General features: G+C 36.1%; 4 protein-coding genes and 2 long non-coding RNA genes across 17 annotated transcripts; 4 read left to right on the forward strand and 2 right to left on the reverse strand.

Annotated features, from left to right (window-relative positions):
• Window positions 1-29,741: 29,741 nt before the first annotated feature.
• On the reverse strand, window positions 29,742-36,631 carry LOC101255042 (large ribosomal RNA subunit accumulation protein YCED homolog 1, chloroplastic). The gene is made up of 2 exons (XM_004231479.5): window positions 35,947-36,631; window positions 29,742-30,430 (listed from the first exon to the last, which is right to left on the reverse strand). The coding sequence occupies exons 1-2, from the start codon at window positions 36,429-36,431 to the stop codon at window positions 30,019-30,021; spliced, it is 897 nt and encodes a 298-aa protein (XP_004231527.1). The 5' UTR covers window positions 36,432-36,631; the 3' UTR covers window positions 29,742-30,018.
• A 5,855-nt stretch (window positions 36,632-42,486) lies between these two features.
• LOC138341683 (uncharacterized) lies at window positions 42,487-43,684 on the forward strand. The gene has a single exon (XM_069293265.1). The coding sequence runs from the start codon at window positions 42,500-42,502 to the stop codon at window positions 43,676-43,678; it is 1,179 nt and encodes a 392-aa protein (XP_069149366.1). The 5' UTR covers window positions 42,487-42,499; the 3' UTR covers window positions 43,679-43,684.
• Window positions 43,685-43,771: 87 nt separating this feature from the next.
• Window positions 43,772-56,723, forward strand: LOC104645521 (uncharacterized). The gene is made up of 5 exons (XR_002026783.3): window positions 43,772-44,712; window positions 45,284-45,802; window positions 54,157-54,223; window positions 54,696-54,756; window positions 56,505-56,723. It is a non-coding gene; the product is annotated as an uncharacterized lncRNA (long non-coding RNA).
• Window positions 56,724-63,788: 7,065 nt separating this feature from the next.
• LOC101255344 (uracil-DNA glycosylase, mitochondrial) lies at window positions 63,789-76,441 on the reverse strand. Of its 12 annotated transcripts, XM_069293267.1 has the most exons (10): window positions 76,021-76,406; window positions 74,964-75,184; window positions 73,966-74,124; window positions 72,591-72,621; window positions 72,134-72,269; window positions 70,919-71,002; window positions 70,355-70,446; window positions 64,722-64,856; window positions 64,157-64,198; window positions 63,789-64,071 (listed from the first exon to the last, which is right to left on the reverse strand). In XM_069293267.1, the coding sequence occupies exons 1-7, from the start codon at window positions 76,283-76,285 to the stop codon at window positions 70,374-70,376; spliced, it is 969 nt and encodes a 322-aa protein (XP_069149368.1). In that variant the 5' UTR covers window positions 76,286-76,406; the 3' UTR covers window positions 63,789-64,071; window positions 64,157-64,198; window positions 64,722-64,856; window positions 70,355-70,373. The 12 variants fall into 12 exon arrangements, with proteins under 12 accessions (XP_069149368.1, XP_069149373.1, XP_019067680.1 ...); XM_069293272.1 differs by lacking the exon at window positions 70,355-70,446 and having other exon boundaries at window positions 63,789-64,007; window positions 64,157-64,379; window positions 72,134-72,265; window positions 76,021-76,407; XM_019212135.3 differs by lacking the exon at window positions 64,157-64,198 and having other exon boundaries at window positions 63,789-64,007; window positions 72,134-72,265; window positions 76,021-76,407.
• Window positions 76,442-126,987: 50,546 nt separating this feature from the next.
• On the forward strand, window positions 126,988-129,975 carry LOC138342284 (uncharacterized). The gene is made up of 2 exons (XR_011215137.1): window positions 126,988-127,174; window positions 129,727-129,975. It is a non-coding gene; the product is annotated as an uncharacterized lncRNA (long non-coding RNA).
• A 3,935-nt stretch (window positions 129,976-133,910) lies between these two features.
• Window positions 133,911-136,425, forward strand: LOC138342010 (uncharacterized). Its single transcript, XM_069294191.1, has 5 exons — window positions 133,911-134,076; window positions 134,386-134,655; window positions 135,302-135,642; window positions 135,896-135,904; window positions 136,030-136,425. Exons 1-5 carry the CDS (start codon window positions 133,911-133,913, stop codon window positions 136,423-136,425), a joined length of 1,182 nt encoding a protein of 393 aa, XP_069150292.1.
• Window positions 136,426-144,179: the final 7,754 nt, after the last annotated feature.

The raw sequence follows: 144,179 nt of genomic DNA on the forward strand, positions 1-144,179 counted from the left end.
AAAAGACCGGTAACATGTTTGGGTATCCATAGGCTTTCATGGTAAAACTGAATGTTCTTAATATTTTGATATTATATTAAGTAATAATTAATAATTCAACATTTGATTATTGACATGTTTTCCTTTTATACAGGCCTGGTCATTTGAAGTCATTCCTTATTTGACCCATCAAGTAATTGTACAAGAACAAAGATAATCTCCAAGGATGTTGAGATGATTGATAGCAAGAACAAAAATTACAAAAGATGGGCATATTCCAGATCTCTTTAACCCTCCTGTTGATGCAGTAAGTTATTATTAGTATATTACAAGAATATGTTGATATAAATTAATCTTATGTTGCTACATATTATTCATTAATCGCAACATCTGACACAAATATTGCTACAGATGATTCATCTGTTGCTACATGTGGCACAAATGTTGCTACATATGATTTTTCTATTGCAACATGTATCACAAATGTCGCTACAGGTGATTCGTCTGATGCAACATGTTGATGCGCTCAAACTTACTTCTCAAATAAGAAGTAAAACGGTCATATCAAGTAAACAACCCAACTAATGAGGGGGAGGGGTTTATTTCTAAATGAATGAAAATAACTAACTTAGTTAAAGTAAACAACTAACAGATTCAAATATTGGAGTTTATCAATTAATAAGAATAACTAGGATTTAAGTGTTCCCCACAGGTTTCTAACTTGATAATTCTAACTATAACAATTCTTTCCTAGTATCTTGCATGCAAAGTGATAAGTTATGTATTTCTAAATCCTTGGTCCATGATCTAGAAAATTTCACTCTGCACCTTGGTCAGCTACATGTGTTGCTGTACTAATGCTTACCTTTACCTCATATTAAGCATTGTGTTCGATATTTGACTAAGTTATTACATCATACCAATCAACACTAGCTTATTAGATAGTATACACTAAATCTATGTTGATAATTCTTTTCCTGTTATCTACCTCTTTGGTCCGGCAAGTAGCATTAAGGCGAGTTCTAACGTTGGTCATCCATTAAAAATATTTCTAAACGAAAGAATTATCAATACATGCAAGACACTATTCTAGAATTGTTATTTTAGTTAGGTTTTACCTCATTATTCACTCATGGTTCCCACAACCCTAGTTATGGAGTTTAGTTACCCATAGTCATAATCACAATATTCATATATGTAACAGTGAAACACGACAGATTAGGTGACGACTCGTCGTGAGTACGATAGACCGTCATGGGGTCCGTCATGTCTTACTTCAACTATGTTTATGTGGAGACCCCTGAAGAAAAGTCTCTGATAGTTATGACGGCTAAGCAGGACAGACCATCGTGACAATGACAGTCCGTCGTCGATGTCCATTGTGGGGTACTTAGAAAAAAGTATGGAGACCCTTACGAGAGGGGTTTCTAACCGTCACGATGGTTGTGCAGGATGGACCGTCGTGGGTATGACGGTCTATAGTAGATGTTCGTCAGAGGACATTAGTAAAAGTAGGAGACCCTTAGGACAAGGATCTCTGACAACCATGACGGTTGTGCAGGATGGACCGTCATGGAAACGACGGTCCGTCGTAGATGTCTGTCAGATGTCACTTAGAAAAAGTATGGAGACCCTCAGGAGATGGGTCTCTGACTGTCATGACGGTTGTGCAGGACAGACCGTCGAGGGTATGACGGTCCGTTGTAGATGTCCGTGAGAGGACACTTAGAAAAAGTTGGAAACCCTGAGGAGTAGGGTCTCTGACGACCAAAACGGTTGTCCAGGACGGACCGTCATGAGAATGATGGTCTGTCGCATGTGTCCGTTGGTGAACACTTTAGAAAAAATGAACAGTGGGGTGTTGGAGCAGACCCTATGACGGTCCATTGTGGGTGCGACGATCCATCATCGGGGTCTCGTTCTATCATTCAGTGACAGAACTGAGGATGCCATATTCATCCTCTATGACTCAAATGGAATACTTAAGTGTTAACCTACATCTTTCTAACCCAAATACCTAGAAAACTAGCAATGCTAAAACACCTATTTCTAGAGTTTTAAAAAGGCAATTTGAGGATTCTCAACGTAGGTAAGACAAAATTGGATCAACGAATGAAGACCCATCAATAAAAAATAGGATAATACTAATTGAAAAACAAAAATGCAATGCAAATGGGTAGAAATTAGAGACACATACCTGATAAGAGGAGAAAGACAAGCAAGTGAGGAACTTGGTTAGCAAGAACAAAACCATAACAGCAGACTACGACCATTAGAGAGTAGATTTTAGGAATTTGGGGATTTGGGGAAGTGATCAGTTGATAAAGAAGAGAGGTAGGAAGTTGGAAGTTTAAAAGGGAGGGAAATGGGAGAAAGAGGGAAGGAAATGGGTAAAATGAAGGGATGGGTTTTTTAAATGTTAACAATTTTCAAAATACTCCCAACTGGGTCGGTTAGGTACGCTCATTAATGATGCAACGAGTCCCCCACGATGGTCCGTCGCAGATGCAATGGTCCGTCATTGGTTCCGTCGAGTGTGTCCTAGTTTTGAAAATAAATGAAAGACGTACCTGGCATGATGGATTCATCCGACGTTCTGTCGATGTATCCGTCAGTGACTGTTGCAGAGTGATTTTCTACAGAATTTCCTGGTGATGTGGTACCTGCAAATTTATAAGCCATTAGTAGAAAATGCTACCATTACTAGAAAGAAAACTATAGGTATTGGGTTGCCTCCCAACAAGCGCCTGATTTAACGTCGCGGTACGATTGAAGACACTTGATTACTCAGACTTCATCAAGATGGTATGCCTCGATCACTTCATTCGCCGATTTAGCATGCTCAAAATAGATTTTTATGCATTGTCGATTCACCTTGAACCGCACACCCTCCTTGGTTTCCAACTCAACTGCTCCATGAGGGAATAGTTGGGTAACCAAGTAAGGGCTAGTCCATTTGGACTTGAGCTTGCCCGGAAACAAGCGCAACCTAGAATAGGTAACACCACCAAATCCCTAACCATAAAATCTCGTTTTTCAATTTTTAGGTCATGGTACTTCTTCATCTTTTCTTTGTAGAGGGATGAGCTTTCATAAGCTTTCAGGCGAAATTCATCGAGTTCATTCAACCCAGTTAACCGTTGTTCTGCAGCTTCGTTCCAATCCCCTTTCAACTTCTTCATAACCCACATGGATTTATGCTCTAATTCAACTGGAAGATGACAAGCTTTACCATATACAAGTTGGTACGGGGACATACCTATGGGAGTCTTATACGTTGTCCGATAGGCCCAAAGAGCATCATCAAGCCTCCTTGACCAATCCATTCTACTAGCGTTAACTGTTTTTGACAATATCTGTTTGATCTCCCTATTTCACACTTCAACTTACCCACTAGTTTGAGGATGGTAAAAAGTGTCCACATTATGGCGAACCCCATATTTCTCTAATAATCCCTTGAACAATCTATTGCAAAAGTGGGAGCCCCCATCACTAATAATTGCACTTGGTGTGCCAAAACGAGAGCATATATTCTTTTTTAAGAACACAGTGACACTCTTCCCTTCATTGTTTGTGAGGGCAATAGCTTCCACCCATTTAGATACATAATCAACCGCTACTAAAATATACTTTATTCCATGAGAACTCACAAAATGACCCAAAAAGTCAATACCTCAAACATCAAATAACTCAATCACAAGAATGGGGTTTAGAGGGAGCTCTTGCTTTCTTGAAATGCCGACATCTCTTTGGCAGCTATCACATGCTTTAGAAAACTCATGAGCATCTAGATGAAGAGTTGGCCAATAGTAACGACATTGTAATATCTTATGAGCGGTTCGGATACCACTATGATGTCCACCAACGGGTGAGGAATGGAATGCCTCTGAAACACTCAACATCTCACATTCTTGCACACAACGCCGAATAAGCCAGTTGGAACAACTCCTATATAATTATGGTTCATCCCAAAAGAACTTTGTGACATCGTACATGAACTTTTTTCTTTGATGAAAGGACAAGTCTGATGGAATAATATCACTAGCCAGATAGTTTGCAAAATCTGCGAACCATGGAATCAAGTCTTGTAAGGCAGCCAATACATGCTCATTGGGGAAAGTATCATCTATATCAGTCTTATCCCCTAAATCTCTCATAGCTTCATCTTCTAGACGGGACAAGTGATCGGCAACTTGATTTTCGGTCACTTTTCTATCCCTCACGTCAAAGTCGAATTCTTGTAGCAGTAATACCCAACGAATCAACCTCAGTTTCACATCCTTCTTTGCCATCAAATATCTCAATGTTGAATGGTTCGTATGCATTATAACTCTAGTACCTAGCAAATAGGAGCGAAATTTTTCAAAAGCAAAGACTACTGCAAGGAGTTCTTGCTCAGTCACTGACTAGTTCTTCTGAGCTTCATTTAGGGCTTTACTAGCATAGTAAATGGGGTGAATGATTTTGTTCTTTCTTTGTCCCATTACTACACCAAGAGTAACCCCACTAGCATCGCACATCACCTCAAATGGACTGTTCCAATCCAGAGAAATAGTCATAGGTGCAGACACCAATTTTTCTTTTAGCTTGCCAAATGCTTTAAGACAGGATTCATCAAAATAAAATTTACAACTTTTTTTCCAGAAGTTTGCATAACGGATGTGCAATTTTTGAAAAATCTTTGATGAATATGCGGTAAAAACCTGCATGCCCAAGAAAGCTTCTCACACCTTTTACAGAGAAAGGTGGGGGAAGTCTCTTTATTACCTCGACTTTAGCTCGATCAACCTTTATTCCCTTTTCTAAAATGCGATGACCCAAAATAATACCTTCTTTCACCATGAAGTGGCATTTTTCCCAATTTAGTACTAAATTGCAGTTTTCATATCTCTTAAGGACCTCAGATAAATATTTCAAACACTGCTCGAATGATTCACCAACCACAGAAAAACATCCATAAAAACTTCTATAGTATCCTCCACCATGTCGGAGAATATCGACATCATACATCTTTGAAATGTGGCGGGTGCATTGCACAAACCAAACGACATTCTCTTGAACGCAAAGGTACCATATGGACGAGTAAAGGTGGTTTTCTCTTAATCTTTTGGTGCAATAAAAATCTGATTATACCCTGAATATCCATCAAGAAAACATTAGTACCCTTTTCCGGCAAGTCTATCCAACATCTGATCCATGAAGGGCATACGAAAATGGTCTTTTTCAGTCCATGCATTTAATTTACGATAATTCATACACACCCTCCATCCAGTAACCGGTCTCATTGGAACAAGTTCATTTTTCTCATTGGGGGACCACAGTTATTCCCCCTTTATTAGGTACACACTGAACAGGGCATACCCAAGTACTATCGATGATCGGATATACTCCGGCATCCAACCACTTAATGATTTCCTTCTTCAGGTTCTATTGCATAGGTGGATTTAAGCGTCTCTGGTGCTCAATACTTGGCTTATGATCGGGCATGAGTTGGATATTATGAGAAGAAATACTAGGAGGGATCCCAATAATGTCCGCAATAGTCCACCCAATAGCTCTTTTGAACCTTTTTAGAACTTGTACCAAACTCTCAACTTGTTGTTCATTCAGGTCTAATGCAATGATTACCGGCAAAGTGTCACCAAACTCTCAACTTGTTGTTCATTCAGGTCTAACTTTGAAGCCTCCTCTATAGATGGTTTCGTGGGTGGAGACTCGCGATTATTCATGTCTAACTCATATTTCCTCGATTTAAACAAAACATCACCTCGATCAAGAGCCGCGACTAATGACTCATACTCTTCAATGCAATCATTATAAAAATTCATTATCACTACCTCTAATGCTTCTACACCTAGACGTTCTTTTATTTGTGTCTCAGATGACTCACCAACTTTGTAGGATATAGAAGATACCGATTGGAGCTGACCACTCTGCCTCATGGACTTACAAATGTTGAAGGTTACTTCATTGTTCAATCGAAATTTCATATGCCCCTTTTCCATATCAACTAAGGCTCTAACTGTAGCAAGGAATGGCCTCCCAAGAATAGTAGGCACTTCAAAATCGACTTCACAATCAAGAATTACAAAATCTGCCGAAAATATGAACGACTCCACTTTGACTGGCACATAATGGAGTATCTGTATAGGCCTTTTTACTGTTCGATCGGCCATCAGTAGCCTCATCGCAGTGGGCTTTGGATCACCCAAACCCAACTTCGTGTAAATCAAGAGGGGCATGAGATTTATGCTTGCCCCCAGATCACATATTGCTTTCGCAAAATGTAATAACCCGATTGTACAAGGAATAGTGAACTCACCCGAATCTTTTTTATTTTGTACCAGAGATCTTGTAGCAATAGCAGAGATCTTGTAGCAATAGCACTACAATGCTGCATTCTATCATAATCCTCAAAAGTGACCGATCTTTTTTTTGCAACCAGATCTTTCATAAATTTGACATAACCGGGCATTTGTTCTAAAGCTTCGACCAAAGGGACATTGATAAAAATCTATTTCAACATTGTTATAAAACAATGATATTTACCATCCTTGGTCTTTTTCAATAATCTTTGAGGAAATGGGGCCTCTACCACTTTATCATTATCTTTTGTCACCTTTTTCTCATTAGAGGGCATAGGTGGGTTAACGGTTTGCTTACCACCGTGAGTAGTGATTGCCATACAGTGTCCATCATTTTTCAGATTTTGGACAGTGTTGCTAGGAAAAGTGCCCGGTTGCCGTATGTTCACAGTTGTAGATAATTGGGCCAATTGTAACTCAAACTGCTTAATCGATATTGCATGTGTATAAACTTTCTGCCCAATACCCGCTAAATCACTCCTCAACTCTTTAGTGTGCTCATCACTAGCATCGAACCTCCTCATCATTTTGTGAAACATATCCTCAACTCGCGTCAGACTACCTCCACCATACCTAGGAGTAACTTCACGATTTTGAGGAGGAACATAGGGCCCATTCCTATGATTTCTATTATCATAGTTACCCTTGTTGAAGTTGTTGTCGCGGTTGTAATTTCCATCTCGAACATAATGACCCTCACGGTTATAGTTACCATAGATCCGACATTGGTTCCCTTGACCTTGGCGCCAATTCTCTTGATTAGAGCCTTGGGCACTTGGTCGAAAACCCCCCGTCTGCTCATTTACCGCATAGGAATCGTCCTCACAATAGCACTCATCATTTTGTGGCGGTGGTTTTGACATGTAGTTGACTGCATTTTTCTTTTCTGCACGCCAGTGACATGTTTTAATACCAACCCAAGCTCAGTTCTCATCTGAGCCATCTCTTCACGAATCTCATATGTGGCTGGATTGTGTGTGGATTGCACTGCGAAGGTATTTCTCCCAGTATCTGACTTCTTAGTACTCCAAGATTTATTATTCCTTGAAACTTTCTCTAACTCTTCGGCAATCTCGGCATGAGGACACTCCCCATAAGAACCACCCTTTATAGTATCCAATACCGCTTTATTATTATCATCCTGTCCCCGATAGAAGTATTCCTTCAGTGACTCATCATCTATGCGGTGATTGGGGGCGCTTCTCTATAATGAGGTGAATTTATATCAAGAACTACTAACTGACTCTCCTGGTAGTGCCAGAAAGTTGTTCACTCAATCTTTGTGGTTTAGTTTCTTGGAGATCGGGTAGTAATTGATACGCTCAAACTTACTTAATAAATAAGAAGTAAAGCGGTCGTGTCAAGTAAATAACCCAACTAGTGAGGTTGGGATCGTTCCCACGAGGAAAATAGTCTAGACTTAACTTCAACCTGTTATTACTATTGTTTGGTCAATGACTTCCTTGGAAAGTAAAAACAATAAAAGGGGGGTTTCTATTTCTAAATGAGTGAAAATAACTAACGAAATATAAAGAGACACTTAACAGCTTTGAATGTTGGAGTTTAATCAATTAATCAAAGTAACTAGGGTTTACGTGTTCCCCACAGGTTCATAACTTGATAATTCTAACTATAACAATTCTTTCCTAGTATCTTGCATGCAAAGTGATAAGTTATGTATTTCTAAATCCTTGGTCCGGCATATAGAAAATCTCACTCCGCACCTTGGTCCGGCTACCTGTGTTGCTATCCTAACCCTTATCTTTACCTCATATTAAGCATAGTATTCGATATTTGACTAAGTTATTACCTCGTACCAATCAATACTAGCCTATTAGATAGTATACACTAAATCTATGTTAATAATTCTTTTCCTATTATCTACCTCCTTGGTCCGACAAGTAGCATTAAGGCGAGTTCTAACGTTGGCCATCCGTTAAAAAGACTTCTAAGCGAAAGAATTATTAATACATGCAAGACACTATTCTAGAATTGTTATTTTAGTTAGGTTTTATCTGATTATTTGCCTATGGTTCCCACAACCCTAGTTATGGAGTTTAGTTACTCATAATCATAATCACAATATTCAAATATATTATATAAGAATTCATGTACTTACTTCAATGAGAAAGAGTAAAATACGAAAGTTTGTTTGATTAATCACCAAAAATCACTTGCATGAATCTCAAAGTAATCAATAATCTCACAAAATCAAAGTAATCAATGATCAATAATCCAGAGTTTAATAATCTAACTAATAATACTGAGTCTAACCTCACAGAGTCTAACAATCCAGAGTCTAACCTCAAAAACGAGGTTTTTTGAACTATTTATAAAAAATAAAAACCTAATTAAATAAGGACTCTATTTGCTGGAAATCTGCCAAATTACGGCTGGGTCGAGTGACCTTGCGATGGATCGTCATGGTCACGACGGACCGTCATGGACTCCGTCGTCCCATACTTATGCAATTTCTTCTGCTGCTCTTCTTCATTACCCTTGACGGCAAGTATGACGGACCGTCATAGACACAACGGTCCATCGAGGGTCTTCGTTCCAAAACACTTCAACTCTTAGAATATGGGTACTGGGATTACTTCTCTGAACTTCATGACGAACCTGCGGGACGAACCATCATAGACACGACGGACCATCACAAGCTTCGTAACCCCACACTTGGTCAGACTTCCCTATCTTCCTTCAGCAGCTGCACTAGGCTGCCACCTACGGACCGTCATATGCTCCGTAGGTGGTCTCTTCTGCATTTCTTCGCTCAAATCTCCGTATTCAGCTTTGGACAGATTTCCTGCAAAATAAAAAGAAACTTATATAAAAATTTGCACAAAAAGGCTTTTGGACACACTAAACATAAGGAAAAAGTATTAATAATACCGTGAAACCAGGGTATATCAACACCCTCAACTTAAATTCGTTGTTTGTCCTCAAGCGACGCACTATGACTCCATACAACATCTTTGTACAATAGTATCCATGTTTCATCCTTTGCAATCATTTAGCCATCAATCCCGATTAATCTCATCAAATCTATGCATGCTATCACTATTAGGCTTGAACTATGTGGGATCAGAACATGACACAGACTCACCATGCACTAACACCTATCCTCTTCAATTTCTCACTGAGGTGCTAACAATTTCGGTATTGCAACTAGTGTCCTCACTTCAAAACAAAATCCTCATTTTTCACACAATGATTTCATTTGAATATAAGGATTACTTTTAAACACTCACTCTTAGAAAAAAGTCACACTCATTCATACCTATTTCCAAAAGCTTGCCTTTATTTTCACTACCTTAAGTTCGCTATACAACCCTTTGGATCACGATAGGACTTTCTTGGCTTGTAACATAGGCTCAGGGTCAGGTAGGGTATATTTAGATATACTTTAGTGACTTTTTGCCCTCCTTGACATATCGTCTAAACTTGAAGCTTTTTATTCAATGTACACCTAAACTTTATTTTGTTTTAATTACCCTCCTGAACCTTCTTATTCATCCTACACGTACACCTTTTCCGTCCACTCAATATGATCGTGTCTACATGCGCATGACACGTAGATAAATATTTTACCATCTAGATAAATAATTTACCACCTAGATAAATAATTTGCCACCTAGATAAATATTATGTTACCTAGATAATACCGGCCTTCAAATGCAAACTTCTGAAAGAAGCTTCTCGATTTTCTCTGAACCTCTCTTTGATCTTCCCTAAACCTATCTTTGATCTTCCCTAAACCTCTCTTTGATCTTCCCTAAACCTCTGACGAAAGTGTAATCGACAAAGTAACGAGTAGATTTGTGCCATTAGAGAGTTCGTGAAGTGTTTGGTCGATTTTCTCTAAACCTCTCTTTGATTTTCCCTAAACCTCTCTTTGATTTTCTCTAAACCTCTCACAAAAGTGTAATCGACAAAGTAACGAGTAGATTTGGCAAGTGTAATCGACAAAGTAACAGTAGATTTGTGCCAGTTGCAGTTCGTGAAGTGTTTGCTCGATTTTCTTTGGATCTTGTCTGAAATTGTGTCTACAAGTAAGTGATTATCCACTCGATTTCGTGTAGTCTTGATGTATTGTTGTCTATTTTCTTTACTTTTTCATACATATTTTGCCTATTTTTCCTATTTCATTTAACGTTTCGCCATAGTTTCCTATTGAGTTTCATTAGGGGTCTAATACTTTTCAACTAGAATTTTCACTTAATGAATGTATTATTATGAAGCTTTTTACCTTATTCATGCATGAAATTTAGGCTTTTTGGTAAAATTAAGGTTCTAAGTATTAGGGTTTCTGGTATTGTTAAATGGTGGGGTATTTTATAATTGGCAGCCTTTATAATTTGTTTAAGTATATTGTGTGGGATGCCTATTGTATGTTGTTGAGTAATACATCTACTATCCTAAGTACCAATTGTTGCATATGTTTTGGTGTTATTATATGTGTTTCAATTTTATTGCTTGCATTGTACAATATACTGATTATTATTGTGGTTATAGGTTGACACTAAGACTAATAAGTACCTCAATTTAAGGTTCAAATTTGGGGGTATGCTGGTGAGTGAGGTAGGTCCAGTATATGTTGGGGGTAGAACTGAATATGTAGACAATGTGGATGAAGATCATTTATCAATTCATGAACTTGCAGATTATGCTAAGTCTTTTGGGATTAGTAAGTTAGGAAAAACATATGCAGCTCCATATCTAGGGGGTGATTTGGTGGAATTGAAAAATGACATGGACATTTGTAGCATGGCATTTTTTATGCATGATGGGGACACAATAGATATTTATGTGTGTGATAACACTATTCTGGATGATGTGGGTCCCAATGAAGGTCAAATTAGTCAATATTTAAGTCAAGTGGTTGAGTCTTTTAATTCACCTGGGGAATCTCTAACTGCACAACAAAAAAAATCAGATCTAGGTTTAGGTTCCTCTTCTTCCTTTCCAGCTACTGAAAGACTTGAAAATGATGGGATTGCAAGGGTCGAACAAGAATGCCAACAAGAAAGTGATGATGATTATTCTTCAATAGATTGGACTGATACTGAAGAAGAAGTTGAACCAACTATCCAACAAGGAACTGAACCTTCTATTCAACAAGAAGTTGAGCCAATTACCCAAGAAAATGCAGAGGAAGACATAGACAGTGATTCTGTCTGTTCTGACCAGTCTATTGAATATGGTAGTGATGTGCATGAGGAGTTGAGAATTGTTAAGGAAGATGTGATAAAACTTAGAGAAAGTAGGAGGAGAAAGAAGAAGGAAAAACCAAAAGGTTTTTTAGGTGAAGTTGGATTTGATGAAGGGTATGAGGATATTGAAAAAGGGAAAAAATTTCAAGGGTAAGCTAACAGAGGATGAGCCATACTATGACAGTTCTGACTGTAATAGTTTTCAAAGTGATGAAGAAGAACCTGTTTCTGATGATGAACTTGAAGGAGGGAGTTTAAGGGGGAGAAAGAAGAGTAATAAGGTGGTATATGATTCTTCTTCTGATATTGTAATATGGCAGTGTGGTTTGATATTTGAAAGTGTAAAGCAATTTAGAGAGGCAGTTACAAAATATGCCATAAAAAAGGAGTTGAGTTAGATAAGTATGTGAATGAGAGTACTAGAGTGAGAGTGAAGTGTAAAAGTGGTTGTCCATGGCTGTTGTATGCAAGCAAGGAAGGAAGGAGTGAGAACTTTACTATCAAGACATACAATCTAAGGCACAAATGTACCAGGACCACCAATAATATTTTGTGTAATTCAAAGTTCTTATGCAAGTATCTGAAAGATAGGATTATTTCTCAACCTAGTATAAAAGGGTGGGAGATACAAGAATTGGTGAGGAAAGAGTTGAATGTTCATGTAGGCAAGGCAGTTTGGTTAAAAACAAGAAAATATATTTTAAAGGAAATTATGGGAGATCATGTGGCAGAATTTTACAGAATCCTAGACTACAAGGATATGTTACTCCAAACAAATCGTGGTAGCACTTGTGTTGTGAAGCTTAAAGATTCAGAATCAGGAAATGGGATGAAACAATTTCACTCTTTTTATATTTGTTTTGATGCTATGAAAAAGGGTTTTCAACAAGGATGCAGAAGATGTATAGGGCTAGATGGGTGTTTTCTAAAGGGAATTTGCAGGGGTTAACTTTTGGTAGCTGTTGCTAAAGATGCAAACAACCAAATGTATCCAATAGCATGGGCAGTAATTGATACTGAAAGCAAGTTGACATGTAAAAGGTTCATGACCATTCTTAAAGATGATCTTAGACTACTAGTTACCACAAATGTATGGCCTTGTGGTAGAGGGGGCAACACAAGTGGCCCATCATAGTCTGTTGTATTATCATAGCCTCTATAGTATTCTTGAGGACGTGAAGCGGGATTTTGTCCCCTTTGTTGATTTTAACCCGGATCATCGGGTAATAACTGACCATGAACATCAACTGGAGCTGGGATGTTCTAATTTGTATCATAATCATTAATACCCAAGTTTAGATTCATATTGCATAGTGTACACTCTAATTTGTGATCGTAGGGAAACAATGGTTCTCTTCCACTCCATGTATTTGGCATACAATGAAAATAGTTCTACAAGAATCAAAAACAATAAAAAAAGTAAAATTACAAAAATATTGACTAAACTTTAGTAATAAGTTTAAGTCAATCTAAAAGCTACTTTCCCCGGCAGCGGCGCCAAAATTGGATACGCTCAAACTTACTTCTCAAATAAGAAGTAAAGTGGTCATATCAAGTAAAGAACCCAACTAATGAGGTTGGGATCGGTCCCACGAGGAAAATAGTTCATACTTAACTTTAATCTATTATTACTATTATTTAGTCAATTATTTCCTTAGAAAACAAAAGGCAATAAAAGGGGGGGGGGGGGGGGTTTATTTCTAAATGAATTAAAATAACTAACTAAAGTAAAGTAAACAACTAACAGATTCAAATATTGGAGTTTAATCAATTAATAAAAATAACTAGGGTTTAAGTGTTTCCCACAGGTTCGTAACTTGATAATTCTAACTATAACGATTCTTTCATAGTATCTTGCATGCAAAGTAATAAGTTATGTATTTCTAAATCCTTGGTCTGGCATCTAGAAAATTTCACTCCGCACCTTGGTCCAGCTATGTGTGTTGCTATACTAACCCTTACCTTTACCTCATATAAAGCATTGTATTCGATATATGACTAAGTTATTACTTCATACCAATGAACACTAGCTTATTAGATAGTATACATTAAATCTATGTTGATAATTCTTTTCCTATTATCTACCTCTTTGGTCCGGCAAGTAGCATTAAGGCGAGTTCTAACGTTGGTCATCCGTTAAAAAGACTTCTAAACGAAAGAATTATCAATACATGCAAGACACAATTCTAGAATTGTTATTTTAGTTAGGTTTTACCTCATTATTCACTCATAGTTCCCACAACCCTAGTTATGGAGTTTAGTTACCCATAGTCATAATCACAATATTCATATATATAATATAATAATTCATGCGCTTACTTCAATGAGAAATAATAAAATTCAGAAGTTCACTTGATTAATAAACAAATGCACCAACAATAAATTCTCAAAAAAGTGTCTCAATTACTGAAATTAATCGAGGATTAAAGATTCTCCAAAAGTCTAACAATCAAAAAGTCTAATAACAAAGAGTCTACTAAAAAAGAGTCCAACACTAAAAATTCTAACCTCAGAGAATCTAACCCCAAAAACGAGGTTTTTCAAACTATTTATAAAAAACAAAAACCTAATAAAAGAAGGACTCTAATTGCTGAAAATCTGTCAAAACGCGTCCGAGTTCACGGACCTCGTGACGGGCCATCGTGGCCACGACGGGCCGTCATGGCCTCCGTCATCTTATACTTTACAAATCCTTCTGCTACTTTTTTCATTACCCTCTACGAACAGGTATGACGGACCGTTCCTATCACAATGGTCCGTCGAGGGTCTCCGTTCTATAACACTTAAACTTCTTAGAATTTGGGTAGTGGGACTACTCGCTGATCATCACGACAAACCAGCAGGACGGACCATCGTGGCTATGATGGTCCATCATGAACTTTGTAATACGACACTTAGGTCAGACTTCCCCATCTTCTTTCAGCAGCTTCACTATGATGCCACCTACCGACCGTCACGAGCTCGATGGACCATCACAAGCCCCGTAGGTAATAACTTTTCTGCATTTCATGCTCAAAAACTTTCGCATTCATCTTTAGACAGATTTCCTGCAAATAAAGAGAAAGTTACATAAAAATCAATACAAAAAGGCTTTTGGACACACACTAAACTTAAGGAAAAAGCGTTAAAAAAAACTGTGAAACCACGGTATATCACATGTGACACAAATGTTGCTACAGATGCCCATATTTATCGACCTATTACACACGTGTAGCAACATATGACACATATGTGGCAACATATCACCCCATCTGTATCAACAAATGACATTCTATGGAACCATATGACCCAAATATTCTTACTGCTGACTTATTTTTATAGTTTTAGGTTGTGCATCCATGGATTACCCCAACAGAAGAGGAATTGCAAATGTCATATCTAATTACTCTAGGGTTGGTTGAAACCATTTATGATCCTATTGTGGATAGAATTAAAATGGTGTTGGCTGGAGCAACAACCATCAAAAGAGACAGAGTTGTTAATGAAGTCGTTAATGAATTAGTTGTTTATGATAGTGTTGGTGCTGGAAATGGTGTTGTTGTTGCTGCTGCTGGTGCAGGATAACACGAAGGGGCTACCTCTTATAGACGATATTGTGGCTTTCTATGTGAGAAGTGCAAGAAACATGATGAAGATTCTATCGTATATCTTCAAAAATTGAGTGAAGCCGTCAATGAATTCAAAAACAAGAGGGGTATAAAGGGCATTCTATCAAAGAATGTGCGACATGCATATATTCCACAGGCCAAGAGGAGAAAAGAATCATTTGCCAAGGCAATGCAAAATTTGAAGAAGAAGATGTTTGGAGAAATTCCGAGGGCCGTAATGGAAGAAGTGAAGGAGTATAAAAATTTGAACATTTACAAAAGTGTCACTGTAGCTGAAAAAACCAAAGTGTTGAGTGTGACGACTGCAAAGGATATTCGAATAGAATACGACATGCATATTTTTATTGGACTAGATTTTAGGAACATGACAAGCATAAAAGTTTTGTGAGAAGATTGGGTAATCATACTTTTTATATTATTAACTATTTCTTTTATCTTTTCAATTGACTACTCTTCTTTACAATTTAATATTATTTTTAATTTTAGTATATTGACGAAATCCTTAACCTCATGCGTCATAGGCATGTGACAAACCCGGGATACTATGATCCCAGAGATAGAACCCTGGATCTCAATTTCTATACTGAATTCCAAAAAATATATAAAGAAATGAGCGATGAGGCAACAACGGTTGTTAGTAGAAGCATTAAACAGATAGTAGATGAATTCGCATGGGATGAAGATATGATTGACTATGTCAGGGGTATTAGGTCATATCCTGGAGGCATGGATTGGATTGATGCAAAAAGGATTTTGACAGTCATGAACACGGATAATATGCATTTTGTGACTCTCGAGATTCTATTACACGAGGATCGCATGAATGTTTGTGACTGCAACCTGAAGGTTACGAAACATGCCAAGTCTTTGACACACATATGATATACCGTGGTTCAAAAAAACCTCATTTTTGAGGTTAGACTCCGTATTGTTATACTCTGTGAGATTAGACATCAGATTTTTAGACTTTGTGTAGTAGTGTTGGATTTTGAGATTCTTGCAAGTGATTTTTGGATATTAATCAAGCAAACTTTGGATTTTATTCTTTCTCATTGAAGTAAGTACATGAATTCGTATTTAATATATTTGAATATTGTGTTTATGGCTATGAGTAACTAAACTCCATAACTAGGGTTGTGGGAACCATAGGCAAATAATGAGATAAACCCTAACTAAAATAACAATTCTAGATTAGTGTCTTGCATGTATTAATAATTCTTTCGCTTAAAAGTCTTTTTAACGGATGGCCAACGTTAGAACTCGCCTTAATGCTACTTGCCGGACCAAGGAGGTACATAATAGGAAAAGAATTATTAACATAGATTTAGTGTATACTATCTAATAGGCTAGTATTGATTGGTACGAGGTAATAACTTAGTCAAATATCTAATATGATGCTTAATATGAGGTAAGGATAAGGGTTAGGATAGCAACACACGTAGCCAGACCAAGGTGCGGAGTGAGATTTTCTAGATGCCGGACCAAGGATTTAGAAATACATAACTTATCACTTTGCATGCAAGATACTAGAAAAGAATTGTTATAGTTGGAATTATCAAGTTATGAACCTGTGGGGAACACGTAAACCCTAGTTACTTTGATTAATTGATTAAAACCCAACATTCAAAAGCTGTTAAGTGTCTCTTTCAAGTTCGTTATTTATTTTCACTCATTTAGAAATAAAAAAACCCCTCTTTATTGTTTTTACTTTCCAAGGAAGTCATTGACCAAACAATAGTAATAACAAGTTGAAGTTAAGTCTAGACTATTTTCCTCGAGGGAACGATCCCAACCTCACTAGTTGGGTTATTTACTTGACATGACCGCTTTACTTCTTATTTGAGAAGTAAGTTTGAGCGTATCAAATTTTGGCGCCGCTGCCGGGGAATTATAGCTTTTAGATTAACTTGAACCTATTACTATAGTGTAGTTGATATTTTCTTGATTTTACTTTGTTTTATTGTTTTTGATTTCTTTTCAGAACTATCCTCCTTGTATGCCAAATACATAGAGAGGAAGAGATCCCTTGTTTCCCTACGATCACGAGCTAGAGCGTACACTACGAAATATGAATCAAAGCTTGGAAATAAATGATGAGAATCCGAACCAGAACATCCCAGCTCCGGTTGATGTTCATGGTCAGATGTTACCCGATGCTCCGGGTGAACATCTACAGAGGGTACAAAATCCCATTCCACGGCCCCAAGCATACTACAGAGGGTATGATAACATAGCACACTCAGATGGGCCACCTGTCTTGCCCCCTCTACCCACAGGCCACACTTTTGTGGTAACTAGTAGCCTGATGCAAATGCTCACTGCCAGAGGTTTGTTTTCAGGGCTACTTTCTGAGGATCCATATGCCCATATAGCTAAGATAAGGGCAGTGTGTAAAAGTTGTGTGGGGAGGCCTGATTTGGATCTAGATGTAATAGGTCTCAGAGTGTTTCCTCTCTCACTGACGGGGGAGGCTGCTATATGGTTCACTGAGTTTCCACACAACTCAATCTTCACTTGGAACCAATTAAGAGATGTCTTCTTAGCACGCTACTATCCGGTCTCCAAGAAACTAAACCACAAAGACAAAGTGAACAACTTTGTGGCACTACCAGGAGAGTCAATTAGTAGTTCTTGGGATAGATTCACCTCATTCTTGAGAAGTGTTCCAAATCACCGTATAGATGATGAATCACTGAAGGAATACTTCTATCGGGGACAGGATGATAACAACAAAGTGATGTTGGACACTATAGCAGGTGGATCTTATGGAGAATGCCCTTATGTTGAGATTGCTGAAAAATTAGAGAAAATCTCCCGAAATAACAAAGATTGGAGTACTAGGAAGTCTGATACAGGAAGAAACACCTTCGCAGTGCAGTCCACTCACAACCCAACCACAGATGAGATTCGTGAAGAAATGGCTTAGATAAGAACTGAGCTTGGGTTGGTACTAAAACATGTCACTGGCGGTGCAGAAAAAATAAATGCAGTCAACTACTTGGCTAAGCCACCACCTCCTAATGATGAGTGTTATTAAGCGGAGGACACTTATGCAGTAAATGAGCAGACTGGGGGTTTCCGACCAAGCGCCCAAGGCTCAAATTAGGATAATTGGCGCCAAGGTCAAGGGAACCAAGGTCGGAACTATGGTAACTACAACTGTGAGTGTCATTATGTCCGAGATGGAAACTACAACCGCGACAACAACTTTAACAGGGGTAACTATGCCAATCGAAACGACAGGAATGGGCCCTATGTCCCTCCTCAAAATCATGAAGTTACTCCTAGGGATGGTGGAGATAGTATGGCGCGAGTTGAGGATATGTTGCACAAAATGATGAGGAGGTTCGACACTAGTGATGAACACATTAAAGAGTTGAGGTGTGATTTAGCTAGTATTGGGAAAAAAGTTCATACACATGCAATTTTGATCAAACAGATCGAATTGCAAGTGGCCCAATTATCTGCGACAGTGAACACACGGCAACCAGGCACTCTTCCTAGCAACACTGTCCAAAATCCAAAGAATGATACGCAGTGTATGGAAATCACTTCTCGGGGAGGTAGGCAAACCATTGACGCACCTATGCCATCTCCTGAGGAAAATGTGAGAAAGGATAATGATAATGTGGTAAAGGGTAATGGTGAAGCAGAGGAAAGTAATGGAAAAGATGCAGAAGTACCTATCAAGGTAATTCCCATTCCTAGGCCACCACCACCCTTCCCTCAGAGATTAGTGAAAAAGACCGAGGATGGTAAATACCGGCGTTTCATAACAATGTTGAAGCAGCTTTCTATCAATGTCCCTTTGGTAGAAGCTCTAGAACAAATGCCCGGTTATGCCAAATTTATTAAAGATCTGGTCACCAAGAAAAGATCAGTCACTTTTGAGGATGATGATAGACTGCAGCATTGTAGTGCTATTGCTACAAGATCCCTTGTACAAAAGAAAGAAGATCCCGGTGCATTCACTATTCCTTGTACAGTTGGGTCATTACATTTTGCGAAAGCATTATGTGATATGGGGGCAAGCATAAATCTCATGCCCCTCTCAATCAACAAGAACTTGGGTTTGGGGGATCCAAAACCCACTGCGATGCGGCTACTGATGGCTGATCGGACAGTGAAACGGCCTATAGGGATACTCCATGATGTGCTAGTAAAAGTGGAATCATTCATCTTCCTGGCTGATTTTGTTATTCTTGATTGTGAGGTCGATTTTGACGTGCCTATTATTCTTGGGAGGCCATTCCTTGCTACAGGTAGAGCATTAGTTGATATGGAGAAGGGACAGATGACATTTCGGTTAAATAATGAAGAAGCGACCTTCAACATTTGTAGGACCATGCGGCAGAGTGATGAGCTCCAATCGGTATTTGTCGTTTCCCACAAAGAAAAGATGAAGAAGGAGACTGAACAGAAAAATGCAAAACAAGAGTTTATGGTTGGGGATTTGGTGCTTGTAGACAGTTTTGGGGTGCCTTGTCTTCCGGGAAAGCTCAAGTCTAAATGGACTGGCCCCTACTTGATTACCCAAGTATTTCCTCGTGGAGCATTTGAGTTAAAAGCCAAGGAGGGAGTGTGGTTTAAGAGGAATACAGATAGAATAAAACTCTATTTTGGGCATAAAGCATCGGGGAATAAAGTGATAGAGGCATACCATCTTGATGAAGTCTGACTAATCAAGGGTCCTCAGTCGTGCCGCGACATTAAATCAGGCGCTTGTTGGGAGGCAACCCAATACTTATAGTCTTTTTAGTAATGGTAGAATTTTTCTACTAATGGGTTTCAAATTTGCAGGCAAATCACCAGGAAATTCTGCAGAAAAGTACTCTGCAGTAGTCACTGACAGACACATCGACGGACCGTTGCGCCTGCGACGGACCGTCGTATACATCCGTCGTACTAGGTATATTTTTCTGTTATTTTGAAACTAGGGCACACGCGACGGAACAAACGACGGGTCATCACAACTGCGACGGACCGTCGTCGGGGAATCGTCGCGTGATTAATAAGGTATACTCAACCCGACCCGGCGGAACCCTTTTTCAAAATCAGAACGTTTAAACCCCCCAACCCCTCATTTCACCCCCATTACTTCATTATTCCTCTCATCTACCCTCTCTTTTAAACTTCCACACTCTCTCAACCATCGATCATTTCCCTCTCCCAATTCTCCATAGCTCTAAAGTGTTATCTACTAGTGGAAACTGCTGCTGTGAGTGTCTACCTTGCCACCGAGTACGTGTGCATTTGTTTTTTTCCATTTTTAAGGTATGTGTCTCTGAATTTATACTCATTCATATTGCCTTGTTGTTTACTAGTTAGTATTATGCTTAGTTCCTCATCATATGCTGTTTACTTTAGACTATTCTCTCTAACCTAGGTCACAAATGTTCGAAATTGCCATGTTTACCACCCTAGACATAGGTGCTTTTGCTTTGCTAGTTTCCTAGGTAGTTGGGTTAGTCACATGTAAGTCCAAACACTACAAGGTTGATGTGGGTTCATCGGGGATGCTTAGGGTACCCTTAGTTCTGTCACTGTTATTCAGAACGAGACCCCGATAATGGACCACCGTACCTACGACGGACCGTCATAGGGTTCGTTGCAAAATCCCTAGCACCCCTGTCCCAACGGACACATGTGACGAATCGTCGTACTCGCGACGATCCGTCCTGCATAACCGTCATGCTAGACAGAGACCCTGTTTCTAAGGGTCTCTCATTTTTACCCCAAGTGTTCCCCAACGGACACATGTGATGGACCGTCGTCTTCATAACGGTCCGTCCTGCACAATCGTTCTGGTTGTCAGAGACCCTGTTTCTAAGGGTCTCTCATTTTTTTTCCAAGTGTCCTTCAACGGACACATGTGACGGACCGTCATACCCACGACGGTCCGTCCTGCATGACCGTCATAACGGTCAGAGATCCCTCTCCTAAGGGTCTCCATTTTTTTCTCAAGTGTCCTACGACGGACATATACGACGGACCGTCGTACCTGTGACGGTCCGTCCTGCACATACCGTCATGCTAGTCAGAGACTCTCCTTTAGGGTTCTCTATATATACATAGTCTAAGTAAAACACGACGGACCTCACGACGGTCCGTCATAGTCACGACGAGCCGTCACCTGGCCCCTCGTGTGTCACTGCTTCTACAGCAATGACATACTATTTTTAATGTTTTATTTCGTATGGTTTCGCTTGTCTTGTTTGCCACTACTCGTACTAATATTGATCCTTTGCAGGTACTATCTACTATGGCACCCAAGCAAGACCGAAGCTACGCACGCGGGCGATCAAAGTTTGTCGCCCCGTCTGCACGCATGATCATCGCTCTGATGATGAGCGGGACCCTGAGTATGTGCCCCCAGGCACTTCCACACCTTCCCGTGCTGCACGTGCTCCCAGAGCCACACCCAAAAAGGTGGCGTCCGGCATAGTCACTGCCTCCCAGTATGATGAGGAGCGCACACTGACCGACACACCCTCTGGGTCAGCCACAAATGAGAAAGGAGCGTCTGGCTCCTTGGGAGTATCCTGATCCGAGGAAGCCTCTGACTCTGCTGAGGTTCCTGCCCCCGCCACTGCTGCAGTGTCGGCCTCGTCTGATGAGGCTGACAGTTCAGTCTCTACATCCGGCTCACCAGCTCAGGTCCCCACTCCAGCCACTGACCAGCCCAACCGGTGGTGTGTCGACAGGCAGTTTCAAGTCTACTCCAACGCCAAGTTCCTGACTGATAAAGGATTGATGACTCGAACACTCACCTTGGAGCGGCGGGTACTTACAAAGAGTCTCCCAACGATTCCAGAGATCCACAACCTTTCACCAGGCATCTCTTAGAGTGGACAGCACGTCCGTTGGGACGATACAGCGAGGAAATGGTCCGAGAGTTCTATGCATCCTACGTAGCGACTCTCTGATCACAGATCGATAGGCGGGCTGCCCCTGCTAAACAGGCCCCACTGGAGAAGGTTTGAGTCCGGGGTATGCAGGTTGACATTTCCCTGCCAGCCATCCGCCGGTTTCTATACGGCGAGAGTGCAGATGATACTCGTACCCCCATCACTGCCGAGTTTGACTACCGCTGGCAGATAGTAAAGGATGGACAGTTCTTGCGGGAGCCAGCACTGAAAGAGACCACCAAGAGGTGGATGGCCCTGCACCTGTCAGTAGATGGAGAGGGTGCCGATTGGGTGATTAAGCCGAAGGGGTCCATCAAGAAGGCCAACCTCACATTCACAGCAAAGTTCCTGTGGGTGCTTGTCCGTCACTGCCTTTCCCCCACAGCTGCTGATAACATAGTTACATGGGATCGAGCAGTGTTGATGGCGGTGATGATAGCCGGATTCGAGGTGGACTTCGCATGGCTTCTCCAAGCAGTCATGCACGAGAGGGCATTAAAGGTCACTACTACCTACCCTTTCTCGTGCATGATCTTTGCCCTTTGCAGGTCCGCAGGTGTGCCCATATGGCACGTAGATCAGCTTAATACCCCGCAGGGCACTGTAGACGTCTGCCTCATTAGAGACGAGGCCAATGAGTTGGCTCCACGCAGAGGGCCCCGTCCAGAGCTGCCCCCACTTGCAGATGATCTTGCTGATACGGTAGCCCAGGCCCGCACAGCTACACAGGCGTCCACTGACACTACCCCGGTCGAGTCTATCCTGGGTAGTCGCACAGCCCCGAGCTCCTCTCACACAGCCCCTCTACCGACACTGGTCCCGCTTGCAAGGGTCCAACACTAGAGGCACAAATGGATACTCTTCTGCATCATATCCAGCCGTGGATGCAGAGGTCGATTACTGAGTACGAAGAGCGTCTAGAGAGGAAGATGATGCAGTTTACAAAGCGGAAGATCGCTGAGGTTAACCAGCGTCTGGACGCCTTTGAGTTGAGAGTGCTAGCCCGACCAGCCCCTCCGGTGGATGTGTCGACTCTTCAGGCTGCAGTCGACAGTCTTCGTGCAGACATCGACACGATCTTAGAGGCTAGGGTGCCGGAGCCTGAGGCCCCTTCTGTCGAGCCTGTTGAGGACACCGTGTTGGCAGCCCTTTTTGCTACTTCAGAATTTCCACCACCTCCCCCTCGAGAGAGTGCCAAGAGGTGCGAGCTAGGAAGAAGGAGCGCCGAGAAATGGAGGCTGCGGAGAGCCTCCCTTGCTGAGGAGGAGGCGAACCGAATGAGAGCATCTGAGTTAGCGACTGGGGCATCTAGCTCCCGCACTGTGGAGATAGCAGGAGGCACTACTGATGGTGCGGTTGTTGCTGAAGACACCATTGAGGGTGTCCAGATTGCAGAGGACGTGGGTTCCGGGGAACCAGACCCACTATCTAGCCTAAAGAAAAGAAACCAAATGAAATTTATCCTTCTTTGATCTAAATAATCTGATCTTAAAATTTGACCTTTCTTTTTCACCCCAACTGATCTGTTCTGGGAACAATGTGTTGGCCCTGGTCCCTCCTTGGACATGTGCACCTCAGCTTATGCCAAAAGCATAAGTTGAGGGTGGCTAATGCATAAACAACCTTCGTTATGGCCCTGACCCGGCTTTGGTTATTGTGTACCTTGACTCATGTCAAAGCCATGAGTTGAGGGTGGCTACTATGAGGAATGCTCAGGAAAGTGGGGTTGAAAGAACAAAGAGAGAGAAAGAACAAAAGTAAAGTGACTCAAGAATTAGATGAAAAGAAAAGTAAAGAAAAAGAAAAATACACAAGAAATACAAGCAAGAAAAGAAGAGAGTCACTTACACAAATGAAGAAAGAAGAGAAAATAGCAAGGTGAAAGAATATGAGAAACTGGGCAAGATGAAACGAGAGATAGTGGAAGGTTTAGCCGATATGTCAAGGAGGGCAAAAAGTCACTAAAGTATACTAAAATATATCTTACCTTACCCCGAGCCTATCTTACTAGCTAAAAAAGTCCTATAGTGATCCTAAGGGTTGTATAGCGAACTTAAGGCAGTGAAAATAAGGGCAAGCTTATGGCAAAAGGTATGAATGAGTGTGACTTTGTTCTGAGAGTGAGTGTTGAAAAGTAATCCTTATACTCAAACTGAAATCATTGTGTAAAAAAGGAGGATTTTGTTTTAAAGTGAGGACACTAGTTACAATACCGGAATTGTTAGCACCTTGGTGAGAAATTAAAGAGGATAGGTGTTAGTGCGTGGTGAGTCTGTGTCATGTTCTGATCCCACAAAATTCAAGCCTAACAGTGATAGAATGCATAGATGTGATGAGATTAATCGGAATTGATAGCCAAATGATTGCAAAGGATAAAACATGGATACTATTGTACAAAGATTGTGTAGTGAGTCATAGTGCGTCGCTTGAGGACAAAGAACGAATTTAAGTTGAGGGTGTTGATATACCGTGGTTTCACGGTATTATTAATACTTTTTCCTTAAGTTTAGTGTGTCCAAAAGCCTTTTAGTGCTAATTTTTATATAAGTTTCTCTTTGTTTTGCAGGAAATCTGTCCAAAGCTGAATGCGGAGATTTTGAGCGAAGAATTGCAGAAGAGACCACCTACGGAGCTTACGACGGTCCGTCGTGCTTGTGACAGTCCGTGGGTGGCATCGTAGTGCAGCTACTGAAGGAAGATGGGGAAGACTGACCAAGTGTGGGATTACGAAGCTTGTGACGGTCCGTCGTGGCTATGACGGTCTGTCCTGCAGGTTCGTCGTGAAGTTCAGAGAAGTGATCCCAGTACCCAGATTCCAAGAGTTGAAGTGTTTTGGAATGAGACCCTCGACGGACCGTTATTCCTATGACGGTCCGTCATACTTGCCGTCGAGGGAAATGAAGATAGCACCAGAAGAAATTGCACAAGTATGGGATGACGGAGTCCATGACGGTCCGTCGTGACCACGACGGTCCGTCGCGTGGTCCGTCGACCCAACCGCGTTTTGGCAGATTTTCAGCAATTATAATCCTTGTTTAATTAGGTTTTTGTTTTTTTAATAAATAGTTCTAAAAAACCTCATTTTTGAGGTTAGACTCCGTATTGTTAGGCTCCGTATTGTTAGACTCTGTGAGATTAGACATAAGATTTTTAGACTTTGTGTATTAGTGTTGGATTTTGAGATTCTTGCAAGTGATTTTTGGATATTAATCAAGCAAACTTTGGATTTTATTCTTTCTCATTGAAGTAAGTACATGAATTCGTATTTAATATATTTAAATATTGTGTTTATGGCTATGAGTAACTAAACTCCATAACTAGGGTTGTGGGAACCATAGGCAAATAATGATATAAACCCTAACTAAAATAAAAATTCTAGATTAGTGTCTTTCATGTATTAATAATTCTTTCGCTTAAAAGTCTTTTTAACGGATGGCCAACGTTAGAATTCGCCTTAATGCTACTTGCCGGACCAAGGAGGTAGATAATAGGAAAAGAATTATTAACACAGATTTAGTGTATACTGTCTAATAGGCTAGTATTGATTGGTACAAGGTAATAACTTAGTCAAATATCGAATACGATGCTTAATATGAGGTAAGGATAAGGGTTAGGATAGCAACACAGTAGCCGGACCAAGGTGCGGAGTGAGATTTTCTAGATGCCGGACCAAGGATTTAGAAATACATAACTTATCACTTTGCATGCAAGATACTAGGAAAGAATTGTTATAGTTGGAATTATCAAGTTATGAACCTGTGGGGAACACGTAAACCCTAGTTACTTTGATTAATTGATTAAAACTCAATATTCAAAAGCTGTTAAGTGTCTCTTTCAACTTCGTTATTTATTTTCACTCATTTAGAAATAGAAAATCCCCCTTTATTGTTTTTACTTTCCAAGGAAGTCATTGACCAAACAATAGTAATAACAAGTTGAAGTTAAGTCTAGACTATTTTCCTCGAGGGAACGATCCCAACCTCACTAGTTGGGTTATTTACTTGACACGACCGCTTTACTTCTTATTTGAGAAGTAAGTTTGAGTGTATCAACATACAACCTGTCTTCAAGTTGCTGCCTAAATTGTTAAAACAGAGTGGAATAATGAAATGTTTTCCAGAAAAGTTGCTCACTGAACCATGGGAAGTTCAAGGTCGAATGGAACACATGGTAAAAAAATGCAACTCGATCAATGTGCGGGTTATATTCCCTTGCATTTCATTGAACATTTGGGTAGCGGGACAGAAATTCTACCTCGCAAAACCCTGCTATGTAACAATCTAATTGAACGGATGCAATATGTTTGGGCTAATGGGATAATATCTCGGATCTTAAAGCCTTGAGAATGTGTTTGTAATTAAAGACAATGTTTTATTTTATCAATTATGTTGTTTTATTTTATCTTATATAGTAGATGTTGAACTATTTCGGTCATCTGTAGCAATATTTGTGGCATATGTTGCTACAGATTATTCGTCTATCGCAACATGTGACACAAATGTTAAGACATATTTGTCAACCCATTACACATCTGCAGCAACATATGACCCATATGTGGAAACATTGAGGCATATGTAGCAAGATACGCCTCAATTGTTTATTTTTTTGGCCTCATATGGTTATCTGTAGCAACATTTGTGGCATATGTTGGTACAGATAATTTGTGTATTGCAACATGTGACACAATTGTTGATACAAATTTGTCGTGTTGATACAAATTTGTCAACCCATCACACATCTGCAGCAACATATGACCCATATCCCACCCTTAATCAATTTGTTAATGCTCTCATTCTTTGATATAAGGGAAGATGAAGAAATAATGTCATAACAAAATCATAACATGGTATTATCTGCCCAAAAAGGTAGGGAAAGAGGAAACAACAACATCAACATACCGAAGCATTGAAAAAACAAGTGTTTGATGGGTATTCAAAGTTTTTTTTGTTGTTGGATATTCGCAGAAAAAAAAACACAACATCAATATACCGAAGAATTGACAAAATAAGTTTTTTGTTGGTATTCAAAGTATTTTTGCTAGATATTCAAAGCAAGCTAGGAGTAATCGTTCATCTACTCACTAGCTTGAGGGGAAGTGTTGATGAAGAAGGAGACTGGTGATTGGTACATGTTGACTGACTTGTCTACAATTGATGAAGAAGGAAGCTGAGGATTGGAACATGTCGAAGGAACAGGTCCAACAAAATTGACTGGCGAGTTACAACACTGCTGAGAATTAGAGTCACACTAGCATTAGACTACCTATATTAATTATGATTATATTTCGTCTAGAATTATTTTTATGATTAGGATTATAATACAATTAGGATTAAATTATTTATAGTTGCATTATTATTATTATAGTAGTAGTAGGTATTGTAGTAGGACTCTAAGTATAGCTAACTTAGGACTCTACAATTCTCTCCTATATAAGAAGAATGTTATTAACATTATTATTCATCAATAACATCATTACTGATCAACATATCAATACTACAAATATTGATCAACATATCATTTTATCAATATTGATCAATATATCAATACTAGAAATATATTCCTTGATTTCTCTATGTGAGATTTCTACATGAATTTCTACATAAATAAATGTAAAACTAAAGAAAATATATTCAACATTATTACTTTTATTATTAGTGTTCAATTGAATTTTTATAGCATTAGTATTAATTTAATTTTGATTTGAGCTTTATTAGAGTTACTAATATTCTATGAGTTATAACATTTATTGGACTACTTGAAATTTTAAGTCAAACTTGAAAAGTTGAAATAATATGTTAAGATAAAAACTATGAAAAGTATAAGAAATATTTATAATTATTTCAAAGTAAAGAATTTTATATATAAAATAAGTTTTAAAAATTATATATAATGTTGAGTTAGATTGATCTTAAGTTGACATTTCTTTAACTTAAAACCAAATCAATCCAAGTATAGACCGATTCTTTTTCCGATACCAAAAATCAAGTCAAACCAATTATTAATAGAAATTTTTTTTTCTCGATAATTTGTAGTTTGATGCAATTTTTTATTTGAATTTGTTCACCCCTATTTTTTTGGTCTAATATTATTGGATGATTCTATTTGGTCAAACACCTAACGACAAACTCTTATGTTCATTTCATTATGATATTTCTGGACAAGTTCCTAGATAACAAGTCTAAATGTTTTTTTCTTTATGAGATCGATATTGATGATAATGATGATATATATGATAGCGACAATCTTGATGCTAGTGACAATATCGATTATGACCTTGTACGGAGCTGAAATTGCTACTAGGATGAAATTTAAGGGCAAATTCATTTCCTAGTTACCGTGTTGAGCACACCTTTGGTACTTTAATAGGGCGAGCAGTTTGATAGCAATTTTTTCGTTTGCTAGGCGACGAAAGGCTCATCCTCTTCATCATAAATGATCCTCTTGCCTCGAAATGACTTAGACTAATAGAGAAATCCCAACTCATTGACTCGCACTTATACAATTAGATCCTTCTTCATAGACAAACTTGGAATTTAATTGGTTCAGGATCATGGGATCCTTTTCTATCAGATAGAAAGGGTTTTAGCGACCTATCCAATTTATTGTAGAAATTTTCGCGATCATTGCTTGGACCACTAAAAATATATTTTCTTGGCTAAAGAAACAGATTACTCGATCTATTTTCATATCGCTCATGATATATATCTTAACTCGGACGTCCATTTCAAGTGCATATCCCATTTTTGCATAGCAAAGTTATGAAAAGCCACGACAAGTGCCAGCTGGCTCACCATAATAATCATGACTCATACCCTTAGCCAATTAAGCTCGTAATACATGATCGTTCAAGTCAGATTTTTTTGCTAGTAAATACCACTGTTTTTTTATTTTGAATCTTTCAAATCATTTCCCGCAGAAGATCCTAACCCATTTTTTCTGACTTTTCGAGAAAACTATTCATTCTCTTCATAAATAAGAGGTGGAACCAATAAAGATTTCTTTTTCCTTGGGGAAATGTTGACTCCTAGCTATAAAATAATAGGCTAATGTCTACGAATTGATCAAAAGAGCAATGATAGCGGTATTTTGAATAGTGTATGGATAACAAACAATTGTACTCCAAACAATTGTACTCCATCTCTATCTTGAAAAAGACCCATCTGAGGAAATGACAACCCTCCCTAATCAAACGAATTCTCAGTCATTATATAACTACGATCACACACCAATACCTCAAAAACAAATTAATGTAGCTTTGGAAACCTATTGAGACCCTTACTCTAATTGACTCAGGTTGGGGATTCTACAAAGCCAAATTAACGCTAGAGGAAAACATGCAAAAAAAAAAATAAAAATAAAAGCCTCTACATGAAGGATCTTAGTTCATCCTAGTCAGTTAAAAACTAAGATGGATCAGATTTTCACAGCTACTCACCAAATTCTATGATAGATCCATTCCATAGAAAGTGGGTAGGAAACCAGGTGCCCTCTTAAAAATAAACATCATTGAGAAGGTGGTATGGTTGCATACTTGCATTAATATGCAGTCTAGCTATGAGAGGATGAAACATATCTATAGATAAGAAAGTTTTACATGTCTATTTTTCTCATATCTATAGATAAGAAAATTTTACATGTCTATTTTTCTTTGCTCAATACCGAACAAAATATTAGAACCCTTTCAATATATTGGAACTTCAAATTCATACATATCTCTCTCTTTCACTTTATTTAGGTGGAGATCAAACAATATCCACTACGTACAATGGCATGTGACAGGAAATGGGAGAGAAGTAGAACAAACATTTCAACATCCACACGCTTTTTTCTCAACTCTCTCAAAAGTTGCGTAGTAATTTTGTTCGCATATAAAAAAAAAATAAGTAAAAGGGAAAGACCTTTCAATTCAACTTATAAAAAAATAAGTATTACACACCAAAAAATGTCATGTTTGCTGCATTTGCTTCTTCAGACCTCCAAGAGGACCATAACCTTTCTCCTCTATCTTTTCCATATGACAACTACACCTATTGACATTAAGATTAGCACCACATTTCAGACACAAACCTTTGCACTTGGGATCACACACAGCATTAATGGTGATTTCTATGTGCACCAGATCTCTAATATGTTTTGAAATGTCAATCATTTTTTCATCACCAGGAAAATACAGCTGGTCTTCTAAAGGTATCCAACCATCATTCTCCTCCATTTCCTCTTCCACATTTACAAAACTTTTGAATTTGTCATCTCCAAACATTATGCCCATATCCAGGGTCTCTGCTTCCTTTAAAGGTTCTTCACTCAATAGGAGGGAAAAGTTTGAAAAGATACTTTCTGCAGCTGGTTCACCGCACCTTCACAAGTACAATATTCACCATTAGACAAACACCAATATTTTTGCTTTGAAGTGAAATGAAAATGGAATTTGACAACAAACAAATAATGAACATTAGAATTACAAGGAAGAGTTTTCAGGTTATGTATACATGTAAAATAAGAGTATTTTTACTTTCTGAACCATTTGTAAGGCAAAAAGATTATCTAAACAATACAAGGAAGACATATTTTAAGGTGTGTTGAAGTGTGTGATCATATCATATAAAGGCTTAAGTGGTTAGAGATAGCATACATTTATTACTTAATTATGGCTTAAACAGATCCTTCATGTGTGGGTGTTGAAGTGTGTGATCATCATCTAAAAGCTTAAGGGGTCGTTTGGTAGTGTATGAGGAAAAATAATGCATGCATCAGACTTATGTATTATTAGTACCTTGTTTGGTACTCTTTCTAATATATGCATAACTAAAGTTTGTATTAGTTACAAACTCTATTGTGTATTAAGGTGTGCATTACTAATACCATTGATTTCTATATATTAGCAGTGCAATGATTTTAATGCATGCATTAACTCAATTAAAGACTCAATTACCCCTCACAACTTCTTTTACATCTCTTCCACCAGAATAGTGGAGTGTATCTTTGTAAATATTTTTTTTATGCAATACATAATATATTTAATGCATCATACCAAACAATGCATAAACATAATTTATGTATAATACACAAGCATAACCAATACATGCATTACTAATACACTCTATCTTACATTATGTATAATTAACGCAAGTGTGACCAATACATGAATTACTAATGCAAACATTACTAATACACTCTATTTTGCATTACTTTTATACACTCTACGAAATGACCCCCAAGAAATTAGAGATAGCATACATTCATTACTTAATTATGTCTTAAACAGGCCCTTCACGTGCGGGCTTGATTCATTTTCTAATGAGTCATGAACATGAAAATTCTTTTGAATAATAGCTGGGGGGGGGGGGGGGGGGGGGGGGGGGGGGGGGGGGACTCGAACCTCCACTATAATACCATGTTGAAGTATGACTGTGTGAGACCATCTCACCTAAAAGCTTAAGCTTTTACAAAGATCACACTTTTATTTACTTAATCATGTCTTCAACAAGGAAAAGTAAATGACATGTCAAAAAAATCTTACGCGTTTTGGTCCCCTCTGGAGGCATTGTAAGTTTTTGGAGAAATGGGGGATAGTTCAGGATTATTTCAATCTTTTAGTTTAAGGTTAAATGAGACTGTTTCGTCCATTTCAGTCAGTAGCCACCAGTTGACCACCTTACACAGATGTAAAACTAGGTACTAACTTTTTTGACATTCTCTAGGTAACATAAATTATACAACTTCAACGCTAGTCATAATGAGAGACTCTCTTCTCTTCTTCTTTTTTTGTGGATGACCAAGAAATTCCCAAGTGTCAGCCCCTCTACCCTTCTCCACTTAAATACCAGCATGTCTATGGCACGGTTCGAAGCTATGACATGCACCTGACTCACACATCACACGGATGTGCTGGCTCTTACCACAAACCATAGCCATTGGGGCTTTGAGTTTGGTCATCATCAAAGACTCATGCGGCATTTCTTCCAATTTGATGTAGATCAAACCTTTTTGGCTTCCACCATGGCAGTGTTGTCAAAGGTGCCCTTTAAGCACGCTTAAGCCCTGAAGCGAGGTTCAAAATGTGTTGAGCACTTGACTAGCTCAATGTGTGCATCAGTGCCATCATCAAGATTTAAAGACATACTTATCCTTGCCAAGAAAACAATTGATATTATGCTTTATCGTAATTTTCTTCCCTTTTTTTGTTCAAGTATTTGTGTTCACGCTTATAATTACTAAAATCATGGAATAAACATGTATACATTTGTATTTGTACTCCCTTTACGGCTTTTTTCATTAAAGTCCACGCTTTATGTGCGAGTTGTGCTTATATTCCTAACATGCCTTAGACCTTTTTGTGTTTTTTGCTTTTGATAACACTGCACCATGGCCAGTATTATCAGAGGTCATATACTTGGAAAGTCATTCATTCAAATCATTCATGAGTCCTAATGTATTGGCAGAAGAAGTTTTATATGAACTTAGGAAGGAGGAATCAATTAGCAGGATCATATATTGATTTCCTGGCGTTCACTTTAACTCAATAAACACTAGGAACTCAACAGAACGAAGTAAATTCCACGCAGGTCATCAGAACTACGAAAGTTGCAGAACTCACTTTTTTGCTTTTTTATGACAATTGTGTCGAAGAAAATCATATAAATTACCAAAATGAATGGATCAGGGCAGGTTATAAGAAATGAATGTGAAGGATTGACAGTTCAGAGGTTTAAGGAAGAAATATAACTTCTCATGAAGAAATTTAGGTAGAAGAAAGAAGTATCTCGCCCCCAACCACCACCATCTCACATACAGAAACCCCCTTCTCCTTCTTCTGATGGCTGCAAATTCCTGCCTGAATCAGCTTTGCCCTTGGAGTTCAGGGAAGAAGCTTGGATACTACTAAAATACAGTGGATCCAGGTGAATATGGGGCTAACCTGAGAGCCAAATGAGCGAAACGAAGAAGAAACAAGTTGAAAGACAAAAGGAAGGCAGTGTGTGATCATGCAGCCAACCTCACAAGTGAGGCAGTGAGCGAGAAATGGCTGCTACTGCTGCGTGGTCAGCCGTGCCTTTGGAGTTCCAGCTGAGCGAGCATACAACGTCAAGGCGTGCAGTTTTAAATCGAGGGGCAATTCTGGAAGTTTGTTCGACACATCCCCTAAACTACAAACTCATCCCAATTTAAAGCATCTGGGTTTGGAGTGGAAAAGATGGAGAATGCAAGGAAGATGAGGTTATAACATTTTCTCCAATCCAAAACGGAAGTTTGGGGTTGAGAGATCGGTTGTAATGTCTTCTTGTTTTTTCTATCATTTTGTGAACTCTTCCTTGTCTATGGAGTACACTTTTGTTTGGGAGTTTGGCGGAAACTATATGTAATCATTAACTAGATTTTATATTCTTGATCGGTAGCTGAGATTTTGCTATTGATAAATTCTATTGTGGATTTGTTCAGCGTAACTTTCTATTCGAAGGAAGGATAATTAGATAAATTAATTCATATTCTTGGTTGACTCTTCTTACCCATTTCTATAAAGTAATTGAAAGAGCTTAATGATTTAGACGTAAATATTTATTGATAGAAAACAATTGGAAAGCGTTTTCTTGAGTTAAGACATGTGACATTATAGAGGCAACATATACAGTTCTAGTACTATTGTATTCATGAAGAGCAGATTATTTTAAAGAAGATCTGGATTCATTAAGGTATGACAAGTAATGATTGAATTCGCAAGAATCAATCATAACTTAGAGTGAGTGTTGATCTAGAGATACTTTTCTTGTTAATGAGAACATATACGTTGATTGTCAGTCTCCTTCACTTCTCATATTGATCAGAAAGTCCAGGAAATCTACCTAAATAATACTGAGCAAGTTTTGTTGATGTTACTTCAATCCCTGAGGAAACGGTAATCTATCTATATTATGTTTGACTAGTGAAGTAAGGTATTGTGTAATTTGCGCTACTCATATTTTGGTGTCAGTTTGAAAAAGAATCTTGTGTATTAGTTCAGACTTTTATTTGTTACTATTTTTGTTTAACATTTCAAGTTTATCTCTGATCGCTAAGGCAACCAGTATTAGTTTCTAATTTTGGTGTATGACACAATTGTCATTAAAAGAAATCATTCAGTACAAGCCCCATAGTTGGAAGTCTTTATGCCTGCTTAAGAAGGAACTTGCAGAGAGTCTCAGGGCAGTCCAATAGTCAGAGCATCATGGCCGAGGATGGTTGACATACTGCACTTGATGATCCACTCAACCCCAATCATCACAATTCACAACCTCCTGGCATGGAGGATGATGTTGAAAATCAGGGGGTTGTTAACCGTAGAAACACTCACCCTCCTGCAGAAGTGGAGGACCAAGTGGATTAAAACAATGGCAGGGCAGGGAGATTGTTGGGAGATTATGCCAGGCCAAGCTGCAATGGGATACAGTTTAGTGTAAGATGACCTCCTATCTCGGACAATAATTTCGAGATGAAGCACAGTGTTCTCCAATCAATTCTAAATAGGTGTGCGTTCAGAGGGAAGCAAAATGAAGATTCAAACAGTCACTTGATGGATTTTGATGAAATCGTGAATACTTTACATTACAAAGGGGCATCCGATAATGCCATCTATTTGAGGGGCATCCTCTTCTCTCCAAAAGATGAGGCAAAGATCCCGGTTAAGGAGCCTACCAACAGGATCAATCCACACCTGGGATGAAATGACCACAAAGTTTCTGGATAATATTTCCCACCAACAAAAACGACAAGAATGAGAAAGAAATCAGAAATTTCGGACAGCTTGAATTAGAAACTCTGCTTGAAGCATGCGAGAAGTTCAAAGACTGTTGAGAAAATGGCCCCACAATGGGATAGAACCAAGGATGTAGTTGACCAATATCTAGGAAGGGTTGTCACTGGTCTCACGGAGGATAATGATGCAGAGGGACGGTCGTATCATTAAAACATACAGTCGAGGAAGCAATTGGTACTCTGAATGAACTTGCAGAGATTGAGTGGGTACACCCAGTGGATGCATACACTACATTACAGACTCAAATCGCTTCAATTGCGAATGATGTTAAACATCTCAATATAGCTCAAGTACAGGCAGCACCAACATCGAGGTATGAATTTTGTGGACAGGGAAACCCTACTTGTGTCAACAGGGACCCATGTCAAAAGAAGAGAGAGGTAACTGAGGCGGGCAATTTCAACAGAGACGAGGGAACAACTTTGATTCTATGGGATAAAGGCATCCTCGATTTTCTTGGAGCTCTTTAAAGGGATGTGCAAATCCGTGACAACAACAGCAAGCATTCTCAGGGTTCCAGAATCAGCAGAGGCAGCAATATCAGCCTCCACAACATAATCAATCAGGTCTTGAGCAACTGATGAAAGCTTTCATCAGCAGAGTAGACGGGAAATTTGCTAAAACTCTATCTGAGAGGGCTCAGGGAACTCCTAGAGGTGACTCTGACAAGACCTCTAAGAAATGGGAAGTTGTTGCCTACATGTAGAATGAGGCTTTTCTTCTCCAATAAATCATCAAAAGAACGTGTCATTTACAAGTACTACTTGCGCCCTCTGTCAAATGTGGCATACATCTATAGTTGTTTATATCGGTGGTATTTAAACTAATTTGTTCACACCTTGACTAATCAACGGGCAACTAGTGCGAATAAATAAATATAGGTGTTGGATAAGTCCTGTGACCAAGGGTAGGATCTCAGATTATTCCTAAGCCTCAACCAATCGGCCATCTCCTTAGGGACAGCTTGTCCAGTTGTGTATGCTTTAACTGACTATAAAATACAATGTTTGTTGTGAAGATAAGAGTAGAATTTAGCAATAAAAGGAGTAGTGGATTGATAAATAAAGTAAGGGAAAAAGAGACCTGTTGCAAGGGAGTGCGATGACAGTCCTTATAATTCCGTCAAGCCTCAACTTGTGCTTCATCCTTGTGACATCAAAGGAAATTAAAACTGGAGTTCCATCAGGATAATCTTTGACTTGTCTTGTGACCCTCAGTCCCATTACAGAAGCTCGACACTTTGAAACCTTTGTGGAGAGCTTGCCCAACCCCAGCCTTTCTAATGTGGTATAATAGTCCAAATGTGTAACAGAAGAATTTCTTTTATACACAACTGCGCCTTCCCACGGCGAATCTTCGTCTTCATACTCATCTTCATATTCATCCTCCCAATCAAAATCAACAAAATTACTTTTCTGCTCTCTCACTACAAACTTTAACCCCTTCTTCCTAAAATTAAGATTACAGATTTTCCAAGGGTTCAAACGTACCTTGGTTATGTGCTGAACATTCTCTGGGTTAAGGCTACCACACAAGGGCAAAACTGATGTTGACAATACAACACTCATTTCCAACAACTACTAGGCAAAACCATCAGCTATAATCTATCTTATTATTACAATAAGAAGAAAAAATATCACATGTCACCACGGGAAGGTCTATCTATTGAAAGAGACTTTTTGTTAATTAGAGACTAGTTTGTCAATCAATTGTGCAGAAGCCTTTTAAGTCTTAATAATACTGACCAATAATATAATATTAGATTGAAAGATAGTTTTCCTAATAGGTTTAAATTTTTACACTTTAATTCAATACCTATTATAGTTATTGGCACTATTTCTTTAATCATTCAATAAATGTTGCAGTTGTCTGAACAACTTCTTTAGTCATTTGATAACTTCAATATTTGTCCAAACAACTATAGAAGTTGTCCATACCACTATGAAAGATGCTATTAATTGAATCCTTTTATTAATGTTAAAAATAAAAAAGTAAAAAAATGAAAGAGGTTCACTTGTCCTATTTTTTCAATTGGAAACTTCTAAGGTCATAAAATTGCAAGAATTTATAAATTATTAAAATTGATTTAAAATATGAAAATAAAAATAAATTTGCTAATGCTACAAAAAAAACTAGTATTCATAAAGATAAATGTAATTGTAAATATTAATTTATTGAAAAATTTAAAAAAATTAACTTATTATAAGATAATATTAAAATTTATACGAGAGAATGTTAAAATTTAACACCTTAATTAATATGTTATGATATAATATTTATATAACAACATATAAGCTTTGTTCACTGTCTGAATTTGTCAATAATAATTCTTTTAGATTTATTTTATTTATTTATTTATTAAATTATTAAATCTATCCATATTATCCTCTTGAAACTACATGCTTCATCTACTCTATTTCACCATGTAAAAGAATTTCCAGAGAAAGAAACATAGTTAAGACATAAGGCAAAATCCTCAAATTCATTTGGATAAACTAGAAATCCTTCAATTTTTCTTTATTCCCTAGAATTACATTAAAATCACCACCCATTATCCAAGACATTGTAAGATACTGACTTATTGGGTAAAGATCTTTTCAGAGATTTAATCTCTCAATACTAGAGCAATTAGCATAGACCACAATAACTAAGATATGATTACCATCTTCTAATGTGTGATGTAGTGTCAAACGTTGTTCAGAATATGCTACAACCCCCCACTTGAATATTGCACCCAAATCTTTTCGTTTGTATTATAATTAATATATTGTATCCCCTAGCCTTCTTTTGTACCTCCGAATTTGCCTATTACTTTAAAATGGTTCCATCAATGCAATTATCAAAAACATGTGTCAATGTAGAACCCCATGAAAGGATGTGTTTTAACAGACCTAATATTCAAAACAATGTTTTATGAATAATTCAGAAATTGATTTTATCTTCCTTATGATTTGAAATCTTGTAGTAATTGTTGTACTCGTCTCTCCTTTACCCTTGCCTTTTCTTATTTTGCAGTACATCTTTGGTGATAATCGTTACTTCTGTATATCTATGTCATTTTCTTCTTCTTTTTTCCTTTACTTCAATGTTCTTTACTGTGATTCTTTGCCATGATTGCAGGGCCTTTGTTCAAAAATTTGTGTGAAATCAATTCATGAGTGAAACATATACAGAAATTCTAGAACAAATAAATAAATCGAAAAAATTAGAGATAAACACAGGAGATATGAATAGACCTAGTACGTCAAGAGTTAAAACCCCAGATAATAGTCCCAAAAATAGTCCTAGAGTTAGTCCTAGGAGAACACCACCAACTTATTATACAGAGAGCTATCAACAATCAGATAGAAATAATGCAATATGGAACAGTAGATTAAATAAAAATTGGACACCTAAACCAGCAAATGAACAATACAATTTTTTAGATTTAGATTGTGTCGCAGATATAAATAAAGCAATATTAATATGGATAGGAAATATGTCTAAACAGTTAATAGACAATAAAATAGAAACAGCAAAAACACCAAGATACATAGAAAGAACATTTGTAGGAACAACAAAATTATGGATAGAAAATCTACCCTCGGAAAGTTTAGAAGTACTTAGGAATGATAAGAAAATGGATGGATCTGCATGAGCAACAAATATAGATATACTAGATAAATATGAATCAGCAATAAGAAATGAATTTGGAGGCATGACTACAGATATAAGAGAACAAAATAGAGAAAAAATAATAAATAGACAACTTATGACAAAATTAGCTATATGTAAAATGTGTTACTTAGAAGAATATACTTGCGCATTTAAAGAATATTATTACAAAGCTAAATACAATTTAGACGAAGCAAAAGAAATAAGAAAACAATATTATACAAAATTACCAGAACCATTTAGTACAAACGTAATAAAGGATTGGAATAATGAAGGAATGATAGATACTTTAGGATCTAGAATAAAATTTTTAAATCAATGGTTCATACAACTATGTGAAAACCAAAAAGAAAAATTAAAAATGGAAAAAGTACTAAATAAAAATTTATCATGTTGCAAAAATAAAATAGCACCACAATTTGGATGCACAACTAAAAAACAAAAATCTAAAAGATATAAAAATTATAGAAAAAAGAAATCTATATATAAATATAAACAACCAAGACGAAGGTATTATGTAAAAAACTATAAAATAAAAAGACCATACAGACCGAAAAGAAAGATATCCCAATGTACTTGTTATAGTTGTGGAAAGATAGGACACATAGCTAAAGATTGTAAATTACCCAAAAATCCAAAAAGAAAACAGATAGCAGAATTAATTATAGATAATGAAAAATATATGCAAATAGAGTACATAGATTATGAATTAAGTGAAAATGATAGTATATATGAAGTATCAGATATAGAAACTGAGAATGAAGAAGAAAATATTAACATAGATAATAATGAAACAGATGAAGAAATATAATGTCTGAAAATGAAATAAAAATAATATCTAAGGAAGAATATCAAAATGAAGAATCATCAGAACAGAAAATTATATTTGATAATACGATATTTGAACAAATAAAAGGAAAAGAATTAGATTTAAGTGTTGAAAAAGTATTAGAAATACCTATTTTAAGAAATTTGTTTAAAAGACAAAAAGAAGAATACTATGTAGTTAGCCAAAAAGAACATATCATAGATTGCAAATACACAAGAGGAAAAGCATATATACCTATAATAAATAAAAGAATGATAAACAAAGAAATACAAGATATAAAAGCTAAATCACCAATAAAATATGTACATTTAGGAGGAACAGAAATATTAATAAAAGTCTGCTTTAGAGAAGGAATAGATACACCTATAGAAATATATTTAGCAGATGATAGAATTGTACACCCTATAGAAAAAAGCGTAATAAGTGCAGTAAAAGGAAACTTGATATATCAAAAATTTAAATTTACAATAAGTGCTAATTATACAGTATCATTAACAGATAAAAACATAGATAGATCATTAGTTCTATATTGGAAAATGTCTGGAATAGAACTAGCACCAGGAAGCAAATTATTTACAGCAAGATGTAAAAATTTATATATACTAACAACAAAACATAAAATAACAGCAAAAAATAAAATTAACAAAATAAAAATAGAAAATCCTTTTGAAAAAATAATTACTGTAATAGACAATAATGACTATAGCTATAAAGAAATTGATATAGAAGAAGATTTAGAGATAGTAAAAGAAAGATTAAGCACTTCAAGCGTACCAAATACATTGACAAGAGCTACCTCATCAAGGATGAGTACATCTAAAAGAAAATATGAAATTCCACAAAGCCTATTAGATAAAGAAGAAATAACACCATATCATTATTTCATAACAGGAATAATAGACCAAAGAAAATATAAAATATTAATAAATACAGGACAAGAAGAAAATTATATAACAAGAGAGTTAGTATTAGAAGAAGAAATTATAAGAACAGGACATACATGCCCTGGACTACCTAGTGAGATAGTAAACATGAATGAAGAAACAACAGAAAAAGAAATAATTATAGGAGGAATACTCTTAATAATACAATTCAAAATATACCAAGGAGATCATAATATTACATTAGGAATAAAATGGTTAGAAAAAGTTAAACCATACAACATAGAAAATGAACAATTAACAATAACTTGTCAAAATAAGAAAATAATTATAAAAAGGACAAAATGATTAATGAAAATATTTATACTTGCAAAAATTATAGTAGAAGGATATTACAACAGATATTATACACCTATGATAGATACAGGAGCAGAAGCGAATATATGTAAATATAATTGCCTACCAGAAGATAAATGGGAAAAATTAAAAACACCTATGGTAGTAACGGGATTTAACAATGAAGGAAGTATGATTAAATACAAAGCAAAAAATATAAAAATACAAATATGGGATAAAATACTAACAATAGAAGAAATGTATAATTTTGAATTTACTACAAAAGATATGTTATTAGGAATGCCATTTTTAGATAAATATTATCCACACATAATAACAAAAACACATTGGTGGCTTACTACACCATGCGGAAATAAGATAGGAGCAAAAAGAGTAAATAATAAACAACGAAAAACTATGGAATGGATAAAAGGAAGTGAAAAGATAAACCAAGAAATGGAAAATATAAATAATAAACAAATAACGCAATTAGAAATTATTATATTTGTTATAGACAAAGTCAAATTAATTAATGAACAAATAGAACAATTATATAGTGAAGATCCATTACAAGGATAGGAAAAACATAAGACAAAAGTAAAAATTGAATTAATAGATGAAAATAGTATAATAACACAAAAACCATTAAAATATAACTTTGATGATCTAGAAGAATTTAAAATACATATAAATGAATTGTTAGAAAATAATTACATACAAAAAAGCAATAGTAAACATACAAGTCCAGCATTTATAGTAATAAAACATAGTGAACAAAAAAGAGGTAAAAGTAGAATGGTCATAGATTATCGTAATCTAAATGCTAAAACCAAAACATACAATTATCCAATACCAAACAAAATACTAAAAATAAGACAAATACAAGGATATAATTATTTCAGTAAATTTGACTGCAAATCAGGATTTTACCACCTAAAACTAGAAGAAGAATCTAAACAATTAACAGCATTCACAGTACCGCAAGGTTTCTATGAATGGAATGTTTTACCTTTTGGATATAAAAATGCACCAGGTAGATTCCAACATTTTATGGATAACTGTTTTAACCAGCTAGAAAACTGTATTGTATATATAGATGACATATTATTATATTCTAGAACACAAGATGAACATATAAGATTATTGGAAAAATTTATACATATAGTAAAAAATGCAGGTATAAGTTTGAGTAAAAGAAAAGCAGAAATTATGAAATCACAAATAGAATTTCTAGGAATACAAATAGATAAAAATGGAATAAAAATGCAAACACATATAGTACAAAAAATAATTACTATTGATGAAAATATAGATACAAAAAAGAAATTACAATCCTTTCTAGGATTAGTAAATCAGGTAAGAGAATATATACCAAAATTAGCAGAACATCTAAAACCATTACATAAAAAACTTAAAAAAGATGTAGAATATCATTTTGATGATAAAGATAAAAAACATATAAGAAATATTAAGAATTTATGTAAAAAACTACCAAAACTATATTTTCCTGATGAAAATAAAACATTTACTTATATTGTCGAAACAGATTCAAGTGATCATAGTTATGGAGGAGTTTTAAAATACAAATATGAAAAAGAAAAAATAGAACACCATTGTAGATATTATTCAGGATCTTATACAGAAGCACAAATAAAATGGGAAATAAATAGAAAAGAATTATTCGCATTATATAAATATTTATTAGCATTTGAACCATATATTGTTTACAATAAATTTATTGTAAGAACAGATAACACACAAGTAAAATGGTGGATAACGAAAAAATTAGATGATTCAGTTACAACAAAAGAAATAAGGAGACTAGTATTAAACATACTAAATTTTACATTTACAATTGAGGTAATAAAAACTGACAAAAATATGATTGCAGACTATTTATCAAGACAGAGTTACACAGCCGGGACAAGATAATGTTATGGAAAACATACTCAAAACCCTAACTACACTTTGTACAAAAGTGGACAGTATGGGATTGAGAATTCAAAAGCTAGAAGAAAAGGAAGAATCTACAAGTCAGCAGCATGACTCTAAAAATGCGGAGCTACGTCGTTCGGCAGACGGTAAAAAGCCAGAACTAGAAGGAGACGTTGGGAAACTCCATAAAACCCATGACAATGTTTGTTTAAATGCAGCTACAGCAAGCACATCTACAACAAAAGGAGCTAGTGGAATAAGATATACAAATTTAAATATGAACAAAATCTTCGATAAACCATTTATTCCAAAGAACCAAAAAGACTCATTATTTATACCACCGCAAATACATACTTACTCAGAAAGTTTAAACCAAGATAAAAAAGCCTACAACCACATAACCCGCTCATATATTGAAAACCTTTATAAAATCCAAAATTATTTAAACTCAACACCTAGATCTCCAACTACCAAAAACCCTAACACTGATTTTATAACCCAAAAGCTACAAGGATATAATAAGTTAATAGCACAACCGGGCACCAATGCAAATCTAGTAAAAACATGTTATAGTTATGGATTACTTAATACAGTTTATACCCAAACAGGAGATGAAATATCTACCATACCAGAGCTATACAAAGCCTTTATGAACTATAAAAGAATTACTAAAGGAACATTGTTTTATATAAAGTTTTATTCAGCACCAGCAGAGATATTATTTGATGAGATAAAACCAATTATACAAGTTATAAAAATTGGTTTGACCAGAGATATGATAATTCCAGAAGATATCGAAATACAACAAGAAATACAAAAGATTGAGATACCAGAATTCTACGCCAACAAAAGAGTTATAGGAATAGCAACTATCCTAAATGAACTAACTAACAATTATTTAAACGGAAACTCAGTATGGAGCTATTATGTACGAGAGCAAGTTATGATATATTCAAATTCTAAAGAAACCAGAGAACAAGATATGGAAGAGATACGCCAATGGATACTTAGTCTACTCAAGCCAGAGCAAAAACCAACAACAAGAGCATTAAGGAAAGGGTTTATTTCGGAAGAATTATTGACCAGATATTGCAAAATTATTGGACAAAAATACCCCGACCATATATGTTCAAAATGTCAAGGAGAAGATAATGTCATACCAGACGTACAAATCGAATAAGTAAAAAAAAAAAAAAGAGTATTTGTATTTTGTATTTTGTTAAAATTTTGTGTCGGCTGAATATCAGCCATATGTAGAAAGAAATAATTTTTGTCGTGTTGCGTCGGCTATAAAAAGCCAAATTGTATAAAAGTCGTAAAGTAAATAGTTTGTCGGCCAATCATGTAAAAAGTTTGTCGGCCAATTATATAAAGTAGTAATAGTAAGTATTTTGTTTTCTTGTGTCGGCCGAATAAAGAGAGGCCATGTGTAAAGTATGTGTCGGCCACTTTTGGCCAAAAGTTTGTAAATTTTGTGTATAAATAGAGGAGCTTTCCTCATAAATAAAACACACCTTCATCCTTACATCTCTCATCTTTCTGAATACTCTCTTTACGCTTCCATCCCCTCCATTAAAAAAAAAAAGTATTTGTATTTTGTATTTTGTTAAAATTTTGTGTCGGCTGAATATCAGCCATATGTAGAAAGAAATAATTTTTGTCGTGTTGCGTCGGCTATAAAAAGCCAAATTGTATAAAAGTCGTAAAGTAAATAGTTTGTCGGCCAATCATGTAAAAAGTTTGTCGGCCAATTATATAAAGTAGTAATAGTAAGTATTTTGTTTTCTTGTGTCGGCCGAATAAAGAGAGGCCATGTGTAAAGTATGTGTCGGCCACTTTTGGCCAAAAGTTTGTAAATTTTGTGTATAAATAGAGGAGCTTTCCTCATAAATAAAACACACCTTCATCCTTACATCTCTCATCTTTCTGAATACTCTCTTTACGCTTCCATCCCCTCCACACCTTTTCCAGCAAGAAAAGGTGTATTAATTCTTCATCATCACCTTGTTGTGGCTTTTTATATCCATGTATGTTAAATTTAACCCTGCTCATGTGACCATGTTGAGGCTCAACCATATCTCCTAGGATCTCTTCTTCATCAACATTATTCTCTCTGCTGCTACTACAAGTGTGGGCATTGGAACCTTCCTATTGTTACTATCACCGATCTTTTGATCTCCATCCCTATCGTACTACATTCCTAAGCACATTGAGGTATCTGAATAATTTTTTTCTGAATTTGCAGGAATACTAATCTCTCCAATCTTTGGCATCGTTATTATTTTCCCCATCATGTCCACCCTGTTTATCTTATCTGTTTTATGTATGATTTGCTACTTGTTCTTTTTGTACAAAATCTCTTCTATCAATTCATTTGTGGAACCGACGTGCTACTTATTGCCTATCATCTGGTTTGCATTGATTGACATATTTGTACCTATCTCTTCATCTTGATGTTTATCCTTTAAAGATGCAAAAGAGTTGTCATACATACACCCTCTTCCCTATCTGTTACGACCCTCTAAATGAACTAGGATAAAGTATATTTTCACATGAGTTTATTGAGTTAATAACTTGTTAAAATAATGAAATTTAGCCTGTGAAGTCAATTGTAAAGAGTTTCCAAGTCAAACGTTAAAGGACGACCAAAACGTTCGTAAACTAGTCTTTTGTGTGCTAGTGTGTTCTAGTATGTTTTCCTTGTTTTTATGTGTCGTTTAGAGTAAAAAATCAGTGGAGGTGGCCTTAGTGTCTTAATAAACGATTTTAGGGTCAAATTTTTCAGGTATGACTCCCCAAGGACAAACCAAAAGGTCCTCGAGGAGGACAAACTTTTACTAAGAGGCTACCAAGGCAGCGTGCAGGCAACACCCATTTTTGGAGGTGATGGCGCGTCGCACGCCCAACACTTAGAAGCAAAAAGATGACTTTGCATCGCAGGCTTGTCACGAACCTTTCTGCCTCAAATTAAATTGCATAAACAAGACTGGAAAGTGCCACCGCGACGCGCAACCATATCCTAGATTTGGTTGTGTCGTTTCAAAGTCAAGTTAGACTTAATTAGAAGGTCTAACTAGTGTAGGGGTGTTTTGGGTACTTTGGGATTTCTTATAAATGGTTTTTGAGTCACTTTTACCCCACTTCACCAATCAAATACAAAAACCCTCAATTCAAAATCAAAAGCTCTCCGTTCCCTCTAAATTCTCTCTCTCGAAAACCTCCAGTGAAGAACTTTCAAGCTCCAAGGAAGAAGGTCCATTCTCAAAGGTTTCAACCCAAATTTCGGGGATATGACTTCAATAAGGTATGGTGATTTCATACTTGATTCTTCTATCATTCAAGGAGCTGATTCAAATGATTTTCAAAAGATCTCAAAAATCCTAAAAACTCTATTTTGAATTCTAAAGCATGTAATCTTGCATTATAAGGTTTGAATGGATGAGTTATGATGTTTTCAATGTTAATTGATGGTTTTATGATAAAAAAAACTCCATGAATCCATGATTTTCCTAATTCTCTAATTTTGGCTTGTAAAGTGGGTTTGGTAATTGTGATTGATTATGGAGGGGATTGTATTAAGATTGATTAATATTATTGATTCTTATTGTTTTCTATCTCTATATGTATGATGAATGTGGATATAAGGATGAGTTGGAGGTCTAGACTTATGGGTATGATAATGGGTAAGCTCTATTGTTGTGTGGAAATTGTTAGAGATGTTGACGAATGGTGATTGTGGCTATAGGAAGGTGGTAAGTTGACCTAATTCCCTTATTTAATGTAGAATTGATATCGAATTTCTATTGATTAGTATGGTCCACTTACGGTGGAAGTGCTTAATTGTTTTAATTATTAGGAACATGAACTTGTCGGCATTATTATGTGATTGTAGTATCATGATGTTATGGTTTTATGGGTGTACAATGTGAAAGATAATATTGTATATTTGATTGTGTAATGTGAAGGTGTTCATGTGATCTTGAGGAGATCTTGTATAAAGCTATGTGATATTGTGAATGAAAACATGTTCCTCTAAATGTTGGTATGTGATTATGATTCCTACTTCATACATGAATGATAAATGAGGTGTTCTAAAGTGTGTCTTAAACTTGTAAACCTAAGAATGGTGCCCCTTCTTGATGAGTCTAGAACCCTAAGTGAATGTGATAACTTTAATATGAAAAGAAGGTTAATAATGAAGTGAATCGAATAGACCTAGCATGGTACCCGTTTCATGAATGAGCTATCCTAATGAACCTTGATCGACAACCCTTGTGGACCCCTTCTTGGTAGGGGTATTATGAGTTGGTAGGACTTAGAGATGGTACCTTCTCAAATACTATTATGTAAATGAACTTACTCTATTAGAACCAAGGAAAAGCACCGAGTAGATATACTTATGGTAGTAACTCTACTTGAGGATGAGACTAGAGTACAAAAAAACCTTGATATAACCTAAGCCATGTGCCTACATGAGAAGTGTCCTTAATTCTACTTTTGGCAAGTTAAACACATCTCACTGTGTGGGGTCTTATGAAACTGGATTATGTACCTAGCTAGTGTGGTTTATGTCGGTTAATACCTATTCTCATTATGTGGTATATGCACTCTAGTTATTGGATAGGTTCTACAACGTGTGGGTAGTGGAGTGAGACGGTATATACACATAGTACGCGTAGGCTTTGAAGATGCTAAAGTGAGTTCCCTAGGTCTTCCAAGACCATTATGTGAAGTCCCTTGAATGCATGAATGTTTCTTTTAGGATCTTAGTAATGAATGTTGACTTTTTGTGGTTGTGTTGGAAAGGATATAGCCTTGCTTAGGGTAGTCTTGAGAATCATCTAGGTGTGTATGAAGAGGTTGTATGGGCGGTCTCTTCATATCTTACCTAGATGGGCCTCAGGATAACCTTAGTTTGAGGATCTAAATGGCTAAATGGATTACTTATTGATTATGGTCGTATCTTGAAGATTATGTGAGTATTATCTTATGTAGTTAATGATGGACTTGGATGATGACTTTTATACCTTGTTTATGAGATTTTTATCTAAAATATCATGAAATACATATTTCAACTAAAATGTCCCATTTTTTATGATTTCTTGCATTTTCATCTTACTTTATGCTTAATTTTACTAACTCCTATTCTTCTCTATGTCTACAAGTATAGGTGGTTGCAAGTAATGATTTCTTGAATTGAAGAATTCTCTCAAGACTTTTGGTATGTCCTCGTATGGTCGAGGACATGGACTATGTTTCTAGTTTTCTTTCATTAAAGACTTTGTATTAGACATAAGTTTATTTTCAATCTAAAGGGTCGTGACCATATGATAATGAGATGTGTCTAAGGTGGCTTTGTGATGAGACTTAGTTCTTCTTTTGTTTTATAAAAGGGTTTTCTAATTGACTTTATTGTGAAAAGTTTTAAGTTCCTCACTACTTTTCATATTTATGTGATGCTAAGGGCTTGTATAAGACCTTTGAGAGGTCCAGTATGTTGTGTTACTTCTAGAGGGTACTTTTTGGTTGTAAAAAACTTGGTATATAACATGAGTTTATGAAGTAGTTTTTAGGGTTCAAAGTCTCATGAGGACACGTCTAGTAGATTCTTGCTCATCGGTGTGAGTCACGACACATCTATGAGCGAGAGGTTGTAGGACGATAAAAGTTTCACTTTCTTCATTACTCTTGTGTCATGCCATAGATTTGAGTTCTATAGGTGTCTTTTCCTAATCTCTTCTTTTGTTTTTATAGGATATGAATACAAGAAGTACATCCACAAGAAGAGTGGAAGAAGGAGTAGTGAATGAGGCTGTTCCTCCCCTAGATGAGCTAGTACCTCAAGGTGAAAATCCCTATAGCTAATCAAGGGAATGAGGTTCTGGTGGTTTCCCAAACATAACTAATGAGGAGTTTAGAGAAACTCTTCTTACCCTAGCCCGATCCATGACGGGTCAAGCAAATAGAGATGTAGGGCCTAGGGTGAATGCTCTTGAGAGTACCATGACCACTATGTTGAGGGACTTTGTGAGGATGCATCCTCCTACCTTTCTTGTCTCTAAGGTGGGGGATTCTTTGATGACGTTTATAAGATAGTCCATGCTATAGGGGCATCTTTTAGGGAGAAGGAAAAGTTGGCTTCAAATCAATTGAAAGAGATTGCTCAAGTGTGGGACACACAATAGAAGGATAATAGGCTGGTTGAATCGGGTCCTATACAGTGAAAGGATTTTAAGGAAGCATTCTTAGGGAAGCACTTTCCCTGTGAATACAAAGTGGTTAAGATTAATAAGTTTATAAATCTTAGGCAAGGTAACATGAGTCTGGAAGAGCATTCTTTGAAGTTTACATTATCATCTAAATATGCTCCATCTTTGGTGTCTAACCCTAGATATGATATGAGTAGGTTCTTGACCGGTGTTTCCAATCTTGTGAAGGAAGAGTGTTGTACGACAATGCTCTATGATAACACAACTCTATCTAGGATTATTGTGTATGCTCAATCCATTGAGGAGTCGAAGCTTGAAATGAGGGGTAGAGATGTGAAGAGCCGATGAGCAAGGTCAACCTAGGTTTAATAAGAGGTCTCCAAATCAAGATGTTCCTAGTTCTCCTAAAGCTATCTATGAGAGGGGTGGTGGTTCATAACTTGATAAACCTATTTGCTCAAATTGTTGAAAGAAGCACTTTTGGAAGTGTCTAGGCGGTACTAGTGGATGCTATGGATGTGGGAAGAATGATCACAAGGTGAGAGTTTATCCTACTATTGATACTAGAGGAAGCGATGTCAAGCAAGCTCCCTATAATGACCCGATTGTTGGTGTACAAAAGAAGAATTACTTCTACGCTCTTCAAGCCAATAAGGAAGAAAATTCGGATAAGGGCTTCGATAAGTTGTAGTTTTCTTTTTATTGTGATGGGTTCCTTATAAGTGTGGGAGCATGGTAATGTTGTAGGGATGATGGTATATTGTCTTTTTTCTCCTTACTATTCAAACTTGAGAGTTAGGGTTTCCTAGTTGTAACACCTCTGAGACGAACTAGGTGAATCTAGATCCTAATATGTGTTTCATGAGATTATAAGGTCTTAAAATGTTTAGTTATAGTGTTTAGAGGCAGTGTGTTAAGTTTGGAAGAGTTTGTAGGTCGAACGTCCAAGAACATCCAAGACGTTCAGAAGCTAACCTTGAGACGTGCGTGTGTGTTTTAGTATGCCTTTGCATGTTTTACGTGTTCGTTTTGGTTCAAATTGATTTGAGAGGTTCCTAAAACATAGAAGTATTTATTTAGGTTGAAAAAATATGGACAAGGCTCCCCAAGGACCACCCTAGGGGTCCTTGAGGAGGACCCAACTTGTGGGTCAAGACTGCCAAAACAGTCCTAACCAACGAAGCCAATCGACGGACACTAAGTCCATCGATGCCCCGTCGATTGGGACGTATTTCCATACTTGGTGGTGGGAGATTAATCCCCATTTCCTAATACTCTGAATCAAATGAAGGAGTGCCAACACGGCCAGTCATTTGATCAAAGGGCTATCGTTTGTTCCATCGATTGACACCTACAGATTTTTTGCAGGGCCTCGGCCAAGCCAAGGGCTTTTTGGGTAATCACCTAGTCTAAAAATAGTTTGGGCGGTTACTTAAGGGATTTTTGGGTATTTTAAGTGGTTTTATATGTCTATAACCTCATGTTAAGTTCATTATTCAAAAATCAAAATCCAAACCCCAAAGAAGAATCCTCTAGAAATCTATTGGAGCTTGAAGCAAGGTGGGAGCTTGGAGCTTGATTTCTCCATAAATTTTGTGGCTAATCATAAATCAAGGTATGATGTCCATTTCTGAATATTCTTTCTTCAAGTAGCCAAACTTCAAAAGACTTTTCTAAGACTTCTCAAAAGATGAAATCTCCTATTTTGATATCTAGCCATAGGTTCTTGCATAAAATGATTTGAATCAATGATTTACGATATAATTGATATTAATTGAATTAATTTTGATCAAAATTCCTACGAACCCACCTAAATAACGAAATCCTAATTTTGGCTATATTATGGGTGATTTGACCATTGTCCCTATTGTATTGAATCCTTATATAGATCGTATTGAGCTATTGATATGTAATACCTCTAAAATGACTTAGGTGAAACTAGATCATAAATTTTTTTCATGATTTTATATGGTCCTAAAATTGTTTATAATGTGGTAATGAGGTTGTGTCTAAAGTATTAGGTGAATTGGAAGTCAAACGTCAAGGGACGACCAAGACGTTTGACGACTAGTCACCTATAGGACTTATGTGTCTTTATATGCTTATATGTGTGAGTCATGATCTTATGGTGTCCTTATATGATTTTTAATAGTGTGTATAGGTACTGTGTTAAGTTTCATGAAGTTTGGAGGTCAAACGTTCAAGAACGTCCATGACGTTCGAAAGGTTTACCTTGAAATGACCTTGTGTGTCTTAGTATGTTTTGTCTAGTTTTATGTGTTCATTTTGGATGAAATTGATGTGGTTACAATTACATTTGGGTTGTAAACGTCCAAGAAAACATCCTCAAGGACCAACCAAGGGTCCTTGAGGAAGGACTCATCTTGGTAGCCAAAACTGCCAAAAGCAGTCCCACCTACAGATGGCAATCGACGGCCAGTAGCCTGGTCAAAGCCCTATAAGTGGAGGGAGTCGGTCAAGACTTAGGCGTGGGATACTAAGCTTCCAAGGACCATCCTAATGACTCAAACCACGGACCAGCAGGACGGTCCGTTGGTCGCGGGAGACGGTCCGTCGAAGGCCACGCGTAGGTGAAGTCTGCAACTTCGCAACTTCACTGTTAAATGCTAGGGTGAATTGGTAAATTCACCCTACATCCAAATAAGAGTTTGGGAAGTTTCCTAAGCGTATTCTAGGTACTTTAAGAGGGTTTGTAAGTCCTAATTACCTAGATGAATTCATTATTCTAAAATCAAAACCCAAATTCTCTAAGAAACTCTCTAGAACTCCACTGAAGCCAAAACTCAAGGAAAAGCTTGGATTGAAGATTTTATTGGTGATTCTTCATCAATTTAGTGGTTTAGATTCATTGAGGTATGTTTCTTCATCCTTGAAACTCTTTTCATCAAGGAGCCAAATTTCAAAGTGATTTCTAAAGTCTTCTGAAGATGAACTTGTCCAATTTTGATATCTATCAATATGTTCTTGCATAAAACTTCTTGAATCATTATATATTTATTAAATTGATGTTAATTATATATATTTAACCGAATTAATCTATGAACCCGCGTAATTCATGAACCCTAGTTTTTGAGTAATTTGTGGGTGACTTGATTATGTCCTAATGCTTATGAATTCAAGTGTAATTTTTATTGGGCTATTGAATGATGTAAGAATTGTATGGAATGAATTATTGTCTATATTAGATTGATAAATCTATGTTGAATTTAGTTATATCATTGAGTATTATGATTTTTGTATCGAATTGATGATCATGGACATGGGTAAGGGCCTTTTTAAGTATTGTATTGGATGATTTAGCTATGGATTGAAGTGGTGAGAATGGATTGGTGGTACGCTGCCCTAATTATCTTTATTTTATTTAATGTAGGTCTTGAATTATGATGTTATTGGTATGGTCCACTTATGGTGGCAATGCTATGTGTTTTACTCGTGAATGATGTGGCCTCGTCATCGTTACTTTATATGTTATGATGATCATGACCTTGTCGGAACTAATTGATATATTATGATGATTTGTGTAGTTGATTTATGTGAAGTATGATCATATCTATCTACATGTGATTAAGGTGGAAATATGTGTTCTTCTATTGACATTAGGTGATCATGTTAGACTATGACTATGTCATTATGTGTGTAGTCTTAGAGTTGATGCATGATTCTTCCTAATTGGCTATATGAGTCTTGTTTTGTTGATAATCCTATAGTATTGTATATAGTGACCTAAAATTGACTTGGTTGTTCTTATGTGCTAGTTGAAAGGTATAAAATATTTATGTGTCTTGTTTAGGTAGACCTAAGTCCCTTACTTTTACATGTATAATGAGAATATGACTTCTTGACTTAGGATGCTAAATCCTCTTAGTCTTGCATGGATGAATGATATGTGACCTTTAACATTGCTAAGAAGGTCCTTTATGTGAACCTTCAACCTAGTTGTAAGGTTATGATATCCTTGAAGTCGAAAGTCGTAATGGTATCCTTCTTATGTGAATGGTGGACTTAAGGTTGGTAAGCTCAAACGACATGAAATCATCCTTAGGAAAATCATTGAGCCATCCTTTTAACCATTGAAAGGCAACCCTAGGGGACCTCTTTGGTAAGGTGAATGTGATTGGGTTATCAACAAGATATGGAACCTCTTCATGTACTCCTTTATTGAAATACTCTATGAGAACAAAGGCTAGCACCGAGTGAGTATCGTAAGGGGAATAGTTCTAATTAAGGATGAGATTAGGGTACATATAAACCCTTCATATTCCTTAACCATGTGCCTGCATGGGATGTGTCCAAGCTCTACCATTGTCAAGTAGAACACCCTTCATCGGAGTAGGTTACAAGTCCTGATTCCATGCCTTGCTACCATAGTATATGTCGGTTATTGCCTATTCTCATTATATGGGATACCTACTAGTATTGGAGAAGTTCTATCAAGTTTAGGTGCTGGTATGAGATGCTATCTAGAAATTGCACAAAAGGCTTTGAAGATGTTAGTGAGTGAGTCCTTAGATCTTCTTCAATACCATGTGATGAAGTTCTCTTAAATGAACTAAAGAAGATGATGACTTAAGTTAGAAAGCATTTTATATGAATGGTACTTACTTAAAGTAGTTAATGGTTGTCTAATTAAGGTGTGAAGGGGGCATAGGAATGGTCACTTTATTTCTTACCTAGTAAGTCTTAAGAACGACTCTAGATAGGAAAGTAGGTTATTTAAGTAGACATAATCTAAACTTAGGAAGTCTTAAGGATTATTTAGGTAAATCTTGGAGCGATTAAGTATGGGCATTCTCTTCTTGAATTACTTGAGTAAGTCTTTAGATAACCTTTGGAAAGGAGAATGTCATATTATATGTATGTTATTCTATTAAATGAGAATGATTTTATCCTAGGTACTCTTAATGATCTCTTAAGTGTGTGTGAAGGGATTCTATGGGTGGTCGCTTCACAACTCACTGAAGTGAACCTTAGAATCACCTTTGGTAGGAGGATCTCATGTTATGTGTTTAGTGTATTGTAAGTGTATTTATCTCATTATAGGTAGTCTTAAGGATCACTTAGGTGTGATTAGAGAAGATCAATGGACGGTCTCTCTTTGTCTCACTTAAGTGAGTCTTAGGATAACTTTTAGTGAGAAGGTCGCATGTTTAAAAGGGTTCACTATGAAGTTGAACAACTTCACTGTTACAGTGAATTATCTCACTATAATAGTGACATAGTTCACTATAATGTCCTTAAATTGTGATTAAATGCTTAAGTGTTATCTAATGTGTTTCTAAGGTGGTAAATATTCTTATTATGCTTATACTATGATGTTTTAATAAAAAAGAGCATATTTCCATTAAATGCCTATTATCATGATTTTTATACATTATGTCATACTTAGTACAAGTTTGTACTAATTCCGTACTTTTATCTATCTCTAAAGTTATTCATAGGTGAAGGGCATTTCAGGAGCGAAGCTTGGATTATAGGATCTTTCAAGCAAGTTTGAAGTATGTCCTCATTTGACTCGAGGGCATAGATGTCTTTTGATTTCTTACTTCCAAATATTGTAACATACTTAGTAGTACTATATGTTGATGCATGTGTGTGTCCAAAGTACTCTTGTGTAAGGACTTGATGATATGAGACTTAGTATTTCCTACGGTTTTTATATGAAAGATATTTTGAAAGACTATTCGAATGTTGTGAAAAGTTTTGATTTTGCACTACTTTTTATATGTGTATATGCGATGAGTGATTCGAAAGGCTTGTACAAGACCTATGAGAGGTCAAGTACACCGCGTTGCGATTCAGAGTCCCCTAGCTCCTAGGGTGTGATCTTGGGTCGTGACATGATATATGAATGAATTATGGTAGAATTGTATATAGGTTGTCTTAATTTGATAAATTTCATATCGTATTGTGTTGGATCATTCTTTGGTCTGATTATTGGTTTGAATTGGTGATTATGACTATTGGTAGGAGCCTTTATGTATTGAATTGGTTGGATTGGCTAAGGATTGGAGATGTTGATGGTATTGTGGTAAGATGACCTAACCTCTTCTATATTGTGTGGTATAGTTATTGGATTATGTTGATTGGTATGGTCTACTTATGGTGGCAGTGCTTCTGTGCTATAATTGTGAAGAATGTGGCCTTGTCGGCGTTACTTTATAAATTGTGAAGTTATCTAGTTATATAGCTTGTATATGTGGTCATTGTGAAGGCTTATGTGATATCTGAGTATGAATGAAGTGAAAGCATGTTGTCACCTAATTGGCATTAGGTGATCATATTATACTATGATGATGTTCTTATGTGTGTACATTTGATGTTGAAGTATGATTCTTCCTACTAGGCAATATGAGTCTTATGGTGGATTACGTTTATGTTTCAATAGGAATGAGTAGTAGTGGACTTAAATGTCCCTATGTGCTACTTAAATGTGATTGTGCATGTAATAAAATGACGATGAAGTGTGTCTTGTTTGGTAGACCTATGTCTCTCTACTTGATACATGAAGAATGTGAATATGACTCTTAACTAAGTAGGCTAAAACACCTTTGTTATTTAAGTGTATCTGTGATTGAAATATGACATTGAACATGGTTAAGAGGGTCATTAACTTGGAACCTTCAAACTAGAAAGAAGGTTATGATAGCCTTGAAGTTGAAAGTTGTAATGATATCCTTCTTGTGCGAATAATGGACTTAGGGGTTGGTTGACTGGAATGTCACAAAACCATCCTTAAGGAAGTCATTAGTTATCCTATTAACAATTTTTTGGCAGCCCTAGTGGACCCATATTTGGTAAGGTTTATTATGATTTTGTTATGAACATCTTCATATGCCTTTGTGATTGAATTACTCTATGAGAACAAAGGCTAGCACCTAGTGGATATGCTTGGGGAGTTACTCTACTTAAGTTGAGAATAAAGTACAAAGAAACCCTTGATACTCCTTAACCATGTACCTACATGGTATGTGTCCTAGTTCTACCCTTGGCAAGTAAAACACCCTCCATTGGAGTAGGGTAGACTCCAGGATTCCATGACTAGCCATTATAGTCTATGTCGGTTATTGCTTATTCTCATCATGTGGTATACATTCTAGTATTGGATAAGTTCTACAACATTTAGGTAGTGGAATGAGACCCTATAGACATGACACAAGTAGGCTTTAAAGGTACAAGGGTATAGGTTCCCTAGGTTTTCTCCAAGACCATTATGTAAAGTCCTTAATTGGTGAATGTATCCTAAATGGCTTAATGAACATAGTTGACTTAAGTTAATGCATGTAAATGAAAAGATACTTATCTAGAGTAACTTTGAGGATTGCTTAGGTAGGCTTGAAGAGGGTGTATGAGCGGTCTCTTCATGTCTTACTTAGGTGAGTCTTAGAGTAACTTTAGGTAGGGAAATAATTGATGAAATAGGAATAATCTTGTTTTAGGCAGTCTTAAGGATCACTTAGGTGTGTGTGAAGAGGTTGTATGGGGGTCACTTCATAACTCACTCAAGTTAGTCTTAGGATAACCTTTGGTAGGAGGTTTTATGCTTATATGTTTTGAAGTAATGTTAATCCTATAATATGGATTACTTGGAATGTGACTTATATGTGGATATGTTTACTTGAGGTTGAATCTTATACTTATGTTATGAATATTTTCTTCAAAACGAGCAGGAAAGCATACTTAAAAGTAAAATGTCCTTTTAACATGATTTTATTGCATTACACCATACTTAGTGAATTCTAATGTACTAATTCCATATACTTTGTCTTATCTCTAAAGGTGTAGGTGACGATTGAGAGGAGTCATTGAAGTGAAGCTTTGGCATTAGTATTCATTGAAGCAAGTTGGGGTAGGTCTTCAATTAATTCGAGGACATAGTCATGTTTAGATTTTCTTGTTAAAGACATTATATTAGACTTTGTTATTTCTATTATGTTGATACATGGGCCGTGACCCAAGATATTTGTGTGTCTAAGATGGCGAAAACGATACTTAATATTTCCTATGTTTTCTATAAAGATAATTTTGGAACTATGGTTCTATGTTGTGAAAAGTTTTAATTTCGCACTACTTTTCATATATACATATGTGATGAATGATATCAAAGGGATCGTATAAGGCCTCCGAAAGGTCGAATACGCCGTGTGGCGACTTGAAGGATGCCCTATCGTCTAGGGTGTACGATGGGTGCATGTTGCATGTGTTTGGGAGTCTTTGTGAAAATGAGTTTCCTTGAATCCATATAATATTGCATTTTTTTCATGAGTTTATGTTTATATGTAAAATGAGCATTATTGACCATGTCCCTGATGTTCTGATGCCTCTACAATAAATTGCCTAAATGTTGCATGAGTAGACTTATGAACATGTTTTTAAGTGAATTCTTGAAAATGATGCATAAACGTGTTTTTAAAGAAATTGGCATGATATTTTTAAAAATGTTGTAGTGGCATATGATATAATGTGGAGAAGGAAGTTCTTCCAATGTGAAATGAGAAATGTGAAGCCTCATTGCATGAAGAGTTTGTAGATATTGTTCCTTCCTTCTTGTTGTGTTTGAGGTTATATGTGTGAAGTTGATGTTTCTTCTAGCATGATATATTGAATATATTGTTGAATGTATGATGGTGAGCTGGTAGTCTTTAGTCTTCACCTCTTGGAAGTGTTTAAAGTGTTGCAAATGTCATTCGAGGACGAATGTTCCAAGTGGGGGAGACTGTTACACCATCAAATTGAATTAGGATAAATTAGAGCTTCACATGAGTTTCTTGAGTTAATAACTTATTAAATTAATGAAATTCATCCTTTGAAGTCAGTTGTAAAGAGTTTCAAAGTCAAACGTAAAAGGACGACCAAGACGTTTGAAAATTAGTCTTTTGTGTGCTAGTGTGTTCTAGTAAGTTTTCCTTGTTTCGATGTATCGTTTAGATTAACGAATTAGTGAAGGTGACCCTAGTTTCTTAATAAATAATATTAGGGTCGAAACATCTGGGTACGACTCCGTTAAGACCAAACAAAGGTTCCTTGAGGAGGACCCTAGCTTTGGCCAAAAGGCTGCTAAAACAACGTGCAAGAAACACCCTTTTTAGGAGGTGCTAGCGCGTCACGCGCCCAACACTTAGAGGCAAAAAGATTCCTTTGTGTCACGGGCTTCTCAAGAACCTTTCTACCTCAAAGTAAATTCCAGAAACAAGATTAAGAAGTGTCTCTGCGACACGCAGCCATGTCCAAAATTTGGTGTTGTCGTTTAAAACTCAAGTTAAACTTAATTAAAAGGTCCAACTAGTGTGGGGGTGTTTTGGGTACTTTGAGAATTTATTACAAAACAATTTTGAGTCACTTTTACCCCAGCACTTCACCAATCAAAAAGGAAACCCTCAAGTTAAAAACCAAAATCTCTTCATTCTCTCTCTCCAAAACCTCCATTGAAGAACTTTCAAGCTTTAGGGAAGATTACAAATTCTGAAAGGTTTCAACCCAAATTTCGTGGATAGAACTTCAATAAAGTATGGTTATTTCATCCTTGATTCTTCTATCATTCAAGGAGCCGATTCAAAGGCTTTTCAAAATATCTCAAAAATTCTAAAAACCCTAATTCGAACTCTAAATCATGGGTTCTTGCATTAAAAGGTTTAAATGGATGAGTTATGATGTTTTCAATAATAATTGATGTCTTGTAAAGTGGGTTTTGCAATTGTGATTGATTATGAGTGGAATTGTATTTAGATTGCTTTATATTATTGATTTGTATTGTTATCTATATCTATATATGATGAATTATGGATAAAAGGATGAGTTGGTGGTCTAGCCTTATGGGCATGCTAATGGGTAAGTTCTATTGTAGTGTGGAAATTGTTGGAGACGTTAAGGAATAGTGATTGTGGCTATTGGAGGGTGGTAAGTTGACCTGATTCCCTTATGTAATGTAGAATTGATATCTTATGTCTATTGATTCGTATGGTCCATTTATGGTGGCGGTACTTAATTGTTATAATTGTTAGGAACATGGCCTCGTTGGCATTATTATGTGAATTGTAGTATCATCATGTTATGGATTATATGGGTGTACAATGTGAAAAATGATATTGTATACATGAATGTGTAATGTGAAGGTGTTCTTGTTGTGATCTTGAGGAGATCTTGTATAAGGTTATGTGATATTGTGAATGAAAGAATGTTCCTCTAAATGTAGGTATGTTACATGTTGATATGGTGTCTTGTTTAGGTAGACCTAGTTGTCCCTACTTGATCCATGAATGATAAATGAGGTGTTTTAAAGTATGTCTTGTAGTGGTAGACCTAAGAATGGTTCCCTTTCTTGATGAGTCTAGAACCCTAAGCGGACGTGAAACCTTGATTATAACGAAGTGAATCGAAGATACATAGCATGTTACCTATTTTATAAATGAGCTATCCGAATGAACCTCGATCGGCAGCCCTGTGGACCTTTCTTGGTAGCCGTATTATGAGTTGATAGGACTTAGAGATGGTACCTTCTCAAATACTATTATGTGAATGAACTTACATAATGAGAACCAAGAAAAATCACCAACTGGATATGTTTGTGGTGGTAGCTCTACTTGAGGATGAGACTAGAGTACAAAGAAGCCCTTGATATCCCCTAAACCATGTGCCTACATGGGATGTGTTCTTAGTTCAAACTTTGTCAAGTAGAACACCTTTCACGGTGTGGGGTCTTATGACATTGAATTCCATACCTAGCTAGTGTGGTCTGTGTCAGTTAATGCCTATTCTCACCATCTGGGATGTGCAATATAGTTATTGAATAGGTTCTACAATGTGTAGGTAGTGGAATGAGACGTTTTCTACACATGTCACAGGTAGGCCTTGAAGATGCTAAAGTGAGTTCCCTAGGTCTTCCAAGACCATTATGTGAAGTCCCTTGAATGCATGATTTTTTCTTTTAGGATCTTTAGTAATGAATATTGACTTGTTGTGGTTATGTTGGAAAGGAAATATCCTTGCCTAGGGTAGTCTTGAGGATCATCTAGGTGTGTATGAAGGGGTTGTATGGGAGGTCTCTTCACATCTTACCGAGGTGGGTCTTAGGATAAACTTAGGTAGAGGGCCTAAATGGCTAAATGGGTTACTTATTGGTTACGGTCTTATCTTGAATATTATGTGAGTATCATCTTATGTGGTTGATTATGTACTTGCATGATGACTTTTGTACCCTGTTTATGAGATTTTTTTCAAAAATAGCATGAAAAACATACTTTAACTAAAATGTCTCTTTTTCATGATTTCTTGCATGATCATCATACTTAATGCTTAATTGTACTAACTCTATATCCTTCTCTATGTCTACAAGTATTGGTGGTTGCAAGGATTTCTTGAGTTGAATCTTGGGAAGTAGAATTCTCTCAAGACTTCGTATATCCTCATATGTTCGAGGACATGTACTATATTTCTAGTTTTCTTTCATTAAAGACTTTGTATTAGACATAAGTTCGTTTCAATGTAAAGGGTCACAATCCTACGATAATGAGAAGTGTCTAATGTGGCTTAAAGATGAGACTTAGTTCTTCTTATGTTTTATAAAAGGGTTTTCTTATTGACTTTATGTGAAAAGTTATAAATTCTGCACTACTTTTCATAATGAATGTTAAGGGTTTGTATAAGATCTCCGAGAGGTCGAGTACACCGTGTTACTTTGGGGGTACTTTCCGATCGTAACAGTATCCTTTTGATATGTTTTTTATGGGGGGGGGGGGGGGTGACATTTTATTAGCACACTCTAACTTAAGCCACTTCTAGTGGTGCATTTTCATTATTCTTCTTGAACCTCTTCTTGTACTATCTTCTTGAGTTTTGGATGAAACACACTACATTCTCTTTCTGCATGCCCTTGTGATCTACAATGTTTACAATATTTTTGTACTATGACATATAGAATACGTATTTTCTCCACCCCAAAAGCCTTAGTCTCTTCATTCACAACTTCTACTTTTATGAATTTGAGAAAATCTACCAACAAATTAAATTACACCTTGACCCTCGCAGTCGAGTCTTATTTATTGTTGTCATATCTAATTGTAGCGATTTTCCAACAACTGATGCTAAAGATAATATAATATGGATTCCTTAACAAAGAAAGTTGGTTTTAAATTCAAAATGAAAATCCATGTCATTACCTGTGTTGTTTCCTGATGTATGTTAATATAACATTATAAATCAGAGGCCTCATCAAATAAGAATAACCATCCTTGGATTGTATGTAATGGTTAGGTTTGAACATCATATTGCCTAGTGAATCGAATTAAAATGTGTTTATATTCCACAAGAAATCAATTTTACATTCCCTTTTTACGTTACATTGTTTGGTATTTGAATGTGAAACTCTTCAATTTCTGGCCAACCATACGAAAACTCTCCAATTACAACATATTGAAGGTTCTCAATAATATTCATTCTATCCACTTCTTTTTTTGTCCAGATCACTCAAGGATTCCTTCACTATAACTAAGACTTTTAATCAGGATTAGCTCTGTCGTTGAATTATTGGAAATTCCTTTTTGTGGTTTAAACATATCAACAAAAAATGGTAAAATATCCTTACCATTATTAACGTTAGCACACCTATAGGATTGTTAGGCAAAAAAAAACTATTAGGTTAACTCAAATTTACATCCATGAGAGCTTTGGGATGCTGAAGCAAAGGAAAATAAATATCCGAATAGAGAAAGCATGTCAGAAGCACTGGAAGACGATTGACCGGCGACCGTGTTGGCCATTTCGATGGGAAATAGTCAAGAAAATTTAGGTTTCTGTTGTAACTTATATATACATACATTTTTCAAAACTTTACTTCATCCTTTAATTTTTTTCTTACCCTAACCATAATTGTGTCCGAGCATACCCCCCCCCCCCCCCCTCACCAACAAAAAAAAGAAAAATGTTTCAAATGTGAAGACTTTTTTACCTCACAACCCCTACTCTCTACCCCCTCCCCCTCCCTCCCCCCCCCCCCCCCCCCCAAAAAAAAATTAATAAATTTGTAGAAAATTTCAAATTTATTTTTAAAAAAATTTTCATGTCATCCCTCCCCTCCACCCCATCGATTTCTTTTTTAAAAAAAATTGGGAATATTTCAATTTTTTTCAAAAAAAAATTATCTTTTACATCTCCCCTTCCCCCTCCCCTCCACCCACGGCTATCCCCGTCATTTTTTTTAAAAAAAAAAAACAAAAGAGTCTGGTGGACCCTTATACTTGTATGAGTTTGTATTCTAAGACCTTTGGCTTATTTATTTGTCAACTCATCTCTTAAACTCCTCGAAACACTACATTTTAAACACGTTTTTTTGAATTGACATCCTATATGACCGACACAATCAAGGGGCTTATGATACACACACCTGAGGAGCGTGACATCCGATTAAAAGGGTCTAATAGCCACATAGGATTTTATAGTCATCTTCGTCCCCATTTGTATTTAACATCATTATTAGACAAATATGAGTTTTTCCTCGCCTCTTTTTCAATCTTCTTTCTCCAAATTTCTTCTCCATTTTTTTCATTGTTATACTCATTTGAATTTATGCATTTTCAGTTAATTTTTTGTTTCATTTTTGTGGTTGATCCTATTGTAGTTTTCTAGATCGCCATGAATGTTGCTTTTGTTATAATCCTATAATCTAATAGAAATCATGAAACATGTAATTGAAAGCACAACAAATAAAATCCCCAAAAATTTGAACAAAATAAGTGTAAATCGACTAAAAACCTAAAAATTAAACAAAGACATAAATAGAAGATGAAATCTAGACTAAACAACATACAAATACAAAAATAAGTTACAAAATTTACATAGATAGATTGAAAATCGAACAAAAATCGACAAAAATACCCAAACAATTTTTATGGAAATGAAGAAAAAATGAGAAAGAAAAAACATGGGTATATATACCCACACAGTAATACTAGCTTAGGCCGACATTGACAGACTATCCACTCAAGCGGTGAACCGCTCTTTTCGACTTGGATGAAAATAGAGACAAATTGCGTTAATTGAGTCATGATTTCTGCTGGTGGTGTTTTTATCTTCATTGAAAGGAGTAGAAGAGGTTAAAAAAAGTGTAAAGAATATACGAGAGAAATGACATGAGATTTGGGGGGGGGGGGGGGGGGGGGCAAAAGGCAAATAAAATATATATATATATATATATATTAGGAGTCCAGATGACAAATAAGGTAAGTAGAATGGTTGACAATACAAACTCATACAAGTACCATGATCGACCAAACCTTTTTACCTAAAAAAACTATTTGAAAACTATTTCAAATTTAAAGAAAATTATTTTATATGCCACACTCTACCCTTACCCCTACCCCTCCCCCACGATATGAACAAGAATCAGCTTTTTTAACACAACACAACAAACAATTATAGGTAATAATACGAACTACAAACACAAAAATAAGATGAGCAGTAAAGATTACCTGCATACTCGATCATCAGTAGTTCTTTTCAAATATTAGTGACTTGCTTTTAACCTTTCACAACTTGATTTTTAACAAAAACAAAACGAGGCATGTTCCAGTACACCTCTAAAGCAGAAAATTAAACGAAACGTGAAAACATTCATGCTTTACGTTTTGGATTACTATAAACTACTATTGTTTTTAAGTATAAGAAATAACTAATTAACTTGTATACCATTTATAATTATTTAGTCATAAAAAAGGTTATTTGAAGCTTTAACAAATTTAAGGATCTTTTTGTTCTTAAGTCTAATTGACCATAACACATAACACAGTCAAATAAAGCTCCTTGGAGCAGATGTTAAAAGGAAAATTCAAAATGCTTACTAAAAAGAGCAAAAAATAAGTAAATTCATGCAATTTGGTGTAAACATTGCATGCGCATAAATTTATACTTTATTGAAGTGAACAACAAATTACAGACCCAAAAGTAAGAAGTACAAGGTACTTATTTGGTTGCTCAAGCATGTCGTAGTAGATGTCATTTTTAGGGCCGCATTTGCTCTATTTGATTGTTAATTCAGATACATATATATAAAAGTACACAAGGATCAAGGTGTTGAAAAAGAGTACGAGTGGATCCATTTTACAATAGAATGAGAAATCACGATTTAGTTTAAGTTTCCAATAGCTAAAGATAGATGTTCCAATAACTAGAAATCAGTAGACTAACAAAATACCAGGAAGCCAAGTAAAACCCTTCACAAGAGAATGAATGGACAAATGATCAAGCAGCAAAACCTTATCCAAAATTCAATTTGCCACAAGACGCCCCTCCCTGAAATGAAGGATGCAGCAATGAATTAAGCTTCTTTGTTCAGTAGTCAGCAAGTTTTAGTAACCTAATAAGGCAGCAGATGCAAAAGAATGAATTCTACAATATAAGAAAACACATGAGTCCTTGAAAAATAAACAAGATTTGTTTACCTTAATATGATTGTTTTGATAACTTTCATCAATTTATATGTCCTGAAACCCAAAATGATTTTCACTAATCCAAAATAAACATTCTGGACATCCACACTATTCTCCTTGGTCTTAGTGCTGAACATGTATGCAGTGTGACTCGTGCAGATCACTAAAATAGTCACTACTAACACCACACCGAACTTAAAAAATAAAGCTTTTCTTGTTCAACTTATGGATAAACCTTCACAAAAATAGAAGCATTGCCAACTTGTTATTCCACTTCACAGGATCATTATTTTTTAGGTAAAGGCATAAGATCATTTGATAGAATGCTAAACGGATGCCAACCAAAAACATGCACTAAATCAGAGATGATTATGAAAGAAATTAGTTACTTAATCCCAAAGAGAAAAACGAAAGTTATGAGCTACAAAGCTGCAATTCTCAGGCAATTATCCACTGCCAAGAAGGTGGATTGTGAATAAGCAGTTGCCAGCCATAGCTACTAGCCTACTATGTATGTGATGATATCAGATGATAATTATTTTCAAGTGAACCTGGCAAAGCAATGAAATCTACATACCTAGAAGAATCACTTAATGGCAAATCCCTGTGGCACTAGCATTCCGAAAGTGATGGTTGAGAAGCAGCTTATAGTTGCCATTCAATGGGAGGCATTCCCATCTTTTCCAAAAGTTGGTTTGTCTGTGAAAAATGCCTGCACAAGTAATCACCAGTTGAAGGCAAGAAAAACATTTGATACTAACTTCCTTGTCAACTCAAGCATGAATCGTGATAATGTAAGCATAAAACACTGTAATTTTTTGAAAAATTGCAGAAATCTCATGTTAGAAGGTGGCATCTACTCAAGCAAGAGTAAATGGCTGGATGTTGGCCACTGTGACACCATATCGCACGAGTAAATGGCTGGATGTTGGCCACTGCGACACCATATCGCACGAGTAAATGGCTGGATGTTAGTGTTAGACAATTGGCATTTTTTCAGCTTATTATTATTTTTACTGTTTTTTACTTATTTCAATTTAGTGCTTCCTATTTTCTAGCTAGACTTAGTCAACTTAATTGCTGAACTTTCTGAAGTTAGTGGCCACATTATGGCTGTTAGTGACCCCTTTTATGGTAGTTAGTGGCACATGTTCTTATTTTAGTTTTAATGTTTATGTTTTTTTTTTTGTATAAATTCAGTCTTCTGCAGATTAATATACACAACGAATTTCATAAGTTCACTCTATTATATTTTTTCAAATCAGTTTCTTGAGTATTTTTGTTCTAACAGTGACATCAGAGCCTCTAGTTGATCTTACAGGACAAAAAAAAAAGTTTTGACCTACAACACAAATGACATCCAACAACCTACCTTCAAATCCACCATTCACTTTCACTGGTGAAAATTACCAAATCTGGTCTGTGAAAATGCAAGCTTTTTTGGAAGCTTATGAACTTTGGAAAACTATGACGGAAGATAAACCACTTGCTGCTCTACCGGCAAATCCTACCTTGGCTCAGATCAAATCCAACAACAAAGAGAAGGCAAAGAAATCTAAAGCCAAGTCGCTTATGCAGAATGTTGTGGTAGATACTGTGTTTTACAGAATCATGGCTTGCAAAACTGCAAAAGAGGCTTGTGATAGGTTGAAAGAAGAATATCAAGGCAGTGACAGAACACATCAAATGCAAGTGTTGAACCTGAAAAGAGAGTTTGAGTCCTTGAATATGCAGGAGGATGAAACTATCAGTAAGTATGTTGATCGAATCTCCTCAATTGTTAATAACATTTAGACTTCTTGGTGAAGAATTTACAGATAAACGAATTGTGGAGAAAGTTCTTGTGACTCTTCCTGAGAGATTTGAATCTAAGATTTTCTCTCTTGAAGAATCAAAAGACCTGAGCAAACTTTCATTAGGTGAACTAATGAGTGCTCTTCAAGCACAAGAGCAAAGGAGGACTATGAGACGTGAAAAGTTCATTGAAGGAGCTTTCTCTGTACAAAAGCAAAAAGGAAAGCAACAATTCCAGCAAAAGAATAAGGGCAAGCATGATGGAGGAAACAATAGTGGAGATGTGAAGCAGAAGTTCCCTCCTTGCAAACATTGTAAAAGAAATACACATCTGGAGAAGTATTGTTGGTGGAGAGTCGATGCTATATGCGGCAACTGTAAGCAGACGGGACACGTATCCAAGGTCTGCAAATCAAGAGCAAAGGCCTCTGGTGCTTTGCAAGCACAAGTAGCAGAAGCTACCGATGCACATGAAGAGCAACTATTTGCAGTTTCATACTTTTCAATCAGTGAATCCTCTGATTCATGGCTTCTTGACAGTTGTTGCACACATCACTTGTGCAATAATGTTGAACTGTTCAAATTCCTAGATGATACTTACAAATCTAAAGTAAAAGTGAGAAACGGTAAGGCAGTAGAAGTCAAAGGCAGAGGTACAGTGTCTATCTCAACAATATCAGGTATCAAAACTATTTCTGATGTTTTGTACACACCTGATATGAGTCAAAATTTGTTGAGTGTTGGACAAATGCTTGAAAATAATTATTCTCCGCATTTTAAGAATCGTGAATGTGTTGTTTCTGACCCTTCTGGACTAGAGTTATTTTATGTTAAGATGAGCAACAGAATGTTTTCAATTGATTGGGAGAAAATAAATGAGCAGGCTTACACTATTACTTCACAAACATGTACAAACCTATGGCACAAAAGGTTTGGTCACTTCAATCTGAAAAGCATCGCCGAGATGAAAAAAAAGGAGCTAGTGGAAAATATGCCTGAATTTCTTTCTAATGCTCAAGTTTGTGAAACTTGCCAACAGGGAAAGCAAACAAAACTGCCATTTCAAGCAAATCAAGTACGAAGAGCTAACCAGAAACTTCAGCTCATTCATACGGATGTTTGCAGCCCAATGAAAACAGATTCGCTGAGTGGTAACACATACTTTCTCCTCTTTATTGATGACTACACCAGAATGTGTTGGGTTTATTTCATAAGACTGAAGAGTGAAGTCTTTGATGTTTTTACACAATTTAAAGCTTTAGTAGAAAATCAATGCAATCTTAGTATTAAGGCTTTAAGGTCTGACAATGGAGGAGAATACACTTCTTCTCAATTTGTGGAGTTTTGTAATAGCACAGGTATTGCACGCCAATTACATTACCATACACTCCACAACAAAATGGTGTGTCTGAAAGGAAGAACAGGGCAGTAATGGAGATGGCCAGATGTCTTTTGCTCGAAAGAAAGATCCCAAATCAGTTTTGGGCTGAGGCAGTCAATACCTCTGTATAGTTGCTGAACAGATTGCCTACTAAGGCCTTGCAGGACATGACTCCATATGAAGCTTGGTGTGGGAACAAACCATCAATACACCATCTCAGAATCTTTGGGTGTATATGTTATTATCGAGTTCCAGAAACAGAAAGGAGTAAGCTGGATAACAAGGCTAATAAAGGCATATTTATGGGTTATAGATCATCCAAAGGTTACAGGATTTTCTGTTTGAAATCAGACAAACTAATTCTCAGCTGAAAAGTGAAGTTTGATGAAGCAGCTGCTTGGGATTGGAAAAATCAAAAGACCTCTTATTCAGATTCATTTTCAATAGAGCAGCCTCAACTTTCAGAAGATGAACTAGTGGATGATGTACCAGTGAGGGGAACTCGATCCTTAAAAGATGTCTATCAGCGGTATAACTTGGTTAGCTCTGAACCAACAAGTTATGCTGAAGCACAAGACTTTCAGGCATGGAGGAGAGCTATGCAATAAGAACTAGACATGATCGAGAAGAATGGAACTTGGCAGCTTGTTGACAGACCTACAAATCGCAAGGTAATTGGTGTAAAATGGATTTTCAAGACAAAACTCAATCCTGATGGAACAATTTGCAAACATAAGGCTAGATTGGTGGTGAAGGGATACGCACAACAATATGGTGTGGATTACCAGGAAACATTTGCTCTTGTAGCAAGGTATGACACAATCAAGCTTATTCTTGCGTTTGCATCTCATAGTTCCTGGCGGATTCATCAACTTGATGTCAAATCGGCTTTCTTGAATGGTTTGCTTGCTGAAGAGATCTATGTAGAGCAACCTGATGGTTTCTCAACTCCTGAAAAAGTGGATCAAGTTTATCTCTTAACAAAGGTCTTGTATGGCCTAAAACAAGCCCCAAGGGCATGGTATGAGAGGATGGACAATCATCTCATCCAACTTGGCTTTAGTAGAAGTCAAAGTGAAGCTACTTTGTATGTGAAAGTCAATGCTGCAGGTGAGTCCTTAATTGTCTTAATTTATGTGGATGACATGCTTGTGACAGGAAGCAAAATTGAACTAATCCAAATGTTCAAGGATGAAATGGAGAAAATCTTTAAATGACTGATCTTGGAGTTATGAAGTACTTTCTCGGCATGGAAGTGTTGCAGTCCAGTGATGGAATTTTCATATGCCAGCAGAAATACATTTCGGATATTCTAAACAGGTTAAAATGCAAGACTGCAAACCTGTGAGTACTCAATATCTACTGGTGTGAAGCTTGGCAAGGATGAGGATTCCGAAAAAGTGGATGATAGTATGTATAGAAGCTTAATTGGCAGTCTTCTATATCTAACCGCAAGCAGGCCTGACATTCTATTTGTTGTTAGTTTGCTCTCTAGGTTCATGCATTCGCTTAGAGACACACACCTCACAACTACTAAAAGAGTGTTAAGGTATATTAAAGAAACTAGCAAGTTTGGAATTTTTTTCCCAACATCTGCCGAAGTAACTATGAACCTGATTGGGTACTCTGATAGTGATTGGGGTGGTGGAGGTGATGATTCCAGAAGCACATCTGGATATCTTTTCTGTTTGGGGACAAGTTGTTTTAGTTAGAGCTCTAGAAAACAAGAAACTACAGCTCAATCAACAACAGAAGCTGAGTACATAGTTGTTGCATCTGCTGTGAATCAAGTTATCTGGCTAAGGAAGATGATGAAGGACTTAGGCCATGAACAAACAGAAGCTACCAAGATCATGTGTGACAACATTTCAGCAGTTTCAATCTCAAAAAATCCAGTGTTCTATGGTCGAACTAAACATATCAAGATCAAGTTTCATTTTATCAGGGAAGTCCAACAATCTAATGAAGTGTTGCTTGTTCATTGTTCATCTGAGAACCAGCTAGCTGACATTTTCAATAAGTCATTGCCAAAGGAAAGGTTTGAAGATCTGAGACAAAGAAATTGGTGTTTGCCACAAAAATGCCAAGGCGGAGTGTTAGACAATTGACATTTTTTCAGCTTATTATTATTTTTACTGTTTTTTACTTATTTCAATTTAGTGCTTCCTATTTTCTAGCTAGACTTAGTCAACTTTAGTTGCTCAACTTTCTAATGTTAGTGCCCCATTATGGCTGTTAGTGGCCTCCTTTATGGTAGTTAGTGGCACATGTTCTTATTTTAGTTTTAATGTTTATGTTTTTTTCTTTGTATAAATTCAGACTTTCTGCAGATTAATATACACAAGGAATTTCATAAGTTCACTCTATTTTGATTTTTTCAAATAAGTTTCTTGAGTATTTTTGTTCTAACAGTTGGCCACTGTGACACCATCTCCCACTGCATTCTAGCAAAAGAAATTTCATCCAATCACACTACTATTTCTGGGCATCATGTGAGCCGCCTGCTCCATGCAAACAAGATAAAAGGTGTCAAATGGGTGGATTGGGCTGAATTTGTTCGGGTCAAAATGGATTGAGTCAATAAATGGCTGGTTTACTAACCTACCCTAAAGTTGTTTGGGCTGAAATGGGCTAAAAAGGTCATAACCCTTCCCGTCAAATTCTTACTACGTTATAATTTTTTTATTTGTTGTATTTCAAATAAAAAATGTCATTTTGAAAATATGTGACAAGATTTTCATGTGTCAATTTGGGCTACGTATCAACCCATTTTTTTTGATGATTTGAACTAATATATGGGCAGGTCAATGACCAACCCAGATTTGGGTGGGTCATGTTTACATGGGATAACTTTGACACCCCCGAACTAAACCAAGAAAAAGATAAATCATTTTACACAGGAAGTGTTATGATCATAAGCTGATCCAGAAATTTTTTATTTTTTCTTGCTCAACACAGAAAACAAATCCAAAAGAGAGGGAACGGGAGAAGGCAGTCATGATGCAGACACATCCATGGTTCAAACTGGAAACAACCTAGTTTTCGAATTCATTGTTATAGCTGCTTCCATTTGTTCCTTTGGCAGGTGGGAGAGCAGAGAACTTGTGACGTCAGAGGAAACCAGGCCCTTGAAACAAATAAAAAAGGTTAATTGGTTGCTCGTATGCATCAGCCATGTTGTGCATGTCTCCCCTTCCATGAGCATATTTATTACTCCCTCCGTCCCATTTTATGTGGCACCATGTGTTTAAGAAAAAAAAGGAAGACTTTTGAAACTTGTAGTCTAAAACAATCCTTAGATATTTGAGTGACTATAAATCACTTCATTAAGCGTAAAAGGGAAATTTGAAAGTTAAATTGTTTCTCATTATAGTAAGGTGACTTTCTTTTTGGACTAGTTAATAAGGGAAATGTGCCACTTAAAATGAGACGGAGGGAGTATTATATAACACAATCCATAAAAGTAAATAGGGAAAAGAATATATTTAATGCAATATAACAACTAAACTTGAATACTATAACTACAGCACTATATTATAACGCACGAAATGGTTAAGAGAAATTTCAGTTGAAATAAGTCTGTTGTCAAGGGAACACACCGGCATCCAAAGAAACCTCTGTTTGCAGACAATCCAGAAGGGTGTGCTGATTTGAGAATATGGTGCTTTGTTTCATCAACTAACCTGTAAAACAAAAAGGTTAATTGGGAGGTAAAAGGAATAGTTCCTGTTTGAACCTTGTCTGCACAATATTGAATCAAGTTCAAGAAAGTAGAGATGAATTACGCAATCTCATTTACGGTTAAACTTGATCTTTCCATAGGAATAAAACATCATTTACGGAATCTTTCATTAGACATTCAAAGAAACTACCTACATCGTAAACTTTAACCTCTACAGAATATTGGAGAATCAATATCTAGCATCTAAAGTTGTACCAAGGATAACTCACTGGGATGTCGCCATAACTAGCTGCAGGTATTGCTATTTATTTCTAAGAGAAGGAAACGAAAAATCAGAAAGTACTGTAGGGAGCGAAATAGGTCTGACAATCCTGTGTTGATGGTGTAATTGTTGCTCTCACAAAAGATTAAACAGAATTACTACAACTCAAGTAGAATAAGGATGACCAACTATTTTTCCAAAATTACGAGCATGTAAGAAGAAAAATATAGTAGTTTACTTTACAAATAAAATATGTTTCTTTATCTTCAAAAAGTAATGACTTGAAAAAAGAACAACAGTTCAAATGATATTCTGGTGGACCTTGTCTGTAGGGTGTCTTATGCAGCTTTCACTAGAGATGGCATACGATTTTTAATATAAAAAACTCAAACTTGGGAAAATACTGGTGAGAAAAAAAAAATCAGTGAAATGTTTGAGATGCCATCACTTTAAGTACTCATAACAAGTTCGATGCAAAAAGTGCAAACTTATAGAAGAAATCCTTGAACAGAGTCTTGAGAACAAATCTCAAGTGAAGAAGTCATAAAAACTTCTATAGTCAAATGGAATGGCTCTCCTAAAGTATCAGCAAGAAGCTGAAGATGGAAGCAAAGCAGAGAATTTCATTCATAGGGAATTTAACAAGAAATCTACTACTGGACATTTAAAAAATGTTACAGAGCATCCTCCTATCCTTGTACTTTCACTCATTGAACACTTAAACTTGCAGGTATAATTCCAACAAGGGCAAAGGTGACAAGTGATGCCCATAATAACTAAGTCGTCTTCAGACTAACTATTATAAGGCCGGGATTCCCAATCAGATATTAACAAACTAAATAGAGTATTTGCAGCCCTGTAATGAATCACCTGGCTTTTGCTTGGGCATAGTTTCCCCATAGAATGAAAACAACTCCTTCTTTCTTCTTAGAAATTGTTTTGATGATAGCATCTGTAAATTGCTCCCAGCCTTTATTTGCATGTGAATTTGCCTGATGATGCCTGACTGAGAGTGTATCAGGGAAAACAGCAGGCTCAAAATGCTATTAAATTGTAGAAGATAAGAAGAAGTGTCATTGCATCTCTTCAATGGAAAAGAAAATTAAATAATACCATAAAGTATTCGAGAACAAATGAGAAGGACCGTCTTCTTCAAAACAGGGGGGAAAGGGGGGGGGGGGGGGGGGGGGTAATATTCCACCATACATCCTCAGAAGTTCAAAAAGGACAGACACAATATCCGAACAGCAGATCTTAATTTTTCAAAAGATCAACACTAGTGAATTAAGATAGAGAGAGAGAGAGAGATAGAAGAGACAAATATTACCTGTTAGAACAGCATTGAGAAGCAGAACGCCCTGTAAAGCAATGTGGTGTATGTCAGACAATTACTTAAAGGAAGAAAAAATGAAGTCTATATAAGTGTTGTCAACACTGATAAAAAAAACAGACTTTGGGATAACTCAACCCAAAAGCTAGCTCATGAGGTGAGGATCGCCCTAGACCATATAAGAGACCTTCCCATCCCCAAATGACCGATGCGGTCACTTAACACCCCCTCACACACCCAGGCCTGGCAACGGAGTGCGGAAAATATATTATGGGGGCCAACATAAAGTAAAAGAAGAATTGGGACGGGACTAGCTCCGATACCATGATAAGAAAATGAGTTTGGGCCTAACCCAACCCAAAAGCTAGCTCATTAGGTGAGGATTGCCCAAGACCATGTAAAGAGATCTTTCCATCCCTAAATGACCTATGTTGGAACTCAACAAACACAACTTATAAAAATGAGTACCTCAAGGTTTACAAAGTTATTTTTTGCTGATGTGAAAGCATCGTTTCCTTTAACAGAAATCCCATATTGAACCAGGAACTACTCAAATTTCCTGCTCAAACTAAGTATAAATTTAGGCTAGATATGCTCTAAAACCTTCTTACATTAACAAGAAACAAGCATGCTTTCAAGTATGCAAGTGAGCTAGTGCTACAGGGGAGTGGTGTAAGTTGAGAACTTCTATGATATACATCTTTGTCCCACAGTTTAGTTCTAAATGTTCCACCAGTAGTGTACAAAGAGTGACAGGTTTCAGATTTCAAACTACCAATAAAATAATAAACTGTTAGTTTACAGATTGTTATGTATTCCTATCAAATAAGATTGCGTAAATATCAACTTGGCTTAAGTGGATCCACCACTTTTACATTAGAAACCACCGGATAACCATGTACTCAATAGTTCGCCCCAACTTAAAGAAATGATGGGCAGTTGATAAAGAAGAGAACTTGATCTTTGATTAATTGACATTGGAATTTAAAGTTGCAATCATTGCAGCTTGTTATACAGTCCGCAATTAGGAAATATAAAGATCTGACTTATAAGTAGCCATATAGGTTCAGTGAACAAACCCGGCATAAACATTATGCAGCCACATCCTGTTTAAATATCAAATACAGATTTCCATGAATTAAAGCGAAAGAGATCAGAAATGGATAGTAGTTTAAATGATGGTTCATGCTTCAATAGCACTTCATGTGTGTCAAATATGTCACGAAAGACTGCAAAAGTGAAAATTGTAAGGGTAACAAGTCATTGATTTTGACTAAACAAACTGATTTACGTAAAGCATAGTAGAATTTTTTTTAAAACATGAAACCCATATAAAGTAGATGACAAGTTCCACCAAGAAGTTCAAAAGCACCTGCACAGCCCATTGTTCCAGATTTCCATGAAGTGGTATTGAACAGCCCAAATCTTGCTTAAGTTCTTTATATATATTCAACAGACTAGAAGGGACTTTCACACCCTTAGGCACCGAGAAAGACAGGCCCATTGCCTGACCTGGTCCATGATATGGATCCTGAAATCACATAGAAAAGGATGATGCTTCTGTAAGTTAGAAAAATGCTTCCAGCAAAGGCTAAAATATTTCCAAAAAGTGTAGCTTCATTACCAAATTCCTAAAAGGTCGTTGGCAGATTGTATAAGAATAATATTAAATTGAGTGTATTAGTAATGCTTGTATTAATTATACATAAATTATTTCTTATGCATTGTTTGGTTTGGTGTATTAAGATAGCATGCATTCCATAAAAATATTTATTTACAAATATATCCTTCACAATTATGGCGGAAAAGATGTAAAAAAGAATATGAGGGGCAATGGGCTCTTTAACCATGCTAATGCATACATTAAGACCCATTACATTTACTAATACCTAAAAATCCATGGTATTAGTAATACACACGTTAATACACAATAGAGTGTTGAAAAAATGTACTCAACAAGGTATTACTAATACATAGAATTAATGCATGCATTATTTTTGCTAACCACTATACCAAACGACCCCTAGTGGTGATATCTGAGATGAATAAATACCAGATTGCTCCAGTAAGGAAGATGTCAAAAGAGAAGCAAAGCAACTTCTGTATTTTATTTTAAAAGAGAAATTTGGTTTTTATATTTCAGATGGGTGCATTTCAAAAGCTAACTAATTAACACAGGTGCACATACTGCATAGTATTTTTTAAAAACTAATTATCACAGGTGCACATACTGCGTAATATTTTACTGTCTCCTTCTTGGGTAAGGTTGTAAAGGTTTCAATACAAAAACCACTTTTATATAGGTTGTGATTCTTTGAGAACACACACTTAGTTACATGTGAATGCTACCATAAAAACTAGAAACACTACCTGTCCAATAATGACAGCCTTTATCCTGTCAAATGCAGTAGTGTTAAGAGCATTAAAAATCAGATGTAGTGGAGGATAAATTGGGACACCACCACTAATTTCCTTTTCCACAAATTTGCACAAGTTCCCTGCATAGGTCTTCTCAAATTCCCCTGGCAATGCTTCCAACCATGTCTCCTCAATCAACAGTTCCTGTAACTTCACGTATCCACCCCCTTCACCTAACAATTGGTACACAAGAGATGTTTTTTCAGTGCCTTGCAAGGAATAAGTAGTTTAACCAAATGCTCTGTAAGTAGCAATCTTACTTTGAGTTTTGAAACTGAGGATCTACATTGCTCTTTGGCATGAAAAAATAAATATTATAAGTAGAAAACATTCCGTTTTTATACTTGAGTGTGTCCGCAGGAAAAGATATCAGTGTGTCCTATAAGAGTTCTTTTAACACCAAAAAGATGAAATAGACAAAAAGTACATTTCAACTTTCTGCCCATTACTATACTTGTCGAAAAATCATCTTAAATTTTTTTCCATTCAAATAGTCCAAAACATCTGACATAATTTTTAAAATTAATCCAATTCAATAACTTCTGCTATTTCTTTTAACAACATCTAAACATTAAAGAACAACAAAAGAGATACACGTAGCACAATCAATTTGCTTGTCCACTATTGATTTGGAACGATTATAACCAGAATATGTGAAAAAAAATTGCACAAGTCCAAAGTGGGCAAAGTAACCCAATACATGTGCTAGTGTGTGATGGCATGAAAATGGTGGAATAGTCTAGGTGAGTGCAAGTTGTACCCAACAATACCATCATCAAAAAACTATGTTGAAATATAAGTTGGTCAGTTTCTTAATTAAAATTTGTTTTACTTTATACATTTTTTTTAAAAAACTACTAGACGAAGCTAAAATATGGTCCTCGAAACCTTTTGTGGTATTGAAAATGCATGGTGATCTTTTTGAATTAAAAAAACTCAGTAGTAACACAAAGTTAAGGAACAAAAAATAATTTTGCCATAAACGTAAAAGGAGCATTGTTTAACAGACCGTTTGCGTTTAATTTGGAGATTTTATCAGAACATAGTTTGAGGTTCCGTTTGGACTTTGCGAGTGATCGGTTGAACTCCATTCTCGAATTTTGCTCCGGCGTTGAGGACACTACGTCTTTGGGGTCTTCGTCACAGTCTTTACGCGAAGATGAAGATGCCAAGGCGCTAGAAATGAAGTTTTCGGTAGAAGACACCTGTTTTAGACGCTTTGCTGCTGGTTGCTTCCATAGGTCCTTTAGGGTTTTGGATGAAGAAGACGCCATTTTAGTCAAAGTACTGGTAACGAAACGAGCAGAGAGGAAATGGAACCCCAAATCACCCAACTCACTCTATTCTCTGGCGGGAACACAACCACGGCGTTTTTAGTCTCCCTATTATTGTCTAATTTCACTTTTAGTCTCCGTAATATTTGATTGTGCACATTTAATATCGAATTGATCTAATTATTAAGAAACGTTAATTTTGTTAACATATCATTTTATTGACGGAAAAGGCAATTATGGTACAACTAGCTAAAATATTTGAAAAAACTTAATTATACAATTTTGAAATATTTATATCGTATCCTTACCTCATAACCATATATTGCCTTCCTTCTCATCTTCCATTTTAATGCGAATTAATGGTTTTATCCATGAATAATTGAGGGACTTTGTATGTGTTGGTTGATCATAATTTTTCTTTAGTTATTTTCTTGAGCGTGTACAATTTTAAGACATTTAAAGTTTGCTCACTATATCTGTTGAAAAAGAAAAAGGATGACGATAAAATTGCATTATAAGAATGGGAGAAAATGGTCTAAAACCTTTCGATCTATACTCGAAATCTTAACTACACACTCCAACTTCACGAACGTCCTATCACCACGAAACATTTCATTTCTCTACTTACTACACGATTGAGTGTTGCCCTGTGCACATAAACCAAATAAATTGACTCACGTGATTGCACGGGTTGGATGCCCCACCAACCTCAATCCCTAATTCTTATTTTTTCTCCATTTCCCTCCTAAAAATGTAAAAACCCTAAAATCATCCTTTCTCCTTTTCATATCCTTATCCATTTGCATATACATTTCTAGTGATAATCGAAGGATTTTTTTGTGTATTTTCAACTTGATATCGTAGTTTATCAACTGCTTTAGTAAAATAATTGTTTTTTATCCCTTATATCGAGTTTGTGCTTTATCTCTTAGGGTTTTCGTTGATTCGTGAAATTAAGAACAACATTGTGTGAAATATTATGTGTGCCTTACGATTATAGTGCTAGGTGTTCTTTTACACCATATTATCCCACAATTTTCATGAAATTAGTTTTTTTCCTTTCTCGTCTAAGTCGCGTAATTTTGTATTTTATATTCGTCTTAATATTATGTTCAGGGAGCATTGTATTTATGTTGGTCTTAGTATTATGTTTGTAGAGAAGCTAATGCTACTATGTTGTATTTATATTCGTCTTAGTATTATGTTCATAATACAATAATGATACTATGTTTGTAAGTATTATTCTTTTTTTTTTTGTTAGGTAAGAGTAAGTGTGTAATTACTATTTTTATATTGCCTTCAGGTAAGACATGTATGGTTTTACTTGATTACGCTAAGGTGGTACCATGATGGGGTGTTATATTTAAGTAATGGGAAATCAATATGTATTGGAGGAAATATTAATGAAATTTTGGATGTTTATGTAGATAAAATGTCATATTTTGAGTGAAGAGACTATATTAGAGAATTGGGCTAAAGTACAACCCACACCTTTAGTATCAAACAACAACTGTGACAATTTGATATATGTTAATAATGATAACGATATTTTAAACATGATATGTTTCTTGGAAGATGAGGATAGCATCCCTTTTGCTACTTTTTCGACCTCACATCTTTTCACTACCACATCTCCATTCAATATTGTAGATAGTGCTTCTGCAGATGTTATAAGAGATGATATTATGGATGCTGATCCCACTGGACCTTATTTCTTAGAAGAAGTAGAGGGTTCTGATTATCCAACTGAGGATAGTGTTAAGTATGAAGCTGAATTAATTGGAAAATATTAATCTAGATAATAATGAAACAGATGAAGAAATATAATGCTGAGGATGAGATAAAAATAATATCTAAAGAAGATTATCAAAATGAAAAATTATCAGACCAAAAAATTATATTTGATAATACAATTTTTGAACAAATAAAAGGAAAAGAATTAGACTTAAGTGTTGAAAAAGTACTTGAAATACCTACTTTGAGAAATTGGTTTAAAAGACAAAAGGAAAAATATTGTGTAGTTAGTCAAAAAGAACATATTATAGATTGTAAATATACAAGAGGAAAAGCATATATACCTATACTAAGTAAACGAATAATAAATAAAGAAATACAAGATATAAAAGCTAAAACACCTATAAAATATGTACATTTAGGAGGAATAAAAATATTAATAAAAGCTTATTTTAGAGAAGGAATAGATACACCTATTGAAATATACTTAGCAGATGATAGAATTATACACCCCATAGAAAAAAGTGTAATTAGTGCAGTAAAAGGAAACTTAATATACCAAAAATTTAAATTTATAATAAGTGCCAATTATACAGTAGCATTAACAGATAGAAATATAGATAAATCATTAGCTCTATATTGGAAAATGTCAGGAATAGAACTAGCACCAGGCAACAAAATATTTACAGCAAGATGTAAAAACTTATATATATTAACAGCAAAACATAAAATAACAGCAAAAAATAAAATTGATAAAATAAAGATAGAAAATTCTTTCGAAAAAATAATTACTGTAATAGACAATAATGACTATAGCTATAAAGAAATTGACATAGAAGAAGACTTAGAAATTGTAAAAGAAAGATTAAGTACTTCAAGTGTACCAAATACGTTAACAAGAGCTACCTCATCAAGAATGAGTACATCTGAAAGAAACTATGAAATCCCACAAAACTTATTAGATAAGGAAGAAATAACACCATATCATTATTTCATAACAGGAATAATGGACCAAAGAAAATATAAAATTTTGATAAATACAGGACAAGAAGAAAATTACATAACAAGAGAGTTAGTATTAGAAGAAGAAATTATAAAAAAAATAGGACACATATGCCTACACGACAAATTACTTTAATAAAGACATAAAATTACAAAATACATACAAAATACTAAAATTACAAAATACATACAAAATATTTTTTTTATCTCATCTTTCTACTATCTTTTCTTGCAAGCTGTCTGGTTTTCTTTACTCGAATAGGACTTCGGGGATAGTATCATCTCCTTCGTTACATTTTGAGCATATGTGTTCCGGATATTTGTGTCCAATTAACTTGCAGTATTTTGTTAATAATTCTTCAGAAATAAATCCTTTCTTTAGTGCTCTAGTTGTTGGTGTAGATTCTGGCTTTAGTAGAGATAAAATCCATTTCTGGACTTCTTCCATATATGCTTTTCTTACTTCTCGTGAATTGACATAGATAATTAAATGGTCTCTGGAATAATAACTCCATATAGCATTTCCTTGTGAATAATTATTGGCTAATTCTTGTATTATAGTTGATAACCCTGTTATTCTTTTATTTGCATAAAAATTTGGTATCTCAACTTTTGGTATCTCCTGTTGTTGTCCTATCTCCTCCGGTATTATCATTTCCTGAGTTAATCCAATTTTTACTACCTGGATCATCGGTTTTATCTCACTGTAGAGTATCTCAGCTGGTGCTGTATAGAATTTAATAAAAAATAAATTCCCTTTTGTTATCCTTTTGTATATTAAAAATGATTTGTGGATCTCTGGAATTCCACTTATCTCTTCTCCTGTATATGTATAAACTGTACTCAATAATCCATAATTATAACAAGTTTTGACTAGGTTGGGGTTTGTGTTTGGTTGTGCAATTAGTTTGTTGTAACCTTGTAGTTTTTGGGTTAGATAGTCTTGGGTTTTTTCGGTAGTTGTGGTAGACCTAGGTTTAAGGTTTAAAAAGGTTTGTATTTTGTGTATATTTTCAATGTAAGTTCGGGAAATATGGTTATATATTTTCTTTTCTTTATGTAGGCTGGCTGCATATGTGGATGTTTGTGGTGTTAGAGTATCTATTATTTGGGTTATTGGGATAAATGGTTTTGCAAATAGACTATTTAGATTTGTATTTCTTGGAGTAGTTTTTTCCATAGCTCCTGTGCTTGTACCTGCAATAAAACCAACATTGTGGGTTTTAAGGAGTTACCCAACGTCTCCTTCTAGCTCTGGCTGTTTACCGTTTGCCGAATGACATAGCTCCGCATGTTTATAGTCATGCTGCTGACTTATATTTTTCACCTTTTGTAACTCTTTATCTATACTGTCCACTTTCGTAGAAAGTGTAGTAATGGCTTTGAGTATTTCTTCCATTGTATCTTTTTCTGGTTCAGTTTGGGTTCCTTTTTCTTGATAGGTAGTCTGCAACAAGATTCTTGTCAGTCTTAATTACTTCAATTGTAAATGTAAAATTTAATATATTTAATACTAATCTCCTTATTTCTTTTGTTGTAACTGAATCTTCTACCTTTTTTGTTATCCACCATTTTACCTGTGTATTATCTGTTCTTACAATAAATTTATTGTAACAATATATGGTTCAAATGCTAATAAACATCTATATAATGCAAATAATTCTTTTCTATTTATTTCCCATTTTATTTGTGCTTCTGTATAAGATCCTGAATAATATCTACAATGGTGTTCTATTTTTTCCTTTTTATATTTGTATTTTAAAACTCCTCCATAACTATGATCACTTGAATCTGTTTCAACAATATAAGTAAATGTTTTATTTTCATCAGGAAAGTAAAGTTTTGGTAATTTCTTACATAAATTCTTAATAATTTTTACATGTAAATTTATCTTTATTGTCGAAATAGTATTCTACATCTTTTTTATGTTTTTTTGTGTAATGGTTTTAAATGTTCTGCTAATTTTGGTATATATTCTCTTACTTGATTTACTAATCCTAGAAAGGATTGTAATTTGTTTTTTGTATCTATATTTTCATCAAGGGTGATTATTTTTTGTACTATATGGTTTTGCATTTTTATTCCATTCCTATCTATTTGTATTCCTACAAATTCTATCTGTGGTTTCATAATTTCTGCTTTCTTTTTACTTAAGCTTATACCTGAATGTTTAATTATATGTATAAATTTTTCTAACAATCTTATATGTTCATCTTGTGTTTTAGAATATAATAATATATCATTTATATATACAATACAATTTTCTAACTGGTTAAAATAGTTATCCATAAAATGTTGATATCTACCTAGTGCATTCTTATATCCAAAAGGTAATACATTCCATTCATAGAAACCTTGCGGTACTGTGAATGTTGTTAGCTATTTAGATTCTTCTTCTAGTTTTAGATGATAAAATCCTGATTTACAGTCAAATTTACTAAAATAGTTGTATCCTTGTATTTGTCTTATTTTTAGTATTTTATTTGGTATTGCATAATTATATGTTTTAGTTTTGGCATTTAAGTTACGACTATAACCATTCTACTTTTACCTCTTTTTTGTTCACTATGTTTTATAACTTTAAATGCTGGGTTTGTATGTTTACAAGTTACTTTCTTGTATGTAATTATTTTCTAATAGTTCATCTATATGTATTTTGAATTCTTTTAAATCATCAAAGTTATATTTTAATGGTTTCTGTGTTATTATACTATTTTCATCTATTAGTTCAATCTTTACTTTTGTCTTAAGTTTTTCCCATCCTTGTAATGGGTCTTCGTTATATAGTTGTTCTAGTTGTTCATTTATTATTTTAACTTTATCTATTGTAAATATGATAATTTCTAATTGTTATTTGTTTCTTATTTATATTTTCCATTTCTTGATTTATTTTTTCACTTCCTTTCATCCATTCTATAGGTTTTCGTTGTTTATTATTTACTCTTTTTGCTCCTATTTTGTTTCCGCATGGTGTAGTAAACCACCAATGTGTTTTTGTTATTACATGTGGGTAAAATCTATCTAAAAATGGCATTCCTAATAACATGTCTTTTGTCGTAAATTCAAAATTGTACATTTCTTCTATTGTTAATATTTTATCCCATATTTGTATTTTTATATTTTTTGCTTTGTATTTAATCATGCTTCCTTCATTTAACATGTATAGGCATTGTTTAAAGTTTCATGAAGTTTGGAGGTCAAACGACCAAGAACGTCCATGAAGTTCGAAAGATATGCTTTGAGTCGACCTTGTACATCTAGGCAAGTTTCGTCGAGTTATACCATTCGTTTTGAATTAAATTCATGTGAGAGGTGTTAAAATTATAGACGATCGTTTTTGGGTTGGATACGTCTAGGAAATTATCCCTAAGGACCATCTAAGGGCCCTTGATGAAGGACCCGAAATTAGTGTGCAGGCTATCCGAGGCAAACCTTGGAGACGGAGTAGTCAACGGCCAGTCGTGGCTGTGCTGCCCCGTCAAACAAAAACATTGTGAGGGACTTATCCAAGGGTGAAGAGAGGAATCTTGGACAGGTACTGTTGCCACCGACGGAGGCATGGGATGGCCCGTTGAGGTAGTGACGCCCTGTCAAGGGCAGGCGTCGCACGACCTGCCTTTTTGCAAAGGTGTTGCTGCCCACGTAGGGGTGAATTGGTAAATTTATCCCACTTCTAAATTAAGTCATGGACCGTTTATTAAGGGTCTTTTGGGTATTTTAATTTAATATATAAAGGGTAATCACATGAAAGTCTCATTCTTCAAAATCCTAAACCCAAAACACTTAGAAAAAATTCCAAAACCTCCATTGAAGTCCAACTTGAAGAGGCATCTTGGTGAGGGTTTTTTTGTGTCGAAATTCTTCATCAAAGTGAAGAATTATCATCCTTGAGTTATGAATTTTGATCCATGAAACTCGTTTCATCAAGGAGACCAATCCTCAACATGTTTTTCAAAGTTTTGTAAAGTGAATTGTCCAATTTCATGATTCTACAATGGGTTCTTGCATAAATGATTTCTAAATATTTAATTATGATATAATTGATATTGTATTGATGATTTCAATCTAAATTACCTATGAACCCATGTAAATTGATGAACCCTAGTTTTTGACTATAATGTGGGTTACTTGATATTAAGTTAATATTGTTGAATTGTTATGTAGTTTGTTATGAGCTTTGTAATGATATAAGAATCGTATTCAATTGTTATCTAATTGATCGTAGATTGTCAAACCTAGATTGAATTGATAGAGATTTCATTGCATTTTCATGATTATTGCTTAATTGTTGGTTATGGACATGGGTAAGGGCCTTGTGATGTTGAATTGGACGATTTAGCATTAAATTGAAGTGTGAATAAGGGAATGAAGGTATGCTGCCCGGATTTCTTTAATTTGATATTAATTATACTTCGACTCTGTGATTGGTATGGTCCACTTATGGTGGCGGTCTTATGTGTTTTACTTGTAGTTGACGTGGCCTTGTCACCGTTACTTTATGCAATATGATGAGCATGACCTTATTGGCAACTACTTGAAGTTATGTGGCTACTTGTGTAGTTTGATTATGTAAAGCATGACGTTATCTATCTACATGTGAAGTTATATAGTCATATATGTATTCTTCTGTTATGTTGTCTTAAGTGATCATGTTAGACTTTGACTTGACATTATGAGTATAGTATTAGGTTAGTCTTGGTTATTTCTATTTGACTTTATGAGTCTATGTGGAGTGTATGAATAGTGTTAAGATGATATATAGGATGACTTAAAGATGTTAGGTTGTTTTAGAGGTGTTTATAGAATGACTTGTATTATGTGTTAAAAGTGAAGTATGTGATGTCTTGTCTTGATTGACTTGTATATCTTGCTTGATGTATATACGATTATGAATATGCGATGTATTGATTTAGAGTGTTAAAGCTCTTAGTCTTGAATGTATGAATGACATGTGAATTTGAAAAAATGTTATGAGAGTCTCTTATATGCAAACCTTGATTTAAGGGTAAAGTAAAGAATGATTGAAGTGTAAGCCGTAATGGTATCCTTCAAAGTAAAGGAATGATGGACTTAAGGTTAGTTGGCTGGAACGACATCATATTAATCCTTAGGAAAGTCATCATGAACTTCTTGTCGCCATTGTAAGGTAGCCCTAGTGGACCTTCCTTGGTAGGGTAAATGTGATTGGGTTATGAACTAGTTATGGGACCCTTTTATGTGAACTTAATGTATGAATTACTCTATAAGAACGAAGGCTAGCACCAAGTGAGTATGGTAAGGGAAAGTAGTTCTAGTTAAGTATGAGACTAGAATACAAAGAAGCCCTTCATATTCCTTAACCATATGCCTACATGGGATGTGTCCAAGTTCTACCATTGGCAAGTAGAACAACCTCATCGCAGTAGGATAGAACTCCGGATTCCATGTCTTGCTGTCATGGTCTACGTCATTTATTGCCTATTCTCGTTATATGGAATACCTATTAACATTTGAGGAGTTTATGAAGTTTAGGTGGTGACACTATCTAGACATTGCACAATAGACTTTGAAGGTGTTATGTGGAGTTCCTAGGTCTTGTTCAAGACCATTATTTGAATGTCCTTTATGTGATGTATGAGTCTTAATGAACTAAGGAACTAATGACTTATGTTAAGGAGTATGTAAATAAATGAGTACCTAATCTAAAGTGACTTAAGGATTTCTTAGCTTAAGTGTGAAGATGGCATAAGGGATGATCTCTTCATGTCTTATCTTTGGAAGTCTTGAGTATGACTCTATTTAGGGAAGTTTGTTGATTTTGTGTACATGATCTAAGCCTTAGGTAGTTTTAAGGACTATTTAGGTAATCTTGAAGAGGTCACTATCGATGTTATCTTCTTGATTTACTTTAAGTAGGTCTTTTGATAGCCTTTGGGAAGAGAATGTCATATGATCTATGTGTTGGCGGTTTATGTGAGCATGATTCTATCTTAGGGAGTCTATTGGATCTCTTAAGTGTGTGTGTAAGGGATTGTATAGGCGGTCGCTTCACAACTCAATCAAGTGAGACTTAGAGTTCACCTTTGGTAGAAGAATCTTACCTTAATGTTTATGATTGCTTTGTAAGTATGCATTTGAATCATTAAAGGTAATCTTAAGGGTCGTTTAGGCACATATAGAGAGAGTGTATGGGCGTTCTCTCTTTGTGTGACTTAAGTAAATCTTAGGAAGACTTTAAGTGAGGAAATTACATTCTAGAAGAATCTTTGTGTGACTTAAGTAAATCTTAGGAAGACTTTAAGTGAGGAAATTACATTCTAGAAGAATCTTATGTGTTTCTAAATTGATTTATGATGTTATTATGATTATAATATGTTTTCAAATGAAAAGATGCATATTTCCAACAAAGTCCGTTTTCATGATTTTTATGCATAAGCCATACTTAGTGCATGTGGTTGTACTGATTCCATGCTTTCATCTATATAGTTCTTGGTAGGTGAGGAGCTTTGAGAAGTGAAGACTTGGACTTAAAAGATCGTTCAAGAGAAGTTGAAGTATGTCCTCACCTGACTCGAGGGCATATATGTGTCTTTTATGTTTTCATTCAAAGTACTATAACAGACTAAGTATTTCTGTATTCATATTTTGATGTATGGGTCATGTCCCAAGTATTCTTGTGTCTTAAGATGATGAGATTGTGACTTAGTATTTCCTATTACTTTCATATGAAAGAGATTTTGAAGACTATATTATGTTTAGTGAAAAGTTTTAATTCCGCACTACTTTTCACTATGTATATGCAATGAATGATATGAAAGAGGCTTGTTTAAGAACTCTGAGAGTTCGACGACGCCGTACCATAATATGAGATTGTGCCCTAACTTCTAAGGTGTGGTTTAGGGTTGTGACCGAAAGTTAGAGTTAGATGTAAAACTAGTTTTCCATATCTTTTATACAAATAACTTGTTAAGACAACAAATAATTCCATGAAAAGAACTTACAATCCATAGCATACTTGCAGCAAGACAACTAGAAATTACTTGTGCAATGCAAAGTTTTTATTTTGAAGGAACAACAACTGAGCAACCAAACATAAGAGTCTTCAAGTTGCAGGAGATGATTAGGAAAAACTTTAAACATTATACTGTCAAGACTACTGTGAAAAGAGAAAGATCTAAAGTGTTGGAAGATATAATGGGTGATCATGTTATGAAATTTGAAAGAATACTTGACTAGGATGAAGTGTTGAGGACCAATCGAGGGACCAGTTGTGTTGTAAAAGTTGATGAACTTGATGCAATAGGAAAATCAATATTTCAGAGTTTTTACATTTGTTTTGATATTTTATTGAAGGCATGTATACATTTTAGGAAGTGCATATGCTAGATGGTTGTTTTCTCAAAAGTGTTTGTAAAGGTCAACTATAAGTTGTTGTGGCAAATGATGGTAACATCTGACTTGCTTGGCAATAGTTGAAAAGGAGAACAAAAACTCATGGACCACGTTTGTCAAGTGCATAAGGGATGATCTAGGACTTGGAGATGGTGAAGGCCTCACCCTGATTATAGATAAGTAGAAGATATGTGAACTTATTTTGTAATTTTCAATGTATATATGTAATTGTGACCTAATTATCATCTATTGCGGGGAATATTTGCAGCAATTACTGATGTATTATCTAAGTGCGAACATAAAATATGTGCTAGACACATATCTAACTGAGCTAAGGATTTGAGGGGTCTTCAAAGAAGACAACAATTATGGAAGGTAGTTAAGAGTCCATTTGAGTCTCAATTTAGGAAAAATATTGAGAAGATGAAGTTTTAAGGTCTAGTAAAAATGATGGATAACTTAATGTACTACAACATTATTAGTGGGACAAAGTTTACTTCAATATTGAAGTGAAGTATGACTCTGTAGGCAACAACACATCTGAGTGTTAATGCATGCATCTTGGCTGGTAGACACAAGACCATCATTACTATGTTTGAACTAATTATAGTGAAGATGATGACAATAAAAGCAAATTTAAGGAGTTCCCAAGTAATTGGAAGTGTAATTTCTCTCCAATGACTCTGAAGGTTTTAAAGGAGAATATTAGTAGGTATATGGACTGTACCATTGAGTTTAATGGAGTTGCTGGATTTGAAGTGAAAGAAGGCATTTTCAACACAAAGTGGATATTACTAGGAGAACTTGTAGTTGTAGGTTATGACAGTTAAGGGGCATACCATGTCCGCATGTTGTGGCTGCATTATATTTTAAGAAGTTTTCTCTTTATGGCTATATAGACAACTGCATGACACTTACTTGAGGACTTATGCCAATGTTATTGAACCATTCACAAACATAGATATGTGGCCAGTTTCTACAAACTCCACTATTGAGCCACCAGAAATCACAAACATGCATGGTAGAGCACCTCACGCTATAAGGAAAGAAGCCAAAGAAACTAAGAAATCTGGGAAGCTTGTGTCCTCAAACAGAAGGTGTTGAGTCATCAACAAGACATAGTGCACCATCACATACTGCATCAATAAGGGCAGAACCTATTTATGCACGGGAAGAGGCAAACCAAAGGTAATTGAGCCTCCACTAAAAATAATGTGGGTCTTGTATTTTTTGTTAGGTGTTAATTGAATTATGATTAGATTATGATGTATTGTCCAATGCTATTGCTAGGTCTATAAATTGATTATGAATTTTTGAGAATTGGTTTATCAAGATCATAGCTTTGAGAATTGGTAAGTTGACCTAAATTCCTAATTATAGTATTGGAATTGATGTTGTATGGTATGGTCAACTTACTATGGCGGTGTTTACATTTTTTTCTATCAATATATGTTGTGATCATGACCTTGAAGAAAATATATGTAAAGTGGATTGATATTATGATTATCATGACTATGAAATTCATGTGCAGTCTTCAATTCTAGTATCATGATCTAGGTGTATTAGTAATGTTATGTATATGTAAATGATGTTCTTAGAGTTAGGTATGGTCTACATGCTTGGTTGTGAATAAAGTACTATTGTAGAATGACCCCTTCCTATGTAACCCTATATGAATGTGTGATCTTATGCATGTTAAGAGTCTCTATTCAATTGTTGAATATGTTCTTGTCCCCTATGTTATAATGTGGGTGTGTTGTCTATAGTCCTTAATACTCTATATATGAGTTGTTCATGGCTTGATGGATATGGTATAAGTGTTGTGATCCTTGAATTGTGGTTTACTCAAGATTAATGTTGTTACTCTTAGGTGATCATGATGACCAATATGTGTACACACACGTCATGCATACCTATGAGTAGGATAGATTCACGGTGTCAATTGAAAGACTAGTTTTCATATCCACCATTATATATTACTATTTATGATGTAAAGTATATGACTAAGGAAGTATGAACATGTGAGGTCAAAATGTATTTGTGTGAAAGTATTTCTCATATATGTACACTTACATACACATGAAATCATGAATAAAACACGTTAATGATGATCTAGTGATTAAGAGTCTTTTGGATGGGTTTCCTTAATTGTAATCTAAACTAGACTATGTTATGAATATGTGAAAGGACATTCTCACATGATGTTGGTTTTCGAGGAAAGAATATTCTCATCATATAGCCTATGAGCTATGTACATGTATACGAGGAGTTAATCTCCTAAAGCCTATCTTACTAGAAAATGTTTAATAAAGACTTTAAGGTTTTCCAAAAAGGGGAAGTTATCTTAGCACCAAATGAACTTAACAATGAGAGGTGTCCCTTCCCAAAATGAATGTAGGATCACCAAATATGGTGTCCCTTCCTAAAAGGAAGGTAGGTTCACGAAATGTTCTCACGAGGTGGAATCTACAATGCTAGTTAGCATAAAGATGGTTTTTAGAAACAACCTTCTAGTTCCTTAACTACGTGCCTGCGTAGGTTCTAGCTAGTGGATCCACATAGATAGCTATTATGTATGGTTATACCTTGGAAAGTAGAGCACCTTCTTTTGGTATGGGGTTTTATGACACCGGATTCCATATTTAGCTCAAATGGTCTAATGTCGGTTAAGGCAAAGTTTCTCGAAAGTAAAATGAACAATGGATGTAAGAAGATGAACACTAACTAGGACTACCTAAGGTATGTTACCTAGTGTAAGTGAAGGAATGAGACTTTACCTATACATTGCACAAGTAGATCTTGAAGGGAATTCTAGGAAGGAGTTCTATATGTATATGTATATGTAGATATATATGTATCTCATGCATGATATGATGGTGTCAACATACTTCTTGTAATGATATGCATAGTGTTGGTCTTATTGTCTACATGATTAATGTCTCACTTAATATGCAATGTGGACTATAACTTCATTATGATGATATTCATAGTATGTACTATTGAAATATGCAGAAAGACTAAATGAGTTATGACTATGATGTGATAATCGGATGAATGAGCATTATATGAGGTCTATCAAGTATGTTGGTCTTATGTCTAAGGTTAAACGTATGTATTGTACTTTGTTGAATGTGATGTACCTAAGTCTGGGGTGAGTTCATAGGAACACTTGGTGGAGGTATTATTGTGGAATACTACTTGCACTTTGCACTAGTCTGACTTGGGGTTGTGGTGGTTTTTATGTGAAGTATGCATTTCATGATATGTTATGTCTTTATGAATGTGTATGCTTAAAATGATAAAGGATGTACGAATGTTCACCTTGGTGACCTTAAGTTGATACTTTGGTGTGAATGGTGGAATAGAACATTATTCATGCATTGCACTAAGTGTTACTTAAGGGTTGCTTAGGGGTGGATGAGTTAAGGTAAAAAGAAAGGTTATTCTATGAAGATGTTGAATGTGCCTTAAATGTGATGAATGTATTTATGTGTTTTTATGAAAAGTATCCATGTCTATGTGATGTATGTGAACTATATTGTGCTTATTGTATCAAATGTTCATGAAGTTTTACGAAAGGCACACTGCATGATTTCTAACAAAATGTCCTCTCTAAAGCATGTTTTTGCATGGTTATCAAACTTAGTTCATTCTTGTACTAATATCATTCTTCTTCATCTTTTTACATAAAGTGTAGGTGTTGATGGCTAGAGGATCTCTCATAGAATGAAGAGCTTGGATAGCTACACCCAAGTTCAAATGTGTCCTTAATGATTCAAGGACCTTCAAGTCAATAGTTTAAAATAAGTTCATGTAATAGTATAAATTATTCTTTTATGTTGTTAAGGGTTGTGTCTCTATCCTTTTATATTCTATTGATGTTGAGTCTAACATGACAAAATGAGACTTAATGTCTTAACTATGTATAGATGATTTTTAAATGAATTGATGTTCTATCATTATGTTATGCTATGAAAAGTTTTAAGTTTTCTGCTAAATTTCTATGCCAATGCAATAAATGAATGCTAAGAGGCTTGTCCAAGACCTCCAAGAGGTCGATAACGCCGGTTACTTCTAGGAGGGCACCTCGGTCGTGACAAACTTGGTATCAGAGCATACGGTTTTGGGAATGGTCTTTAGGTTTCAAAGTCTCATAATGTCTAGTAGAGTATTGTTCATCAGTGTAAGTCGCGACACTTCTATGAGAGAGAGAGAGGCTATAGGACGATAGAAGTTTGACTTTCTTCACTACTCTTGTGTCCTACCATAGAGCTTAACTTTATATGATCCTTCTCTTATGTTTCCTTGTTCGGTAGTCTTTTAGATGTGATTGCTTGAAGGGAGGATATCTCAAGGCTTGAAGAGAAAATGTGAGTTTTGATGCTTATTATGGTTTTATGACTAGATGAGTATATGTGAAGGTGAATTTGGAATATTTTGATGTGATGCTGCTTATGGCCATACGTGACCTATGAGGTTTGAGATGTTATGTTGAGAAATTATGTTGTGATGTAGTTCTAAGTATATTAAAAGTTGTTATGTTTTAAATGGAGTCCTTTTGGAATTATAGGTTGTTTTATGGTTATGTGCAATGATAGTATAATGTTATGGTATAGGCTTGAAATGTTTTGGAGAAATGTGGTAAATAGTGAAAGATGAATGTTGATCTTTTTGTAAGAGTAATGCTTTATAGTTGTCCTTGTGCGGATTGGAGTCTTTTGTATAGGTTTGCTCCTAAGAAGGGAAGGTAGTGCATTTAACTTGTAAGAATATTGTGAAGTATGCTAGTTAACGGAAGAACCCATATAACTAGTTGATTAGTTCCCTTATGAACCTATCCTAAGAGTGGGAAGAAAAGGAAAGAAGGGGTTTTGTTCCATAAGTTGGAATTGTTTCTTACTCTAAGGTTGACTTAGAGGGTAGTATGTTCCCCTTAGCTCATAGGGAGAGGAAAATAATTGATGTTCACCTACTTTAAAGTGGTAAGTTGTCTTTGAAGATTGATCTTATGTATGGTCATTTGAGGAAAATGATTAGGCTGTACCTAGGCATGGTTGGTTGGAAGGTTCCAACTAAGGTGATGATATGGGTTGAAATGGCCTAGAAGTTACCTTGCCCCAGTGTTGGAAGAAAAGAAAGAGGCTTCTGTGGCCAAATCTCTTCTAGTTCCCCTAAGATTTTACCTAGAGAGAATGGCTACCCTAAATCTCTAGAAATGTGGTAGTGGATCTTAAGAGTTCTAACATGAATGACATAAATCCGGGATTTCTATAGTCCTAAGTTAGAGGGAGATTCCCTAAAGGCTATAGATGAACTACCTAAGTTGATTACCCTTGTAGGCTAAAAATCTGGAACTACTAACCTTGTCATGACTTGGTGGTAGAATGTGATGAAATATGGAATTACCCTAGGTATTTAAGGGCATGCTATGATGAATATTTGATTAGGCTTACCCGAAGTGGGGGATAATGTGCCTAGATTGTAAGGTTTTGGATGCCCTTAATATTCCGACTTTGAGTTTCCTAGAACTTCTCTATGTTAAGAATCACGTTGAGTAATGCATATGAATTTGAGTGAAATAGATACTCATTTGTGATCTCCTGAAATTCTCACCTAATATAGTGTGAGTGAATGGTTAGTAAGAAATGGTACCTTCTTTAGAATGGAATAAGGTGATGTTAAGAAGGGTTTGTATAAGCTTGATCACAAGAGGGGGATTGTAAGACTCCTAAAGTCCATGACTTATATAGAGTACCACTAGATTAACTAAGCCTGCCGATGGGTCAAAGACCTGCCTATGGAGCTCGTTTTTTCATACTTATCCATATCCCAAGAAGTCTCAAAATCCAGGTTTCTGACACAAAATACATATGACCGGTACGGGGTCGTGGTTTGGTTAACGACCGTCGACGTGGAGTTGTCGATTGAGGCTTGGTTCATTGCCAAGTTTTGGTTGACTTAAGTCTAGTTATATAATTAGTTAATAAATTAATTAAGGGTTAAGAGGTGGTTAATTAATTTATTTTGGGACTATAAAAGAGTTAAACCTCATTAAAACTAACTCAACTCCCCATTATTTCCCAAACCCAATTCTCTCAAACTTCTCTCTACTTTCTCTCTTTCTATTCCAAAGACCACCATTGAAGACAAAGTCCAAGATTGATTATGGATCTAAGACTCAAGATTTTCTCAATCATTCTTCAAGGAATCCTAAGGTATGGAAGCTATTCACTCGTGGGATCTCTTTCCCCAAGAGGTTTTGCAAAATTTGTTTCCAAAGATGTCTAATACTTTGGTTTTCATCCAATTATATGAATTGTCTTTCAAATTGATTTAATATTGAATTACCTTTGTTTATATTGATATATTATGATTATTTATTGGTTAATTGTTATAGTTTTTTTTGACCTACTTATATGAACGAATCCATGAACGAACCTTTTTCCCTAACTCTAGGTTACAAATTAGGTTGATTTTGATTGGTGATGATGCTATTGACTTAGTTCTTGTATTAGTTTACTATGTTATGGTGATATTGAGTGAATTGATGAATGAATATAGTGGGATTGATGGTGAAATCTTGAAGGAGGGTCTTGGAATCTATTGGTAAGAGTTTTATGATCATGAGTTCTTTACTTCATTAATGATGATTATTTCTTGATGATAATGTTTGAATTGAAGTATAATATGTGAATAGATTAGGAAGATGATGATATGATGAATGTGATGGAATGTTATGAGTATGTTGAATTGTGAGATCTTTATAGGGGTATGATCATGCAAGGATGAATGTGTTTCTCTTGTGTGCCCAATTATGATTTGACTATGATGTGATGATATCTCTAATGAAGGGTTGTAATGAAAGGAAGTTCTCATTCAATAACTAAATATCTAATTACATAATTATACAAGGGGTTATTCTCGTATGGCCTATATTAACATTTGATGATGAAGAAAGGCTTAAAGACATATCAAAAAAGAGAGTTTAGCTTAGCACCGAGCGAACTAGATATGAGAGGTGTCCCTTCTCAATGAAGGAAGGTAGGTTCACAACGGTTTCATTAAATGGTGGCTATAATGCAATTGTGTATAAAGCGGGTTTCCAACACATATCTCCTAGTTCCTTAACTATGGTGCCCCCATAGGAAAACTAGCTAGTGGATCCACCTAGAATGCCACGTTCACGTTGTGGTTCTACCTTGGCAAGTAGAGCACCTTCTATTTGTGTAGGGTTTCATGGCACCGAATTTCATGTTTAGCTCACATGGTCTATTGTTGGTTAAGGAAGTCGATTTTTCCCGAAAGTAAAATGTACGAATGGAAATAATAAAGTGAACACTAACTAGGGTGACTTAAGGGATTCTACTTAGTGTAGGTAAGGTATGAGACTTTACATATACATTGCACAAGTTGACCTTGAAGGGATTCCTAGGAGGATGTTCTTATACATTTATGTTATGAATGAGATACATATGTTGACTTCATATGATGTTGACCTTCTATGATGTTGATTTTATATGATGAACATGATATTGGTCTAAGTTGCTATATGTAATGATGAATATGCATGATATGATGTTATGTAAAGTATTAGACATTTATTATGGTCTCTTGCCTAGTTTACTTGATTATGTAGGGTTACGGGGCTTTACATGAACATTGATTTGTAGGGTTGGAGGGAATTGCGAGTAAAGGTCTTAAACTACAAAAAAAACCCCAAATTGTCAACAGCTTTTTCTAACAACTTAAAATGGTTAGTATTCTACTAACGAATTACCAACATATTTCTAACTGAATTATATTTTATAACTGAACAACAAAATTCTAACAGATTACCAACATAAATCTTACTAATGAAGTATTTTATTTGGTAAATACGGCGAGAAGAAATGGCGCCAAATTTAGCAACATTCTATTAATGGATTACTGACAGAAATATTACAACACACACCTTTTGTTGGTAATATTATCAACGAAGTATATATCGGTTGGTAAATATGATAAAAAATTGTTTATGTAATTTATTAACATATTACCAATGAATTATTTACTAAATATTTACCAGCGACAAGGTTGTGTTGCTAAATTTACCAACCAAATATAAATGTGTTGGTAAATTAGTAATGAAATGCAATTTGTTGCTAAACTTGCCATTCAATATAAAATTAGTTAGAAATTATGCCAACGAATAAATATTGTAGTTAGTAAATTACTAACATCATTAAAATAGTTCGTAATATATCAACTGATCATTAATCCATAGGTAAAATTTACCAACATATTAATTATTAGTTGGTAAAATTACATATGAATATTTAGTTGAATAATAACTATTACCAACTCTGATAAAACTTATTTGTAAATTATTACATTCTAACATATATTTTAATAGTTGGTAAATTTACTAATTGAAGTTAAATGTTTTGGTAAATCAACGCCTAGTATTGAGACTTTCATATTTAGTTTGTGTCATTAGGTATTTTAACTTTTAACTTTTAACTTTTAATCAAAACTTTATTTTGTTCAATATTTTTTTGGTAAACTGCTCAGATTAGAACACTGTCAGTGTCCTTAGCTTCGAAAGGTCATTTTTTTATCTAACGGGAAAGTTGCTTCAAGTTTTGAGGCTTTCGTTTTTTGTTTGTGCCGTTAGATATTTTAAAATTTATCTTTAGGCCAAAACTTTACTTTGGTCAATATTTTTGTGAACATGCTCAGATGCGAGTTTTGTCAGCGTAATTAACTCCAAAGGTCATTTTTTATTTATTAGGATGGTTGGTTTGGGTTTTGAGGCTTTCATTTTTTACTGTGTGCCATTAAGTGTTTTAACATATGAATTTTGGCAAAAATTTAACTTTGGTCACTATATTTGACAACATGCCCATATAAGAATTTTGTTAGTGCAATTAGATACCAAAATGCCAATTTTTATGTGATAAGATAAAGGGTTCGAGTTTTGAGGCTTCCGTTTTTAGATTATGTAGTTAGGCATTTTAGCTTCTATGTTTTGACCAAAATTTTACTTTAGTCAATATTTTTGGTAATCTTGCTCAAACTAAAATTTTGTCACCGCAATTAATCATATAAGCTCAATTTGGTTCTCATAGGATGGTTGCTTCGGGTTTTGAGACTTTTAATTTTGAGTTTGTGTCGTTAAGAGTCTTAACTTTTAACTTATGGATAAAATTTATATTAGATCAACTTTTTTGGGAAACATGCTCAATTTGAATTTTATCGCGCGGTTAGCTCTGGAAGGTCATTTTTCACTTTTTCGGATGACTGATTTGGATTTTGAGGTTTTCATATTCAGTTTGTACTGTTAGACGATTTAATTTTTAACTTTTGGCCAAAATTTAATTTTGCTTAGTATTTTTTGTAAACATGCTCTGATAAAAATTCTATTAGCGCGATTAGCTTCGGAAGATCATTTTTATACCTAATAAAATGATTGTTTCAAGTTTTGAGGCTTCCATTTTCAATTGTGTTGTTAGGAGTTTTTTCTTTTAATTTCTGGCCAAAATTTAGATTTGGTCAATATTTTTGGTAAGTATGCTCAAATTAAATTTTTTGATATAATGATATGTATATATTAAGATTAATTTAACTTGTTATAATAGATTTTGCATTTTTCATTCAAATATGATTTATAAAGTTGATTAATATTTTTAGATTTATAATCGTGTGCTTAGTTTTTTAAATGCAATAAATTAATAAATATTTTACTATTGAATAATCAGTCAATTAATAATATTTTGAACATATTTTCAATCAATTACTAACCTAACATTGAACTTGAATGATATATTACCAATAAACTAACAATGAATTAGTAAATTTATTAGAAAAATAAATAATCATACTAACATAATCCAATTTATTACCAACAAGTGTTGTGGTGTAGTGGAAAGTACTCCTGCATCCTTAACCAAGAGGTCTCAGGACCGATTCCCGTTGGGTACATAATCATCTTTCTTCGGGAGAGCTTTATTACGCAATGTGAGACTTTCTAGCGTGAATCTGAATTTAGTGGGGCTCCAATATGGGTACTGAACACCAAATTGTAAACCAAAAAAATTAAAAAAAGTATGTAAAATATATTGGTAAATTACCAACACAAATTTTTTGTTACTAAATTACCAACACAATATCAATGTATGAATCTAATAATGAAGAAAAAATTTACTAACTCTTTTTCAATTCGTTAGTAAAGGTACTAACGATATACCAATAAAAAATTAGTTGGTAAATTTACCAATGGAAATTTCAGGGCCATGTTTCAAAATTTTGTAATTATATTTTTGTGTGTTTGCCAACTGACTTTTGGTTGGTAAATTTACCAACAAATTACAATAGGTTGGTAATATTTACCAATGAGCTTTTTTACAACGGATTAATATAAGTTGACATTTGGTTGGTAACTCAATTATCCAACTGATTTGATCAATTTACCAAACGAATTTTTTTGTTGGTAGTTAAGGTTCCTTTTGTAGTGTTATATGCTTTGATGATATGAACTTTAAGATATGAAATGTTGATATGGTATTTTGATGATGTTGGTCTTGTGTTGGATATGGACATGTCTTGATGTCATTATGGTTATTCACTTGTATATGCTCTTGTATGTTCATAAAGACTTTCTAAAGTGGCTTACGATGGTTTTGACCAAAATGTCAGTTTTAAGCATGATTTCAATGGTTTTTCTTGCTTATGTTTTCATTCTTAGTACATGTAGTTAGTAATAACCCATATTCTTTCCCTTTTTCCCAACAGTATAGGTTCGGGCCATTGAGGTATCAAGGTCACTTTGAAGAAAGACTTGGAACTTTTTTCTAGTTATTGGTGAGTCTTCAAGTCCGAGGATGATTCCATTTTGTAGATTTATGAGTGTTGGTTATGTCTAAAGACAATTGTTCCTTCCTTTATCATTTGAGACTTTGTTGTAAGCCTATATGTGACATATTGTACACGTGTGAGGGCTATGCACAAATTCTTACATTCTATAATATATGGTTTATATGTGGGATAAGTATTAGACTACTTCATATCAATTGGTTATATTTTAATAAACGATAAGTGTATGTACATTTCATAAGCGAGGAGTCTATGTAAACTCAATATATGACAAGTGAGAAGTCTAAGTATACTTCACTATGTAAAGTTATAATTTTCCGTATTTTTCTTTACCTATGATATGTGACGATGTATGCTAAGGTCTAGTCTAAGTCCTCTTCTAGGACGAAGATGATGGTTACGTCTAAGGACTGTTCCCCGATCTAGAGAAACTTTGTATCAAAGCTTCAGGTTGAGTGATCTTAGGATTGATGTCTCACTAAACCACGTCTATGTAGAGTCTTTTTCATGGATGTGAAGTGCGCCACACTTATGAATGAGAGGCTATGTGATGTGTAGGAAATTCGTAACTCTTTGGTAATCTTGAAAGTCATTCTTCAAAAGTGGTAACTCTATGTGACCTTTTCTTCTAGCCTTTTCTTGTGGATATAGTCTATGACTACTATATGGGCAGCCGCAAGAAGAGTTGAAGAGGAGATTTCTAATGCGGGAGTTCCTGTCATAATTGGGTAGCACCCCCTAGACGTAATCGGCGTCATCCTCTTTAAAAAGGACTTGGAGTAGACTTTAGAATTCATCATAACATATCAAAGGTCAAAAATGCGGAAAATTAATAACTTTTACACAGTGAAGTGTATTTAGACTTCTCACATATCATATATAGAGTTTATGTTGAGTTCTAGCTTATAAAGTTTTCATAGACTTCTCTTTAAGGCAATATAACTTTTTCATAAGAGATAGTCTAATAATATTCTCACATTAAACCATCTAATAGAGGATTACACAATTGGGCATAGCCCTTATTTCAATACAATATGCCACATATAGGCTTACAACAATAGCCTCAAATGAGAAAGGAAGTAATAAGTGTCTTTATACATAAGCAACATCATAGCTAGAGTAGAAGAATAGAAACATCCCCAAACTTGAGGAATCACTAATAACTTTGGAAAAGTTCCAAGACTCCCTTCGAAGTGGCCTTCTACACTTCAATGGCCTGAATCTACATCATTTGGGAAAAGGGAAAGAATATGGGTTATTACAGACCACATGTACTAAGTATGGAAACTTATTCAATTAAAACCATTGAAAACATGCTTAAAAGGACATTTTCTTCAAAACCATGCTAAGTCAGTTTTAAAAGCCTCCATGCACATATAAGAGCATACACAAATCATGCTCATAACATCATTTAAGACAAGTCCATATTCAATACAAGACCAACATTATGATAAGGCCATATCAACATGAATAACTCCAACATAAAGTCATACCAACATCTTATGTACTAGAGTTCATAACATCAAAACATATAAGAACCTTACTCACAATCCCCTCCCAATCCTACAAGTGCAATGCTCATGTGAAGCCCCATAACCTCACATAATCAAGTAATATAAGCAAAAGACCATATGCAGTGTCTACCTTTCATATAAAAATCCAGGAAGGAGGGATTGACATAGGCTTCAAATCCAGCGACTAGTCTACACCGAAGTCTATCTCTCGTTTGGGAGGAATTTCGGGAAGTCATCGGGAAATACTTTCGAAAAAAATCCTTCACTACGGGTACCAACTATAATGGAGCAATATCGTACTCAAGATTCTTGACCCTCAAAATATACTAGAGACACCCCTTAGATATCATCTTACAAGCTTTTAGACACGAAATGATTCGACCACTAAGGATTGAGTCACCCCCCTTGCATTCTAAGATGGGTTCATTAGGAAATTGGAACTTAACTACCCTTATTCTACAATTAATAGAAGTTAAACAAGCATGCAACCAATACATTCCAAATATGACATCAAAATCAACCATATCAAGTTCTACCAAGTCAACTAATGTAACTCTATTGGGCAATGATATAGGGGAACTCCTGAAGACTCTTCTAGCCACAACGATGTCAACCACCGGGGAAGTAATCACAAAAGGTTAAACTAAGATATTGGGTAGAACATAAATCTTTTTAGCTACTAATGGAGTTACAAAAGATAAAGTAGCACCGGGGTCTAATAGATCATAGACATTAGTGGAGAACACTTTTAAGATACATGTGAGGACATCGGGAGAATCCTCTTGTTCATCCCTAGAGCAGAGAGCATAGAAGTGGTTCTTCTGAAGATCATTGAGATTAGGACCGCTTGCTTCACTTGGATACTTTCCTTTCCTCTATCCTTAATCCCGGGACAATTGCCACCCTTTCCACAACCATAGCAACTATCTGTTCAAACTAGACATTCACCTATATGCTTCTTACCACACTTGGTACAAGTAGGTTTCGCACTTGGTGAATTTCCACTTCTTCCACCTTGAGTCTTAGGGTTAAACACCCTATCCTTGTTATTCTTGGGAAATTTAGTAGGAACTTGGTCGTAGAACCTCTTCTTAAACTTACGCTTGTCTTGGATTTCCAACTTACCCTTAGAATTTCCTCCTTCATAAGACCTTGCCCTCTTAACATCCGTATTCTTCCTCTTGACCCTAATCTCCTCAAATTTTTGAGCATGGACCATGAAACGATTAATGTCCATATTTTCATGTAGCATCGCCAAACGTCACTCATACACAAGATCATCGGACATACCCATCACAAAATGACTCATTTCATCTCTAGGTTTGGACACCAAAAAAGGATCATATTTGGAATACTTAGTGAATTTCAAAGAGTATGCTAGCACACTCATACCTCCTTTATGAAGGTTGATGAACTCATTCACTTTTTCCTCTCTTTTATCCCTTGAGAAGAACCGATCAAGAAAGGCCCTCCTAAATACTTCCCAACTTATAGGACCCGCTCTCAAAGCCCTATTATCTCTCCATTGAGTATAATAAGTTTGAGCCACATCCTTGAGTTGATATGAGGCTAGCTTAGCCTTATCATTCAAACTCACTCCCAGAGCATACAAGATCTTTTAGACCTTATCAAAAAAGTCTTAGGGGTCTTAATTCACCATAGACACAATGAACATCTGAGGGTTCATCCTTTTGAAGTCCCTCAAGCGAGAAGCCATGAATCTAGTATTTTGGTTCACACGGGGTCCAACTTCCCAGATCGCTTGAGCTGTCATGGCTTGAGCTTGAGTAGCTACGGCTTGAGATTGAGCAGTCATAGCTTGAGCCAAGTTGATGAAAGCCAACCTTATCTCTATATAAATTATAGCGAGAGGATTCACTGGAGCTTGGTCACCTTCTAGAGCTTGATTTTGAGGAGGAGCTTTGTTGTATTTGGGAGGAACTACCACATTAGGTATCTCCTCTTCAACTCTTGAGGCACAACTTTTAATATTACCAAAGAAGTGCGATTTTCCTAGGCATTACATAGCCTATCATTCATAAGTGTGGAGTGCTTCACATCCATGAATAAGACTCTACGTATGTCACATCCCGAAACCAAACCCTAGATGTTAGGGGAAATCTCAGATTGCAACTGGCATACATGACCTCTCGGAGGTCTTGTACAAGTCCTTACATATCGTTCATCGCATATACACAGTGAAAAGTAGTGCGGAATTCAAAGTTTTCATAGAACATTTCATAGTCTTTAAGAACTCTTTCATATAAAGTCATAGGAAATGCTAAATCTCAATCTCATCACTCTTAAGACACGAGAATACTTGGGACACGACCCATACTTCAATACTAATATAGAAATACTTAGTCTATTACGATACTTCAAATGGAAACATAAAAGACATATATTCCATCAATTCAAATGAGGACATACTTCAACTTCTCTTGAACGATGCTACGGTCCAAGTCTTTCTTACCAAATGCTACTAACCTACCAACAACTATAGAGATAGATAAAAGCATGGATTAGTACAACCACATGTACTAAGTATGTCATAATGCATAAGAATCATGAAAATGGACATTTATTGGAAATATTCATCTTTTCATTTTAAAATCATATTAAAATCATAAGAACAACATTTCACAACATAGAAACACATAACATAACATTTAAATAATTTATCATAATTTTGAGCCAATATTACAATAATCTCAACTCACTATTACAGTGAATTCCCTCACTGCACAGTGAAGTTGCTTTTCTTCATCTTAGATGTCTTCTAGTATTAATTATCTCACCTAAATCTATCCGAAGGTTCACTTAATTAACACCAAGAGAGACCGCCCATACAACCTCCTAGGCATAGGTAAGGATCCTCGAGACTACTTATTTTGAGTCACATACACACTTACAAGACATCACATATGAATATGATATTCTCCTACCAAAAGTTATTCTAAGTCTCACTTGATACACCAACATAAAGATGATATGACATTTTCCTTCCAAAGGTTATCAAAAGACCTACTTACGTAAATCAAGAAGATTAAGTCCATGATTGACCTCTTCAAGATTACCTAAGTAATCCTTAAGACTACCTAAGGCTTAGATTATGTCTATATATTCAACCAATTTCCCTAACTAGAGTCATTGTCAAGACTTCCAAAGATAAGATATAAAGAGATCATCCCTTATGCCCTATTCACACTTTAGCTAAGGAATCCTCAAGTCAGTTTAGATTAGGTACTCATTCATTTACATGCTTCATAACATAAGTCATTAGTTCATTAAGAGATTCATACATCACATAAAGGAAACTCAAGTAATGGTCTTAGACAAGACCTAGGGACTCCAACTAACACCTTCAAAGCCTATTTTACAATGCCTAGATAGTGTCCCATACCGCCACCTTAACTTCATAGAACATCTCTAATGCTAGTAAGTATCCCAAATGATGAGAATAGACAATAACTGACATAGACTATGATAGCAAGAAATGGAATCTGGAGTTCTATCCTACTCCGATGAGTTTGTTCCACTTGCCAATGGTAGTATTTGGAGACATCCCATGTAGGCACATGGTCAAGGAATATGAAGGTTATACTTTGTATTCTAGTCTCATTATTTGACTAAAACTACTTCCCTTAAAACCATACTCAGTCGGTGCTAACCTTTGTTCTCATAGGCTAATTCACATTAAGGTTCATATAAAGGGGTTCCATATCGAGTTCATAACCCAATTACATTTACCCTACAAAAGAGGTCCTTTGGGGTTACCTTACAATGGATACAAGAAGCTCATGATAACTTTCGTAAGTTTTGATATGATTATATTCCATCCAATCAACCTTAAGTCCATTATTCCTTTACTTTGAAGGATACCATAATGTCTTTCTACTTCAACATTCATAACCTTACCACTAGATTCAAGGTTTTCACATAAAAGAAATTTCTAACATCATTTAAAGTCTCATGTCAATCATACATACAAGACTAAGAGATTTAACATCCTAAGTCAAGACATAACATATTCATATTCATAAATACATCAAATAAGGGACACAAGTCAACCAAGACAAGACACCACATACTTCACTTTAACACACATTACATATCATTCTAGAAGCACCTAGAAGTAACTATTATTATCTTTAGGTCATCCTATACACTATCATAACATTATCAATATGACCATCATATAATCATATAGTCAAGTAGGAATAACCAAGACTCAACCTTAAGACTATACACACAAGGTCAAAGTCATAATCTAACATGATAACCTAAATAACATTAATAGAAGAACATATATATGACTTCACATGTAGATAGATATAGTCATGATTTACATAATCAACTACACAAATCTTCACATTACTTCAAGTAGTTGCCGGCGAGGCCATGGTCATAATAATACATAAAGTAACGCCGACAATGCCACATCAATTGCAAGTAAAGCACATAACACTACCACCATAAGTGTACCATACCAATCACAATGGAAGTATAAATAACATCAAAATAAATGAAATAGTGCAGCTTCAATACCTAAATTCAATGCCAAATCACCAAATTCGATATCACAAGGCCCTTACCTGGCCATAAACAATTATTCAATGCAATTATATCAATAATAAATGAAACTACGTCAATTCACTACATATTCATCAATCTAATACAACCTAGATATCAATTTACTACTATATTACATCATTAAACAGCCCATAGAAATCTACACCATAATTCATCAACATTAGGTTAATATAAAGTAACCCATAACTTAGTCAAAACTAGGGTTTATCCAATTCACGGGTTCATAGGAAATTTAGGTTACAATCATCAATACAATAACAATTTAATCCATAATAAATGTTTAAAAACAATTAATGCAAGAACCCATGGCAGTACCATGAAATCGGACAATTCAACTTGAAAGCTTTAGAAAACTTTTGGTAAGTTGGGCTCCTTGATGAAGAGAGTTTCAAGGATCAAAAACCATACCTCAATGATGATAATTATTCACTTTGATGAAGAATATCCACTTAATTCAACAATCCAAGATTTTCCTTGACTTTGGACTTCAATGGAATCTTAGGGAATTTCTAAGGGATTTTGATATGGAAGATTGAAATCTTCTAAGTATTAAACACTTATATACATGTTTAAAATACCCAAAAGACCCCTTAGGAACCTCCAAACCTCTTATTTGGAAGTGGTATGAAATTACACTTTTACCCTCACTTAACAGTAGCCTGCGTAGGAACATAGACCCCACACGACGGTTGCCCATCGACGGGGCGTAGGTCTACACAAGGACCAACCTGTCCTCCGTCGATGGGTTCAAAGACTAGAAACTGAATGATTAGCTCCCTAGGATAAGTAACATAAGAATACCTCCACCTATGGGGCGTTGACCAGGCCACTGGCCGTCGTTTGCCATCCGTAGGTTGGACTGCCTTGGGCAGCTTTGGCCACCAACACGGGTCCTTCCTCAAGGACCCTTGGTTGGTCCTTGGGGATGTTGTCCCAGACGTTTCCAACCAAAACATGACTGTAAATGAGTTTAGCACCTCTCACAAGAATTTCATCCAAAATAAACACAATAAACTCAACGAAAACATGCCTAGAAACACAAGGTAATTTCAAGGCAAGCCTTTCAAACGTCATGGATGTTCTTGGACGTTTGACCTCCAAACTTCACGAAACATAACAAAATACCTATATACATCATAATAACACATTTATGTACCTTATAACTTCATGAATTACACATAATCATATATGAGGAACATAGGTGACTTAGTCATCGAACATCTTGGTCGTCCCTTAACATTTGACTTCCAATGCACCTAAAATCTTAGACACTGCGTCAATACAAAGTTATAGACCTATTTAGGAACTTATACCATCAATAAAAACATGTTACGCTCTAGTTCAACTAAGTCATTTTCGGGGGCTTACAACGTATATGTGGTTTAGTGAGATGTCAATCCTTCGTTTATTCAACCTCATGCTGTTATACCATGTTTTTCATGATGGGGGAGCACCCCCTAGACTTAACCGATGTTCAAATCCTTGAAGAGGTCTTAGACTAGCCTTTAGAATCCTTCATAACATATCATAGGTTAAAAATGCAAAAGTTAAAACTTTTACACAATAAAGTATACTTAGACTTCTCACATATCATATATAGAGTTTACATAGACTCATCACTTATGAAGTTTACATAGATTTCTCATTTAGGCAATTTAACCAATTCATAAGAAATAGTCTAATAATAGTCTCACATTAAACCATCTAATAGATAATTACAAAGTTGGGAATAACCCTTACTTCAATACAATATGCCACATATAAGCTTACAACAATATTCTCAAATGATAAAGGAAGGAATACGTGTTTAGAGATAAGCAACATCATAGCTAGATTAGAAGAATGACAACATCGTCGAATTTGAGGACTCACCAATAACTTGGAAAAAGTTCCAAGTCTTCCTTCAAAGTGGCCTTCTATACTACAATGGCATGAACCTACATTATTTGGGAAAAGGGAAAGAATATGGGTTAGTACAAATCACATGTACTAAGTATGGAAACATATGCAATTAAAACATGCTTAAAAGGACTTTTTGTTCAAAACAATGCTAAGTCACTTTTAAAAGCCTTTATGCACATATAATATTGTATACAAATCAATGATCATAACATCATTTAAGACAAGTCAACATTAAACTCAATACCAACATTATCATAAGGTCATATCAACATGAATAACTCCAACATAAAGTCATAAAAATAATTTATATACTAGAGTTCATAACATTAAAGCATATAAGACCATACTCACAATCCCCTCCAATCCTACAAGTGCAATGCTCATGTGAAGCCCCATAACCTCTCATAATCAAGCAAACTAGGCAAAAGAGCATAAGCAGTAAACACCTTTCATATAACATCATTTTATAGAAACTTAGACCAATATCATGTTCATCACGTAGGTCAACATCATGGAAAGTCAACATCATATAAAGTCAAAATTTGCATTTCATTCATATCATAGGTGCATAAAAAAAACCTCCTAGGACTTCCCTCAAGGTCAACTTGTGCCATGTATAAGTAAGGTCCCATACCCCTAGCTATACTAAGCAGAACTTGTTAAGTCATTCTAGTTAGTATTCAGTTTATTACTTTCATTCATTTATTTTACTTTCGAGAACAATGGCCTTAACCTCCAATAGACCATGTGAGATAAACATGGAATCTGGTGTAGCCCTTCTGCGAAAGAAGGTATGCTACTTGCCAAGGTAAAACCAAAACATGAACATAATATTCTAGGTGGATCCACTATCTAGTTTTCCTATGGGGGATACATAGTTAAGGAACTAGGAGATATGTGTTAGAAACACTTTTATGCAAAATTGCATTATAGTCTCCATATCATGAGAACGATTGTGAACCTAACTTCCCTCATTGGGAATGGACATCTCTCATATCTAGTTCACTCGGTGCTAAGCTAAAGTACCTTTTTGAAATGTCTTTAAGACTTTCTTAATTATCACATCTTAATATAATCCATAGGAGACTAACCCCTTGTATAATCATGTTATTATCTCATTAGGTACTGCATGAGAATTTCCTTTTATTACAACCCTTCATTTAAGAGATCAACACACCATAATCATACCATAATTGGGCACACAAGAGAAATACATTTATCCTTACATGATCATATCCCTATCAAGATCTTACAATTAAATATATCCAGAACATGCTATCACATTCATCATATCATCATATTCTTAATATATTCACATATAATACTTCAATTGAACATCATCATCAAGTATAGACCATCATCATTAAAGTAAATAACTCATATTCATAGTGTCTTACCAAACAGCCTCCACAAGACTCCTTCAAGATATAATCATTTATCCATCTATTCACTTATTATCACCATATAATATTAATGTATACAAGAACTAAGTCAACTGTATCATCACTAATCAAATCAACCTTAATTCATAACCTAGGGTTAGGGAAAAGGGTTCAATCATGAATTCTTCTATAGAACTAGGTCAAAGACTAAAAATACAACAATTAACCAATATACAATCATAATATCAATAATAATCAAAGGAATTGAACATAAAATAAATTTTAAAGATCATTCACGAAATTGGAAGAAAACCCATCTTTTAGACATCATTAGAAACCAATTTTGAAGAGATTCTTGGGGGAAAGAGATTCCCAAAGTGAATAGGTTTCATACCTTAGGATTCATGGAAGAATAATGGATAAAATATTGAGTCTTGACTCCCTAGTGAACCTTGACAATTTGTCTTCAATGGGGTCTTGGAACATAGAGAGAAAGAAGAGAAAAGTTGGATAGAATTGGGTTTGGAAATAATTGGGTGTTGAGTTGGGTTTAATGACGGTTAACTCTTTTATATTCTTCAACTAACTTAATTAACCACCACTTTACCCTTAATTAATTAATTAAATAATTAACCAACTAACCTAACTTAGTTAAAAACTTAATAGTTTCTCAGTGCCAAACGATGACTGTCATCTACGGGGCGTCGACCAGATGTTGTCACTAGTATGCTTCAAGTGTTTTCTATTAATGTCTATGGATTATTAGATCCCAGTGATACATTATCATTTGTAACTTCCTTAGTAACTAAAAAGTTTGATATGCTACCTGACATCTTAGTTGAACCTTTGGCAGTCAATACCCTGGTGGGTGACTTCATTGTTGCTAAAAGAGTCTATAGGAGTTTTCCCATATCATTGCCTAATAGAGTTACATCGGTTGATTTGGTAGAATTTGATATGTTGGAATTTGATATCATATTAGGGATGGATTCTTTACATTCTTGTTTAGCTTCAATTGATTGTAGAACAAAAGTAGTCAAATTCCAATTTCCTAATGAACCCATCTTAGAATGGAAGGGGGTAAACTCAATTCCTAGAGGTCAAACCATTTCGTGTCCAAAATATCGTAAGATGATCTTTAAGGGGTGTATCTACCATATTGTGAGGGTCAAGTACCTTGATTCTGAGGTTCCTCCTTTAGAGTCAGTACCCGTAGAGAAGGATTTTCTGGAAGTCTTCCCTAATGACTTGCCCCAAATTCCTCCTGTATGAGAAATAGACTTCGGCATAGACTTGTTGCCGAATACAAATACTATTTCAATCCCTCCTTACCAGATGGCTCTAGCCGAGTTTAAGGAACTAAATATTAAATTCAAAGACTATTTAGATAAACATCTTAATTAAACCTAGTATTTCGTCATAGGGTGTCCGATGTTATTTGTTAAGAAGAAGGATGGGTGCCTTAGGATGTGCATTGATTACCATCAACTAAATAAGATCATTATAAAGAACAAGTTACCATCAACTAAATAAGATCACCATAAAGAACAAGTATCCTCTCTGTGGGATCGAAGATTTGTTTGATCAACTCTAAGGGAGAAAGCTACTTCTCGATAATTGATTTGAGGTAGGGGTATCACCAACTTAGGGTGAGAGGTGAAGACATAGCTAAAAAAGATTTCTGAACTAGGTATGGTCATTATGAGTTCCTAGTAATGAAATTTGGCCTACTAACGCCCCGACAACTTTTATGGACCTTATGAATAGAGTGTTTTGGAATTACTTTGACTTCTTTGTAATTGTCTTCATTGATGATATCTTGGTGTATTCTAAGAGTGAGGATGATCACATGGGTCATTTGAGGGTAGCATTACAAGTCCTCAAAGAACATTAACTCTTTTCTAAATATAGTGAGTGTGAATTTTGGTTGAGATTGGTTGCGTTTATTTGTCACATTATCTCAAGTGAAGGTATAAAAGTCAATCAGAAGAAAATGGATGCGGTTAAGAATTGACCTAACCCTTTGACTCCAACCGATATTAGAAGTTTTTTGGATTTATCCGGGTATTATAGGAGATTTGTTGATAGTTTTACATCTATTGCGTATCCTTTTACAACCTTAACCCAAAAGAATTCTAAATTTGAATGGTCGAAAACTTGTGAAATAGGCTTCCAAGAATTCAAAGATAATCTTACCTGCGGTCCGGTGTTGTCTTTACCGGAGGGTACCCAAGGGTTTGTAGTGTATTGTGATGCTTCTCGAGTAGGTTTGGGTTAGGTCCTCATGTAACATGGTAAGGTGATAGCATATGCCTGTAGAGAACTCAAGGTGCATGAGAAGAACTATTCAACTCATGACCTCGAATTAGCGGCAGTAGTGTTTGCCTTGAAAATGTGGAGGCATTACTTGTATGGGGTACATGTGGATGTATTCATCAATCACAAAAGCCTTTATTATGTGTTCACTCAAAATGATTTGAATCTCTGACAAAGAAGGTTGTTGAAACTTTTGAAGGATTACGACATGAGTGTCCTTTATCACCCCAGCAAGGCCGATATGGTTGAAGATGCTCTAAGTCGTATATAAATGGGTAGTGTAGCCCATTTTCACAATGTTAAGAAAGAGTTTGTGAAAGAGGTGCATATTTTGGCTCGATTGGGTGTTCGTTTGGAAGATTCTCCAAAAGAAGGGTCTATGGTTCGTCATAACTCCGAATCATCTTTAGTTGTGGAGGTGAAATCTAAGCAATACCTTCATCCTATATTGATGGAGTTGAAGAAATTTTTTCTTATTATGTTCAATGAGGCATTCTCTCAATGGGGGGATGAGATACTTAGGTACCAAGATAGATTGTGTGTATCGTATGTGGATGGTCTAATGGGACAAATTTTGGAAGAAGCTCATGTTTCATCCAGGTGCCACCAAATGTATCGTGATCTTCAAGAGATCTATTGGTGGGATGGTTTTTAAAGGGATATAGCGGAGTTTATGGCCAAATAATCTAATTGTAAGCAAGTTAAGGCCAAACATCAAAGCCTGGGTGGATTAACTCAAGTGATGGATGTTTCTACTTGGAAGTGCGAAGATATCAATACAGACTTTGTAGTGGGTTCGACTCAAACCCATAGGCAAAATGATTCAATATGGGTGATTGTTGATAGATTGACGAAATCTTCCCACTTTATCCCCGTCAAGTCTATTTATTCAGCGTGGAGTATTCTAGGTTGTACCTAAATGAGAATGTGAGTTTGCATGTAATCCCTTTTACCATTATCTCAGATAGAGGTGCCTAATTCACTTCTCATTTTAGAAGTATATTAAATTGGGGCTAGGTACTCAAGTGAAACATAACACCGCTTTTCATCCCCAAAGAGGAGCTTACCATCCAAACCCGAGAAGATATGTTATGAGCTTGTGTTATTGACTTCAAGGGTAATTGGGACTATCACCTACCGTTGATAGAGTTATCCTACAATAGTAGCTACCATTTGAGTGTTTCCATGGAACCATTTTAAGAACTCTATGGTAGGATATGTATGTCTCTAGTTGGATGGTTTGAGGTAGGTGAGTCTTCACTCCTCTGTCCCGAGATAATCTATGAGTCATTGGAGAAGGTTCATATGGTAAGGGATAGGTTGAAAACAACCTATAGTTGGCAAAAATCTTATGCCGACAATCAAGAAGTGATCTTGAATTTGAAATAGGTTATAGGGTCTATGTGAAGATTTCACCTATGAAAGGGGTGATAAGATTTGGTAAAAAGAGGAAGCTTAGTCCCCATTGTGTGAGCCCTTATGAGATAGTAAACGGTAACACTTCAAAAATCTAAGCCATATCCTAGATCCTAATATGAGTTTAAAAAGGTTTATACATTGTTTTAAGGTCTATTATAATGTATATAAGTCATTTAGGAGGTTTAGAAGACAAAACGTCCAAAAACGTTCATGACGTCTGGAAACTAGTTCAATGAGGTACTAGCGTGCCTTAGCCTATTTGAATAGCTTTTAGGAGTCGAAAAATGATGAAAATTGGTGGAAGGGTGTCTAACATGTATTAGATTCAGTTCATAGTAAAAAATACCTTGCACGAATCCAAAATAACAAACAAAGGGCCCTTGAGGAGAAACCTTGAATTTTTGCAAGAAGCTGCTCAAAACGCACTGTGCACAGACGAGTGCAACTGACGAGGCGTGTGTCAATCAATGGTGCGTCGATGGCCACTATATATGAACACTTATACAAATTCAATAATATCCTCTTTTTCATAGTCTTTGAAATCATAGATAGATGTGAAGAACGGAGGTGCATAGTGTCCGTCATTGGACACACGATCCGTCAATCGTGGTGTCGTCTGTGAGGACTGGTTTTGCTGCACGTTTTTATTTAAGTCATTTAATTAGTTGTATTTGTTAGTAGTTTAATTAGGGGTTTAAGGGATGTATAATTAAGTTAGTTAACTACCTATATAGAGCCTCTAACCTAATTAGACTAACCTAAGCTCTCATAATTCCCAAACCCAAAACTCTCTTCCTTTTATCTTCTTTCTCTCTCCTAAAGAAACCCCTTTGAATACCAAGATATAGGTGGGTTTAAGGTATTAAAAGGGTCTAAATTATACATTAATCTTCATCAATTATTAAGGTATGATATTACTTTCACCTTTGAGACCTCTTTTCTCAAAGGGTTTCATCGAATTGATTTCGAAAGTTGGGGTTTCAAGTGGGTTTTCATCCAATACGAAATTGATGTTACGAATAACTTCGTTTATGATTTCTTTTGGATATTATGAATAAATTAACATGCATTTTAACTCAATTATTTTATATATATATGACTAGATCTAGTTTTGGAATATGACCTATTCCCGTTAACCCTAGGTTGTGATCTTGATATGATTTGGGTAATGTTGGTTCAGTTAAATTTGTTATTGGTTGAATTACTACTAGATGATGTTATTGTATAAATTATGGGTTTATTAAGATGAGGTTAAGTCCTATCATTCTAGGTCTTGAGTAATTGATCTAGGTTATGAAGTATGTTATGGATTTGACCTAAGTCTCTTATCTTAAGGTATGAACTAGTGATAGGTTGTGATGTAGTGACTCAATTGGCTTTTTTATAATGTTGGTTACTATTATGTGATGATATTACACCCTTTTTGGGTTGAGTTAAGGGTTGATGGTAAGACCTTGATGATGAATTATGAAGAAGACTTGGTAAATCTTGTGATCCCAACTCTTTACTTCAATTATGGTTACTTGTGGCTAAGTGATGATGTTGTGTTGAAGTATGCCTTGTATTAGAATTGATAGGGTTGGTATCATGTTTAATTGAATTGTCTTGACTATGGTGTGTGAGGTGTTTTCTAAGATGTAAATTTTATTAGGATGGTGATGATTTACCAATATGCCTTATCATGATGTGAATATGTTAATGTGCTAACCTGACGTATATGAATTGTAGTAAAAGGAAAATACTCATGAAATTCTTATTGAGATATTATGATGATGATTTTTATACAAGGGTTAGACCCTATGATCTACATTAAGCTATGATGATTAATAAAGGTACTAAAGATATTTCAAAAGGGACTCTAGCTTAGCACCGAGTGAACTAGAATGAGGAGTTTCCCTTCACACGTATGAAAGGTAGGATCACTAATGTACTCTTGAGATGGAGACTCCAACACATGTAGCATACGGATGGTCCCAACTATATCTATGTTGCCACCATAGTAATACTAGCTAGTGGACCACGTAGTTGCTATGTTCATGTTTCGGTACTACCTTGGCAAGTACCCGCCTTCTTTCGTTGTAGGGTTTCATGACACCGCAAATTAGCTCATGTGGTCTATGTCGATAAAGGAAAGATATTCTCAATAGGTAAAATGAACTAAATGATTGAACTATAACTAAGATGACCTAAGGTGTTTAGGTTAGTCTAGGTAGAGGTATGGGACTCTACCTATACATTGCACTACTTAGCGTTAAGGGAAGTCTTAAGAGGATGTTCTTATATATGTATATTCTTATAAATGTAAATGATATGTATATGATGATCTTACATGTTAATGACACTATGTGATGTTGATTACTCTTATGAACATGTATTTGGTCTACATTGCAAGAGTATGATATTATGTACTCTTAATGTTATGTTATGTGAAGTTAGACATTGGTTATGGTTCTTGATAGGTTTACTTGATTAAGTAAAGTTATGAGATTCTCTTAGTTATTGCACAAGTGGACTTAAAGAGGGTCATGATTGATGATCTTTCTTTGGTTATGTTAAAAGTCCATTCTCTTAAAGAAGATGTGAATGATGACTAATCCCCGGTTAATCCTCCTCCAATTATGGATGGTGACATAAGGGCTGCTTTTCTCCACATGGCCCAAGCCATTATTACTTAAGTATAAGCCGTTACTACCCAAGCTCAAGCAATGACGACCCAAGATAATTGAGAGGTTGTACCCCAAGCAAACCAACTAGTTGGTACCATGACCTCTCATCTAAGGGATTTTACTAGGATGAATCCCCTTACATTCTATGGGTCCAAGGTTGAAGAAGACCCCTATGAGTTCATTGATGAAATCTACAAGATCCTTTATGCTATGGGGTTTACTAGTAGTGAGAATGCCGAGTTAGCCACTTACCAACTCAAGGATGTGGCCTAAAGTTGGTATGTCCAATTGAGGGATAATAGGCCGTTAAGGGGTGTACTAGTGACTTGGGAAGTTTTTAAGAAGGCTTTTCTTGATCGATTCTTTCCTAGGGAGAAGCGGGAAGCTAAAGTGGGGGAGTTCATCAACCTTTGTTAAGGAGGTATGAGTTTGCTATAATACTCTTTGAAATTCACTGAATTGTCAAAATATGTTCCTTCATTGGTTTCCGATCCTATAGATGAAATGAACCGCTATGTGATGGGAGTGTTGGATAATTGCAGGAGGAATGTCATTCGGCTATGATGCATGACAATATGAACATTTCTCATCTCATGGTTCATGCTCAACAAGTGGAAGAGACAAGGTCTAAGAGGAAGAGTAAAGATGCCAAGAGGGCAAGATCTTTTGATGGTGGTTCTTCAAAGGGTAGGCTTGATATCCAAGACAAGAATAGATTCAAGAAAAGGGTTTCTAATCAATTTCCCTAAGGCTCATGATAATAGGGTGTCTAACCCTAATCCTAGAGAGGGACGGGATACTAGTTCACCAACCAAAAAGCCAACTTGTGAAAGGTGTGGCAAGAGGCATTATGGTTATTTCCTTAAGGGAATGGATAATTAATTTGGTTGTGGAAAGAGTGGCTACAAGGTTACGGATTTCCCTAATGTGAAGGTTGAAGACCAGGGTAGTGGCCAAGCTCAAGAAAGTGGTTGTAATGATGCTCCGAAGAAGAATTTCTTTTACATTCTCCACTCTAGAAGTGAGTAAGAGACTTCTCCCGATGTGGTGACCAGTATGTTGAAAGTCTTCTCTATCGATGTATATGCTTTACTTGATCCGGGGGATACATTATATTTTGTTACTCCATTGATAGCTAAGAAGTTTGTGATTTTACCCGATATTCTAAATGAACCCTTCATAGTGACTACCTCGGTGGGTGAGTTGGTCGTTTCAAAAAGGGTATATAGAATTGTCCTATTATGTTGCCCAATAGAGTTACTTATGTTGAACTAGTAGAATTTGATATGTTTGACTTTGATGTCATTTTGGGTACGGATTTATTGCATGATTGCTTTGCCTCTATAGATTGTATAACAAGGGTGGGTGAAGTTTAACTTTCCAAATGAGACTGTTTTAGAGTGGAAAGGAAGGAATTCTATTCCTAGAGATCGTATCATTTCTTGTTTGAAAGCTTGTAGAACGTCTCTAAAGGGTGTTGATACCACATAGTAAGAGTCCAAGATTTAGACACCAAAATTCCTCCTATTGAGTCGGTCCCGGTAGTGAGGGAATTTCCTGATATCTTTCCTAATTATCTTCTTGGTATTTCTCCTGAATCCGAAATTGATTTTTGTATCGACTTGTTACCGATACTAATCCCATTTCAATTCCTTCTTATCGGATGAATCCGGCCGAATTGTAAGAGTTGAAGGTTCAAATCAAGGATTTACTAGACAAAGGCTTCATATGACCTAGTATTTCTCAATGGGGTGCTCCAATTTAGTTTGTGAAGAAGAAGGATGGGTCCCTTAGAATTTCCATTGATTATCGTCAACTCAATATAGTCACTATTAAGAACAAGTATCCTCTCCCTCAGATTGATGACTTGTTTGATCAACACCAAGGGGAAAGATACTTTTATAATATTGACTCGGGATCGGGTTATTAATATACCGCGGTTTCACGGTATTATTAATACTTTTTCCTTAAGTTTAGTGTGTCCAAAAGCGTTTTTGTGCTAATTTTTATATAAGTTTCTCTTTGTTTTGCAGGAAATCTGTCCAAAGCTGAATGCGGAGATTTTGAGCGAAGAACTGTAGAAGAGACCACCTACGGAGCTTATGACGGTCCGTCGTGCTTGTGACGGTCCGTAGGTGGCAGCGTAATGCAGCTGCTGAAGAAAGATGGGGAAGTCTGACCAAGTGTGGGATTACGAAGCTTGTGGCGGTCCGTCGTGGCTATGAAGGTCCGTCCTGTAGGCTCGTCGTGAAGTTCAGAGAAGTGATCCCAGTACCTAGATTCCAAGAGTTGAAGTGTTTTGGAATGAAGACCCTCGACGGACCGTTGTGCCTATGACGGTCCGTCATACTTGTCGTCGAGGGGAATGAAGATAGCACCAGAAGAAATTGCATAAGTATGGGATGATGGAGTCCATGATGGTCAGTCGTGACCACGATGGTCCGTCGCGAGGTCCGTTGACCCAGCCGCGTTTTGGCAGATTTCCAGTAATTAGAATCCTTGTTTAATTAGGTTTTTTTGTTTTTTTTATAAATAGTTCGAAAAACCTCATTTTTGAGGTTAGACTCCGTATTGTTAGACACAAGATAGTTAGACTCCATATTGTTAGACTCTATGAGATTAGACATTAGATTTTTATACTTTGTGTATTAGTGTTGGATTTTAAGATTCTTGCAAGTGATTTTTGGATATTAATCAAGCAAATTTTGGATTTTATTCTTTCTCATTGAAGTAAGTACATGAATTCGTATTTAATATATTTGAATATTGTGTTTATGTCTATGAGTAACTAAACTCCATAACTACGGTTGTGGGAACCATAGGCAAATAATGAGATAAAGCCTAACTAAAATAACAATTCTAGATTAGTGTCTTGCATGTATTAATAAATCTTTCACTTAAAAGTCTTTTTAATGAATGGTCAACGTTAGAACTCACCTTAATGCTACTTGCCGGACAAAGGAGGTAGATAATAGAAAAAGAATTATTAACATAGATTTAGTGTATACTATCTAATAGGCTAGTATTGATTGGTACGAGGTAATAACTTTGTCAAATATCGAATAGGATGCTTAATATGAGGTAAGGATAAGGGTTAGGATAGCAACACACGTAGCCGGACCAAGGTGCGGAGTGAGATTTTCTAGATGCCGGACCAAGGATTTAGAAATACATATTTTATCACTTTGTATGCAAGATACTAGGAAAGAATTGTTATAGTTAGAATTATCAAGTTATGAACATGTGGGGAACACGTAAACCCTAGTTACTTTGATTAATTGATTAAAAACCAATATTTAAAGCTGTTAAGTGTCTCTTTCAAGTTCGTTATTTATTTTCACTCATTTAGAAATAGAAACCCCTTTTATTGTTTTTACTTTCCAAGGAAGTCATTGACAAAACAATAGTAATAACAGGTTGAAGTTAAGTCTAGACTATTTTCCTTGTGGGAACGATCCCAACCTCACTAGATGGGTTATTTACTTGACACGACCGCTTTACTTCTTATTTGGGAAGTAAGTTTGAGCGTATCAAATTTTGGCGCCGCTGCCGGGGATTATATCTTTTATATTAACCTGAACCTATTACTATAGTTTAGTTGATATTTTCTTGATTTTACTTTGTTTTATTATTTTTGATTTCTTTTCATAACTATCCTCCTTGTATGCCAAATACACGGAGAGGAAGAGAACCCTTGTTTCCCTATTATCACGAGCTAGAGCGTACACTGCGCAATATGAATCGAAACTTGGGAATAAATGATGAGGATCCGAACCAGAACATCCCAGCTCCGGTTGATGTTCATGGTCAGATGTTACCCGATGCTCCAGGTGAACATCAATAGAGAGGAAAAAATCCTGTTCCACGGCCCCAAGCATACTACAGAGGGTATGATAACATAGCAGACTCAGATGGGCCACTTGTCTTGCCCCCTCTACCCACAGGACACACTTTTGTGGTAACTAGTAGCCTGATGCAAATGCTCACTGCCAGAGGTTTGTTTTCAGGACTATCTTCTGAGGATCCACATGCCCATATAGCTAAGGTAAGGGCAGTGTGTAAAAGTAGTTCTTGGGATAGATTCACCTCATTCATGAGAAGTGTTCCAAATCACCATATAGATGATGAGTCACTGAAGGAATACTTCTATCAGTGACAGGATGATAACAACAAAGCAGTGTTGGACTCTATAGCAGGTGGATCTTATGGAGAATGCCCTTATGCTGAGATTGCTAAAAAATTAGAAAAAATCTCCCGGAATAACAATGCTTGGAGTATTAGGAAGTCTGATACAGGGAGAAACACCTTCGCAGTGCAGTCCACTCACAACCCAGCCACAGATGAGATTCGGGAAGAAATGGCTCAGATGAGAACTGAGCTTGGGTTGGTACTAAAACATGTCACAGGGGGTGCAGAAAAGATAAATGCGGTCAACTACTTGGCTAAACCACCACCTCCTAATGATGAGTGCTATTATGCGGAGGACACTTATGCAGTAAATGAGCAGACGGGGGGTTTCCGACCAAGCGCCCAAGGCTCAAATCAGGATAATTGGTGCCAAGGTCAAGGGGAACCAAGGTCGGAACTATGGTAACTACAACCGTGAGGGTCATTATGTCCTAGATGGAAACTACAACCGCAACAACTACTTTAACAGGGGTAATTATGCTAATCAAAACGACAGGAATGTGCCCTATGTCCCTCCTCAAAATCGTGAAGTTACTGCTAGGGATGGTGGATATAGTATGGCGCGAGTTGAGGATATGTTGCACAAAATGATGAGGAGGTTCGACACTAGTGATGAACACATTAAAGAATTAAGGTGTGAATTAACTAGTATTGGGAAAAAAGTTGATACACATGCAATTTTGATTAAACTGATCGTTTGCAAGTGGCCGAAATATCTGCGATAGTGAACACACGGCAACTGGGCACTCTTCCTAGCAACACTGTCCAAAATCCAAAGAATGATGCACACTATATGGCAATCACTACTTGGGGTGGTAGGCAAACCATTGACCCACCTATGACATCTATTGAGGAAAATGTGAGAAAGAATAATGATAATGTGGTAAAGGGTAGTGGTGAAGCAGAGGAAAGTAATGGAAAAGATGCAGAAGTACCTATCAAGGTAATTCCCATGCCTAGGCCAGAACCAACCTTCCCTCAGAGATTAGTGAAAAAGACCAAGGATGGTAAATACCGGCGTTTCATAACAATGTTGAAGCAGCTTTCTATCAATGTCCCTTTGGTAGAAGCTCTAGAACAAATGCCCGGTTATGCCAAATTTATGAAAGATTTGGTCACCAAGAAAAGATCGGTCACTTTCGAGGATGATGATAGACTGCAGCATTGTAGTGGTATTGCTACAAGATCCCTCGTACAAAAGAAAGAAGATCCTGGTGCGTTCACTATTCCTTGTACAGTTGGGTCATTACATTTTGCGAAAGCATTATGTGATCTGGGGGCAAGCATAAATCTCATGCCCCTCTCAATTTACAAGAAGTTGGGTTTGAGGGATCAAAAACCCACTGCTATGCGGCTACTGATGGATGATCGGACAGTGAAACGGCCTATAGGGATACTCCATGCTGTGCTAGTAAAAGTAGAGTCATTCATCTTTCCAGCTGATTTTGTAATTCTTGATTGTGAGGTCGATTTTGAAGTGCCTATTATTCTTGGGAGGCCATTCCTTGCTACAGGTAGAGCATTACTTGATATGGAGAAGGGACAGATGACATTTTGGTTGAATAATGAAGAAGCGACCTTCAACATTTGTAGGACCATGAGGTAGAGTAGTGAGCTCCAATCGGTATCTGCCATGTCCCACAAAAAAAAGATGAAGAAGGAGACTGAATAGAAAAATGCAAAACAAGAGTTTATGGTTGGGGATTTGGTGCTTGTAGACAATTCTGGGGTGCCTTGTCTTCCGGGCAAACTCAAGTCTAAATGGACTGGCCCTTACTTGATTACCCAAGTATTCCCTCATGGAGTAGTTGAGTTAAAAGCCAAGGAGGGAGTGCGGTATAAGAGGAATAGAGATAGAATAAAACTCTATTTTGGGTATAAAGCATCGGGGAATAAAGTGATAGAGGCATACCATCTTGATGAAGTCTGAGTAATCAAGGGTCCCCAGTCGTGCCGTGACATTAAATCAGGCGCTTGTTGGGAGGCAACCCAATACTTATAGTCTTTTTAGTAAGGGTAGCATTTTTCTACTAATGAGTTTTTAAATTTGCAGGCACATCACCAGGAAATTTTGCAAAAAATTACTCTGCAGCAGTCACTGACGGACACATCGACGGACCGTTGCGCCTGCGATGGACCTTCGTATGCATCAGTTGTACTAGGTACGTTTTTCTATTATTTTGAAACTAGGGCACACACGATGGAACCAACGACGGGTCGTCACAACTGCGACAGACCTTCATCGGTGAACCATCGCGTGATTAATGAGTTATACCCGACCCGACCCGGCTGGACCCTTTTTCAAAATCAGACCATTTAAACACCCTCAACCCCTCATTTCACCCCATTCCTTCATTATTCCTCTCATCTCCCCTCTCTTTTCAACTTCCACATTCTCTCAACCACCGATCATTGCCTCTCACAATTATCCAAAGCTCTAAAGTGTTATCTACTAGTGGAAACTGCTGTTGTGAGTGTCTACATTGCCACCGAGTACTTGTGCATTTATTTTTCTCCATTTCTAAGGTATGTGTCTCTAAATTTATACTCATTTATCTTGCCTTGTTGTTTACTAGTTAGTATTATGCTTAGTTCCTCATCGTATGTTGTTTACTTTAGACGATTCTGTCTAACCTAGGTTACAAATGTTCGAAATTGCCATGTTTACCACCCTAGACATAGGTGCTTTTGCATTGCTAGTTTCCTAGGTAGTTGGGTTAGTCACATGTAAGTCCAAAACACTACAAGGTTGATGTGGGTTCATCGGGGATGCTTATTGTACCCTTAGTTCTGTCACTGTCATTCAGAACGAGACCCCGATGATGGACCGTCGTAGGGTCCGTTGCAAAAGCCCTAGCACCCCTGTCCCAACAGACACATGTGACGGATCGTCGTACTCGCGACGGTCCATCCTAGACAACCGTCATGCTAGATAGAGACCCTGTTTCTAAGGGTCTCTCATTTTTTCCCAAGTGTTCCCCAACGGACACATGTGACGTACCGTCGTCTTCACAACGGTCCGTCCTGCACAACCGTTCAGGTTGTCAGAGACCCTGTTTCTAAGGGTCTCTCATTTTTTTCCAAGTGTCCTTCAATGGACACATTCGACGGACCGTCGTACCCACGACGGTCCGTCCTGCATGACCGTCATGACCGTCAGAGACCCCTGTCCTAAGGGTCTCCATTTTTTTCTCAAGTGTCCTACGACGGACCGTCGTACCTGTGACGGTCCATCCTGCACATACCATCATGCTAGTCAGAGACTCTCCTTTAGGGTTCTCTATATATACATAGTCTAAGTAAAACACGACGGACCTCACGACGGTCTGTCATAGTCATAACGAGCCATCACCTGGCCCGTCGTGTGTCACTGCTTTTACAACAATGACATACTATTTTTGATGTTTTATTTCGTATGGTTTCGCTTGTCTTGTTTGCCACTACTTGTACTAATATTGATCCTTTGCAGGTACTATCTACTATGGCACCCAAGCAAGACTGAAGCTACGCACGCGGGCGATCAATGTCTGTTGCTTCATCTGCACGCATGATCGTCGGCTCTGATGATGAGTGGGACCCTGAGTATGTGCCCCCATGAACTTCCACACCTTCCCGTGCTGCACGTGCTCCCAGAGCCACACCCAAAAAGGTGGCGTCTGGCGTAGTCACTGCCTCCCAGTCTGATGAGGATCGCACACTGACCGGCACACCCTCTAGGACAGCCACAAATGAGGAAGGAGCGTCTGGCTCCTTAGGACTATCATGGTCTGAGGAAGCCTCTGGCTCTGCTGAGGTTCCCACACCCACCACCGCTGCAGCGTCGGCCTCGTCTGATGAGGCTGACAGTTCAGACTCTACATCCGGCTCACCTACTAGGGTCCCTACTCCAGCCACTGACCAGCCCAACCGGTGGTGTATCGATGGGCAGTTTCAAGTCTACTTCGATGCCAAGTTCCTGACTGATAAATGAGTGATGACTCAAACACTCACTTTGGAGCAGCGGGTACTTAGAGGGAGTCTCCCGACGATGCCGGAGATCCACAACCTCTTCACCAGGCATCACTTAGAGTGGACAGCACGTCCATTATGACGATACAGTGAAGAAATGGTCCGAGATTTCTACGCATCCTACGTAGTGACTCTTCGATCACAGATCGATAGGTGGGCTGCCCCCACTAAACAGGCCCCACTGGAGCAGGTCCGAGTCCGGGGCGTACAGGTTGACATTTCCCTGCCAGCCATCCGCCAGTTTCTATACGACGACAGTGCAGATGCTACTCGAACCCCCATCACTGCCAAGTTTGACTACCGCTTGCAGATAGTAAAGGATGGCCAGTTCTTGCGAGCCAGCACTAAGAGAGACCACCAAAAGGTGGATGGCCCTGCATCTGTCAGTAAATAAGGAGGGTGCCGATTGGGTGACTGAGCCGAAGGGGGCCATCAAGAAGGCCAACCTCACATTCACAACAAAGTTCTTGTGGCTGCTTGTTCGTCACTGCCTTTCCCCCACAACTGCTGATAATATCGTTACCTGGGATCGAGCAGTGTTGATGGCGGTGATGATAGCCAGATTCGAGGTGGACTTCGCATGGCTTCTACAGGCAGTCATGCACGAGAGGGCATTCAAGGTCACTACTGCCTACCCTTTCCCGTGCATGATCTTTGCCCTTTGCAGGTCCACAGGTGTGCCCATATGGCACGTAGATCAGCTTAAGACCCCGCAGGGCACTGCAGACGTCGGCCTCATCAGAGATGAGGCCAATGAGTTGGCTCCACGCAGAGGGCCCTGTCTGGAGCTGCCCGCACTTTCTGATGATCTTGCTGATACAGTAGCCCAGGCCCGCACAGCTACACAGGCGTCCACTGACACTACCCCGGTCGAGTCTATCCCGGGTAGTAGCACAGCCCTGAGCTCCTCTTGCACAGCCCCTCTATCGGCACTGGTCCCGCTTGCAATGGTCTAAAAACTAGAGGCACAAATGGCCACTCTTCTGCATCATATCCAGCCATGGATGCAGAGGTCGATTACTGAGTCTGAAGAGTGTCTAGAGAGGAAGATGAGGCAGTTTACAGAGCGGAAGATCGTTAAGGTTAACCAGCTCCTGGACGCCTTTGAGTTGAGAGTGCTAGCCCGACCAGCCCCTCCGGTGGATGTGTCGACTCTTCAGGCTGCAGTTGACAGTCTTCGTGCAGACATCGACACGATCTTAGAGGTTAGGGTGCCGGAGTTTGAGGCCCCTTCTGTCGAGCCTGCTGAGGACACCGTGTTGGCGGCCCTTTTTGCTACTTCTGACATTCCACCACTTCCCCCTCGAGAGAGTGCCAAGAGGCGTAGGGGTCGAGTAGAGGATGAGGTGCGAGCACGGAAGAAGGAGCTCCGAGATATAGAGGCTGCGAGGAGAGCCTCCCTTGCTGAGGAGGAGGCGAACCGAATGAGAGCATCTGAGTTAGCGGTTGGGGCGTCTAGCTCCCCCACTGTGGAGATAGCAGGAGGCATTACTGATGGTGCGGTTGTTGCTGAGGACACCACTCAGGGTGTCCAGATTGCAGAGGACGTGGGTTCTGGGGAACTGGACCCACCATCTTGCTGATCGATGGTGCTTTGCGCCACAGGTTTGCTTCACCTACCACTCTTGTATTTAGATTTTTATGCATTGGGGACAATTGCATGACTTTTTGTTGGGGGTGGGTTAAATGGATAGTGAGTGTTAGGGTGAAGTCTGAGTAGCCCAATTCACTATCCTCTTTTGGGGTTTTCTTGCCTGTGTTCTTTTTCCCCAAAAGACTGATTACTTTTTCTGTTGAACCGGCATGTTTATATCTTTTGTACATAGTTTAAGTCTGAAGCATGATGGCTAAAATGATATCCTAATAAACTGGAAAATAATGCATGACTAGGCATAGTAACTGACAATTGTGTGGCTCTAAGCATGAAACAGAGTTACACCATTGCATTACCCTAAGTCTTAAATTCGAACTAGGTTTCTGATAATATGGTATAGTGATGAGATGTCAAGTGAGTATGAGGAAATTTGAATAGTCCACTATTGGTACTGAGCTAGAACTTGCCTGGTTGTCCTGCTAAAAGTAAGCTATAATAGACAATTAGGAAAGGATCATAGGCCCTTATTCAATATAGCCCATTTCTAGACTAAAGAAAAGAAACCAAATGAAATTTATCCTTCTTTGATCCAAATAATCTGAGCTTAAAATTTGACCTTTCTTTTTCACCCCAACTGATCTTTTCTGGGAACAATGTGTTGGCCCTGGTCCCTTCTTGGACATGTGCACCTCAGCTTATGCCAAAAGCATAAGTTGATGGTGGCTAATGCATAAACAACCTTTGTAATGGACCTGACACAACTTTGGGTATTGTGTACCTTGACTCATGGCAAAGCCATGAGTTGAGGGTGGCTACTATGAGGAATGCTCTGGAAAGTGGGGTTGAAAGAACAAAGAGAGAGAAAGAACAAAAGTAAAGTGACTCAAGAATTAGATGAAAAGAAAAGTAAAGAAAAAGAAAAATACACAAGAAATACTAGCAAGAAAAGAAGAGAGTCACTTACACAAATGGAGAAAGAAGAGAAAATAGCAAGGTGAAAGAATATGAGAAACTGGGCGAGATAAAATGAGAGACAGTGGAAGGTTTAGCTGATATGTCAAGGAGGGCAAAAAGTCAGTAAAGTATACCAAAATATACCTTACCTGACCCAAGCCTATGTTACTATCTAAAAAAGTCCTATCGTGATCCTAAGGGTTGTATAGCGAACATAAAGCAGTGAAAATAAGGGCAAGCTTATGGCAAAAGGTATGAATGAGTGTGACTTTGTTCTGAGAGTGAGTGTTGAAAAGTAATTTTTATACTCAAACTGAAATCATTGTGTGAAAAAGGAGGATTTTGTTTTAAAGTGAGGACACTAGTTATAATATCGGAATTGTTAGCACCTCGGTGAGAAATTGAAGAGGATAGGTGTTAGTGCGTGGTGAGTCTATGTCATGTTCTGATCCCACAAAATTCAAGCCTAATAGTGATAGCATGCATAGTTGTGATGAGATTAATCGAGATTGATAGCCAAATGATTGCAAAGGATAAAACATGGATACTATTGTACAAAGATTGTGTAGTGAGTCATAGTGCATCGCTTGAGAACAAACAACGAATTTAAGTTGACGGTGTTGATATACCATGGTTTCACGGTATTATTAATGCTTTTTCCTTAAGTTTAGTGTGTCCAAAAGCCTTTTTGTGCTAATTTTTATATAAGTTTCTCTTTGTTTTGCAGGAAATCTGTCCAAAGCTAAATGCGAAGATTTTGAGCGAAGAACTGCAGAAGAGACCACCTACGGAGCTTATGACAGTCCGTCGTGCTTGTGACTGTCCGTAGATGGCAGCGTAGTGCACCTGCTAAAGGAAGATGGGGAAGTCTGACCAAGTGTCGGATTACAAAGCTTGTGACGGTCCGTCGTGGCTATGACGGTCCATCCTGCAGGTTCGTCGTGAAGTTCAGAGAAGTGATCCCAGTACCCAGATTTCAAGAGTTGAAGTGTTTTAGAACGAAAACCCTCGACGGACCGTTGTGCCTATGACGGTCCGTCATACTTGCCGTCGAGGGGAATGAAGATAGCAGCAGAAGAAATTGCACAAGTATGGGACGACAGAGTCCATGACGGTCCGTCGTGACCACGACGATCCTTTCGTGAGGTCCGTCGACCCAGCCGCGTTTTGGCAGATTTCTAGTAATTAGAATCCTTGTTTAATTAGGTTTTTTGTTTTTGTATAAATAGTTCGAAAAACCTCATTTTTGAGGTTAGACTCTGTATTGTTAGACACCAGATAGTTAGACTCCCTAATATTAGACTCTATGAGATTAGACATTAGATTTTTAGACTTTGTGTATTAGTGTTGGATTTTGAGAATCTTACAAGTGATTTTTTGATATTAATCAAGCAAACTTTGGATTTTATTCCTTCTCATTGAAGTAAGTACATGAATTTGTATTTAATATATTTGAATATTGTGTTTATGTCTATGAGTAACTAAACTCCATAACTAGGGTTGTGGGAACCATAGGCAAATAATGAGATAAACCCTAACTAAAATAACAATTCTAGATTAGTGTCTTGCATGTATTAATAATTCTTTTGCTTAAAAGTCTTTTTAACGGATGGCCAACGTTAGAACTCGCCTTAATGCTGCTTGCCGGACCAAGGAGGTAGATAATAGGAAAATAATTATTAACATAGATTTAGTGTATACTATCTAATAGGCTAGTATTGATTGGTACGAGGTAATAGCTTAGTCAAATATCGAATAGGATGCTTAATAGGAGGTAAGGATAAGGGTTAGGATAGCAACACACGTAGCCGGACCAAGGTGCGGAGTGAGATTTTCTAGATGCCGGACCAATGATTTAGAAATACATAACTTATCACTTTGCATGCAAGATACTAGGAAAGAATTGTTATATTTAGAATTATCAAGTTATGAACCTGTTTGGAACACGTAAACCCTAATTACTTTGATTAATTGATTAAAACCCAACATGTAAAGCTGTTAAGTGTCTCTTTCAAGTTTGTTATTTATTTTCACTCATTTAGAAATAGAAACCCCCCTTTATTGTTTTTACTTTCCAAGGAAGTCATTGACAAAACAATAGTAATAACAGGTTGAAGTTAAGTCTAGACTATTTTCCTCGTGGGAACGATCCCAACCTCACTAGTTGGGTTATTTACTTGACACGACCGCTTTACTTCTTATTTGAGAAGTAAGTTTGAGCATATCCGGTATCACCAACTTAGGGTGAGAGGTGAGGATAACCAAAGATGGAATTTCAGACTAGATATGGTCACTATGAGTTCTTTGTACTGTCCTTTGGTCTTGGATATGTCCCGACGGCATTTATCGACCTCATGAATAGTGTGTTTTGAAGTTACCTAGATTTATCTTGTCATTGTTTTCATTGACGACATCTTTTTATATTCAAAAAATGAGGGTGAACACAATGGACCATTTGAGGGCGGTGTTACAAGTTCTTAAGGAGAACCAATTATTTGCCAAGTATAGCAAATGTGAGTTTTGGTTGAGGTCGGTGGCGTCTCTTAGTCATATTGTAACAACCCTAAAAATTACTATGCTAAGTAATGTCTAACGTATCTAGAATTCCTAGATTAGATTAGCTTCACACGAATTGATGCACGTAGAAGCAAACCTCTAAACGTTTACAACAGCCAAGCCAACTAACTTGGTGAGTTAGTTAATCTAAGACAGGTCGGGTCCAGCCATGTAGGGCACTCAAATATGAAGATTTACCCGGATGAGTCTTAATCGGACTTAAAAAGGGGTAATCTTAAGTTTGGAGGATCTATGGGTAATATGGTCTTTTCCAGTCTAAGGGTAGTATTGTAATTACCCCAATTAATTAATTAATTAATTAATTAATTAATTTGGTTAAGGGGCAATTTGGGTAGAGGTGGCTGAAATTGACCCTTTAAGCAAAATCTTGATCCACCCCGATTTGAGCCTTGGCAGAAACAATGATTTAATTGATTTATTGTATTTAGTGAATTAGTTATATTAATTAATATTAAATTTGCTTATTTAATTAAAGGAAAATCATATTTTTAATAAAATAATAACAATAATACTAATAATAGTATTAATAAATAATGAGGAGTCCTAGTTTTGACTAAGTCTCCACCTAACTCTACTAATCCTAATCCACCCATTCTCAGGTCTCTCACTCTCATTCTCACGTTTTTGATGAGAAAAAGAACTGAAAATAATAGTTCTTCACTCTTGAAGAACTTACACACAAAAACTCAAACGAAAAGCTAAGCTAAAAATGAAAATCAACAACATTCTTCTCGACGGATTGTGTTTTGGATTTTGGTGGTGAGGCACTGGTGTCGTGGGAATAGGCAGCATTGAAACAAGTGTTGAAGAACAATAAGGTATGGGTTTTCTTCTCTCTTGGACCCTTTCTCAAGATACCCTTAAGGTTCAGTTTAATCGCAATTGAAAAACTAAGGTTGTCCCCGTTGCATGCCCCTGTCATTAGATCCTTTGAAAGATTCAAAACATGCGTTGATATGTCTTCTGGTAGATAACTTTAGGTCTGGATGTAATTATGTATTGAATGTGTATTTGGAAATTATTAAGGAATGAAAGAAGTATTCCGAAAAAGTGTTTTACGTTAATTATTTAAGCACGGGTGTGCTGTAAAGTAACTATGTTGCTGCTTGAAATTTGTGTGATAGAAATGTTGTGTTTTCGTATATGTGAATGTTAAAAGTGTGATGTTCATATAAGGGTAATGTTGCTGGAAAAATGTCACCTGAATTACTCCAAGAATCATCATTAAACTTGAGAGAAAGATGGATTGAAAGAGACAATATTTCCAGCTTGCTGGAAATATTGGTCATGGACAAAAATTTGAAAACTTATCTATGTTTTAAAAAATTTAAATTTTTGGAGGTCATTGGGGATTGAGCCTAAGACCTCACAATGAAAATTACATAAAAATTTCATGAGAAAATGAAAGGAAAAATAAAAGTGGAGAGTGGGGATTGAACCCACAATCTCTTTAATGGATGAGAGAGTTAGGAGAAAAATAAATGTGAAGAGTAGGGATTGAACCCATAACCCCTTGAATAGGTGAGAAAGTTAAGAGAAAAAGAATGAGCTTGTGGGGGATTGATCCCACAACCTCTTTGCCTTAAACGAGAAAGAGATGAGGGAAAAGAAAGAAAATATTACGGGGGTGATGGGTATCAACCTAGGGTCCCCCGAATCTTAAAAATGCAAGTAAAAAGTTTAATATAATATTAGATGTTACTCAAGGGATTCAAAATCGGATTTTCTTGTCCAATTTCGTATTGACACATAAGTCGTACGTGAACAAATATTTAATGAATGCTGCCTCTAAGAGTCGAAATCAAGATCTTGGCATACCAACAAGATGTATAAGTCTTGAAACACATAATCTTAGGTAAGTATAAGTCATTTAGACGAATCATAAATGAAGACTTATGGCTTGTACGTATGGATCCATAAGTGTAGCGCACATTTAAAAGTAAGCGATCCTAAGATGGCTATAATGAAATGATGTGAACCTAGGAGATTTATGTAGGAGTGTGAAACATACTAAAAGGCCAAGTGCATTGGCATATGAAGAAATGAACATTCACGTAAGGGAAGTGTAGAATGATGTAAAGTCAAATCTCAAGCATTATCCAAAAGAAAGTATTAAGAATGAATTCATAGTTAATATGTAATGAAAGGAGTGACTACATGACTATAGGCTTAGCAAGTGACATAATCTGCTTCTACGCCTAAAAATCAGTGTCACTAAATGAAATTTCTAAGAGAATGTGTGTGTATTATATATATATATATATATATATATATATATATATATATATATATATATATATATATTAAACGATGAATAAACAAAGAAAGAGCGACTACATGAGGATAGGCTAGTACAAGTGAGACAAGTTGTATCTACGCCTAGAATCAATGTCCCTCAATGTAAACTCCAAGAGAGCATATGTATGTTATACGATGAGCAAATAATTAAAGGTGAGTAAAGATGAAACAAAAAGATGTTAAGAGAAAACGGGGTGGCACCATAATATGAGGCTAGTGCAAGTGAGACAAGTTGTACCTACCGTCTATATAAGGTTACCAAAAGTACTCACCTCAAATAGTGTTGAATATTAAGAGACAAGTCTCCTTATATATCCTAGTCTTTGAACTTATGCTGCCAATATAAGGTTCTAACAGGGTTCGAGTCCCTATATACCCTAGCATTTTTTGGTTCACTTTGGCCGGTGATTCCACCTCTTTTCATTGTGTGGTTAAACACTGGATTTCATGATGGTCACATGATCTATGCCAGTTAAGGTTAAAGTTCCCAAAGAAAGAATGAGGCCAACCTCAAGTAATACACATACTGAAATGAACGATAGCAAAGGTGTTAGGATAGGATAATCAAGAGGTGAGCTAGACTTAAGTAATGACACTAGGTCATTCTTTGTCATTGCACATTGAACCTGATGAAAGTCTTAAACTACATCCTAGGTATGGATGGAGTTTACACTATCTTACGAACAAAAGAAAATGAAGTACGTATGAATGAATGAAGCAGACAGACTCTGTGTTTGCTAAATAAGGCTCCCTAATTGAGGTCCCATATGTTGAGCCCTCATTTTAGGGAAGTACTAATGTCAAGTCCATGATTCCAAGGTCTCATGGAATATGAATGAATGATATGTGCAATAGGTTATGTGCTTTTTTCAAAATGATAGGTATGATCATGCATGTTACTCTCATTGCATGACTTTCCTAATCCTATTTGGCAAGTCCACTAACTTGACTTTCCATAACTCATATCGTTAGGAGAGATCTCTTCTTAATCATGCATGTCCTTTGTGTGTTCTTGCTTATACCCATACTTAGTACAAGTGTGTAATAATCCCATACAACTCTCTACTTTTAGGTGCAGGTGCAGGTGAACACTAGACCTTATGAGACCACGTTGAAGTTATCCGGACATGGAGCATTCATTCGTACTTTGTAGGCCCTCTTGATTTTGAGGATTCCTATCTTTTATATTCTAGATTAGATGTAGGCATGAGCTATTGGAGTATGTTCCACTAGTGTTTCTTTCAAAGTTGTTTTCAGATATTGTATTGGTGCCATTTTTGCAACTCTATATTTTTATACAGATATGACTATGTCTTGTATTTAATTATCTTGATATTAGATGGTTGTTGTGAAAAATTATGAAATTATGTAGATGATCTTATTCGAATAATACGTTGTTTCCTATAATGAAGTCTAAGTATACTTAAACTAAACAAAAAGTTCAATTTTTCCGCTAAAAATTATCTAGATAATGTAACGATGACGTATGTAGGCTTGTCTGGGACATCTGATAGGTCAATGACGCTGGTTTCATCTAGGGTATAGACTCCGGTCATGACACATATCATCTCTAGTGAGGGACTTGAGGTTGATCCAAGGAAAACCAAGGCGGTCAAGAATTGGCCTACACCATTGACTCCAACCGACATTAGGAGTTTCTTGGGTCTAGCGTGTTATTATAAGAGGTTTGTGGAGGGTTTTGCATCCATTGCATCTCCCTTGACTACTTTGACCCAAAAGAGTAAGAAATTTGAGTGGTTAAAGTCATGTGAGAGAAACTTCAAAATCTTGAAATATAGGCTTACTTCTGCTTTGGTGTTGACATTACCGGATGGTACCAAGGGTTTCCTTGTATATTGTGATGAATCCCAAGTGGGTTTAGGGTGTGTGCTTATGCAACATGGGAAAGTAGTAGCCTATGCTTCTGGGAAACTTATGGTGCATGAGAGAAACTATCCAACTCATGATCTTGAATTATCGGCCGTAGTATTATACTTGAAGATATGGAGGCATTGTTTTTATGGTGTTCATGTTGATATGTATACCGACCACAAGAGTTTACAATAACTGTTTACTCAAAAGGAGTTGAATCTCAGACAAATAAGGTGGTAAGAATTGTTGAAAGACTACAATATGAGTGTTCTCTATCACCCCGACAGGGCCAATGTGGTTGCAGATGCTCTAAGTCGTATGACCATGGGTAGTGTGTCTGATGTAGAAGAAGCCAAGAAAGACCTAGTGAAAGATGTTCATAGGTTGGCTAGATTTGGTGTTAGGTTGGAAGATTCTCCATATGGTGGTATGGTGCATCATAACTTTGAGTAATCATTGGTAGTTGAGGTGAAATCCAAACAACATCTTGATCAACCATTGATGGAGTTAAATTAATCGGTTCTTGGAAAGCTAAATGAGTCCTTAACCTTGGGGGGAGGGGGGGAGGTGTTTTGAGGTATCAAGGAAGGTTTTTTGTTCCCAATTAAATGGTTTGAGGAACTGAGTTCTTGAGAAAGCTCATAGGTCCCGTTACTGCATTCATCCGGGTTCTACAAAAATGTATCATGACCTTAGGGAAGTGTTTTTGTGGGAAGGTTTGAAAAAGGACTTAGAGGAATTTGTTGCAAAGTGTCCAAGACAACAAGTGAAAGTCAAACACCAAAAGCAGGGTGGTTTACTTCAAGAAATCCAAGTTCCTACTTGGAAATGGGAAGACATCAATATGGATTATGTGGTAGCTGGTTTGCCTCGGACACAAAAGCAATATGACTCTATATGGGTGGTTGTGGATAGGTTGACCAAATTCGTTCATTTTGTTCCCGTCAAGTCTACATATTCGGCGGAAGATTATGCAAAGATCTTCATAGATGAGATTGAGTGTCGCCATGGTATTCCATTATCCATCATATCAGATAGGAGCGCGAAATTCACATCTAGGTGTTCGAGGTCTTTCCAACATGATTTGGGTACATATGTGAAGTTAAGCACCGCTTTTCATCCTCAAATGGATGGCCAAGCGCGGAGTACTATACAAGCCCTTGATGATATGCTTAGAGATTATATTATTGATTTCAAGGGAAATCGGGATAAGCATTTGCCTTTGCTGGAGTTTTCTTACAATAATAGCTACCATTCATCTATATCTATGGCTCCTTATGAAGCTTTGTATGGTAGGAGATGTAGATATCCAATTGGATGGTTTGAAGTGGGTGAGTCTTCTCTTTTGGATCCCGATTATATTAATAAGACTTTGGAAAGGTTCATAATATAAGGAACCGGTTGCAAACAACCTAAAGTTGGCAAAAGTCTTATGTCGATCATAGGAGAAGAGATTTAGAGTTTGAAGAAGGTGATAAACTGTATTTGAAAATTTCACCTACGAAAGGGGTGGTTAGATTTCGAAAGAAAGGGAAATTAAGTCCTCGTTATGTTTCCCTATGAAATCTTGCAAAGGATTGGTAAGGTGGCATATGAGTTGAAGTTGCCTAGTGAATTGGCTTCGGTTCATCCGGTTCTTTATATTTCTATTCATAAGAAGTGTATTGGTGATCCCGAATCTATTCTTTCTATTTAGGGTCTTGGTGTAAGGATAACCTCTCCTATGAGGAGGTTCTAGTTCAAATCCTTGAGAGGCAGGTAAAGAGGTTAAGGAACAAAGAAGTAGCTTCCGTAAAGGTGCTATGGAAGGATCACCTAGTTGAGGTGCGACATGGGAGGCCGAGACTGAAATGAAGTCCCGTTACCCTCATCTATTTGATAACTAAGGTTAGATGTTCTTACCAATAATAAAAATAATGACTGAAAATTGAAGTTGCTTGATTTTTTGTGAAGTTTCGCAAAAATGTGCATTTTTAATGTCATTACAGTGAAGATACAGTGAAATTATGCATATTGACTTGAAAATTTGTAATTCTTCTTGTTTTGAGTCATGTTGTGCATTTTTATATGGTGAGGCTTTATGAAATAATATGTAGCATGTTGGCAAGTTGAACTTGGGCATAATTGACTCATATATGGTATGTTGAACTCATGTAGTTTTTGTGAGAAGGAAATTCCTCATAATGTGATTTTGAGCCTTATGTGTGGTAATTGAAGTTTTTGAATTTCCTTGTGTAAATGATATGATTGATGTTGTTATGTATTGTTTTTGGTTTGGCTGCTAGTCTTGAGTATATTCCTTTCTTTCAAAATATTTTAGTGTCATTCGGGGACGAATGTTCCAAAGAGGGGGGGGGGGGGGATAATGTAACACTTCGAAAATCTAAGACGTGTCCTACAGCCTAACATAAGTGTCAAAAGGTTTAGACATTTTTTAATGTATATTATAATGTATATAGGTCATTTAGGAGTTTAGAAGTAAAAACGTCGAAGAACGTCCGGAAACTAGTTCAATGAGGTACTAGCATACCTTAGCCTATTTGACTAGCTTTTAGGAGTCAAAAAATGATGAAAATTGGTGGAAGGGTTAGTTCATAGTCGAATCGTTCGATAAAGACTCTTCAAGGACCAACTAAGGGCCCTTGAGGAGGACCCTTGTATTTTGGCAAGAAGCTCTTAAAGACAGTGTGCACAGACGAGTGCAAGTGACAAGGCGTGTTTTAATCGACGGGGCATCGATGGCCACTATCGATGAAAACTTAGAAAAATTAAACAATAGACTCTTTTTCATAGTCTCTGAACTCATCGACGGATGTGCAGCACGAAGGTGCATAATGCCCTTCGATGGACACACGATCCGTCGATCGTGAAGTCATCTGTGAGGACCAGTTTCGCTGCATGTTTTCATTGAAGTCATTTAATTAGTTGGCTTAGTTAGGAGGTTAATTAGAGGGTTAAGGGATGTCTAATTAAGTTAGTTAACAACCTATATACAGCCTCTATCCTAATTACACTAATAATTATCGCTTTTTCATTTCCTGGATTTTTTTCTCTCTCTAAAAATTCTCTCAAAGAAAACCAAAGGAATTAGCCTCTCAGCTAATTTGATCAAATTGTTTGAAGGTTCTAAGGGCTGGAATACCAGCAGATGATATATTATGGCCGCCGGATCCATCTACAATGGAGGGAAATCCACATCTATCAGTAGCACATGAAACGACGGATGATTCGATGTCCACTTCTTCGCAGTTGAGGGAAGAAGCGATCCATACTGCTACAGTAGAGGCGTAACTTGATGAATCACGTCCTAACAAGGACAAAGGTCACAAAAATACTGGAAAAGATGGGGATAGTCCAAGGTTAAATGTTCAGGCGACTAGCGATATGGGGGGATCTAATACGTCGCAGGCTATTGAAGCGACAAATCCGCCACAACACATCGAAAATCGGCAACAATCATCGGTGGTGGTTTGTACAGGATATGGATATGGGGAATCTCTCCCTACTATAGATCAGCAAATGGGGGAGATGAATCGACTTCAAGAAAAAGGCGATGAAAGATATCAATCGCAAACTAGGGTTCATCAAGAAACTTGAATTAGTCAACAACAACAAATTCGAATTAGTCAGCAACAACATAGATCTCAAAATGTAGATGCGATTGTTGAAAATCTTCAAATCGACAATCAATATGCTCAACAACAACGCATGGTTAAGCTAAACAAAGGAAGTAAAGGAAATGTTGAATCTCAAAGAATTACAACTGCAAATGCCGCTCAGAGAGATTTAGCAATTATGAATCGAAGAGATGTTTGTCAAGGTGGTGAATCTTCTAAAGATTGAACCAACACGAGGACAGATATACCTGGTATTCGTCTTCCCAATATCACTGATAATCGTAGAAATGATGAAGGTGTGCTTAGAAAGCAAGAGGCTGATTATAATTCTAATTTTCCTAAGATTACTAATAATTTCAATAGGACTAATCCTAAGAACCTTACTGGAAAAAATGATCAAGTTCTTGGGAATCCTAATAATTTTCCTAAGCAAGATCAGATTCAAGAACCTGCACCTTATACTGTAATTCAAACCTATGCTGATAGATTGAGATATAATCAATCTAAGAGTGGTATTAGTATTAAATTGTCTGAACTTGAAATCACCACTAAACAAGGTCTTCCTGCAGTTCTTTATGTTAAAAATGAAGTAATTACTAATTTAGCTGCTGCTTCTAAATTCACTCTTATTGAAAAATTTGTTTATACTATGCCTAGAGTTGAATTGATTAGAAAAAACTTCACTCTTCAGACTCAACATTCTGGGGGGGGGGGGGGTCAAGATAGCTCATTATAATTCTAGACATGTTTATATTGACTTAGATAATGAACTTGACTATAACATGGTTTGGAATAAACAACGTATGACTATAGAGGGTCAAACCATGAGAATTCAATCTTGGACTCCTAATTTCAAGCCTGAAGAGGAAACCCCCCTTTGTACCAATTTGGATTTCTTTGCCTGAACTTCCTTGGCACTGTTACAATAAAGAATTTATTTCTAGCGTTTTATCTCCTGTTGGTAGAGTCTTATACCTTGATTCAACTTCTATCAATAAAACCAGGGGTAGTCAAGCAAGGGTGAAGGTTCAAGTAGACTTAACTAAAGACAGACCTCCTTATATTTGGATGGGATATATTGGGGGGACATACTGATGGTAGATGGAAAAAAATAGTTTATGATAGCATCTGACTATTGCTTCTATTGTAAACACCAAGGTCATGAGTGTGATTGCATTATTAAGCAAATAGATGAGGAGAGTAAAAAAAAAGAAGATTTGGATAAAAGTAAGAATAAAAAAGATACTACTAACAATGGGAAAAAAGAATTGCAAGGCTTTGATTATAGGGAAACAGGTAATAGGGAAGAGGATGGCCAGCAACAAGGTTATCAAGGTGAGAAGATACAAAAAAATCAACAACAAGAATGGGGGAAACAGAGGAGAATGAATAATCAACAACAATATGGACAGAATACAAACAGAGCAGTAGCTCAACAGCAGCAGGAACAAACATGTAGAACATCTATCCCTACAAAATATACTTACATTGATTTGGATGTATAGGAAGTGATAATAGAAGGAGAGGAAAGGGAGGAACAGAGGAAGCATATAAAAGATAAAAATGTACAAATTAATGTTACTGGAAACAAACAACAAGAACAAGATAGATCACAAAGGCAAGAAATACAAAGAGAAGATACAGAGATAGAAAAAGACACAGGAAGTCATCAACAACACACAATAAATATACCAGGTAATATCTCTATGATCCAAATTCGCACTTTATTAAATATTGTTCCTGTTGGTGTAGCTGGTGGAGGTATGGAAGGGGGAAAGGAGATACCTAGTAATTGACAACAAAGGGAAGTCACAGGGAGGGGGGATATTACTGATTATGGCATGAATCAATCATAACATCTTATAGACCCTGATACTTGCCAATAGACTGAAATATTTAATAATAAATCTGGTAGTAGGCTGAGTAAAAAGAAAAGTGATAACATTAAAAAGAAGCAGCAGCAGTTGAGTGCTACTGGAAAAAATAAAGAAAGTACTAGGCAGGATGTGTATGAGGTTATTAATTCTGAAGATGAGTGGGATCCGGATAATCAATCCATGTATGATTTTGAGGATGAAGGAACTAAAATTAATCAACCTCATGATACAAGATTAGTTCCTAAAAACCAAACTGTTTGGTCCCAAGAAATTCAGGACATGGCTGATAAACATGGTTTGTCTCATAGAGGTAGGAAACCAGACAAACAGGCTACACAACATCAACCTAGTACCTCTGATACCTCTAGTAGGACCATGACAAGATCTAAGTCAAAAGGTTTTTAATGCTTAAAGCTATTTGTTGGAATGCTAGGAGCATAAATACCAAAAGCTCTTTGGAAAGACTTCAGACCTTAAGAAAGATGTATCATCTTGATCTGATTATTATAATTGAACCTTTTTCCAATAATAACCAGATAAACATTGTGAGAATGCAATTGCAAATGGATTATGCAATTGGCAATCTTAATGGTAAAATATGGTTATTTTGGTCTAAGAGTATTAGTGTCAATATTTTAGAAAATCATGATCAACATATTACTGGGGAGATTGAGTTTGCTAATTTTAATAAGAAGTTTCTTTTAACTTGCATTTATGCCAAATGTAAAGAGCATCTTAGGAGACTATTGAGCATCTTTCTGCTGTTGGTTCTAATCACTGCCCTCTTTTATTTGAAATAATTAAAAAAGATACTCACCATGTTAAATACTTTAAATTTCTAAATTGTTGGGTTGATAACCCTTGTTTGATAGACACTTTTAAAACTTGTTGGGATGTTAAGGTCAATGGTAATCCTTTTTGGCAATTTCATCAAAAATTAAAGAGGTTAACTAAAACTCTTAGTGACTAGTCTAAAAATGAGTATGGTGATATTTTTGTTAAAGTCAAAGAATTTGAAGAAAAAATTAAGAAAGCTGAGGATGATCTTCTTATTCATATGAATGATAATTTTAGACAGGAATTACATATTTGAATGCTCAATATATTAGATATTTGAAATTAGAAGACTCTATCCTGAAACAAAAAACTCAATTACAGTGGTTTAAAGAAGGAGATTCTAATGCAAAATATTTTCATGCTTTAATGAGAGGAAGGAGGAGAAGACTTTTAATTCATAAAATTTGTACTAGTAATGATATTTGGATAGAAGGTGATGAACAAATTGCCAAGGTTGCTTGTGATTACTATCAGGATATTTTTACTGGTCAAAATAGAATTATTGATGAAAGGAATATTTAATACATTCCTTCTTTGATCACTGCTGACCAAAATCAAATGTTGCAAGCCATGCCTAATATGGAAGAGCTTAAGCAGATTGTTTTTGCTATGAATCCTAATTCTGCACCAGGCCCTGAGGGTATTGGAGGTAAATTCTATCAATCTTGCTGGAATATTATTAAAAGAGATCTATAAGCTGTTGTTCATTATTTTTTCTGTGGTCATGAAATGCCAAAATTTATGTCACATGCTTGCTTAGTTATGATTCCTAAAGTTGATCAGCCTAATAGATTTAATGACCTTATACCTATTAGTTTGAGTAATTTCACTAATAAAATTATTTTCAAATTACTAAGCATGAGATTAGCTAATATTCTTCCTACTTTAATTTCTGATAATCAGTCTGGTTTTGTTAAAGGGAGATGTATCACTAAAAATATTATGCTCTCTAAGGAAATTATTCATGACATTAAGAAACCTCATATAGGTAATAACACTGTTATTAAATTGGATATGACAAAGGCTTATGATAGAGTGTCTTGGTCTTATACTTGCCAAGTTTTGAGAAGATTTGGTTTTGGGGAGATTTTCATAGATTTAATTTGGAGAATCATGAGTAATAATTGGTATTCAATTATAATTAATGGCCATAGACATGGTTTTTTTCATTCAACTAGAGGTCTTAAACAAGGGGATCCTTTATCACCAGCCCTGTTTATTTTTGGTGCTGAAGTTCTGACTAGAATGCTTAATAACCTGTATAGTAACCCTCTCTATAAAGGTTTTTACATGAAGCATAAAGGACCTCAAATCAATCATTTAAGTTTTGCTGATGATGTTATCATTATTACTTCCACTAATAGAGATTCTCTTCATATAGTTATGAACACTTTGAATGAATATGAGCAGACTTCTCACCAGCTTATTAATAAGAATAAGAGTTACTTTATGGTTCCTGATAATACTTCTCAACATATCATTTATAATATGCATGAGATTATTGGTTTCTCAAAGAGGGATAGCCCTATTATGTATTTAGGTTGTCCTTTATATGTTGGGAGACAAAAGATTATTTACTACTACCATTTAGTTCAACAGATTACAAAAAATATTTCTGGTTGTCAGACTAAATTTCTCAGTTTTGAGGGACTCGTACTATGGCTGCTATTTCTCCTCCTAGCACTATTATCAATTATATTGATTCCTTTATTTCAAATTTCTTTTAGGGTAAAGATCATGATAATAAAAAATATCATTGGGCATCATTGGATACTTTGAGTATGCCTCAGGAAGAAGGGGGAATTGGGATTAGAAGAATTACTGATGTTTGTACTGCCTTACAATACAAACAGTGGTGGCTTTTTAGATTAAAAATTCCATTTGGAAGCAATTTATTTAAGCTAAATATTGTCCAAGAGCTAATCCAGTGGCAAGGAAATTTGAGAATGGGAACTCACTGTTTTGGAGATATATAATGAAGAATAAACATAAAGTGGAAGAGCATATTAAGTGGCAAGTACATTCAGGTAGTTGTTCATTTTGGTGGGATGATTGGCTAGGAATTGGGGCATTGGCTAAGTATAATAATAACATATGAAGCTTTAATAATGACTCTGTTAAGAAGTTTTGGATTAATGGTCATTGGAATGAGAGGAAACTAAGACAGCTGGTACATCCATTACTAATTCCTATGATCCTGAACACTAGAATTCATTATCAAAATGATCAGCAGCATATAGTAATCTGGAAACCTACTGATTCTGGTAACTTCACTTGTGCATCATCTTGGGATATTTGCAGATATAAAGGGAATGTGGATGTGGTTAATAAGTTTATTTGTCACAAAAATATGCCTTTCAAAATATCATTTTTACTATGGAGAGCCTTAAGATTAAAATTTCCTACTAATGAAATATTGGCAAATTTTGGAGTAGAACCTGCTAAATGTTGTTGTTGTAGGAACCAAGGATGGGATGATGTAGATCATATATTTATTCAAGGTCCTTTTGCCACTCATATTTGGAAGTAATTTTCTAGTTCTGTGGGCATCAATATTCAACAATGCTCCTTGAGAAATAGGATTATTCAATGGTATAACAACAAAGGCAAAAATGATGCACATAGAGCTGTTATAATAATTCTTCCTATAGTTATTTGTTGGAATCTGTGGAAGAATAGACGTGTTGCTAAATATGGGGGAAAGACTTCAAGTAGCTACGAAGCTAAATATTTCATTCAAAAGGAAATTCTGAAGTTTCTGTATTCTATTTTTCCTAACTTACAATGGTCAAGGAAATGGACAGAACATGTAGAACTTCTAGAAAAATATCAACATATGATAAAGGTCAATATAATTTTTGGAAACCACCTCCTAATGCTAAATATAATTTGAACACAGATGAGAGTGCATTGAGTAATCCGGGAAGGATAGGAGGGGGTGAAATTTTTAGAAATGAGCATGGTGGCATCATTTATGCATTTACTTTTCCTCTTGGGGAAGGTTCCAACAATCAGGCAGAAATTCAAGCAGCAACATATGGATTGAATTGGTGCATTCAACATGGGTATCAAAATATTATTCTAGAAGTTGAATCTGAGTTATTTATTAAATGGTTACTTCTAAAAGATAAACCTCCTTGCAGAATACAAAGGTTAGTGCATGAACTTCAAACTCTTACTTATCAGTGTAATTCATGCTCTTGTGTGCATGTTTACAGAGAGGCCAACAATACAACAGACATATTATCCATACAGAGTCATAACCTGGACATTATACAACACTTCTACACTTATAATCAACTCCCTCATGCGGCCAAAAGAAGTTATAGACTGGAGAAAATGGGAGTCCAAAATATCAGACATAGGAAGATGAAGAAGATTAAACATCCTCCTTGACTGTTTTTTATATTAAATTCCTTAGCATATAATGTATTGTATAAGTTCTGTTTCTTGTATGGTATATTTTTTACAAAAAAAAAAGCTTGGCTAGGAAATGGAAGATTAAAGAATCAACAAATGAAAGTGGAAAATACATCAAAGCTAGCAAATGAAGAAGGCCATGTTTAGCAATGAAATACACAAGTTCAGTAATGAATATCAAAATATTAATAGACTACATAGTTAGTATAGCTATTTGAATAGACACTCTTTTTATGTGTAAAGGGAGAGTCTTCTTATTTATATTTTCTTAGAAATAGTTAATATTTCTTTAGATTACATCTCATTGTAAGAGTTTGAGTTGACTAACGTTAGTAGGTAGGTCAACTTTATACACACCATAGGATAGAAGGTAAGGTTTATGCCCCCCCTTCTTGTAAATTTTGTTTCTATTATTGATAAGGCCTGGGGGTGTTGCTCAGCCCCTGAACCACTACAAGGGTCAATTTGGTTTTAAAAAAATTAGACAAATTTAAGATCTCATAATTTCCAAACCCAAAACTCTCTTCCTTCTCTCTTCTTTCTCTCTCCCGAAGAGACCACATTGAAGACCAAGCTAGAGGTGGGTTCAAGAGGTGCAACGGGTCAAAGTTCTCCATCAATCTTGATCTAAGTAAGGTATGATTCCTTTCACCTTTGAGACCTTTTTCCTCATAGGTTCCATCAAATTGGTTTCAAAAGTTGGGTTTTCAAGTGGGTTTTAATCCAATACAAAATTAATGTTATGAATTACTTTGTTTATGATTTATTTTGGATATTATGAATATATTAACATATACTTTAACTCAATTATATTATATCTTGATGAATTGGTCTATTCTGTAGAAGATGACCTATTCCCCTTAACCCTAAGTTGTGGTCTTGATATGATTTGGGTAATGTTAGTTCAACTGAATTGGTTATTGGTTAAATTACTACTAGAGGATTTTATTGTATCAATTATGGATATATTAAGATGATTTTTAGTCCTATTATGCTCTTTCTTATGTAATTGATCTAGGTTATGAAGTATGTTATGTATTTGACCTATGTCTCATATCTTAAGCTATGAACTAGTGATGGGTTGTGATGTAGTGACTCAATTGTCTTTGTTGTCATGTTCATTACTATTATGTGATGATATTACACCCTTGTTTGTTTGAGTTAAGGGTTGATGATAAGACCTTGATAATGAATTATGAATAAGACTTGGTAAGTCTTGTGATCGCAACTCTTTACTTCAATATGGTTACTTGTGGCTAAGTAATTATGTTGTGTTGAAGTATGCCTTGTATTAGGATTGATAGGGCTGGTATATTGTTGAATTGGAATGTCTTTACTATGGTGTGTGAGGTGTTGGCTAAGATGTAAATTTTATAATGATGGTGATTATTTACCAATATGCCTTATCTTGATGTGAATATGTTATTACGATAACTTGACTTATATTAATTGTAATAGAAGGGCAATACTCATGCAATTTGTAATGAGTTATTATGATGATGATTTTTATACAAGGGTTAGACCCTATGACCTACATTAATCTATGATGATTAATAAAGGTGTTAGAGACATTTCAAAAGGGACTCTAGTTTAACACCGAGTGAACTATAATGAGAAGTGTCCCTTCCCACGTAGGAAAGGTAGGATCACTCATGTACTCTTGAGATGGAGACTCCAATGCATGTAGCATATGCATGGTCCCAAATATATCTCCTAGTTCTTGAACTAAGTTGTCTCCATAGGAATACTAGCTAATGGATCCACGTAGTTGCTATGTTCATATTTTGGCACTACCTTGGTAAGTAGTCCGACTTATTTTGGTGTAGGTTTTTCATGACACCAGATTCCACATTAGCTCATGTGGTCAAGATGTTCCAAAAAGATAAAATAAATTAAAGGAATTAACTCTAACTAAGATGACCTAAGTGTTTTAGCTTAGTCTAGGTAAGGATATGGGACTCTACCTATACATTGCACTTGTTAGCCTTAAGGCAAGTCTTAGGAGGATGTTCTTATATATGTATATGCTTATCAATGTAAATGATATGTATATGATGATCTACATGTTAATGATACAATGTGATGTTTATTACTCTTATGAACATGTATTTGGTGTAAATTGCTACAGTATAATATTATGTACTCTTAATGTTATGTTATGTGAAGCTGGACATGGGCTATGGTTCTTGAAAGGTTTACTTGATTAAGTAAGTTTATGGGGATTTTCTTAGTTATTGTACAAGTGGACTTAAAGAGGATCATGAATGATGGTCTTGCTTTGATTATGTTGAAATGTACTCTTATTCATGCTTGTTGAAGTTATAACTTGATGATAGAGTGGACTTGATTATATATGCAAGTATGTTGATATGTTCATTGACTTGATTATGTTTTGTATGCTTGGTATTGTGATGTACATGCTTATAACTTAAGGAATATTTCTTATTGATTGTAGGGTCTTATTTAATGTGCATAAATCTTTTCAAAGTAAATTGCATTGCTTAATGAAATGTCCTTTTGTAGCATGATTTGATATTATATGTGCATATGGTCTCATACTTTGTACAAGTTTTGTACTAACCCCATTTCTTCCTTTTTCCCAATATTTTAGGTTCCGATCGTTGAAGGGATTTTGGAGACTACTTTGAAAAAGACTTGTAATTCTTAATAATCCAAGTTAGGTAGGTCCTCACTTTCCGAGGTCAATGCCACTATCAAGCTTATGAAGTATTTTTAGTTTTAATACTCTTATGTTATTTCCTTTTCATTGAATTACTTACCATTGTATGACCTACATGTGGTCTTATTACATTGATGTATTGGCTAGGCCCAAATTGTTATACTCTTTTTAGATGGTTATGAGAAGAGACAACTATTTGGGACTATGTTATACTCTATGTATCTATGTGCAAAAAAAGTAGAAGGCTAAGTAGCTTCATATATGAAGGGTCTATGTATAAAGAGATAGTCTCCATAGAAGTCCTATGGAGAAACACCTAGTTGAGGGAGCAACATGGGAGGCTGAGGCTGATATGAAGTGCCGTTATCCTTATCTTTTACCTCAAAATTCTATCCAAAGTTGAGGTTAGTAATCCTCTCAAAAGAAAATTTTGAATAATGTTGAAATTTTATTATTTTTATAATATGTTCATATTTTTGTAAAGGTTCATGCTAAAATGGGTTTTCATGAAAAAACTCTCTTGCATAGCTTCTCCTTATTTGTGTTATATGTACAGTTGCATTTATGAAATGGTAGTGAGCATATTTAGTGTGTCTTGAAAGAAGGTTTTAACGGTAACTCTTGATGTTCATGTTTATCTTAGGTTGATATTGAGACGGTAGTTCCTCATTATGTGATATGAAATATTGAGCGTAAATTGTGAATTGCATTGCTATGGGTAATTTCATGTTTATATGTTGAATGGAGTTGTGAAGTACTCCTATGGTCTGTGACTCATAATTATTTTATGTTGTTATTGTTTTTGTTGGGATGCTGTTATTGAGTCATTCTCTCCCTATAAAAATATTTAGGTGTCATTCAGGGACCAATGTTCCTAAAAAGGGAGAATATGTAACAATCCGAAAGTCCATGATTTAGTATAGAGTCTCATCATATGAAATAAGACTTAAAACACTATTATTAAGACTAAATTAATGTATTTAAACTAATTAGAAAGTTTTAGAGTCAGAATGTTAAGAAACAACCATGACGTCCAGAGATTTGTGAAAGATAAACTAGTGTGCCTTGGTGTGTTTCAGGGGGTTTTAAGAGTTGAAATCAAGTCAAATATGGTAAAAGACTTAAAATATATGTTAGAGTGTGTTTAAGGTCTAAACTTCCGGGTACAACTTCTCGAAGTACCACCCTAAGGGTCCTTGAAGAGGAACCTAACATTTCAACC

Source organism: Solanum lycopersicum, chromosome 2, assembly GCF_036512215.1.
Source record: "Solanum lycopersicum chromosome 2, SLM_r2.1".
NCBI classification, from domain to species: Eukaryota; Viridiplantae; Streptophyta; class Magnoliopsida; order Solanales; family Solanaceae; genus Solanum; species Solanum lycopersicum.

Excerpts from the sequence above, each read along its gene's own strand:
- LOC101255042 (XM_004231479.5), bottom strand. The coding sequence starts at position 36,431 with ATGAGTGTTGTATTGTCAACATCAGTTTTGCCCTTGTGTGGTAGCCTT. Across the intron at positions 30,431-35,946 it reads ATCGCACTCCCTTGCAACAG|GTGCGGTGAACCAGCTGCAG; the intron begins GTCTCTTTTTCC and ends GTACTTGTGAAG.
- LOC101255344 (XM_069293266.1), bottom strand. The coding sequence starts at position 76,285 with ATGGCGTCTTCTTCATCCAAAACCCTAAAGGACCTATGGAAGCAACCA. Across the intron at positions 75,185-76,020 it reads CTCCAAATTAAACGCAAACG|GTGAAGGGGGTGGATACGTG; the intron begins GTCTGTTAAACA and ends ACCAATTGTTAG. Across the intron at positions 74,125-74,963 it reads AGGCTGTCATTATTGGACAG|GATCCATATCATGGACCAGG; the intron begins GTAGTGTTTCTA and ends ATGTGATTTCAG.
- LOC138342010 (XM_069294191.1), top strand. The coding sequence starts at position 133,911 with ATGGGGGGATCTAATACGTCGCAGGCTATTGAAGCGACAAATCCGCCA. Across the intron at positions 134,077-134,385 it reads GAATCGACTTCAAGAAAAAG|ATATACCTGGTATTCGTCTT; the intron begins GCGATGAAAGAT and ends ACACGAGGACAG. Across the intron at positions 134,656-135,301 it reads ATATAATCAATCTAAGAGTG|GTCATGAGTGTGATTGCATT; the intron begins GTATTAGTATTA and ends GTAAACACCAAG.
- LOC138341683 (XM_069293265.1), top strand. The coding sequence starts at position 42,500 with ATGGAAAACATACTCAAAACCCTAACTACACTTTGTACAAAAGTGGAC.